We start from the raw sequence: 141582 nt of genomic DNA, 5'->3' as shown, positions 1-141582 counted from the left end.
AGAGGGTATTGGTGCACACAGAGAGAGGGATTAGTTCTCTAATTCTATGTTAGTACAGATTTTTGTGACCAGTAGATTTTTGCTGATTCCAACCACTCTTGAGCTATTCTGCCTTCATTTCTACATCTGGTAGTTGTCTTTTGGTTTGAAGGGGCTATGCTGAGAGGGTAGTAATCAAACACTCATGCCATAAACAGATCTCTGCCTCCTCCAAGAATCTCTTTGAAATGTTGCTTGTAAATTGCTTGTTGATATTTGACCATGAGTCACCTCTGCGTAAATCTTTGCCAGGTATTAAAACCGTTGAAAAGATGCTGGAATGCTAAGATAAGTAGATGTATTAGTGGGAGGAACGGAAATTGGACTGGGTAGCACAGCTTGCTGTGGTGAGTTGACCCTGGCTGGATGCCAGGTGCCCACCAAAGCCGCTCTATCACTCCCCTCCTCAGCTGGACAGGGGAGAGAAAATATAACAAAAGGCTGGTGGGTTGCGATAAGGACAGGGAGAGATCACTCACCAATTACCGTCTTGGGCAAAACAGACTTGACTTGGGTAAATTAGTTTAATTTATTACCAATCAAATCAGAGTAGGATAATGAGAAATAAAACCAAATCTTAAAAACACCTTGCCCCCACCCATCCCTTCTTCCCGAGCTCTACCTCCTCCCCCCCAGCAGTGCAGGGGGACAGGGAATGGGGGTTGTGGTCAGGTCATCACATGTTGTCTCTGCCACTCCTTGTACTCCTCAGGGGGAGGACTCCTCACTCGTCCCCAGCTCCAGCGTGGGGTCCCTCCCACAGGAGACAGTCCTCCACAAACTTCTCCAGCGTGAGTCCTTCCCACAGGCTACAGTTCTTCATGAACTGCTCCAGCGTGAGTCCCTTCCACGGTGTGCAGTCCTTCAGGCACAGACTGCTCCAGCGTGGGTCCCCCACGGGGTCACAAGTCCTGCCAGAAAACCTGCTGCAGCGTGGGCTCCTCTCTCCACGGGTCCGCATGTCCTGCCAGGAGCCTGCTCCAGTGTGGGCTTCCCACGGGGTCACAGCCTTCTTCGGGCATCCACCAGCTCCGGCGTGGGGTCCTCCCCAGGCTGCAGGTGGATATCTGCTCCACCATGGACCTCCCTGGGCTGCAGGGGGACAGCCTGCCTCACCATGGTCTTCCCCACAGGCTGCAGGGGAATCTCTGCTCCGGTGCCTGGAGCACCTCCTCCCCCTCCTTCTTCACTGACCTGGGGGTCTGCAGGGTTGTTTCTCTCACATGTTCTCACTCCTCTCTGTGGCTGCAGTTGCTGTTGTGCAGCAACTTTTCCCCCTTCTTAAATATGTTATCCCAGAGGTGCTACCACCATCGCTGATGGGCTCGGCCTTGGCCAGCGGTGGGTCCGTCTTGGGGCTGGCTGGCACTGGCTCTGCCGGACATAGGGGAAGCTTCCAGCAGCTTCTCACAAGTGCCACCCTTGTAGCCCTCCCCGCTACCAAAACCTTGCCACGCAAACCCAATATACTTGCATTTAGATAGCCTTCTGTGTGAGTGATTTCAAGCAACAAGTTGTGAAAACCTGTTGTGGGAAGGAGCTTAAAACAGCTCTGCATTAAATCTTTCTGTAGAGGAGAAAATCTTCTTTTTTCACATTTTTAATCAAGTTTCTGCTTAGCTGTTTACTGATGAGCTCATGATGGGGAATAGAAAAAGTCAAAATCGGTGCATGAGACAGATTTTTAATAGAGCTGCTGTTATCGAGCTAAGCAGGTTGAGTTTGATCAGTATTTAGGGTAGGACTTCTCAAAAAAAATGATACTGTACTGCTAGAAAGGGTATTGTTCAACAAGATCATCAGTGTATTAAGTACCTCTAATCAGGTCCTTGGCAAACGAGTATGGTCACAGAGGGTGGTATCAGTCACTGCCATTTGGTTGGATATAAAACTGAATGTCTGAGTACTAGTGATCTGGGATGTCTTCCCATTTGCAGCCTAATATTCTTTCTATCTGTATTCCCCCTGGATTCGCACGAGTTACTGTTCCTTTCACTTCCTATCTCAGACCGTGTAGCATCATCCTTAAATAGCTGTCATATTCTACCCAAGGTGGAATTTGCTGCATTTCAGTGGTGGATAAAGTGATTTCAGTTTTTGTATAGGAGAGAGATCACATGGAAACTGGGCTAAGCTCTGGGCCGTGCCCTAGCAATTTATGCTACCTCTGTGGCACAAAGCAGTTGGGAAACTGGATTATCCATTTGCAGACAGGTTCCCAGAAGCACATGCAGCTGGCGTAGCTATCTGTATCACCCCATCCATGGCCCTGCAGGGGCACATCCTTGAGATTCCTCCTCAAAACATTACTGACTACTGGAGTTCCTCTGGGTCATATTCATTTACGCCATGGACTGGTACCCAGTGGCACCAGTCACAATGCAAAGGCTGGACTTTCACATCAGTTGGAATTTTGTCTTGACCCTGTACATTAAATGCACAGGACCAATTTCATCTAGGGTATAAGCTTCCCTGAACAGCCAGGGAAGAAGGATACAAGAGCAATTAATTGATGGGATAGTTCACACATGCTCAGTGTTTGTCTGGTTCTGTTGTATGGTAAATCAGTTGCAAAACACAGTCAGGCAGCACTGAATGCTTGGGGAAATGCCACCTAATTTGCATTTATTATTCCTGCGGTATCTCCAATTATGGTCTTTGGCTCGTGCATCTACAGACTGTGAAGATGGAGGTTCTCTCTTAGAGCAGTAGTTAGCTGGCTTGTCCTCTCCTTGAAAGTGAAATACAGGCCAGTTTACATCTTTCTGTTATGCATTTGTTTAGAGCAATTGCCTTTCTACCAGGTCAGCAGTTCGTCCCTATGTACCTACTTGTCTCTAAAAGATATGGACTGCCTCTTTTCTGCAGTCCAGGCCCAGTTGACTGTGACTGATGGCTTTGCTTAGACCTTGGGAACTTCAGGCCAGTGGTACATCTCAGCGGAAATAAGGACTTAGCCTTTTTAGAAAACAAATGACTTGTCTGGTAGTTCACTCTGTCTCTGGAGTATAACACAATCAGTGCCCATACGACTGCTGCACGCACTCCCTGTGACCACAGGCCGGAGAGTAATGCAAGCCAGGGCTCAGCTGCAAACCCTTTGTACTTCTATGACATGGGCTTATTTGGGCTTGAACTGCAAGTGATGTCAGTGCTCTTGTCACTTGAATCTCTGGCCTCCTGATGATCCTATTTTTGCAATTGGCTTGTCCCAAACTGACCTCCTTTAGCTGCTACTTAGCAAATGCACAGTCACACACACACCATGACACCTGGGCATGCAATCACACAATCCCAAATTCATACGAGCCAATTCACTCTCCTCCTTGTCCCATCTCATTGCACTTACATGCATTTTTACGATCTTACAAACAGAATCATGCAGGTTAAATCTCTCCAACACACAGGCTGCTGCAGGCACATGCTTTCTTGCTTGTAGATGCAGCCAGACACACAATCCCAAGTTCACAAACAGTAACATTCAAAATACAAATATGCATACTTTCCTTTCTTTCTTGTGTATTTTTACACACGGCTATAGCACAAACACAGTCAGTTTCATCCATATGTACTCTGGATCTCCTATTTCCACAATCAAAGTCTCACAAGCCCCCAGACATTGTCTGTCTGGCACAAGCAGACACAATCCCTTGAAATCATTAGATTTGTGTGAACACTAGTGCATAATACACACACTGTATGACAGGTAAAGTTATCCAGGCCACCCTCCTGTGCATCACACATGCACTGTCAGTGCAGAGATCACATGAAAACATGTTTTTATTTTTACTTTACTTAAGGTGGACAAAATTAATGAACGAAACTTCACTCTAGGATCAGTAAAGCAGCTGTGGGAATGTTTTGAAATTATGTTACACTGAAGGTCTGTTATTTTTTAATATCCCCATATCCCCAGGTGTATTTTCAAATATGATCTATGGGTGAATACTGAGCCAGCTGTAACCCTGACAACAGTGACCCAGATGGTAATCAGCAAAATGGACTAATTGAATAATGTCGAGTTAGAACCAGTGCTTTGCAGAACTCTGGTAGACCCTGCAGTAACTCAATATAATTTAAAGATGTTGAGTGAATTTCACATTCTCCGTTGTGATCCCACACCTGCAGATGCTGGAAGGGACTTGCATATGGACAGCACAGACAATATAAGAGAAACAGCCCAGTGCAGCAGTGTGTGTCTGGGAAGTTCTTTCTGGAATTAAAAGAACTAGATTTATTTATCCCCATAAAACTCTTTGAGGCCCTTGAATAACCTAGAGACGTGACTGTTCATTACCAGCCAACAGTTACAGTCAGGGACAGATCTGCCATATATATCCCTTAGTACAGTTAGAACACCATGGCTGCGTATTTTTAGGGCTTTCCATTAGGTTATGAGGCTTACCTGTGCCCTGAAAAGGGAGGGACATACAGCAGGTTTGTTCATGTTTTTTCTCTGCTGGCATACTAACCCCATTGTTAACATGAAACCTCATTTCATATGTAATGTGCCACAGCACTGTGTACGCTAGGCCAGGTTGGATGGGGCTTTGAGCAACCTGGTGTAGTGGAAGGTGTGCCTGCCCATGGCAGGGGGGTTGGAACTAGATGATCTTTAAGGTCCCTTCCAACCCACACCATTCTATGATTCTATGTTGCAGGGACAGCCTGAGCATCACTGCTCACAGGGACAGGGAAGGCTGGTAGGATGGGGTCCCCGTGGAGCTGAGCGCATTTGTACTAAGGGCCACCATACCTCTGACAGGACACAAGCAGGAGAAGATGTATTAAATGAGTCAGCCCACACAGAGAAATATGACAAGTACCTGGAGGGAAATAGGAGTTAGAGTGTCAAAATGGTTGCTAAAAAAAGGGATGAGGAGCTAGTTCAGGCCTTCCCACCCATTGAGGCTATGGTAAGCACACAGGGCTGAAAGGTTGGACCCAGCGTAGAGAGCAGAGATCTGTTCCCAGTGTTGACTGAGAAGTCTGGGCTAGTAGTGAGTGTGGGAGGCTGTGATTCAGCCACCCCCAAGGCCTGTGTTTCTGCAAGCTTTGAATCAGCCTAGCTGCAGCAATAGAGAGGGATGATTAGAAGCAGAAAACAAAGCATCTGTGAATGGGAAGGGGCATTGACTTTCTGTCATTAACCTTTGCGACCTGCTTTGGCAGCCCTAGCAAGGAGAAGAATAATGAGCAATGTCCAGTGTTGTTGCTGTGCAGAGACCACTCTAGCCAACTGATTTATGGGGCAACTAAATAATTCAGCCTGCCCCTGCAACGCTGTGTTAATTCTTGTTCTGTCACCAGGGCTGAGGTGTGCCTGGGGCATATGGGCTTAGGATGGTTGCTTGACAAGCTCGTCTTCCTCACTGTACCCAGGACGGTAGAGCTGAGCTGGGACAGAAGGGTACGAAAGAAAGGGGCAACTGGAGTAGCAGCAGAAAGATGGTGCTGGTGGGGAGTGTTGGGAATAGTTCTTGGCTGAACAGGGAGCCCAGAGCAATGCAAGATAATTGCCAAGGGCAATACCAGGTGAGTCCAAGCCTGGAGCATCCATCAATTTAGCCATGGTAATTCCAGCAGACATGCGCAACTTTGTCCCCGCTTGAGAGAAGAGACCAAGGAAACCTCTTAGCTGCAAAGGTCTGAAGAGCTTTCTCCTGTAAACAGTCATTTCAGCTGTGGTGATTGTTTGTGTGCTGCTAACTCCATTAAGTGTAACAACTCCAGGAATGCTACAGCCATAATGATGTGTTGCCCCTAATAATGAGGCCATTCATGAGAATTGCAGTCCCCAGTGTGAAAAATGTTTTGAGACTACATTCAAAGGTCCATCAGTGGATAGAGGGTTGGAGTGAAAAGTCAGGAGAGGGATGAAGACATGCAGGTATAGGGGGTGGGGGTTGGGGGGAGGTTGATGATGTGCTTTTGCCAAGATAGTCTGGGTGGCATCTGACATTTCAGAAAGCTGTAAAAAGCCAGAAAGTAAACAAGCTTCATTAATTCCAGCAAAGGGCAATGTACATAGCTGCCAGCTTCTGCTCTTTTCGTTAGCTTTCCCCCTTATTGTCTAAGGGCTTCATTATCATAAACAGCTTCACAAATTGCATAACAAATAGAGCTTTAAAATATTTAAAGAATAGTCGAACGGTAGGTAACTCATATTCCGTGGAGTGAGTCTTTTTCTTCCTTCCTTCTTTCCATTGCCATAGATCCCTCCTTTTCTCTTTCTCCCACTTCACCTTGTGTCTCTGCTCCCTTGATGTCTTCCTTGCCCTCTGCTTCTGGCCCTCTCACTGTCTCTCTCCTTCTGTCTCACTTTCTCACTATGCCAGACAGCATGTGTGTGTTCCAAATGCCTCCAGCGTTTAGCACAGTTATTCTCCTACCTGTTGGGAAGGGAGAGATTGGGGTGGAAAATTTAATGAGGTGATCCATAAGCCAGTTGTTTCCCATTTGTGTTTGTTTCTCACTGGAACAAGATAATTTGTATATCCACTTGGCAAACTGAGGGACAAAGTGTCAGAGTGAAGTTCTGTGACACACACAGACTTTCACATGCTTTTGCTCATGTACGATTTGGGAGATGCAGAGCTGTAGCCCAGGGTCACAGCTAAACTTAAGCTAAACTCCACCCCAGGCTATGCCCAGCATAAAGCTGCCAGGAGGAGATCTGCGAGCAGGGCACCTTTCAGACAGAGGAAAGCAGCTGACATCGAAGAGCACACGCAGCAGTAACAGGCATTATTTGCAGAGGTGCCAAATAATTTCTGCAGGCTATTTTGGTTCAGGCACAGGGTAGCAAAACCATGCCCCCTCATAATAACATATCGTGCTGAGGAGTACCTGGATATGGATGACAATTCATCCAGGGGTGCTCTGTCTCTCTTTTCTTAGGGCTAGCCTGTTAGGCCACACATAATATTAGAAGATGCTGTATTGTTAGATACAAAGCATCATTTTCAGACATGAATTTATTTTCAAAAGCGAAGATTTGTAGTCTGTTCCTGTTTGTGGGAAGGTTCCTTTTTGAATGACCTGAACCAAAAAAAGCTACAGACTCACCTATGGATACTAGAGACAGCTCTCCCACTTGAGAGAGCTTGGTTTCCTTCTTGCTGCTAAATTCTGTGAAATTCAAACTGGGCAAAAGTGAGTATTGCTCAGCCAAGGATTGTTCTATTATTTAACAAGCCAACCCAGAGTTATAATCTAAGTGCAGAGCAACTTGGGAGTATATGTTTAATATAATGCTCCAGGATTATGTCACACTGTGTCTTAAGGCTAAGATGTGATGTTGGAGATTTGGTTACTCCATGTCCACTGGGATAGGAGTTCATACTCAGGATGATCAGAAGAGGCGATGTGACAGTCTTATCTTGTGGCTATTGGCCTCCTGCATAAAGGAAAGTAGGTGCAAAGGTACAGCTGTTCTCATTTTAAACTAATCCAGTGCAGATATGTGAGATGAGAGTAGCTGCGCCGAAGTCCTGACCTTCCCAAGAGTTCAGGAACAGTCTTCTCTGTGGCCTGCTTGCCTGGGTTCTCCGTTCCTGCTCTTTTCATGTCAGCCTATGACACTGAGACTATGCAGTATGGAGAAAATCCTTCTTTGGTCCAAGGATCAGCCCAAAAGCAGTCCCCTATCTTCTGTGACTTGCCTGCTACTGCTTCAGAAGTTTCTTGTTACATGAGCCTGGAAGTCATTCTCTGCTGCCACAGCTTGTGGTTAATAGTGCTGCTAACTTCAGCGCCACTGGGATCTTTCCTCCAGCTGGAGAATCACCATGGAGACCCCTGATGTGTCTGTGCACCCAGCACACCTCTTGGCCCTGACATTAATCCTTTTGCAATGTACCACAAAGTCAGCTTTAGCTTGGAGGAGCAATCAAATAAATATGAAAACTGCTCCCAGAGGAGGTAAATATTCGCTAGACAAGCAGAAAGAAAAGCAATAATATACCATGTAAGCTACTGCCTTTTATTAGCTCAGCTCCCTTTTCTCCCCTTGTAAAGTACTGTTGCATTGTTATATTAATCTTTACTCTGAAGCAAATTAAAGCAGGGACAGTTGTCAGAGTATTATTAAGAACATTTGTTTAATTAGGGCTGCCTTTGCATCCATTTGAGGGAGAAATGTAACACCCCTGTTCATCCACTCCTGCTGTCTCACTCCCCCTTCGTACCCTTCTCCAGCTATGTTGTGTGCCAGAGGAATAATGTGTAGTGAATACAGGAGCTCCTGGGGCCTTTATTACTTTCCATTTCCTCTGCTCATAAGAGGTGTCAGTTCTTCTTATTAATGCTGGAGAAGAAGGCGGGGCCAGGCAGGGAGGTATAGCTGTCGTGGGGTTTTTTAGTGATCTCTGTCTTGAGAGCCTCTATCCCTACTTTCTTCCCCTCAGAAAATAATTTGGAATTCTGTAAAGAGATCATGAACAACTATTAATTATCATTAGCAATTTGCCATTCCAGGCCAGCCTTTCATCTGGGAATCTCAGAGCAGTTTTACAAATGCTAATTAATTGAGACTAGTTCATGAAGTAGTCTGTTAAACTCATTTTACAGGGGTAAATCAAGGCTAAGAGATATGAAGCGACTTGCTTGAGTCAAAGGTGGTGCTGCCAGTGGAACCCAGGCTTCCCAGCTACAAATCGCGTGTTGCAACCACCCCCACAAGTGAGGTTCTCAAGCTCTCCCGCCTTCCCTGCAATGCCCCAGCTGGATGATGGCTTCCCCCCTGACACTTACACAAGGCAACACCAGCAGGTGATAAAAACAGTCGCCAAAGCTTTGGCCTTGTCCATTTCTTTGTCTTCGCGAGATGATTCACAAAATACAGGTTCACTAATAATGATAAAATACAATGATTTAACTGCAGCCAGACTGCCAGAATTTGAAGGGAGGTACGGGACTGCTCTGAACATTCCCTGTTCTTCCTTAAACACTTGCTACTGGTCTTTGTCAGGGCTGTGATCCAGCAAGGCTTTTGCCCTGACCCGTTGAAAACAGTTCCTACAATCTTATGCCTGTCTGCTTCCCTTTCTCCATGTATCTCTGCATTTCTGTGTCTTTCCAGATTGCAGTATCTGATTGTCTAGGCACCATTTCTTCTGTATTTATGTAGCCGTTTACCTAGGCAGCCAGCAGTGAATTAATCATTATGTCTACAGTCTCAGCTGGGAGAGGTATTGACTCATAGATTCAAGTCCAGGAGGCCAAGAGCTTGTTTGTTACCTGATAAGACTAAACTTCATTTGGGGCTGCCCAAGGTGTCACGGGTGGTTTAATGAACTAACTTCGTGAACTATGAAGGTTGGAGCTTGGCTCTGCGCCAGCGCACAGGAAACACAGTTTGTGTATCTGATTGGTCCTATTCTGTGTGCAGCAATTCAGCATGCTGCAGATCACAGCAGTGCAGGGAAGTGCTTGCAGCAAAGAACAGTTAGGAATTCACAAGGGTTGAGAGAAACAGAACTAACTTCTCCCCCATAACCGTTTCTCTTCTCCGTGCCCTATCTGTCCCATCATATGTTTTTGAAAATCAGAAATTTCAATTGAGTCAAACCTTTTTCTCCATTTAGCACAGACCATTTTCCCCTAAGAGTATATTCCCTGAAAGGTCTGCCTGTTCAGTCATATAAATTATCCACAGACTCAGGCTATCTGGTGAGTTAATCAGGTTTAGAACTATGTCAGGTCACTCAGAAGTTCAAAGCAGCCCATACCTACGTGTGAATCCAAATTCCAGTGAGCAGTCTGAGATATTGTAGCAAGAGCTGTTTTATATGCTAGAAATAGTAAAAAACCCATAAATCCTAGCTCAGTTTACAAGTGCTTGGAAATATCTGGGGTTCTGGGATAGTCTAAAAAATCTGGACTCTGAATATTTGAGGCTTTCCCATCATTATAAGTATTAACCATATAATTAGGTATTATCTGAGAATTATCCATAAATACTCACCACAACATGATATTTGCTAAGTAATAATTAGGCTATGAAAGGAACTCAAATAATACCTTTGTCTAAAAAATTAAAGGCCCTGCACTGCATTTATATAGCACCATGCTGAGGGGGTAATAGGGTTTAAAATTGCAGTAAATTACAGTTAGACCAAATCTCAGCCCCCTTAAGTGTAAAGAAGCTACAGGGCGAAAGAGAAGCAGGCCTCCAAAGAAATTTTAGAGAAAGCTATGTAGACTACAGTTCTTTACGGCAAGTTTAAAATCCAGTCACTGAAAGATGCAGGCATCACAGGGTGCTTTACCATCCAGCTCCAGAGGAGCTGTCCGGCTGTCGTCAGTACGATGGAAGGCCCCCAGGCCATGTTCACACATTTCTGATACCAGGTTAGATACTGTGCAGGAGCTTGTCCTGCTGTACCCAGCTCCCTGGGCACTGCACAGAGCCATGCACTGACAGCTACAGCATCCCTCATTGATGGGCTGACCATGTTACAAAAAAAAAAAAATAGGACAAGGCACTAAGTCTGTTCAGAGGGACAGCACCTGTGGACTACATCTCCTTCAACATTTTCATTTTAATTGAAGTCCCCATTTTCCAGACTTAGGTTCTTCTCAGAAGTACAGGATTTTTGTTCTCTAAACTTTTGCTATGTTAGATTGGGTGAAATGAGAGCTACCAAGGATGGAAATGATTTCAAGGGGACAGAGTTACATTTTGCTTTGGTTTGCAATGTTTCATAACTCTCCTGATGAGCACAGCAGAATCTTATGTATTTATTTATCATCATTAGAGATTTTGAGTTGAACCTAAGGAAGACAAACATGCAAATTTCATTGAATTTCGTATTTCCATTAGATTCATTTCAGAATCACAGGGCACAAGCACATTTAGGGGAAGCCTTTGCTCCATAGGACTAAGTGCTGAGTGTCTCAAAGCAGGCTACAAAATTAAAGGAGAATTTAAACATTAGATCATTTGTATTTCAAATTTGCCCTCCCTCCCACTTTGAACACAGTGTAAGACAGGGATAGTAACCTTCCACATGAACTCCCATCTCAGTTTCATAAATATAAATCCACTCGTGTTTGTGCAGTTGTGTAAGCACTTCAGAAGAGATTGGGAGGAAGTGAACAGTTCTGCATGCATAGCAGGTCTTGAAGACCAAGCTGCAAATAAGGCTTAGGGCCACAGAAAGAGCTTTGAAAGTAAAACAAAAGCCTGAGCAGCTACTCAGTTGCAGGGCACCATGTCTACTGGACGAGGATAGAATCAGCTTTGGATGCGGATGGGGTCACAGAGATAAGATATGGGCGGGACACTCTAGTGGCAAACTGATCATAATGCATCTGCAGAGAAGGCTGAACTAAACATGCCTGGGTAATCTTGGTTCTGAAATTGTCTAATGTTTGCATGCAGGAACTTGGAACTTGACCATTAAAGGTAGTATTTGAGGTTGGGGTTTCTTCCCCTCTCTCAATCTGATAGATTCTTTTAATTTTAGCACTGGTGATCTCTAGTAGAAAAAGCCCACTTCTTGTATCCTGTCTGAAACCCAAGATTTACTAAAAGCTCATTGTGTCCTAGTGGTTGGCGGTTTATGGCTTTTTCAAGAATAAAAGCAGCATTTGACTTTTGGAAATGGAAAAGAACAAGAGTGTACATGAGGCTTCCTTATTCTTCTTCCTGCGTGCTTTGCTTGTGGGATTACAACACATTTATGTTTCCTCTCCTGTGCAGCCAAACCTTTAAATGGATACTTTGGTACCTGGTGCATTTTGATCAATAACACTTGCTGTCTCTTAGTTACTTGTAGAGAGGGACTATAAATGAGAACAAGCAATACAACGGGGTGCTATAACCACTGGCATAAGTCACCCTCCACCACAGCTGACCTGTGACTCCTTTTGCCTTGAATATGTTTGCCTGGCTACAGTAATGCATTCCTGGTTACTATATTTTGAATAGTGATTTTCTATGGATGAGACACAACTCTTATCTTGCTTCTTGTTTGATGGCTTCTTGAGCTCTCTCCTTTCCCAAGAGAGAAAGAAAAGACATTTTCCAGCAGACATGTCTGCACTGAATGGAAATTTAGTCTTTGTGTCTTTAAACACTTTCATAAATAAATCAGAGCTGGTGAAAGGTGCTAGTGCAGCAGTCGTAGAGGTTGGAATCCTCTGCAGGAGGAGAACAAAATGAGCAGATTCTCACTCCACACCTTGTACCATCACAATGCCTCAAACGTCCTCCTCCGGCCTCTGCACCTGAGAAATGGTTCCCATTTCTGGTCAGCAGAAACCAGTGGAGTTAGTTAGTGCCACCTGAAGTGGGGATTTCTTGTTATAGAGACCTGTCTGTTCACACTGGGATTGAGCCTCACCAAACTCAGTTCATACCGTTACCTAACTGCCACCAGTCAGTGCCAATCCAGATTTATACAGGATTGGGACCTGGTTATCTGTAGCTTGGAGCAGGTGACATTTGAGAGTCTGGCATCTGAATTTAATTCTAACCTCTTTTACACTCACCCTCTGGGAAAGACCATTGGCTTCAGGAGGTCCAAGTCCTGCCCTGGTTGTTTAGTAAGAAAGAGAGGGTGTGAAATTCTCATACCATTAGGAAATAACAGATCTGAGGAAAGAAGACAATTTGTTTAAAAGAAAAAAAGTGTCTGAGGGTATCGATGGTGCTTAAATCTGTGCAGAAAGTGCAGTATAAACATTAGCTGCTGTGCAGGAGGCTGAATCAATTGAAATCTCAAACAGATTTTAAAAATGTTTTTATTAAAGTTCCCCTTTCAGCCTTTTTATTGTAGGTTTTAAATTCTAATGTGCAGAGAGGACAAAGTAGGTGACTTAAACCTGCCACTACCTGGTGAACTGCAGCTTTTTATATTGGGAGTCCTCCGCCCAGAAGCCTTTGAAAAGAAAATGTGTTTCTGTGCTCCGATCCGTGAAGGATCTGTGCTACGTTTGTTCACTTCTCAGAAGTAAACACCTACACCTTGAGGACAGAAAATTTAAGACAATGCCACACTGGTAACATTAAAACTTGCTTTTGTAAATTTGGCTGAGGGTATTTAGAAAACCCCGTCCATATTCAGTGTACACAGCTATACTGGCTTGGACTGTTCAGATCTGCATCCTGCCTGAGTTTGGGACAGGAGTCTGCAAGTTAAAACATGGATATTGTAGGATCCTACAGTTGTTAGTTGTTCCTCAAATGTCTGATGCAAAGGGCCTCATGCTGGTAAGCCTATGGGGATGTTTATTTTGCAGAGCTCTGTAGGTCTGGATGCTGCAGCCCTGCCCCAGCTATTTGTAACCCATATCTCTACCAAAGATTACTGTCTGCCTGTCTGTGGGAGGAAGGTTTCACATGAGTGCTCTCTAAGCTGCTTCCATCAGACTCAGCCAGGTTAGTGCAAACATATCATTTATGCCATTTGAGCTAAGCTGACCGATTATGACTGAAGTGGATCAAGGAATGCTCTCAAGAAGCAATCTGTCTGCTGAGCTGGAGGGATGGTAACTTCTGACAGAAGGGCAATAACAGTGCTGTGAGGTAGGGAAACAATGTCTTAAACTGCTCCAGCTGGTCTGTAGAAAGGCCATCTTTTGGAAAAGGCGTTCTGGCATGGATGCTAGCCTGCTAGCTGAGGTTCCTCTGCAGATGCAGGGCCCTCCCAGTGTGATATCAGTATAAATCTCATAGCAAGTTTTGCAGGTCTTGTTTTGTGAATTGCTGCCATCTCAGGCAGGTTTCCCCAGTGAATTCAGGTACATAGGTGAGGGTTTTTCACTTGCCATTGCAGAAATTTCCATATTCCAGCCACCTGGCCTTTTGGGAAGAAATCCCACAGCTTTACAGTGGCACAGCCCTAGTTCAGGATCCTCAGTAACTGGCATTCTTTCCTCTGTGGCTTCTCACAGTCTCAGCGCTGGGACATGGGATGCTGCACTCTGCCTGGTGAGCTTCGGGTCTCAGGCTGTAGAATCAAGCAGCTCTGAATCTCTTATTGCAAGACAGAGATCCCGCATGGCAATAGTGAGCAATCGGCACCATCTGCCACTGTGTAAAGCCTTGTAGGCTTTTCTGTAGCTGGAGGAGGTTTCTCTCCACTGCCACCTGTATGCCATTTAAATTATGTGTGTCCCCTCCCTGATACCTTTGTTTCCAAATGAAAGGCAGAGATGAGACAGCGAAATACTGCTGATCTGCCTACCTTTCAAGCACTCTAAATCTGCCATGTAGCATTTGGAGTGGTTCGAGCTTGGTTCTTGCATGGTTTCCACTGCGGCAAAAGTAGAAGTATCCTCCTCATTGGGTCAGACTGCCATTTTACCACATAGGCCATTGAATAAAAAATGACATTCAGTCTGCAGTGCATCAGCCTGGGTCAAGTCCCATTATCATTTTCCATTTCTTGAAATTGTCTTCCCCACCTTATCTCTGTTTTCTTTTTTTAAACTTTAAAAAATCAGGACATGGTACTGAGCTTTAGAGTCAGAGTCCCTGGTGGATTATTAACACCAATAATGAAGAGCACAACTTTATGAGGATGAGGAGTTTGTTAAACTCATTAATTTTATTCATAATAGGGAATTAATGTGCAGAAAGGCAACACCAGCCTGGCGGTAATTGCTTTTTGGTTTTAAAATGCTGAGTGGAAAAGCTAAAAGTCATTTCCAGCTGCTGCTTCCTTTCTCTTCTCCTTCACTCCCCCTTCCTTCGCTTATTCTTCCTGTCTCTTATTTTTGTTTCACATGAATTGTTTTTTTTTTCCTTCCGCCTCTTCTTCATTACAAGTCATTATATTTCATCATTACAAGACTTTGGTCATATTTCATTGCTTTCCCATTATGTTTTCATAATTTTTCTCCCAATATTACTGTACAGAGCAGAGCCGGGCAGAGAATTCAAGCAGCTCAGGTCTATTTCGATGCCTTAGATCTTGTTGGAGTTAATAAGCAACCATATCTCTGGCCACTTTTGGCCTTTTAGCAAGCAGATGCAATTTGTTTTCACTCTTTCCTCTCACTGAATACACCACCTCCTTCAGGCAATGGGATGTCCTGTGATTCAAGGTTAATGCCTTGTGAAAATGTAAATACCATTTCATGCTCTCTTTAAAGTTGAAATAGCTCTTTCTCCTGTAGACTTCAGAATGTGGAAGGAGGGAAGATTATTGAATAAAACAATTGAAGAGGAGCACTGACCAGCTTGCTTAACATTGTCTGGCATTGTGGTCTTTTGTGCTCTTGGAAAGGAGCATCACTCCATATTCACACTGCAAAGAGAAAATCTGCCATGTCAAGCTTGCTGCTGTTGTAATGGTGTAGCCCTGGACTAAACCCCAGACTTTCTTTTAGGTTTGATAACACTGTCATTAGTACAGCTTAGCCCTGGACTGAGCCCTGAAGTTCATGGTCTTTATGGTCTGACTCATCTAAGTTTTATGTAGAAGAAAATGTGTAGTTTGGTTGTCAACGTTTCACATACACATGTACCCAAATGCATGCAGTCAGCTTCGGCTTTGCTTGAAGACAGAATGGGAATGGTATGAAAAGGTCAGAGACAGGTGTCGCACTTCAATTTGAAGAGCGGAAGGAAAGAGTAAAAAGTTCAGTCTTTTAAATTCAGTTTTTAGTGTTGCAATAAATTTTATCAATCCCTTAAATGCAAGCAGATTCTAAAAAACTATATGCAAAGTTCCCAGAGCCTTACAGAACTGGAAACTTTAGAGGCAGCTTTGTAGTGCCTTTCTTCCAGGGTACTAAGGTGGTTCAGAGAAAGTCTTGAGAACTGCTCTCAGTCAGACTCAGTTTCTGCTAAGGAGTCTCAGTTTGGGCTTCTTTTTAATTGTCTAGACCAGAACATTAAGTCTGAAAAAGTCCTGTGACCCAGTTCCAGATGCAGACCTTGTGACTCATCTCAACTGCACCAAAATATAAGAAAAAATCAGTTATCATCCTTTTCTTGCTCTTTCCCTCTCCTTCTTTGTTATATCTTCAGTGTGTGTATGGCTTAATTTTAGTTCTGATAAAAGCAAATGACATTTTAATTTTTATAGCATGATTTATTGTCATTTGGGTTTTAATTTATGAAAAAATAATTGAAAAGAAAGAGAGATTTAACCCTGACCATCATTCTTGATAGCTATGAGCCATAGCTGTGAGACTGTAGCTATTTCAGGACATATTTTACTCACCCAAGCAGGACAGGGATATATCATTTTCTGATACTAGTTCTGTGCAAAGGCCTAATTGTTTGCTTGCTGGCTGAAAGAAGATTTGAAAAGAAAAATAAACTGATGATCATAGTACACATTTTTTTTTACTCATTTTCTGCAATCAAAATGAAATGTCAAGGAAGTATACCTGTTGTTTATTCTATTTCTCTGCTCCATCACAGACTTTCTCTGTTGCTTTGTGGTATAACCACTCTGTCTGATAGTCACTCTGTTTCATATTCAAGAGTGAGGAAACAGCTGTGTTTCCATCCAGCAAGGTCTACTGGTCTTGGCACATATAAAGATATCCTCACCTATCCCTTGAAGACTGCACTTCTTTTCCACTCCCCAACATATCCCCATGATTGCAGAGTGCCGGGGCAGTGAAGAAAAGAGTACTGCTAGCAGCAGCCATGCCTTTCCTCGCCCACCATTTGGGAAGGATGGGGTATCCTTTCTTTCCTTTGGAGATGATAAATTCTGTTCCAGATCACCAAAGATTTGTGTCTGCTATAATTTATAGCCGATTTAGAGAACTCTATCTTCTGTCCTTCCTCCTTTCATGTCCTGGTCCTGCCAGCACTATCTGGCAAGCCAGGAAGACTTTCATCTTTGGCTGGCTGCAAGGATTGCAGTTCTGTCCAGGTCCTAAGCAGACGGTGGCTGCCTCATTGTCAGGAGTCGTCTATGCCTCTGCCACAAGCAGCCTGGCAGGCCAGAAAATATGGTTACCAGGCTGCCTTTCTAACTCCTGCTATGCTCCTGGTCTGTGAACTGCAAAGGGATTTCGTCTTCCTGCATGGCTATGCCTCTCAGAGCCTGACAAGGACTTGGCAGCATCCAGCAGTGCCCTAGAGGCCCACAAAATAGCACAGACACATCTACCGGCACCTCTTTTGTTCTGTGAAGATGCACATGGTGCCTCATCAGAGGCCAGTCATGCTCTTATGCACAGGTCAAACCCTGATAGCTTGCCAGGGAGCCAGCCTATATCAAATGGGACAGAGTTGTGTCCCCTGCCCAGCCCTTCTGCACCCCTAGCTGGCTGCGGGAGCATGTCCTCTGCTCCTTCTTAATGGAAAGTGACACTGTGGCTGTGCTCCGTAGCATGACCACGAGGCACTTGGCATTGGAGAAGCAGTGTGAGCGCTTGGACCCAGCCCCAGCGTGTGCCGGAACCTAATTGGCACAACTGGTCCTTGAATGCTAATCAGGTTCCTTATTAGCATCACCCAGCAAAGGCGCTGGGGAAGGAGTGGGCATAGTAGCAAACAGAAGCATAAGGAGTGCTACCCAAGTCCATTGGAAGAGTCTAGCTAATCCTCTGTCCTGTCTAAGGGGCTGGCATGCACTCGGCTGCAAAGAGGGATCTTTCCTCTAATGCTTTTCTTTATCTTTTATAGCAGCTGAGGCCAAGCTCAGTATTTATATTAGTTCTTTTAAAAATCCTCTTGGTCTCTATTTTATCTGGTAGTGAATTCCACAGCTTAATTATGCATGTGAAAACAGTAATAATTTACCTATATTCATCATAAATGCGTTGCCCTTTCCTCGCTCCCCTCCCCCACTACTATATTTTATGTATTCACAGGTTCACACATCTTCATCGCAAGATGCTGTTGCAAGGTGGATGTGTTAGGAGGGTTTTCTTTGGTGCCTGCTGTGTACGGCACAGTGAGCACGTGCCACGGTGAAAGATGAGTATGCACAGGGCTGCAGCTTCCTTTTTTCTTCCCTGTAAATGTGTCTCTGTGCACTTGGTCACTGGGGATTTATGCAACGTTTTCCATACATGAAAAATGCGTTACAAAAAGAGCTTGCCTCCTCTTTCACCTGCAGAGGGAGCTCTGTGAGGGCCAGGGAGATGCTAGCTCTGCATTTTCTGCACAATTCTGCAGTTTTGTCACATTTTTGACCCTGGGCTGTTAGTCAGAGGCCTTTCACCAGGATGAAACTCATCTGAAGAAAAAAAATCCCACCACCTTCATTCCCAAGCAAGCTCCCCCACTTTTCTGTGCTTTAAACATCTTTGAGAAAACTGCTGTCAACAGCATCCTCTCCTTCCCTCTCTCCATGGGGTCTGTCTTGTGAGCACAGCATGGGTGAAGAAGAACAGCGAGCAGATGTTTGGATTTCACGCTGCACCTCTCCTCCCTCCCCCTCTGCCAGTCCTGGAAGAAGATTTTTCACCAATAAGTGCAATGGGTATTCTTAATGAACAGCCTCTGTTAAGCCAGAAAAAATGTCCTATGAATACCAGGGGCAGCTGATGGATGTGTGCTGGTGTTGAGGGCAGGATGCTGGGGAGCTGCAAGGATTTCTTGCTTGGGCAAGACAATTCTGAGTTTCTCCAGCCTTGTCTTTAGCAGAGGGGGTAGATCAAGGACCACTGACCAGAGCTTTGCCAGTTCTGTGAAACTTAACATGACTGTCAATCTGTGGCCTCCAGTGTTGAAGGACTAATGGTGTGAATCACAGTCCTGGTGCCTGACTGTCTGTGGTCTTCTTGTATCCAAGAGGCCAAGAGGAAGAAGCTTTTGGTTTCCTGTCTGAAATGCCCATGTCCTCATCTATCAGGAATTAAAATCCTGGTCCTAATGTCCTGACATGACACCTATTGCATTTAAATGCTGGTATTTATTTGTGAAGGGAAGGAAGGAAGTGAAATCCTAACCTATATAAGCAGGCTTCTAAAGTGCAATTCTAGCAATACAACGCAATATTCTAGCAATAGATAAAATTGCTGTGCTTTGCATATATTAGGGATGTGGTGATAAACCAGGCATTTAGATAGCCTCAAATTCCCAGTGGATTATGCTAGGAAATGCAGCTACTAAAATGGGATCTGAAAATGGAGTGCATTTTTCCAGCTAGCACATAGAATGGTCCTGGAACCGTATAAGGCCATGGGCATCATTTCTTGTCAGTCTGGGCATGTGTTTCCTACAGAAAGATTCTACCCCTTTAGAAACATTTTCTCTGATTGTGATTCCTCTCAGCAGTTTCCCTCTGACCTTTGAGTTTAAAAAGCCCTTAAGTACCAGAAAGAAGGAAAGCAAAATATTTGTAGTGATAAATTTTCACCCTTGCTGGCAAGTCAGTATTAGTCCTATTTTTGTGACATTGTCAGGCTCTAATGGAACAAAAATGGACCTTGTTTCCAATAGCTTTGACTCCCCAAGCAGGTACCTGTGCAGTAGGCCACATTTTGTCTCCGGAATGTAATAAAATGATATAAAATTGTATAGATGTTACATGTTTTGTTTATGTGCTTTATTTTATACATTTCAAAGGTACAAAAATGGCAGGGTCAAAATATGGTACTTTTGCAAAACTGCATCAAATTGCCAGTAGCATCCTAAATTGGAGTACGTGTAAATAGACTGTATGGCATTTGGAGAGCCTTGCTGGGGGTCTAGCTTGGGTGGCTAATGGTGTAGAGATACTGTTTGTCTAAACAGCTCCCAGTTACGCAGCTCTACAAAGTGGCAGCTGGGACAGCCTAAGCATGGGCACTTGGACTCAGAAAACCCAGTGACTCAGCAGGCAAGTCAGGACACCCTAACTAGGACCAGGGTTTTCCACTAGCAGGTGCTGTGCTTGCTGGAAGTGTCCTCCTGCGTGCAAGTAAAAGAACTGGCTTGGCTACAACCTGCAGACAATGAAGAGCCCAGTGGCCTGTCCCTTGAGATGTGGCTCACCTCAGTGTGTTTGCTGTGGTCTGGCTGGATTCCTTCCACTCACTTTTAAATCAATCCTGCAGTTCCAGACAGATGTGGTATATTTTACAGTCTCTGCCTATCTGCTTGGTTGTCTGGCAGTGTGCTGCTGTAAGGTCTGCTGCTTGGCATGCCAGTACTGGCTGTATTTCAGTGACAGATGACATTTTCCTAGTGTATGCATAGTTTATAACCAGCTTTTATTAAAGCTTTCTCCTTGAGCAAAAGGACATCTATCAGGAGGAGATACTGGCAATGGAATCGGGGGTCTTTGATGCCATCTTGTTGATTGACTAAGAACGTACCACGTCCTGCTTCACGGAGCACAGCAGGAGTCAAACAACAGAAAATACGTCCTTTCCTTGCATCTTTGGGTCTCTCTCAGCCAGCACTTGGCCCAGATATTCTCCCTTCACTGTCTTTCAAAGCCATGCTACTGCTGCTATTTCTACCTCTGTATAGCTTCTCTCTTGGCTTCCTTAGCCTTCTTGCTACTCTTTTGCCAATATACAAACCATCACAAAAAATAGCCAACTACTTGTCATCTTCTGGGAGTACCTTGCATGTGCATTTATTTTTGGCAGTAATTTTTCTGTTTGATTGATGAAACACACTAATGTTTTGATTCTCTAATTCCATATATATCTGCATAGTGGATAGGAAAGGAAGTGTGGCACGTGAGCATATGCAGTACATGGATTTTGAAGGAGCTTGGATGTGAATATACATTATTTTTGTATGCATGTGTGCATGTATCTTTAGATGCCTCTCAGTCTGTGCCAGGTGCAGTATATGACAATACAATGATTTTATACATACTTGATGCATTTCTGTGCAATGTCAATATGGTTTATTCTTCATGTGAATTCTTGTTTGAAACAACCTTACTTTCCTTCAACCAGCTCTGCCTCTCTATGAACTATGAAGGATAGGTAAATAGGGAGCCAGAGAATGGAGCGAAGCAGCTGGGAGATTATTAATATTGAAAATATCAGCAAGCATCAGCCCTTTAATCACAAGGCATGTTTACAAAAGGACCTTTCCACTGCATGAGGACGCTTGCACACTCCACCAAGCTAGTTGGCATTCAGTGCATGCCATAGCATCTGGTTCTGTCTCTTGCTCTGTGGCTGTCCAGAGAGAGATTGTAAAATGAGTCGACAGGTAGATAAATAAAGAGAGAAAACTGGGCTATCATCAGAGGCAAATGCAGGTTTATGTAGATGCGACTTGACAGGAGGCGGGGAGGGATAAGTCACATTTGCAGACTGCGTGTGGAGGTATTGCAATTGCACTGGAGCCTGTGGCCCAAAGGGTCTGGGAAGCTGTCTGAGAAGACTGGGAAAGGAGAGGTGGGATAAGCACTGTCAGTTAGCTGGACCTGGTGTCCACTTTCAGCCCTTGTGCCACACCTGATGCCAGCTGTGCCACAGCACTGCTGCAAAGCATTTATGCTCCCTCAGGTCATGATCTGATTGTGTTGATGCTGATTATGGCCTCTGGGCTCTTCCAAAACAGAAATAATAAATAGCGCCAGTCTGCTCTGTGCTGCATCCTCATCTGGGTACTGACCTGAACCTTCTTCTGAACCATCTCCTTGGGAGAGGGTTTGAATCACTGCAAATCAAGAGCAGAAGAACTGTATGATCACCCAGTCCTGTCACCCCCCATCTGGTCTGCAGATATTAATACAATTTCTGTTTGTTTTTTTTTTTTCCATGGGAAACTAGTGTATGACTGATGGCTTTTTTTTTTTTCTTTTTAAACCAGGAATCAGCAATATCCTGCAAGACAGTGGATCCACTTTAGCATTTCAGAGCCTTACCCAAGGTATGTTGTGACTGGTATAAAAACACCTGTAGCAGGAGATGGCATAGTGGAATCTCTGTTCCCTGGCTAAGACTGCCGGATTCTAATCACAGTGTAAATACTAATAATTAATAATAGTGTATGAGTAGCTATCTGAAACTCTCCCTTGCTCAGTGCCATTCACATTGGCAGGCAGTGGCAGGAGATGGCTCAGTATTTCATAAACAGCATTTGCAAGCTTTTGTTCAGACTCAGTACAGATGTTCAGTTCAGCCATGTTTGTGCCCCTTTTTATTCACTGTTGGCTAATACACAGGGAGAGTCTGGCTGTTTGGGGAAAGGGAGTTCCCTGTGGTTGTTTAGAGCACCTTTAGAAAGGCAGTTATGGGTAAGTGTGCAAAAGGACCTTAGATCATAAGTGTTACATGAAACCTTTGCAAAAGGAGAGTCTCAGTCCCTTGCCAGTGTGCTCGTCAATGTATGTCTGCTACGCAGGGCTCTAAATTGCACACTCCCAACATCCCTGGAGATTAGACCATGTTTGGAAATCAGTGAATTCCTAATGCTGTAATGCTATGCGGGGAAAATATCCCTAAGAGGAAAAACATCTGAGATTTCACTGAAGTGATCTACACACTAAAATGATGGGAGCAGAAAGCAAGGAGGAGGGAGAATTCATCTGTCTCAGAGGCTGCTGATTGCCAGATCTCTCCTATGACATACAGAAGAAAGGTTCTGTGTTTTTACTTCTGAATCTCTCTATCCCTCTCTCTTAAACGAGGTATTTTTAATAGATTTAACCCCACCTTCCCTTGTCTTTTCCTCACACACAGAGGCAGTGTTTTATAGGTTTAGGTTCTGTATCTTTCTTGCACATGCAAATACCCATGTACAGAAATGCACACACAAGCTGTTTTTATAGATTTAGCTCGTGTGTATATCTGCTTTACAGTTGAGCAGGTTCCTATAGTTTTAGCATGCACATCTATAAATAACCTCTCACATACACACATACATGAAAGCATGCTCCTATGTCTTTAGTTCTGGTGTCACACAGAACCAGGTTTTGCTCCTTTTGAAAGGTAAGAAGCGTGGGAGCGGGTTGCCTAGCTTTACAATACTAGAAGTCAAATTAAAAGATTTGCAGAACTCTTTGCTGTGGCAAACCACCGTTTGGCCCTAGGAGACGGAACTGCTTTAATTTAGCTGAAATTACTGGACTTAGAGGTAAATGTCATGTATATCATGGTAGATGTAACATTTGTGATATACAAGAGTTTGTCCTAGATAATCAGCTGGCTCCCTCTTACCTTCAAAGAAAGGTTGTGTTTTCTTTTGTACTGTTTACTTCTGGAAGAAAAAATGCCAAAGCAATAGAAGAATGTATGGTTATAGTATTCGTTTCTCTGCTTTCCAAAACTAGGAAATGGTACTGGAAGCCCAATGTGTTAGTAAAAACAACGAAAAGCTCGTTTTTTAATAGCAGATAAAATTTTGGTTTGCGGCAACTTTGTTCTCTTCAGGGTTCTCAATTTTCATTAGACCAAAATATGCAAAGCAGTAAGCAAACAAGTGAAAAAAGTATTTAAAGGAAATTTGAGGGGGGAGTATTTTTCCCTCAAGATTTTTGTCAAAAAGGTAATAAGCATTTTTTTGCCAGCTTGTCCATAGACTTTTGATTTAGTCCTACATTTTTGTACCTCTAGTAATGACCTGCTGTAGTATGAATCAAAAGGTTTTTAATGTTATACCTCACAAATAATTTTAGGGCATTCTTCATGTAGCATTGCCCCCTTATGCCAGCAATGGTCTTACCCACAAGAAAAGGAGCCTTTGGTGGGAGATGCTTACACTGGGAGGGAAGATAACTGCTGTTGAGTGGATGGACATGAATTAGCTATAAATTTCCTCAAGGGTGAATGTTACTCTAGCAGCATTTTTAGCATCTTTGCCTGACAGAGAACAGGGAGCTGAGTAAGTGGTAATATTCTGACGTCATTTTAAATGTTCTTAGGGCTATCTCTAGTCACACTGTTTATACAGTTTAAGGTCTGAAATGTAACAGTTACTGTTATCCCAAGATAAGACACAATGAAATGGTGTCTGTAGCTGGTGAGGGTTATTTCTGTATATCAAATTATTTCATGCTACTAGGTTTTCAAATGGACTCTAATTAAATTAAACAGCTTTTTTTTTTTCTCTTTTATCACCACAGGCAGATCGAGATTGTGTTGCAATTATGGGGGAAGATCTATATTTATAGTGTGGAAAGAATTTGTACGGAAGCCACAGTTGTCTCTCTGCCTGGCGTGACATTTTCATTCTGCACGAATGTTGTGTAACCTTCTGGTAAGTAAAACAGGCACAAAGTATGTACCAGCATTGTAAAGACAAAGCTACAGGTCTTTCTTCTCTTGTGCTTAAAATATGAAAACAGATGCTAAAAACACTTTCTTTCTAATATGTTGGTGGTTAGAAGTTGAAAGCTGAATTCACACTTACTGACATGAATGCAAGAGCTAGGGCTTCAAGAGAAATATCAGGTATCCTTGGCTGCAGCAGAAAAATACACAAGAAATACAATACTGGTAATATTTGTTGTGGAATTCCAATTACACTTTGGGTTTCATTTGCTATCTTATATGGTTGTATCTGAGCATCTTAAAATCTTTCATGTGTCTGTCCTCAGAACACCCCTATGAAAAATCACTGACCTCTTTTTCCAGGAGTCACAATAGAGATTGGCAAAAGAAGAAGTTCATAACTTTTCCAATATCAGACCCTCATCAGTTCACTGTTGACAAAGGTTACACTGGAAAATTGGTTTCCCCAGTATGAAAACAATGCGATTGGAGGCATTCAGTATTGATGAAAGATGCTCTTTTTGTAACAGGCCTTGGCTAGGGAGTTGTAAAATCTGAGTTCAGTTTTTAAAATCTGTTGTAAAATCTGAGTTCAGTTTTGGCTCTGCCAGAGACTTCCATATTATATGTTCTTGGACAAAGCAGGTCTTCCTCTGCCTCAGTTTTTCCATGTGTGAAATGCACAGCTCTATCTGATTAAGCACTCTCATTAGTGGTCCAGATGTACTGGGATATTCAGGGATGGAAACTGCATCAATTCATAATTGTGTGAATTCCAGCAGTGCTTTGCAAATAGCATTTAGACATACAAATGCTAGCCTGGGAAGCTTGCCTATCACTGAGCTTGTCAGTTGTCACTGGGCTTTCTCATTACCATAATCAATACAATTTACGCCCAAAATAATCAATGAATAACCATCAGGAGCATTGAGAGCTATGTATCTAATATTCTGCTCCAATTCTGTTCACTTTTTTCTCTACTGCTTGTGCTACAACTTACATTGTTATAAAAATGTCTAGAAGTTGAGCATAATAAAATGAAAAAAAAATCCAATTCAAAGTTTAAGGTGCAGTCTCATTTAAGGTTTCTAGAATAGCTTATCTTATGCAGACACTTGGTGTCAGCTTCTGTGGCCTGTGCTGTTATTACAAAAATATTTTGTAATATATTTTTTAATACATAAAAAAGAAGATAAGTATAAATGCAGAACCCAGGTTCTTCATGACTTGCTGGTGATAGCAATTCAGATTAAGGAGAAATGAGAATTAGCCACTGAACCTGTGGCAGCAAACAAATTATAATATTAAAATGTGCCCTTTTTTGCTTTGTTAGTTTTCTTTTAACAAGCTGTGTTTTTTAGCCTTCTGCCAATGCTCCACAGTTTCTCAGCGAATTGCTCGGTGGGCAACTGGCTGGTCAGCTCTCAGATCGTCTTTTAACGGCAGGAGAGGAATGTACACCAAAGCTCTCCATAGCTGCATAAGCAATATACATGATCTGTGCACACAGAGAAGGTTTGATGTATCCCAGCGGTGCCAGATTCTCTCTGTGTGTGCAGATCAGCTAAACTATCCATGTACAGTTGAAAAGCCTTCATCCTGCTCCCTGTTTGGATTCAAGAAGCACTTTGCAAAAAAAAGCTGCTGGGGGTGGCTACTACTTGCTCATCTAAACAAACACGCTCACTATGCAGCAGGAGGGAAGATTGTGGTTCACCATGACAGTTCATTTACTCTGACACCTGAGGGACCATTTAGAAAGAGGGACATCAGTAGCAGGCTTTTTGCCCAGAAAATTGTCTCTCTGTGATATATGGCCTGCATTCACAGGTGGAGCATCTCTGCCTCAGGGAATGGATATCTTTGAAGAAGAAAACTACTGTAGTTTAAAATCATTTTAGGCTTGGCCCACAAAAAGACGTAGGGATGACTCATCTGATCTTCATGCAATTGATCTTTGGGAACCCTTGTTCTTCTAAGTGACTTGCCCAAGTCTCATAACAACTTAAATTCAACACTGGAAGTAGGAGCTATGTGTCCTGGCAGCTGCTGTAACTACAACGCAGAGCCACGCCTCTGGTTTGATAAAACCAAGGATGCCAAGCAGTAGCCCTGGCAGTGTGCTCCTGAGGCAGCCTCCCCTGTGTTTTCTGTTCAGCACAAATGATATGTGGGCATAGTTGTAAGAGACCGGCTGGGTAAGAAGGTGAAGGCACTGGCTCTCCTTTTAACATCTGGAAATGAGGGTACTTCCAGATGGTTGTATAAGCTTTCCAAACAGAAGATTCATGGTCATGTTCAAATGATTATTTGCATCCAGAGAGGTCTGGGACATCTTTCAAATGCTGCCTAGATAAGCAGTAAATTACAAACCAGTTAAGAATGAGAAGACAGAGGGAAATGATGTCAGGTGTGGAAAGCAGTGGTCTAGGTCTGTTTAAACTTGATACTCTGCCTGTCACACTTCATCTGATTGCCGGCTGTAAAAAGAGTGTGCTTGTGCTCAGGGGCCTCAAGGTAGCAGCACTGTTGCATGTCTGAGGCAAGCGGACACCTGAGCACTTGCAGACAAAGTACTTCTAGAAGAACATCTCTCCTGCCTCATACCGTTCATCGTAGAGACAGTTCTGTCCTTCCTTTAACATTACTTTCCTTGCTGTGCATCCACAGGAGCTCTCCTGTCTTAGGATTTCCTAACCTAGCCAAGTCACTAATATTATGAATCCAATCTCATCATTATTAGTGTTATTCAGTGTGATCATTTTTATCACAGTTTTGCTTAGAAGCCACTCCCAAATTCCTGGTTTTGTTCTGCATAGCCAGTAAATAACAGCACCTTTCTAAGAAACAAATGTCCCAGGTATTCCAGATGAAGCAGGTAACCACTGCGGCATTTTGCATCTTTCTTGTGGTCTAGTCCATATAACTGACTTCTCATGTCAAGTCCTGGCCCCACTGAAATCAGCAGGAACTTTGCCACAGGCATCAACTGGACAAGGATTTCATCTCTAATGTACTGTGGTCCAGGGTGGTTAATGACACTTGGGTTTCATCTTCGTTCAGAGGGGCTGAATTTATTTATGTATTTGTTTATTTATTTTGGGTTTTGCTAATAAACAGGTGGGCTCTGATTCCTGACTCCTCTTTGTAATGAAACCATTTTCAAGTATGCTGCGGAACTGTCTACTAAACCCAGTTTACCAAGCTTTTGGAATAAAAACTACTTAAGATGTCCAAGAGTTCTGGCTGGTGATATGCCTCATATGATCTGTTTTTCAGTAATGGATTATAATTCCAAGCACGACACTACTTATTCCACTCTGTGGAGTCTAATTAACTGTCAGAAATGCATTGTTGAAGGGATGATGGATTATACCAAGGAAAACATTAATGAAGCTCATTCCAGGCAGCCCGTGTGAAGACCACAACTGATGTTACTGGCTGCATGGAGAGTCCGTTCCTTTTGGTTTCCAAAGCCTCAAGCAGGGAGAACCTCAACTGCCTGTCAATCCCACCCAATTAAGAGCCCATTAGATGCACCCTTTTCTTTCACTGTCACGATCAAGGTGATTTTTGTCTTCGCAAGTAGCTAGCTTTACTGCAGAAACAGAGACTGTGGAAAGTGAGCAGTGACTATCTGGTAGTCACAGTATGACTTTATCATTCCTGACCTGACAGTGCTGCCTACTAGCAGAGCCACTAGTAAAGTGGCCAAGGTGAGAGATTAAACTATGCTTGACAATACACACTTCCTAGAAGGTTAGGACCTGACTCCTTTTGCAGAGTTGGGGACAGCTGAAAAATCTGAGCTCTGAAGAACAAACTGAGCATTTGTCTTTTCATGCTACTGTATGTATCCTCCCACCTCAGGTGAACGCTATGCCACACAGTGACATCCAGCTCTGAAATTGTCATTCTGATCCAAGGCATGTGTTTTCTCCTCCTGACCATGGCTTGAAGACAGCTGCCTCCAGTCTGGGAGCCAGTAGGCTGATGCTGGTGTCTCCTTCCTGTCTGTGTGCAAAAGTCTTGCAGGATCAGCTTTTCTCCGCCTCTTTTCCTACTGCACCATCCCCAGCAGAAACAGTACAGTCCTGGTAGTGGCCTGCTGTGCTTCCTCACACAAATTGGGAAGCTATTTGTTTCGAGATCATACTGGAGAAAAGTCTTCCCAGTGGTGAGAGCTCCAGTTTCCCAAACAGCCTGCAATACCTGATCCTCTCAGCAGGGAACTGCTGGAAACAGGGCAGAGAGCATCCATTCAACACTCTCCACAACTTGTCTCCTGCTGGCCAAGGCTGTGCCATCTGCTGAAGAGAGAAGAGCATTTCTCTCCAGCCGCTCTCCAGCCTTCACGTGCCAGTTCAAAGGCAACAGCAGTAAACGTGACAGCATGTAATTAAGTGGGAATGGATACCCCTGTGAACCCAGCGGACAGGGGTGAACATAAGATGCTGGCAGAATTCTCACCTCATCCCAAGCAGATGGCACTAGATTAGCTGGGGGTTTTTTTGTAACCTTTTAAATAGTGAAGCAGCAACCTGGCTAAAATAGCCCCATCTGGATCATATAATCCTAATCTTCCTCAGGGTTAAGTGCAGGTTATCTCACCATGGGCTGAGGTAAGGGCATGGTCACTGGCACACAAATTGCATGGCTGGAAATCCATTCTGTTAAGTGACCTTTGACCAGAAACCTAAACTAGTGGATATTCTACTGCTGCCTTTTTTTACCATTAGCGGTTCTCTCCCCACACACCAAATCTGCAACAGTCTGAAAGAACAAGAGCGAGCCTTACTCTAAATTTAGCTGAAATCACATTTGCCTGACCTCTGGAGCTGGCCCTAGGCTTGTAAGAGGCTGGGTCAGAGAGTTGGTTGTGCACTGTTCTCTGTTTCTACTCAATGGCTTGTCCAACTACTCAATTTATTGTAGTGGGATGCCCTGAGGATTGAGTCTAAGACTTGGGCCTTCCAGTTCCTCCTTCCAGTCTCTGCAGGACCAGCCTGTGCAAGGCTGTGGGTACCAAGACAAGAAGGGGCTTAAGGGTGATGCAGTAAAGCCTGAATAAAACCAGTGGGATTAAATAAAGCACAGAGAGGTTTACACTATCAGGAATTATATCCTATTAGACTACATGATAATCCCAAGAGAGGTGGCAGAATGCGGCAGACAGTTTAAACCAAATTGCTTATACCAGCTTGTGAATACTGAAAGATAAAAGGCAGCAGATAAATTAATTAAAAATCCATAGTTCAGACATGCCTTGATATGCCTCTTACTGTCCCTGGAATTCATGAGGAGAGAGAACAGTACAAAGCCAATGGAGTAGCACAAGGGCAAGGCTCCTAGCTTGGCACCTGATTATGTCAGTTAATTTAAGCCATAGACACAGCAACACAAAAAACATTCCAGCAAACAAAAGTCCTATCTGAACAAGTAATTTTTCACTTTTTTTATGACTGCATATATCAGATAATCTCTGAAATAAAGTTCACCTCACTTATATCTCATCGTGAAGACTCAGTGTCTGCTGAAATGAAAGCAATTAATTGAGGTCTTTTACAGAGAGTCGCATTACATTCTGTCATGCATCATTGAGTTAATTATTTAATGACATATAAATCCTAACGGTTCAAAAGGTCTGGGTCTGTGCTGGAACTACATTGCAAAGCCATCTTTCATCTATCTCTTCTCACAGAAGAGCAACTTCCACCTTCTTGTGAAGAAGGAGCTACCTCTTTGAAATATTGTTGTGGCAGCCATCAAAAGGTGTGATATGAAATGTTTATTCACACACAGATACCAGATATTAAGTGAAATGAAACATATGTGATTGCCTGTTTGTTTGTTATTCCCCTGTTAAACCCTAAAGACATTTTTCTATCACTCTCTCTTCTTGGATTAGCTGTTGAATAGTATGTGTCTGTTTGATGTAGTGTGTTAGTTTCATTAGATAATATTTCTCATTAAGGAAGTATCACAAATTAATTAATTTGTAGAAAGACTGAACATTTTGTTAATAATGCTTTGGATTTATTTGGTACCTTTTATGTAAGAATCTTGGAATGCTCTGCAGAACTGAATTAATTAATGATGAAGTTGCATTTTCTGTCATACAAGTGTGATCTTGGCACCTTTGGGAGTACAGCTTTTTGTTTGTCCTTTAAACAGGGTATTTAGACCCACCCCTGGCAGATGCTGGGTACCTTCATCACTGAGTGATGCAGGAAATCACTGACCCTTTCATGGCCTTGAGCACACCATGTTTTCATCTGAGCGTAAGTGTACTTGTGGACACATATTTAGCTAATGGTCGCAAGAGCATTCCAGACACCTTTAGAAGACCTTGAACAGAATAAACAAGAAGACAAAAAAAGAAAGATGCCAATTAGAAGAACACAGGTGCGCATTCCATGATAAAGGGAACTTGGCACAAAGAACCTCAATTCGGCAGTTTATCTTGACCAATTAGACTGAGACAAGTTTCGCATGTTTTAGTTGGTATAACCAATTATGTCCTATGTTTATGCGCGTGTACAGAGTTGGTATAATCAATTATGTCTTATGTTTATGCGCATGTACAGAGTTGATATAACCAATCATATTTTATGCTTGTGCACGTGTACAGTGACTTTGCAGAATATGTGATTATAAATATGTGTGTGTTTTAGCAATAGTGATCTGCTTTCAACTTTACAGGCATCCGTTTATTTCTACCTCCTGCATGTACTGGCCCTTGTCTTGCAGAATCTTTCTAGGGACACTTTCTGAGCCATTTTTCTGGGTTCTTTCACTGCCCAAAAATGTCTTCTTTTTGTGAATATCTAGACCACAGTGAGGGTATGGTTTCTGCTAATGACCCTACCTGTTCAAGTGATGCAAGACTGCTGAGGAAGTGGACTGGAAAGAATTGAAGTCCTAGCTCCCAAAGTAATAGCAAATGCCCAGTATTCAGAATTGCCCTATCACCTCCATATCCTTGGTCTGAATGCTGCTGTGCAAGTACTTTCCCTTTCTGTCCCTAAGTATGAAAGGTTCTTTGTGAACAGTTTGGTTTGGACATTTAGCCCACGTTATGTTATGCTTTGCTAAGTATGTAAACAAGATCTGTAGACAAACTGAGCCCACAGGCTGAGATTAGGCTTGACTCCGCTTTCAGTGAAAGGGAGATGCTCTGAGCTTGGAGCAGCGTGTCTCATATCCTGCTGCCAAAAAAAGTGAAAAAGCAGACGTGGCCAGTATGAGTTTCTCTGAGATAATTTTCTTTCAGCTGACACTGGCTTGTTCTTACTTGTAGCCATTTTGTGAATGGGATTGAATGCCTCTGGTTCACAAAAAAGAAATGTCTGTTTCTCAAACCCTGACTCCAAAGGGTAGAAACAATCATTCTTCATTGTAGACCAACCTTTATAATGTGTAAATTATCTTGTGTCCATTACAATCAGTTAAAAATCTAGCATAGATATATCCACTGTGGCTGGGGAAATTCGAACACATTTGCAAACATCCCTTGTCTGCAACGGAAACAATGGGCTGAGCACAGCTGCCTGAAACAGCTCAGCCACCAGCGAACAGCTGCAGCTTTTGCGATGCCTGCTTTTCTGAGATGACATCTGTGAAGGTACTGTGGCAGGGCATCCAGACAGTTTCATGTGACGAGAATACCCTCTGCGTTGCAACGGTGCATAAAAGCCCAGGCAGCTTAGGAGCTACTCTGGACCTTTACCAAAGTTAAACGTGTCCTGGAGGTCTGTTGTGGCCATGTTGTTCTGTCTTACATGATCTTGGTAGCTCATCTGTGTTGGAGCTGCAGAGTCACGTTAACACACAGGTTGCGTGCAATGGAAATTGAAGATGAGATGGGTAATCAGCCAAAGAAAACAGCCAAAGTTTCAGTATGAAATGCACCCAGAATTTCAAATGCCCACCAGAGCAGGATTTTTTCTAGTGCCAAGAATGTGTGCTAACATGGGGGTAAAATAATGAGAGAAACGGGGCTTGGAAGAGGCTGGCCCTGATTCTCTTCCGACTTGCGTCAACCCCTATGCTGGAGTACACGTATTGCTTTGGGAATGGTAACTCCAGCCACACTACATTAATGTGTTAGGGAATCAAGCCCGCTGTCCAGGAGTGCAGGGACTCCTCAGTTCACCAACATTTTTGCAGTGCCTTTTAGTAAAGAGCTGTTGCAGCCTAGGGGGGAGCTCTGAAAAGTCTTCTATTTAGGGATCGTTCTGCATGCACGTCAGCTGGCATTTCTGTTCCCTTTGCTAGCCATGCTGCAGGGGCCCTCCACATGCAAACAGGAGCTGTGTTTCTCCAGTTTTCATAATTTCTACAACACCTACTCCCTCCTCCCTTCCGCACCCATCTAAAATGAGGGCTTTCTGCAGCAGTCAAAAACACAAAGTACTGGAGAAGGGTCTGAGTTGTCTGAAGTGTCTCAGGTTAAAACTTGGAAGAGGGAGTGAGAATCCAGGAAGAAATGCAAGATTTTTCTAGGTCATTTGAATATGACAAAACACACAGGTATGCCTGCACAAATTAATGGGAAAAAAAGAAAAAATCCTTCATGGTCTGTGAAAGACAAAGATGCCACCTGTGAATCAAGAAGTCTTTGAAATGCCCATCTCTGGAGGCTGTGAGATTGTGTGGGGAGGAGGTATGCTTGCCCTCTGGTTACACTTTTTCCTTCATGTTTGGTTTTACCCACTCTGAGAGAAAGTATCTTTGGCAAGGTAGATTTTAGTGGGATTTGGTAAGGCTCTGCAGACAAATTGAACCCTTCTCCTTCTTCCACTGAAAATGCTAGCAAATCTCTCACAGTCTTCAACAGAAGTATCACGCTTTAACCCTTGCTCAGAAAACGGTGAGGCAGTGATTGCCACACCAGGACTGATTTTACAATAGAACATTTTCCAGGGCATGTTTTTTAATAAAAATACATTTCCAAGGACCCCTGCTACTAAAGAGATCAAAGAAAAAGCTTAGCTAATACAAAGGCGGTTGAAGACATACATGTCAAAATGAATATGAGCAGAAATTAGCAAGGAGAGTGAGGACTACTCTGAAAATAATTCATATGTGTGATATAACAAGAGCTGTGCAGTTTTAGTAATTATTCCTAAAGCAGTTTTTAGTAAATACCCTTTTTTACCTACTTGCTTTCTGATTCCTTGTTTCAGCCACAGCTAACAGGTTCTCTTTGGTTTCATTTCCTCAGGGAAAGGGCTGTAATTGAAAAAAAGAGGAGAATGAATTAAACAGATCCACTTTGAAAGTGAATTGTAGCTTTTCAGGTTTCCCAAACTCAGACAAGTTGCCCATGAGATAAAGCTTTAGCATCTGTGGGAAAAGAAACAACTGGATGGCCAGGCCAGGAGAACCACTTCCAATACATTTCAGCCACACTTTCTAAATTAAGTGTCTTAAAGATTCCATTTAGATTCTGTCAGGCATTTTCTGGGTGTTAATTAAATACTGGCTGATTATGGAAAACATATTTATGGGGATACTAGACCTGCTGATGCCTCTAGGAGTATTTTATAACACATCCCACTTAGAAATAATTTTTTTTGCATTGATTTTTCTGTGATCTTTTTTCACTTATTTTAAGAATATCATAATGAAAAGAAAGATGTTTCTTTCTTAAAAGTTTTCCTGCCATAACTTCTAAATTCTCTGCTGCTTAGTGCATGAGTGGGAGACCGCAGGCAATAAATCATAAACTCAAGTTAGAAATATTTAGACTGTGGAAATGTAGCAATTTCAATTAAAAAAGAGACATATGAACATTTTCTTCTCTTTTGGTTTGTGGGGCTAGACACGCATTTTACTATGAACAACCACATTTTTATTGTGAGTGACAGCAAGTTAATAGTTAACAGCTGACAGAGATTAGAGATTCAGTGTCTCAAAACATTCGCAAAACCTCTTTGTAGCTTCCCTGCAGGAAAAGCATTCACATAAATGCAACAAGTGTGTGTGGAACTCTGGCAATTTACCTTAAGACTATAGCTCCCATGATTGTCACTGTGATGTTTCACAGTCAGTAAACAGCTGAGATAACTGTCTCTTCTTTTGAAGCCTTTGCATAATTTCTGTCTGTCTGTGGGTAGAGGGGGAGCCTTTGCATGACTGTGGTTTTACAGAGGGCTCCTGGCTTTGTGTTGTGCTGAACTAGTGACTCTGCTCATGCTGGACCAGTATGTGAGATCCTTGCATAATTCAATCCTAAGGAGTCTGTCTAAATAATACTGTGTAATATACCATACAAAGGACCTCCAGATTTGACTCATACATAGGAAGTCCAACATAGCACCAACATTTTGCTTGAAACTATGAAAGCTGAGGGTAGGAACACTCTCCAAAAGAACAGGAATGGCAAACAAATATGACTGAAGCTCAAATAGATCAAATACAACTCTTTTAGGCTGGCATTTGCCCAAGAAAGCCAGATGAAGAACCTGACTTTGCAAAAAGCATTGAAGGTCGTCAGAGAAACGGTTTAATGTTGCATCAAAAGAAGCGTGACCTCTTCCTTAAGTACAGGTTCCTTGAACATCACGTTGTACTGCACATGGCCTGGTTCTGGGTCCAGATGAGCAATGCAACCGTCTGAATCACAGAGACAACTTGATATATCATCATTTGGCTTTTATTTAATACACAATAACATTGCCTCTAAGCCTAAATTAATTGCACAGTAGTACATATGAGTCACTTAACTGTAATTGTTATTACCTTAATTTCTACAATTACAGTGGATAAACAACGGTACTTCATTTTCCAAATCATGTGGCTTACATTTATAGCAAGTTTTCTTTCTACCTTGCGCATTTCTTGTAGCAATTCTTTAGAAAAATTACATAATGTAAATCCTTCCTAGCAGAGGATTCTGAAGCATTGTAACATGTTGTGTTGAGAACTTCCCCTTCGGCTGTGGCCACCTCCTGGGTGGGATATGGTGACTGATTTACACCAACCTGCCCTACTAGGCAACAACTCCAGCTAGTAGCCGAGGAACCAGTGTCAACAGCTTACACTCTCTTGTCTTCTTTTAGTGGCTGTACCCCACAAAGAGGTTTATAAATCCATTGTGCTGTCAGATTTATAGCTTTTCCAGACATTGTCCTTTTTTTTACTTTGAATGGTAAATATATATTTTGTAGATCTCCTGGTCCTGGGTTCGGTTCTAGTAGATGATTGAGCCAGGAGCAGTGTTTCCTTGTGACTGAATAGGACAATGCCTTTCCAGCAGCAGAGCTCTAGAGATACATCACAGCTGCTGCACACATGCAGATCTGTAAGAGGAGAGTTCACTAATAACTTTAATTCCTGTACTCTCCCTTCAAGCTACAATACCTTTAATTACAGGCCTGTAACATTTTTCGGTAGTTCTCACTTCCCATATAGTTTGGCTAATAGTAGCTGTATTGATGGACCCATCTACCAGAGCACAGAAAGAACCAAAGCTCATAGATTTAAAATGAACAGAGTGTTTACCTGTACATCATTTTAATGGATGGTGAAATTCATTCTCATGATAGACCCATAAATGTCACTTTCTGTCTGCCACAGCAAAATACTTGTGTAACAAATGGCATGCTGCATTAATACCCAACAAGAGGATGTTCAAAGCAGCTTGACTTGCATTACACACGCTAATAAAGGCACAACCTGGGATTTTTATTCATTCCGTTGGCTCAGGGAGCAGCAGAAACACATGGGTGGAGGTACAGCAACAAGGAAGATGAATGATATGAAGAAAAATAAACCAGTCTGGCTTCCCAGAAATTATATCTCTTTATTGAGCTTGGGTTTATTCCAGATGCTGTGGTAGAAACAATTCTTTTTTTTTACCTGTAGCTCCCTCTTCAATTTATACACAACCCACTGTCAGTTTTCTCAGCTAGCCAGTGCTCCAAGAAAACTCTGAGACTGATCAGTTTCTTACATTTATCAGTGGAAATAGACAGTCACATCTCTGAAATCCCAGTGTCCAGGGAGGCAATGAAATCAAAGCCCTCAGACTGACACAGGTGTGCATGAAAGAAGAAACATAGCCCTTTGTTTCTTTACGTCCTGATTTGCCACCATCTTTTAGGATTGCAGCATTGTCTTTGTGCATGTCTGCAAAGTACTTTGGACACTGTGGGCAGTATGCAAACAGTAAGCATCAAAACATATTCAGCCTTCCTTTTGTTTTCCAGTGTGTCTTTGTACTTTCTGCCCAGGAAAACCTTTTCGCAGGTTCCCTTTACTGGAATTCCTTGAGTTGTGGAGTGGTACAAATATGAAAGCAGCAATACTGCTCGCCAGCCTCTCCTAGGCTCAGCGGCTGGCATGCAATGTAGCAAACAGCATCACTGTTGCTCAGTAGGGAAACAACCCCAATCACTGTACCAGTACTCAGCTCTGTTTCTGTCCTACTGCTTTTTAAAAAATGCTGTTTGTCTGCCTCACAAATCCATACTGATGTCTTGAGAGAGGCCTGTGGAATTTCAGAAGGGTGAAACCAAAATAGGATTAAAAAGGGTTCTTTAGCAATAACTCAAAACCTATGTAGTTCTATAGAGATTAGGTCCTTTCTGTACCTGTAAATCATCCACTAGACTTTAATAGAGAATAATGTCTCCTATAAAAGATTGTAAAAGTAGGTTCAAAATGTAGAGAAAAATAGTCTCTCTCTATTAAGTTTGCCATAAGCAGCTGTCTTCTTGGTACTTTTGATGTACTTATCACCCTGTGATGGAATGGGCTGGATGTTTCATGAGCTATAAACAGTCCCACCACCACTTTGCGTTTGAGGCTCTTCCTAAGAAAGAAGTCCTGTGAAAGCTTTCTTGAATCAGCCTTTTGTCATTCAAGACAGGTTTTCATTAAAGATGCCTACCTAAAGAGAACACTCACTCTTTGTGCCAGCCAGCCTTTCCCTGGCGAGGTGGGTGATAAAGTGGGAATGGATTAGGAATCCCTAATCATGGGTGCCCAAACTAATCAAAGTGCGATGCTTTCCTGTTACTCAGTAACAGGAAAGAGAAAGTTTAAGAGGACCGAAGTGACTGAGTTGAATCATTTAATTCATAGAAAGCTCCCCCATCCCGCCCCCGGCCAATTTTTTATTATACCTTTGCTTTCTTCTTTCCTCACTTTGGCTTACTTTCAACTCCCCTGTATCTAAACTTTAAAAGGGTAGGCCTCCTGCTATTAAAAAATGCTGCAGCTCAGTTTCCAAGACCTGCTCAGCTCTGACAATCAATTGAAATTGGTAACTGGGCCTGGATGGACTATTTGCTAATTAGAATTTTCTGTGTTAGAGAAATGTTCGTTAATTTGCATCTTCCAATATAAATATCCCCTGGATACCAGAGCTTAAAGCTACAAATCCTTTCACAAGAAGAAGCTGCTAGGGACAGAGCTTGTGTAGTGTAGAATGCAGTTTTCCCCTGCTTGCCAATTCCCATAATCAATGGCCATTTTCCTCAGCCTTGGCTACAGCTCAGATGGCCCTGAAGCATCCAAAAGGGCAGTGTTGCTTAGTATTTGGATGGAGTCATATCTTAGGTCTCCATCAGAAAGCCAAGAGCATCTGTTAATCTCTTGAGCACTGTCATTGGATCAGGACATATGGCAATTGACAGGCCCTCAGCAGAGATGTGATCTGAAGCGTTCATCTGCTGCTGCTATTTTCTCTTGCTGAGCTGTTGTGCGAATATGTTTAAGGCAAATATCCTTGCTCCACTCTGATGGCCTCTCTAGCTTTTTATGTGAGGAGAGTGGTAATTCCATAGTGATATTTCAAGAAAGCTGGTTCTCCGTATTTAAGAGCTTTGAATTGTGAAGAGAAAGGGAAAATATAATCTTCTTACATTATCATTAAAGGCATCAACTAATCCTGCTGCAAAAGGTGTGATTTGCTGATCGGAAGGAAAAAAATTCTGCTGCATGGGAAAACATATCGCTGGCTAATGAATACTTCTTCCCTAGTTCCTCGAATGCTTATCTGTGTCTGATAAATTCCATATCCCTGCTTAGTTAATACAGAATCCCCATGTAGCAAATGCTATATCCCTTTCTCTAAATATTTTCATTTTTTCACTGCTGTGTAAATTCAGCCTGCATAAAACCAACAAACTAACAATGCTGGGATATAAATGTGCTGCAGGTCAGGCAAGAGGTGGCATAGTCAGGTGGGCTAATCATCAGACTGTCAAGGGTCACACACTCGGTTTTTCATTTCGCTGCTGACTTGATCTGCTGCCTTAGGCTAATCACTTCACCTCTTTCTGCTTCATGTTATACCCACAGGGAAAATAAATATCAGTATATCCAGCTTTGCCCCACTCCTTTTAAAAAGACAAAAGAAGAAGAGATCTGGGAAGAAGCATCTAGGTGACAGTGATGTCTAGCTGCCTTCTTGTCCATGGTGAGATGAGGGAAAGCCTAACTGTTGATTGCTCATTTATGCAGAGAGGCACCCCAGCAAGTGAGCCATGAGGTGGCACTCAGTTGTGCAAACTGCCCAAAGAGAAAGAGGTGTGTGAGCAAGGTTAGTGAGCAAGAGGATTTATGGTGGAAAGAGTTGCCAGTTTGCTGGCAGCACAATTTTTTCCCCACGATATGTTTTCCTACTATTACAGGTGCAAATTGGCTAGGTTTGCCTTGCTGCTGTGTGTTTACAATAGTTCTATCTACAGACACGCAGCAAATTGGCTCTGCTGATAACATGTGCTGCTTCCCTTTCCTAGTGTCCCAGATCTTTGTACAGAGATCAACCATTCTCTGGGCCTTGAGCATTCAGTTCTGCAGGGTCTTCAAAAAAGCGTGCTGTGGCTTGGATGGACTTTGCATAGGGAAAAACCTGAGCTAAAATGTTGGGGGATGGCTAAAATAGTATTAATAGAAATGGAGCTTCGGGTTTGGTGCAGGTTGTGCAGACATGTGAGTCAAAGCCAAGAATGCCTATAAAGGTGTGTGGGCTGGGGACAATAAGAGAGGATTTAGTTCCAGGGAAAGGAGGTTTCACAAGTAGAAAATACATACAAGCAAGGTGAATGCAAAGGGGCTGTTACTTAAAAGGCTGGAGGAGTTGAAGCATCTAAAACGTGAGTGAGAAATATTATATTAAGAAGCCTAAGGCTCATAGGGAACAGCAGTTCTGTGATAATAGCTAGAATTGTCTTGGACACGTGGGTTGACCATCACCAAGTGCAAAGATACAACCAGCTTCTGACATTGCTGTCAGCAGACTTGAGGTTTGCAGCCAGCTGGCAGCAGAGGGTAAGTCTCTTATTTTAACATTTATTTTGTGCCAGTGTTTTGCAGCGCATCTGAGTGATTGCAGCACTATTCGAAAATGAACAAAATTATTTTGGATTTCCCATTTCTTTTTTTTTTTTTTCTTAATGACTTGCTTTTAGTTAATGAAACATCCTGCTGCTTAGGAAAGAAAAGAATAGACCATGATTTCCAGCCAAATGTGTGTGTGTTTGCCAGTGTCTGTCAGCATAATAACCCATTAAAGTTTGTGCAAGGATCTGGGCACAGGAAGCTGATTGCAGGATCAGGACCTGAGACTCTTCACTTGTCTAGCCTTTTTTGTGTGTGATCTGGAATTCGAATTTAGGGCTTACTTGTTGGCCTTTTATCAAATGTGTGGAAGTGTCGATTACCGTGAGTAATCTGGGTGGACATGCCAGGAACTCAACTAGGAACACACAGAGAGGAAATCAAACTTTCGGTAGCTTGGACTCCACACCTCTGTCTTCTGTGGGTTGGACACTGATGACTTGTATAATCCTGATTGAAAAGTGGGTACAGTTGTGATTTAAAAGGAAAGCATCCTTTGTTAGCTTTTGTGGTTTTTTTTAAAGCTTTTTTATACCGTATGTGTGGAGAAAAAGAGGAAGGATGCCTTTGAGTAGCAACCGTGTCTTAGAAACATTTTTAAGATCCCTTTAAATATAAGCTACAGCATGTTTCTAGACAGTATGAACTGCTATTATATTAAAAATGTAGCAGTGGTGTTTTATGAAGGGGAAACATTTTTAATGCAAAAATAGTACTATTTTAAAATAAGTTGCTTTTATGAAACGGCTGAGGTGGTTTTATTAAAAAAGACAATTTGGGAGGGGAAACAGTGGCTGTATTTCTGTCTTACAGTATAAGGCAAATCTGCATTTTTCCCCCACCCCCTTTTTTGAAAAGCAGGGGCTAGGCTTTGGTCATTTGGGCTTTCTATGGAGACAGTTTAGGCTCTGTCTGCACACACAAATTCTCTGCAGTTTTACATGAAGCATATGGTAGTAGCTGTTGACAAAGGTAAGGTGTTTCTTTGGCCCAAATATAGACTGATCTTGTGGAAAACTGATCTTAGGCAAAGTTTGCATTTAGGATAATTGTAAATTCTTCCCCTTCTGCTCTGCTGTGTAGAAATTGCTGTGATAGCAAGTACCGGTACTCCAGGGTAAGGAGGGGAGCAATCAAATGTCAAATGTATCGCCACCAAGTTCAGGGTGCACCTGTCTCTCTGGGAACCACTCTGCATCACCATTGCTAGGAGCATTACCAGGTCTTCGGTTCTGGTTGCAAAGGGCTTTGCATCAGCCCTGAAGGGGAGAGCGGGCCTTGCGATGGCCCAGATGATGAGCCACAAAAGTGGATTGAAGCCAGCGCTGCATTCCTCCTGCAAGAGGCATGAGGCCAGATGCTTTTCATTCAGGCATGGTAATTTGCTGTTCTTGCTATTGCACAGAAAGAGAAAGCTGTGCAGCAGGCGGTCAGTGCAGTTAAGGTGGTTGGCTAAGGCTCCCAGTCTTAGCCACAGGCTCATCCTTCCTGCCAAAGGTGTGTTTCTGCTTGAGGAGAGGAAAGCATCACCCCCACTTGGCCTTCAGCAGGTGTGCCAGCTTAGTCTATCTCCACAAGAGGATCGGAAACATAAACACTGTGTAATTCGGTTAAGTGGGAAGAGAAGGCAAACTCATCATAATAGCTCAAAATAAGAAACCCAAAACCAACAACCACCCCGAAAACAACAAATAACAGCTGCTTTTTGCAGGAGCAGCAATGGCCAATTTTCCTTCTCATAAAAGAGAGCAATGATGTGTGTCTCTCTGAGCGTGCTGCAGCTGCAGCCATCTCTTCGAGCACAGCTCTAACCAAGTTTCTGGAACAATATGATAGATTGTATCTGCATAATCAGAAGAATGCAGGATCCTAACCCAGCCAAACTGCTAACAGGCAATAAAGCCAGGGCACTAACACGCTCACCCCATGAAGCACCTAATCAGTTACCTTTATATTTATACAAGTGCACTGCTTATGGATATTTTTTTGGTTGAGTATAATATATTTGTGCACCCTTTGAGAGGCGGGGTTGGAACTGTTCTAACAAAAGTTAGGGGAACGTATACTACTTCTTTCCTGTCTCCTGTTGCCTGAGAGCACTCCACTGTTCCCAGCTACATTGCTGTCACTTAAGAACAGCTTGCTGAACTGTGATTCATAATACTGGGTTCTCATCTGCATCACCTGTGCAGTTTGTTTTCTCTTTAAAAACTCTTGTTCCTGGAATTACATTATTTTCTCAGAATCTCAGTGTGCTGCTTTCTCTCCCCCACCCCCTGTCCCCGTAGTGACCGTCACATCATCATGGTTGTGGGCAGAGGGAAAAACCTTGGGAATGCACGCTCCAAAGACCAAAAAAAGTAAAATGCTGGGAAAATCTTTTTTTCAAGTGCACTTCGTTGCATGAAGTTGTGAGTGTAGAAGTAACTATGTAGGTGTCCTACAGAACTGTGACGCAGATCCATGCTTACTCAGAATGATCTTGAAGACAGACTGTGGGTGGCACAGGACCAAAGACAGGTTTAAACTTTGTTTTCAGAGGTGAAACTCCTCCTTTCCTGAAGTACTATCCTGGCTCATCTTAGGTATGTAGTGACTTGGTATACATCCTAGAGAGATGTTGCCAGAGAGGTAACACTTTACCAGTCCTATGACTGACCTCAGGTGTTACTTCCGTGGTTCTGTTATTCATCCCAGGAAATTTGTGTTACAGAGCAGAGAAAGAAACCATCAGTCCTGTCACATCGTCATCCAACAATACACTCCACGTAGGAACTCAGTCTCCATCATCATCTTCGTTTCTGGCAGCCAGTACTGCCGCAGTCAGTGTGTGCAAGGGGCCTGGGCTGTCAGAAAGCACCTTGTCTGCGATGAGCCCAGCAACATCTGCCAGGGCAGTGTTACGCACATCCCCTAAACACTGTACATGTGTCTACAACACCACAATCGGCTGGAACTGAACCCTCCGGAAAACCCACGTCTGGCGATTCCCTGACAAGGAGTGCAGGAGAGAAAGGACACTCAGGCGCCCAAGGAAATAACTGCTGAATATACGTGATCTCTCCTGACCCAAACAGCTGTGTGTTGTTGCTGCAGTCATATCACTGGTACTTCTCCCCATCCCAGTGTCTTATTGTTTCATCAAACATTGCAAGAGCCATGAAGTATCTTTTCTCCCTCCACAAATCTTCAGTTTCTAGCACTGCACGAGTATATGAATATCTCAGCTTTCCGTCCAAATTAAGACCATAAATAGTTATGTAGATCAACTGGTTGCAGTTGGAGTGTGCTTATAATTGCTGGAGTTGAAAGGCAAAGGAAAAAAAACTCCCAGTGTTTGTTTTGTCTTTAATCATGCCTTTACAAAGTCAGTTTTGTGACTCCCTGGGGTTTAGCTGGATATTTTTGCATATCTAAGAGAGGCGGAGTTCCCTTCCCCCTTTCCTCTCCATTATTTGTCTGTTCCTTTGTGTCAGGTCCAGCTTAAGTTGTGAGCATTCTCTGGGCTGTGGTGATAATTATATTTATTCCTCAGAGACAGTTTTCACTGGGTTTGCAAACAAGACAGGGCCTCTGAGATCCTGCTGTCTTTGACCCTCTGATAGCTTTTGAACCATTTGCAAATTTCAAACAAATTTCTCCTGAGTGCGTCAGTCTCAAAGAGAACTCAAAGAGAATGTTATTTTTATTAGCCAAAGGGACTAGCAGAATCCTATATTTCTATAGGCTTCGTAAACATAGGCGGCCAGAGAAAAGACTCTGTTAATCCCCCTACTGGGGGCTGCACTGTAAGGTCACCCTTATTAGAAACCAGAAATCTGTGTGGGAGACATTGCAGATGTCCCAAGAACAGGAAAAGCTGCTTTGTGAGCATGCATCTCGCTAAACAACAGTGCCTAAACCTTGATCCATTTCCATAGGAAATTCAGAGTTCTCTGGTTCTGCTGCTCACAGAGTGACCTGAGTGTTAATAGGCTTATATATTTAGCTTATATCTTTACATGGTGTTCCTTTCACTGTTTAAGCAATATAACTGAAACCTATCACATTATTTGTTTTACCTTACCCTGATAAAGGAGCATCTGAGGACTGGAAGTGGTATAAATTTCGCTGTGGTTCAGATAGAGAAGGCAACACCCAAGAAACACACCTTGTGTCTGGCGTTTTGGAACGTGCTGAACACTCTGATCCCTTCCCTTCCTGGAGACAGAGATGCTTCTTGGGTGCATGATTCAAGTTAACTTAATGATTTAGTCTCTTTTACATCTAAATGAGCTGCTACAGCATACCCTCTGGGATTAGCACAGATGACCTCATGTCTGGAAGAGCATAGTGCACCCTGTCCGTCTGCTTCCAGCAGGAACAAATGCACTTTCTGGATGTTTTGAGATTTGATTTTCAGTGGTGCTCTGTACTGAGCATCTTCATTTAAGAAAAAGATGTGCAGAGCCCTCTATGTCCAGTTTTCAAGGGATCGGGAGAGTCCCAGTTTCCTGCATGAGAAAAAGGTAGGCTCTGGGTATAGAACAATTAAATTCAAATACTCTGTTCCTTTTAAATGTGAGCCTAAACCAATGAGATACCTCTCTGAAAAATGCTGGAACCTCATTTAATTAGCTATCTCCTTCACCACATTTCTGTAAACTCTGAGGGTAGACAAAAGGTCTCTTGCAGTGTGAGTTGGGAAGGGACCTGCACCCTTCTCCCTGCTAGCCTTGCAACGCAAGGACAGTCACTGCTCTTCTCTGTCAAAAGCTCTAATTCCTAATTTAGGAGGTAATTCTAGTGCAAATTAGTGCGCCTTGCAGATAGAATTAGAGTCTGTGTGATGATTTGGAAAATACAATCAATTTACTCCAATTGTTTGTACATGTCAGATCTCTCCAATAATGAAGAATTTACTCCTCATGCATGAATACAAACAATGAGCTATTAGCCATGCGAGATGAGAGAGCCTGTCAGAAGCAACAATCCCAAGATGCGATGTGCTACATCAGTGAGGTTATGCCCACGTCTGTGCCGTAGGTTTTCATGCAGCAAATCCTGCTGTGTGCAGAGGCTGCAGGTTTGAAGTGCTGAGTGCGTAAGGAGGGTGACTCCTCCTTGTTAGGGGATGAAAAGCTACTCCCCCGTCCAAAATGATGTGGGAGGAGAGTCAAGGGAAAACTGTGTGGGAAGGCTCTCAATCCTGCTGCTACAGCAGGGGAAGAGAATCCAATGCTGGGTTCTGGGTGGCACAGGGGGATCGTCTCCTACCCCTGCCACTGAGCTCTGCTCTCGCAACGTGGCTGGAGTGGCCCTGTTACCCAGCTGTCGGCTTCTCCGCAGCTCCTGTGCTCCCCAAAGACTTTCTCTGCCTCTGGAGCTTGTAAAGAGTGCTGCCGTGCAACATCTTTTGAAGTCCCATTTGGGCCTTTGCTGATGCAACTGCTTATTAATAGTGTAGGTGTGGATTTTCTGTTGCAGTAATACATTTTTTGAGGTTTTGCCCTGTGTGGATGACAGACTGGTTCAAAGAGCTATGGACTATTTCCCAATATGGTGATTTACCTCAGCAGAGTGTGTCAGGTGCTCCTACCTCTCTTAGAACTCTTACAGACTATCCCTTTGTTCCACATCCATCCAGGGCTCATTAGAGGGTAAATGGAGAGTGACTGTTGATCTAATCCTTAATTTCTGGTCTTCTCATGGTCTGATCTAAACAGGGTTTTTTAGGAAGCAAACAGTATGCATATTTCATTAAATTCATTTCAATATCTGTTTAATTGTCAACGCTCTCTGTGAGGCTATGAGATGCTTACTGCTCCTTGTGAATCATTTGAGCTAACAAACAGTGAAACTGAGAAACTGGGAATGAGTTTCTCAGCGCTAAGCCTTCTTCAGCCTCCTGCTCATCTCCCTCTTCCCTCAGAAACTAGCTCTTTTGCCTGGCTCCAGGAGCGAAGGTCTGGCAGCCAGACCGCCTGATTTCTTTCCAGCACAGTTTCAGGTCTGATTTTTGGCTTTGGGTAGTTTCTAGCCCCTTTCTGCCTGATACTTCCCCATAGTTTCTGCACCCCCAGAGTTAGGCGGATAAGTAGGTCATGTAAAACCTCATTCGTGCAATGTTGTACTGAACTGCTTGCTGCCTGCAACCTGGATTACTTGCTGTTGTTTCCAAAAGTGCAGTGTAGCAGGTCAGTTCTTCTTTAAGTCAAATGACAAGGAAAAGAACAGATCTTAAGTCTTAGTGTCTCTCAGAAGTCCCAGGCAGTTACTATGCAAACTTCCTGCCATGCTGCTGGGTACATGGTATTTTTTCCTGAGTGGTGGTAATATGGCAGCTTGTAAAATGTGCTCAACCTTCCTCCTCTTTAGAGATGTGGCTGAGGAATCTTGGCTTTGCCAGAGAAAGGCGGTTCCCAGCAAAAGGTTCACTTTAATCCCCATGATGCCTACTGGAAAAGGTGACTACTTTAGCAGGGGCCCATGCTGGCTTCTGGGGCTGGAGGCCAGGATGCAGAGATCACCTCTGTGCTGAATCCAGGTAGGAGATTCCTGTGGCTGTAAATTACTTAGGCATGCAGATGTTTCAGCATATGTATCCTATCGCTGGGGCCAGCCATAATGCTGTGGGAAATGTATGAGATGGTAAAACCTACATTATCTGGGATTTAGGATGTTTGCTTTGCAGAACAAGGGATTAGAGAGAATAGAAAGCTGAAATGACCATCTGTCTGCAGAAAAAGGATCCTGTGAATTAAAATTTCCATGGTCATTTTCCCTAATCTGCTTGACTTTATTTGATATCTTCTATCAGAGCTGGTGTCCTTGTGCCCCAAACAGTAACACAGTTCATTTTCCACACGTGGAAGTTTTCTTCTACTTACGTGTTTCTACAAGGAGTTGCAAGGTATCTATAGAAAGTATTTACTTATTTGTTGCTCTTGGAGTTTCCCATTGTTGGCAGCCCTATATAATCTTAGTGCTTCGAGCACCTTCTGTCTCCAAAGAATGACAGCTGTGAGCGTGCACCTGGTTTTTGTATTGCTTCTACAACTAGTATTGAAATGCAGTTGCCTCTGGGGTGGAATGACTCATGCTGTTGAACCAAATCACTGCACAATAGTTTAGATCAGGAAGTAAGTAGTAATACTATGTGCTTATATACTAGACTTGTCAATTTTTGCAATGTGATTGTGGATCTAATGGTATTTGATGTTTCTCTGTAGAGCCTCTGTTCCTGGAAACATAGGAACCTTGAGCTTTTGTTTTTAAATAAGATTCTAGGCCTTGTGACTATAGAGAAGAAATCTGGAAGCATGTTAAAAGTGTAGCCTACGGATTCACAATCCAGAAAGCTGGAAGCCCCAAGCTTATTAATTTTAAATCTCATTAATTTTATGAGCAAATTATATTTCCCTTAAAATAGCAGACACATACTACCTGCAAAGAGCCAGCAGATCCTTGGTTCTGGGGTGCAGCCGTGCACTGTGAAATGCAGAGGCCTCTGCTCACCTAACATAACTGATACAGAGATGCTTAAAGTCTGAATGAAATAAAGTTCTTTCCTTTGTTTTTAAACCTTTCCTTGCTCTCATTCTTTGGTGGATGTAGTTCTGAAGACAGAGAGCCTGCCAGTGGGAGCTTGATTCTGGGTATCTTCAGCAAGACAAAGAGGTTGCTGAGCACTAATCAGCATTGGCAAAATGGCTCGCAGTTGTGCTGGTATTAGCATGTGCTCTCCAGAGGCTCACAGGTGTCTTCAAACACACAAAATAGATTAGGGTTCTTGCCCTTGCGGAGGCTGTTTTGTGGCATAGGAGTTTGAGATTTTTTTGCTGTACTGTGTTTTCCTTTTTCTTTTCTTTTCTTTCTTTCTCTTTCTTTTTTTGTTAATTTAAGCACAAACCAGCACCGCCACTTAGCATTTCCTTGTTTACAGCAAGGTGAGTCGTATTTACAGTGCTGGGGAATTTGTCAGGAGCTGCATTCTGCTCGTCATCTGTTTCTTCCCCATTTCAGAAAGCAATTAGCAGGCGAAGCATGTGAATAACAAAATGTGCTGGAAGGGGCTGTTCACCCAACTGTGCCGAACGAAACGGCTGCCTGTCAGTCGCTGCAAGCGACTGACAGCTCTGACACCAGGGTACAACCAAGGTCCTGTAAACAGAGATGCCCAGGGCTGGCAAGTCAGCAGAGGAGAGAAGAAAGAGATCCACGTGAAATAGCCACTGGACTTTAGGGTGCTTGAGGACACTGTCTTGGGGCAAAGAGTGGCAATTAAGGGCATATAGTGTAGAGCTTGGTCCTTCTTCTTTCCATATAAGCTGATCAGTTGCACACGCAGACTTTTGGCAGTGTCCTGAGCTGTTACTATCTTAGGAAGAATAAGGAAAAAAACTTTTGTGCTGGCTCCTGCTACTTCAGATGCAGCCTGGGCTGACATAGCATGTGTGACTGGCGTTTTAGCCAGGGGAGAGCTAAAAGATGCAGGACAACAGAGTAGTGTTTCATGGACATTTAAAAAGAAATAATCTACACATATAAGTCAATGTTTTACTTTAGTTGCATGGGACGTTTCACTGCCCTTGGAGTTATTGTACTGAGTTTGGATGCTGGATTCAATCAGGGAAGTGTGAAGCAGAGGGATTTTAGTCTGCTTTAAGTGCAAGTGTCTGTGCAAACTTAAACATAGAGCTGCTCCAGACTTTTCCATTATTCATATATTAGATGTCTTGCTCTAAGTATTGACTTGGTATCTCCAAAACTCAGCTTCTCCTCTATATGTGTCTTGGGGGAAGATGAGATTACCCCTCTTGTTTTAGAAAAGGAGCATGGTAGGGCTTGTTGAGCTGCAAGACTGAAATATGTGTATGGTCTTTGTCCAGAGCTGTGCAAGTCTCAGAAGAGTAGGTCAGAGCAGTGCCTGGCAACCGTGAGGCTTGGGTTTCATTACTAACCTATTCCGGGAACTTGAGCACACTGCAAGTCTAAAGCTTGCACTTCTCACTTTGCTTCGTGGAGATAGATCTGGGCAATGAAATTAATTTTTTGCAAAACACTCAGGTTTTGGACAGGCCCTGTTTTAAAACAGAAAATGCTGTGTCCCCAGGGTGAGGGACCAGAGGAGAGGAGAGGAGAGAAGAGGAGAGGAAGAGCATCCTCTATCCCAGGCATTTGGGTACTTCCAAATATTTTCCTTCCATCACAGATTTACTGTGACGTCCTTCAAGTGAGTAGGTCGCCTGAAAAGCAGGCCCATTTCATAAAGATTTGCATCTATCCAGCTTACCATAAAATAATAATCATACCATTTAGAATATGAAACCTGTCAGTATCGCCTGAGGGTAGATGCGCCCTTGAAAGGGAAAGTTAAGAGTGTTTATTCAGAGCAAGAAGGCAGCAGGGAGGATGGAGCTGAATACAGGCGACAGCTCCTGAGCCTGATGCTTTCTGACGGGCAGTGGCTACTCCCTCCATCAGCCAGTACCTGCGGGAATCCATCAGGCTTCCCACCTGAGGCCATGGTATAAGGGTGAGCAAAGGTTTGGCTACACAGGCAGCACGGTGAACAACCTGGGCACAAGCTGGTGTGTGCGTGCAACTTTGTGGGTAGATCCAGAGCTTGGTCTCAGGAAGGATATGGACTGAAAAACAGCCTTCCCAGGAGTGGCTGTAGGCAGAAGCCCCCTTTGGTTAATCCAGATGTGTTTATGGCAGTAGTTTCCCTAGGCAGAGTGGCACTGTACATCATACAGGTTAGAAACGATTGTCTTCACCAGGCCATTTCCCAGTAGAGCACTGCACTTTCTCCTTTCATTGCAAGGGAAAAATGTTATTCCTGTCCTGTCTGTTTCTCAGCTGCTGGTGGAGAATGCTCGCATGTCTCGGAACTAACCAGGGCAATATTTAATTTACCTGAACAGACATGAGTTGCTGAACTGTCACAAGCAGCAAAAACATAGCATGGTGTCTTGGTGCTACAGCTTGCAGGCCTCAGGTGAAGCATCGTGACCATCGAAGCCTCTGAGCCCTGCTGTTTTGATTCTTCGTCTTACGCTGGTGTTGAACAGCTGCATTTGTTGGAACAGAGATGGGAGGAGAAACTGGGTCAGTATTGAACACAACATTAAACTGGGTATTTGCAGACACAAGTTTGTTTAGTTCTAGGGACACTTTGGGCCAGTTTGAAAACGTTCTCTGTGCAAGGGGAGCCCTACGGCCCAAGGAGGAGTCCAGATCTCGTTCCTGTCTCTGCCATCATGCCTGTGTGAAAGAAGCATTGCAGCATCTGTGCAATAGGGCTTTGAGATTCAGCAACAAAGTGGTTATTTAGAAGTGAGATGTTTGTTGTTTTTATAATAGTGCATTCCTTTGAAATGGTGGGCTCAGCTCCTTGGCAGAGGATGCTGCTGGATGTGAATGCCACACACAGCCCGCACGTCCACAGACACCATGGACATAAATGCTCTACGTGCTGGAGACGGCCCAACTTGCAAAGCTCAGATCTGTATTCCTGCAGGAAGAGTGCACTTGTGTGCGTCTGTGCTTGAGTCCAGATGCTGTGCCTTTTCCTGCCTGTGCGTATGTCATCAGTGTATGCGGTGAATAAGATTGCTCTAAGTCTGTGTGCTCCTGCAAGCACTGTAGTCCTTTAGGTTTCAGTCAGGGCTTGCTTGAGCTGTTTCCTTCCTGAAAGGACTTGGGCAGTCCCTCACCTGGAGTGTGGTCTGTTCATAGATGGAGCAAGACTTCAACTCGCTTTTGGCTGGTCTGCTTTAGGAGATTTGTCTCTGTCTTTCTAGATGGGAATGAGTAGCTGTGAGACAAGGGAGGAAAGACAAAAGGAACATCAATAATAAGTAAATGTTAAATTTCTGTTTATGAAGAGGCTGTTTGGTAAGTTGGTAGCCATTAAAACAGCACTCTTAATAAAATACAACCTCAGAAAGGCCAGTTAATTCTGTGCCATACATGGATTTGCAGTATCTGAGATGGATGAGGTCTCTCCTCTGCTTTCACGAGAAACAATTTATTTACAGGGTGAGGCTGTCAGACCTCTGCCAAACTTGGCAGGTCTGCAGAATAAGCTTTTGTTTGGTTTGTATTTCTAGCTTCTTCCTTCAGCCAAAGTGGCCCTGCCTGAGCCGCAAGCTTTGTTCTGAGAAGCATTAGATGGTCAAAAGACAGGCCCTGTTCTCGCCTGCCAGCTAGTCCTGACTGATGCTGCATGTGTTTGGCAGTGTGCTCTGCGGGATGGCTTGGAGCAGAAATGAGTACTGCAAAGGTGTTGTTGCTTGAACCTCCATAGAGAATCAAAGCCTGATTTCTCTCTTTAGCTGGGAATTAGTTTGGGGAGTGACTCACTCTGCTGTCGAAGTAGCTCATGCTGCCTGCAGGGTTATCCTGGTTACTGCAGCTTGGACTCCACACTCGCATTGTTCCAGATACTCATGTGAGTGGCACTTGGCCTTATTTAAAATTTGTAATTGTAGTTGCTTTTTCTTCGCTGCTTGCTAAGCTAATGAGGTGATCAAACAGAGAGGCGGGAAGATCCACTGGGAAAAGTCAGAGATCTTTCATGGCACTGCCAGAATGCCGGAGCTCAACCTAGTCTAGCTTGTGGCATCATTTTTTACCAGGAGAGGTGGAACACCATGAGCTTTGCATCTACTGTCTGTAGGAGATTAATGTTTCTGTTCCATTGGAGCCTATGGCTCAGAAATAATGACTTGGTGAGAGGCACACCAAAATAGTGCATGGAAAGGTCATGATAACAATTACAGGAGAGTAATAAAAACAATTAAGTATTCACAGCAGCTTATTCCTTTGTAAGGGTGGAGATACCCATTTTAGAGAGGAACAGAGGTCATGCTATAGAAAGATGATGAGCATATTTGATGTGGCAGGTGATGGATTCCCTGACTTGAGCAGGGTGAGTGTCCTTTTTGTCTGTGTTCAGGGTGGTGCAGGAGCAGGAATCGGCATACATTATGAAGAAGCCTTCCCTTACACCTGCTCCGAAGGCTGTGAGGCAAGAAGCTGCAGGACTTCCTCATGCTGTGGAGGGAAAACGAGCATCTGCACCAAATCCCTGTGGTGGTACCAGTCCTCTAGGGAGAGAGAGCAGCGGCAGCATGCTGGAGCTTTCAGCATCCTTAGTGTGAATATGCATATCCTCTGTGGCTTCAGCATCTAATTCTGCTGCTGCGATGCCTCTCCATTCCTGGGCTGAATCTAGTGGGTTGGGAACATTCCTAACACCAGCAGCTTTATCTGCCACACTGCAGGCTTCTTCCTCCATCTCTGCCAAAGGGTTTGTAGCCTGCATCCTCTACTATTCAAAGGCAACATTTTGCTGCCAAGGTGATGGTGTAACTGAGATTTAAGACCTGTGTGTGTGCAAAACCCTGCAGTGTTTGAAATGGAAGTGGAAACAGTCATCCTCAATCTGTTTTTTTGTATGATTCACAAGGGGACTTCTGGGCCTTGAAAAGAAAACGTGTATCCCATGCCAATAAAATGTTGCAATGCTTACTGGTGCTTTAACAGTGTTTTCAGTGCAGGATTGATACCAAAGCATTGGGTGTGTATGCACATCCCATCAGCTTCATCAATGACAGTGTTGTTGCAGTTGAAATGGGTGAGGAAGCAGGCTCAGAGTTAAGTGCCTTGCACATTTGGAGTCAGCGGCAGAGCTGGAAATAGGACCCTGGTGCTTTGGCTCTCAATCCTCTGCTAATCACAGCACCGGAGGTGGAATGAAAGCCTTCTCCAATCTTCTACTGCTAGTGCCCAGGGCTCAGAGGCATTTCTCCTCCCTCCTGGAGTGTCTGGAGCGGAGGTAGGGATGGAGGGCTGTCAGTACTGTCTGAGGCTGGACGAATTCCTTGTGCTGCTCATCTAGGAAGCTGTGGGGATGTTGGCTGCTCTTGCCAAGTTGGAGGGACTGGAGTAACACTCCCTGCTATTAAACCTGGACTGCTTTTGTTTAGTTCTCTGATTCTATCAGAAAGCAGTGTGTTTCGCTCCTTTTTTGTTGTCAGTGGTGGTGGTTTTTTTGTTTAACAGCTATTTTGCCTTTGTTGCCAAAGCTGCAAGTAGGGCTGGGCCAAGCGAGGAAGTGTAATTAAAGTTTGCTCAGACAAAGGCATTTGGTGACGAGATGCAGTGTTGCTGAATCCACAAGGGGCACAATTAACTGATAAGAGTAAACTAATTGTTATTCATATTAAATTAGGGCACAGGTGATTTGGAAAATCTATAGACACTCCCATATGCTTTGCGATTTTGCATTGCAGATTATGGTTTTATAAGGCCCTTCTGGGATTCAGATTACAGAGGCAAAGTGTGGAGCTGTATCTAAACTGAACATATTCTTTCCTGATTAACTACATGATAAAAACATAAATGTGCACATCAGAGGATTTATCACTGTGTTTGCATATTAATTTTTCTTTTCCAGGCATGAACACAACAGTTTTTTATAGATCTGAGTGATTCTGTTTAGTGGCAGCTGGGTAAACCCAGACAAGGTGACACGATTCCCATGTTGTCACATAATAGTTTTGAGATGGAGGTTAATAGCAGGGAATGGGCATATGGCAGGGACATGACTGCCACAGGAATGGTAGGAGATGGTGAGATATTTGCTGCTGGTTCTTTTGTGCTGTGCTGTCATGGTCTGAATATTTGTAGGCAAGAGGCAGCAGGGCCATGCTCGCCCTGGCAGGGTGAGGTGAGGCTGCAAAGAGGTACAGTTTGCCTGCACACTGCACGGGAATGGCAGGCTACTTGAGCTTTTGGAACAATTCTGCATCAGGCTCTGTTGGTTTAAAAGAGCTCTGAAATGAATATTTATAAACGGGACATGAAAAAAGAGTCTAAATTGCTTGTGTGATCTTGGGACATGTGAGATATTATGATTATTTATGCGCTTCTATGTCTCGCTTTATCAGTTCATTGTGTTGCAATCCCAGAGTGTCACAAGCTTCTCTTGAAGGAAGTTCTCTCTCAGTAAGATCCAAAGCTGCCTGGTGAAGCAGTGGTAGAAAATGTGGGGACAACAGCAGGAAATGGGGCAGAGCATGTGTCAACAGCGTGGCTAAAGTATTAAGGCAGAGAGAAATGCAGTCCTTTGGCTTGGACATGGTGGTAAGTCTCCTGAACCCTAAAAACAAAAAGCGCCTGTGACTTCTGTCATATGGAAGTCCCCATTTGGGGTTGTCTCACTTAACACACCAAAAGACCCAGCAATAATTCCAGCGGTGCATGCATGTTCTTGCTTCCTCTCCTCTCTTCTGGTCTCAAGCTGTGGCATCCAGAGCAAAGACAAGAGTTTCTGACCTGTATGATGGGTGGGTGGGGGGTTGTGTAGAGGGTTTGGAAACAGAGTTTAATTACAAAGCAGTGTGGAGAGAGCTGGATTGCTGTTTATGTTTGTTTTCTAAGAGGGTGCTTCCCAATAAATTAAAATCCCTCAGAGAACAGTTTGGATGTATGTGATTTAGCACCGCCTGGGTTGAGCTAGTCTCTGAACAATCTCTGCCTTGAATTCTGGCCAAGATAACGATCAGAGAAAGGCTATAGCTGGACAAGGAGTCCAGGGGTTATTGAATCACTCCTGCCAACTCCCAGCAATGTGCTAAACCATTTCCTTTTAGATGTTCCCGAGTTAGGTTTACCTACAATGGGTCTTTAGCCCGTGAAGAGTTTCTTCCAAGATGTTAAGAAGCACCGCTCTCCAAGGGATGCTCCGTGCAATGTGTGGCTCTCCTTTCCTGGTCTCTGAACTGATGCAGGCTCTGTCTCTCTCAGCAGTGCAGGGAAGAGGGGTCTTGTGTTAGGCTGAGGTATCTTTACTGGAGGAAATCCCAGTGATAAAATGCCAGGCTAGGGCTTAATTTGTTTGCTGATTTGAAGGGGAGAGCACCACCTGCTGATACCTCACCACAGCTTTTCTTTTGGTCTCCCCAAAGCTTGCTCTGACCTGTTCCCAAATGTGCTTTGCATATATCTGTGAAGCATCCTGAGGGCATGCTGAATCCACACATCAGGGTGTATAAATGCCCTCCATGCACGTACAGAGCCTTGATGGGGTGAAACAGCTCCTGCAGGCAGCGCTGCCAGGAAGAGAGTATCTCCCTGTCTTGGCTTCAAGGTAAAGACGGGCCGTACTCAGGGAATAGTTTTCCTCCAAAGGTCCTTTCGGACATTCATCCTGTCAGGTGGATCAGTGCCCTGCCTGTCTTCCAAAGCCTGTTGGTGGTGTCCAGGCCCATGCATCTGTGTGAGGGCACTGCCCAGCTGGGAATTGCTGCATGATCAGTCTGTGCCTGTCTGCTGCTCACTTGGAGGCTGGTTGCAGAAGTCGAGCTGGGTGATGAGGCAGCATCTCTGATAGCTTATGTAGGTGAAGCCCATGAGATAGAATGTTTGAGTGGAACGTAAGGAGATTTTGGATGGGATGACAGCTTTTATTGTTGCTTGCTGTACCTTTACTAGAAGAAAAAGAAACCTTGGCTTCAAAATAGATTTGTCACAGAATTATCTGCCAGTTTTCCCCCCACTGAAGCCCAACAGAATAAAAGGCTGGTAACTGCTCTCTGTAGCACAGCAACAAGGGCAATAGTTGCTGGAAACAAGTCTGCACAAATAGCAGAACATGTTGTTCCACCCCATAAGAAGCTTATGCTCTGCTTGAAAACCTGTTGGCCTCTGTTTGGCACTTGGAGAATAATAACTGGGCTAGTGGGTGCTTGCTGGAGGATCTTTTTGCCCAGCATACACATGTCAACCAAAGTAGGAGCAAGGATCCATTCCAGAGTATGGGATGGACAGTAGTGCTTAAAGGGAGCACCATAGATAAGTTGAGGGGTTTTGTTTCATGGAGGCTTAACACGAGTGGTTAATTTGATTTGTGGTTATGAGCAGCTACTGCTCAGCCCTGCTGTGGGAAAAAGGGGAATTGTCTAAGGTTGGCAAAGGGGCCAAACTTTGAGGGTTTTTTTCTCCATGGCCTCTCCCAGACCCTAGGGTCCCTCTCATCTGCATGACAAGGTAAGTGGGACTATCAAATGAAGTTCTCCCTTCCTAGTGTCAGGCTAGCTCTGAAGAACTCAGGCCTGTCATTTCAAAAACTGACCCATCTCTTTCCTCATCCTGTTTCTGTAGATAGTCATATCTCAAGTCTGGCACCACAAGGCGGTAATAATCTGGAGCCCAGCCTACAAGTGGAGGAAACCCCTAGAAAGCCTGAGGTGAGGTAGTTCCCATGTTCAGGCTGCCTGAGGCCTGAAAACAAGACAGCTCTGCTGGAGGGAGTGGAGCTGTGATTGGGGTAGCAGGGGAGGCTGCCAGCCAGGTTAGATGGGAAATGTGGACCACATCAGACCTTGGGTTGCTCCAGCTGCTCTGCTGCTCCCTCCCAGCAGCCCAGCACTGTGCTTGTGCATGCTCCGCTGAAACGTACCCTGCTATTTGCTGAATATTTGCCCTCACGCTCTTCCTTTTACCCTGCGCTGCCTCGGCTAATGAGGTTATTGTTTAGCCGGAGAGAGGCATCCGCTCATGTTTGTGCCTGGCTGCAGCGTGGTTCCAAGCAGAGATCCTCCTGACAGTGCCAGATGGCGAGCCGCAAGCACGGGGAAGAGGGGGAAAGGGAGCTGCAGCTCTGCCCCCTCCCGGGAAAAAAGCCTGGTGGGAGTGTGTCTGCCCCGGCTCTGCTGCTGCGTGGCTTTGGAGTCTGGAAGGGGTAGACGGAGCACGATCAAGGAGTGGGCCTTGGGATGGCTGGGGCAGGCAGAGTGTGTCAGGCTGTGAGCATCTAGTTTAGGTTTTCTTGTGCCTCCAGTCCTGTGGTAATAAACCTAGCCAGAAGCACAGCTTTAATATTTAAAAAATGACATTTAAGGTATTGAATATATGCTACGTTCTCCAGAAGAATATCTATGTGTGTGTGTGTTTGTGTGCACACGCTTAGGGCTTTGTTTTCCTTTTATAGTGGATTGTTGTGTGTATGTATTTTACTCGGGGTATTCTGTGCTATAATAAGAAGGGGGAGGGAGCGGGAAAATACTGTTCTGTTTATATACACTGCTGTCAACAGCGATGCTGCGTGTTTCAGATTCGCATTCTCTGTGAAGCACTCTAGATTCCAGGCAAACAACACCCTTCCCCCTTTATCCCAAGATCCTTCGGGAGGATTGTCTGAGCCTCTCCTCCCATACCCCTCTTGCTGGCAGGCTTGCCCTCTCCTGGAATTTGGCTCTGGTGAATGTGGCACACTCCATACCCAGCAAGCAAACAAGTCGATATGCTAAGGTTCAAAGGGACAACCTTGGAAAATGTCAGAGCAGCGTCTCTGCACCATTGTTCTAGTGCTCTGATCACAAAAAGGAGCTCTGAGTGAGTCAGGCTGTAATTTTCAGTTGGGGGGGCAGGGAAGGGACGCAGAAATGCCTCTCTGTATGTGTCTATGTCTCTCCTGAGCTTCTCTGACACTTCTCCCAATGCCTTTCACCTTTGTGAGTCTTCAGAGACACTGATGCAGGGCTGAGCCTGTAATGTTACTGCTCACCCATAATATTTATAAATCTCAGGTGTAGCACATCTCCGTTCCCTCCTCCCTGAGTTTTTATGTGTTCAGCTTTTGTGGCAGGAGCATTTTTATGTCTCTTCTCCCTCATTTTCCCCTCTCTCACCCAGCCCTGAAATAGTCAATGAATGTGCCCTTTCTTATCTCTTGATATAGGCCTCAAGGGACAGTTCCTTCCTATCCATCTCCTGAATGCCATAACAGCAGGTAGCCTGGGACATGCTGGAAAAGCGCTGGGTCTGAATCCGCCCTTTTGATATAAGTGGACATTATGCATTTTTAATACACATAGAGTTCAGTGAAACCCTTAGTACTAGCTGAATTGGCACAAAATTCCCAGGCAAGTAGTCTTTGGAGCTGATCTCTCCCTAGGTACCTTGCAGAAAATGAGACCAAGGACAAAAAAAGGCCATGTTCCCTCTGATTGCAAGAACTATTTTGCAGAGGAGGTGGCCGAGCAGAAGCTAGCCCAGCTGTGCAGTCTCTTTAGCTGTGCATGAAGGATTCTGGATTGACAGTCCCTCTTCATCCTTGTTCATCCACAGAGTAGGCACAGCTTGAGGGGAGAGGCTATTACAAAGGACCTTCCTTCAAGCATCACCCTCCGTGGACAGTTCTTCAGCACTGGCCTGGAGGCATCATCTCGCTGGTTTGTCCAGTGCAGGTCTTGCCAGTCTCAGCAAAGCTCACTTCCACCTGAGGCAGTGGCTTGGGGCCATGCATGCAGTCCTCCAGCTTGCTTCACTTCAGGAGGAAAGAGTATGGGAGCTGCTGTCCCTGGCACTGTGATGATGCAGTTAGGATTTGTCAGTGCATCTTGATGCTTGCTAATTTGTGGGTAATGTTTTGACTTCCAGACTACATAGCAGACATCCCTGCTCCCAGGTACCCCTCAAGATGCACAGGTTAAAACTGGGGTCTGAATGCTATAGGTTCAAAACAAAAAGCCTGGGGAAAATGGTGGGAATCACAGGTGAAGATCACTGAGATTGCTCCACAATATGGACCTCAGCTCCCTGAGTATTGAATCTTTTCACAGTAAGTGGAAGGTTGTGGTTTTGATTTGTTGTTCCTTTTTTGGTAAAGCGTAAGTAAATCTGTCTATACCTCCAGGTTACCATGGCACTGTAACCTTACCAGATCTGGAAGAGAGAGAGTAACAAGGGAGCAGCTGTAGCTGTGGATCTGTGCATGTCCACTGTGGAACATGTAGCCAGGAAAAGATGGTGGTATGTGGAGGGGGTTGACCTGGTTGGAAGCAGGTGAGCAGGCAGCAGTAGCAGGACAGGTAAAAGGCAACTTGCCCCCAACCTCAGGACTGAATTTTGGCTCTTGTTAAACTGTCCAGCTGCGAGCGTGGCATTCAGAGACATACGTGTTGTTCAGCCATCTCGGAGAAATCTGCTGCTGAGCATGAGTCAGCCCTGCCTGGGTTAACTATTAAAGGGCAGTATCAGGAGGTAAGATCTTTACTCTGCTCCCCAGCCCCTTCAAGCCCCTCATCCTCCAGGTGGTCCCTATGAAGGAAGGGAGTATCTCTAGGGTCCTGCAGGTCACAGAAGTGTCCTGTCTGCCCACTGGGCTTGGTTCAATTGTCCCCAGATTAGGGACAGCCCTAGTGACATCCAGAGCCTCCTTCCCGTGGGGGGAAGCACGTTCCTGCTGTCCTTTGCCCAGTGCCAGGGCCCTTCATCAGCTGCCAGGATGGACATGGGGATACCTTGCTGTTGGGCTGAGTGGGGCCGTTGAAAGACATGGTGCTAGATAGACGGGGAGTTGCATGAGATCTAACGAGTGTTACCCACTACTTGCAAAGCCCAAGTGGATTCAGTTGGGGAGCCATCAGTCCAGGCACGGAGGCACGCATGATGAGGAGCAGAGGGTGCTTCCACTAAAGTGGGTGTGCAGAAAGTGGAGCAGAGCTCAGCCTGCCTTCCTGAGAGGCTGGAGGGGAACCTTGCTTTCCACCTAGCATATAGTCACTGCTTTCTCTCAGAGAGGTGCTGAGCCGCCTCACCAGCAAGACCCTTCCCTCACGCCCAGCCCTTCCTAGCCTCACACTTTCCGTTTGCCTGCTGAGCTGGGAGAGCGTCCCCCCTAGCCTGTGGCTGCAAACTCAGTGGGTGATGCCGTGGAGTGAGGAGAGCAGGAACCAATTCCTTAAGGGGCCATCTCGGAGCCTTCCTTGGCTTTTCCTCCTGTCGCAGGGAGAAGTGCCCCTGCCTAAGTGGAATAAATTGGTACAGACCATTAGCAGCGCAGGTCCTCCTCTGGTAGGGAGGAGGGAGGGGGCTGTCGGCACTGCTCTGGATACAAAGCAGCCAGCCACGCTCTGGCTCCTTCCTCCCGCACCCCGTTGGCCTCCTCCTCCTCCTCCTCCTCCTCCTCCTCCTCCTCCTCCCTGTTTGCACGCTCCCTCCCTCCCTCTCTTTCACTCTCTTTCTTTCCCTTAACGCCACGCTGCAGAAAGGCAGACCTGGGGAACCGGAGGTCCACAGAGGCAGTGGAGGAGGAAGGAGCTCTCCAATGCTGTTTCTTTGCAAGTGAAACGAGGAGGCAAAGAGGCGATGAAGGAGTGTCTTGGTTGCTGCCTGGATTAAGAAAGAATACATAAAAAAAATTTAAAAATTCCAGACCCAACAAACGAGGAAAAAGGGAGGAGAGAAGGAGGAGGAGGTTGCTGGGGGGAGCCCACTCCAGTGGGTGAACAGCCGCTTTGAATCGTACCTCTGTTCCCAGGGATTAAAGCATGAATGGGAGCAGCTTCCCAGCCACGATGGAGAGAGAAGGCTGTTCAGGCTACGGGAATAAGGTAACTCTTGCTTCTTGCAGGCATTGCATGGCTGAGCTGAGCAGGACAGAGATCCTTTATGCACAGGGCTGGGGGGTGGTGGTGTATGTGTGTATGCAGCAGGCAGGGAGTGGGAGGAAGCAGGGAAGACTCAAAGCGATTTTTCTACCCCTCCCAGTGTATTTAAAGAATGCAGAATGGGTCCCGGGGGCTGCAGTGCTGGAGATCACTTTGCCCCCCCTTTTTCGGGCTGGGTCCCTGAGGACACCAAGCCGCTTTGCTGGGGGTAGGCTGGCTGGGTTATGGGGAAATATGCCCGTGTCTCGCCTCCAGGAGCACTGTGCTCCCAGCCTTGCCCTCCCAGACCTGCACCTGCTGTGGGGCTCCCCTCGTGGGCTTGCATGTGGCTCTTGGGGAAGCTGTGTGGGGACTACAATGGCCCAGTGCCCTTCCATCCCGCCGGTGCATCCATGCGGAAAGATGGGAGGGAGGTGAGAGGCAACTGAGAGTTGCTTTTCTCTTCCCTTGGTCATCCTCTGCCTTTTCTTTGCAACAGAAAGGGATGGGATTTAGGAGGAGGGGGAACTGAAATCCCTTTCATCCGTGCCAGCAGTGGTGAGAGCCAACTTTGAGGCTGCTTAAAGGGAAAAGCTTTCTGAGTGCTATCTTTTGGAGGGATAGGAGATGGCTGAGCGATGCTTTGCCATCTGAGGAGTGATCTCTGTGATGTTATGTTGTGGGAACGGGTGGGGATGAAAAATAGTGATTATGGGGGAGAAAGTCCATGGTGATCAATGAAGCTGTCCACAAATGATGCTTTCCTTTTCCCTGCTGGGCCTCTCTCTGACTCAATTCCTGGGTCTCTGACCCTGAAAGTCCTAATTTCTCTCAGTCAGACTGGAAAGCGCAACTTCAAATAGTATTGGGAGATGGCTTAGCCCAGATGTTTGGGAGTGCACTGAGAAGAACCTGATGTTTACAGCTGTGGAGCCCATATCCAGTTAATCCCAGCAAGCAGAGGTCTTGGCTGGGTGTCCCTCACTATCTTTGGCAGGATCTTGTTGTTGCAATACCCGTTTGTTCTTTGCTATCCGTCAGATACTCCCTCCTCCCCTTGCCTTCAGGAGCTTCTTGATGGGTCTTGGCATGGGGTTAGGCAGTATTTGCTTTGGTTACTTAGATAATGACGTGTCACAGAAGTCCCCACTTACGTGCACACAGTGCAGAAAGTCATGAGCCCCAGTGTGCCATCAATTGACATAAGAGCTTGTATACGCATCTAAGGAGCTTATGGTCCAGTGTTATGGACTGGAAGAGACTATGCAGTCTGTTGCATAGGTCTGTACGTACTTGTCTAAATTGCTAGTGTCCCTGACTATCTACAGTGAGGTGTCACCAACTTGTATAAAAGAGTGGGGTTGGGTGTGTTTCTGCGTGCGCATAAATATGGAAGAAGGGCTGTGTAAAAGCACAGTGGAGCTTCAAGCCATTCTTTTGTTTCGTGAGTAATCCTTGCTCATATGAGGAAATTCTCCTAACTCGCCCAAGATGCATCTTGCTTGCCTTGTTCATGTAACTAGTCCTTCTCTGTACACAGATCTCCAATGTGAATAAATTGACCAAGATATGGCTAGAAGGTTACAGTGGCTGGGATTTCTTGACTTACCTGACAGAGTTGGGATCAAAAAAGTGTGGAAAAATGGAGGCACTTGGGAAAAGAGGGTAAAATATCTTCTTTCTGTAGGTAGCACCCAACTCTGTTTTCCGTGTCAGCTTCAAAGCATTGAGAAATGTGGAGGATGTTCTGGTGAAGGAATTGAATAATTAGACAGTGAAAAAGAAGGATATTTCTCCCAGGAGGGTTAATTCTGTGACAGGGGCCAAGAGCTTTGGAAATGGCCAAAGTCAGCAGGACAGTGGATGCTACCAGAATGGGAAGGTAGCTGACCAATCATTTTAGTTTCCTGGTTGATTATGTATGGGTGTATGAAAGACAGAGGAAGAAAAATGAAATTGGTGATGTCGGCTCTGAGTACTTTCCCATTTCATGCAGCTGAGTTGTAAATCCCTCCCTGCATGCCCCATAGGCATTCCACTTCTCCAGCGGAGCACTGTGAACTTGGAGTCGTTAGCAACGCAGTAACAGCTTTAATGAGAGCAGGCTCCCTCCAAGCCAGGCTGATCAGAGGAAGGTGCAGAAGAGGGGACCCAAGCCTCATGTCATTTCGGTTCTCTAGGACGGCAAAGTGAGAGGGTATCTGTAAAGGTGTCCCTTCACACACACGTGTCAGCAAGGAGGGAAAGGGGGAGAGCTTTCCCACTTGTTAGTTGGCATGCCAAAGTTTCCTGACCCATTGAGGTGGCTCACGGTGGAGAGTGAATCCGCAAAGGGCGGATAGTGCCCCAACCCTAGGAAGGGACTGTCACCTTGTATGTGTCACAGGCCTGATAGTCACTGGGGCCAGCGACTCTGTTCTGCTGTGGCTTTGTCCTCATCAGGGCAGTGTCTCAAAGAGCTCCAACCAACTACACCAATGCCTGGATTTGCTCTCTTTCCTCCCTTGACCTGCAGTGGTGTTCTGCATCTTTCTGTCTTTTGCTCTGCAATTATGCGTCTTCTGAGGCAAGAAGAGCACCAAGCACCTCCAATGTGCAGGGCCTTGTCCATTTTTAGCATGCTCACAAACGCTGCATCTTTCTGGCAAACAATTGCTGTAGCGGGGAGGTCTGGCCTAAGCCGACAAAGAAATCTTCCAGTAACGAAGTGTGAGCACACGCTCTTCCCTTGTGCGAAGCTGGCTACTCAATGTCAAAATAATGCTTTCTGAAAGGAAAACAGTGTGTCTGCCCTTTCAATCTTTTCCAGCACCCTCATGTTGCAACAGCAGAAACCTTGGGAAATTAAAAGAACTGTCTTTTAAGGGACACTAGGGCAAATGTTGCAATTCATCTTTTAGTGTTTCTTGGAGACTTGCCTTTTGTAATGCTTTTGCTCTCTCTTGCCCTTGTTCTGTTTCTACTAGCTCAAAAAAGAGTTGCAAAAAGCAGTTTTGTTTCTTCAAACAAAACCCGGTGGGCAGATTTGAATCCATAGGAAGACAGGATATGGTCCTTCCTTGCATCACTGTGCATTTTGTCTTGCAGGGATGAGCAGTGCCAGAGGCTGCCTGGCTTCCAGGGCTGCTTTTCATATGGGCTTACCAGCAAGATCTCTGACTTCTGGGGACCAGCAGGCCTTGGTCAGCATCTTTCTCTGTGGGTGATGCCCTCTGTGGCTTTCTCGTCCTCCACTTTTTCTGCAGCCCTCCATTACATGCAGTAGCCTTGAAAAGTTAGCTGGGCTGTAGCTGTAAGTCTTGTTTGGGGGTATGGCTGGAGGTGCATTTGGTGTGGCTTCAGTGCACCCGAAGGCAAAGCATCTTTTGGAAGTAATAACATTGGAAGGGCCCTCTACAGTGTCTTTTTCATGGGTCCTTGTTCTCTGTAACATGTTGTCTTTTATGCTTTGCTTGTGGAGATCCTGAATCGGTTACCTGCTGGTGTTTTGCTTCTCTGCTGGCAAGAGAAGTGATCTTTGCCAAGCATAAGGTCTGAAGAGTGAGGATAGATTCTTCCTTTTTCTCAGGGGAGACCCCACTGTTTGTGTTTGCTTTGGCAAGTTGACATCAGGGCTGGATTCACCTTCAGAAGCTAATAAGGGCTTTGCTGAGTGGAGATCACAGGGTGTGGCCCATAATTAATCTTCATATCCTGATCTAGACACATGGCCCACCCCCAAGTGCTCTAAGTAATACAGTGTATTAGTCACTATTGAATATAACCTGGCAGTGACAGCAGAATAAATAGGAAATGCTCAAGATCCCCCTCCTGCCTGGATCTGAGCTATTTTCCTAAAGATGGGACAAGAGCTAAGCTTCTCTACAAGGCTTCCTGCGCTTCTTGTGCTGTTCTTTAAGAGCAGGGGATGTATTAGTTCTCAAAGGGTGTGTTAATGCATTGGTCACTGCTGGCCCAGCTCCAGCCTGTCCACTGCCCTGGAATACTATTTATTGTTAGTTCCTGAAACGTGGTTTGAGACTCCAGAGTCCTTGGTTCTGTGAACATCTGGTCTCTGCACTGGAGCATAGCATGTAAGTAAACAGGATGGACAAAGAAAATACTGCATGCTTGGTTTTGATGGAAGGGTACCCAAATGCTGTCAAGGGAAATGTAATTGGCCTGTGATCACATAGGGAGTCCCCTGGCAAAGACATGGGAACCCAGAGAAGAAATTATGCCAGTTAGAATGGGACAATCTTCACAAAGGCATTAAAAAAGCCCATCTCTGAAACCTCTGGGGAGGGGATTTACATCTTCACATCATGATTGAGAATTCTCTCCGTTCAGCTCCAGGCTGTTGCAAAGACATGTGTGCACTGCAGAGCTCACAGAAGAGATATGTCTGCTGATCCCTGAGTTCCTTCCACAGTGTCTGCTGGAGACTGGTTATCTTCTCTGAAATAACAACAGCTGGTGCCCTGCTAATGCAACGTGGAAAGTAGAGTTCAGACTCTCTCCTTCCATCCCTGCCTTGTGCAGTCTAGACCGGTGGGCTGGGTTGTCAGAAGAACTTGCTCTTCTGTGCTGTCTGCCACCTGGGAACTCTGTCAAAGCCCAGTGCATAGGGAATTGGAAGCTGTAGCTCAGAGAACGAAGTCTGCTTACCCCCCCAGAAAGGTGGGAAACCCTTTGCTTAAGTGTACTGAAGATGCAGATGTCGGCTTGTGTAGGTTCAGCTGTATAGTAAAGAGAAATGGGCATTTCCGGGGTGCAGCTCAGCTGATCTGAAGGCATTCATCTAAAATAGGCCAAATGAATTCTCCCTATTGATTGCAAAAAGAATCTAGACAGCGAGCTCTGCTGGGGGGATCTACACCTATGGCACTGCAGGAAGCAGGGGTGGGTGTCTCCCACCCTAGGCCCCTGCGGATGGGCGCCGCAAGGCCAGTGCAGCTCTCATCTGACCTTTTGTGAGTAGGAATTCATCTGGAGCCAGATGTCCACAACTGCAGCTGCGGCACAAAGATATCCTCCCGGCCAGCTGCAAGGTCTCACTCCTCCAAGCCTCTTGAACGCCGCGCATTATGTTGTGTGAGTGGCAGAGCCCCAGTTTCTGCAGCGCTGCAGCTCGCTGTGGTTACGGGGGCCAGAGCTTGTGGAGAATGAGGCACGCTTCACTTTTTGACAGGAGAAAGGGGCATGGGATTTGTCTCAGCTGCCTTCCTGGATGTCATTCTTAAATGCCCTAGCACAGTTTCTTCCTCAGATTTGGCACCTGAAAGACAAAAGAATGCTAATCCAGAAGAAATACCTTGACTCTGCCTCACCTTCCATTCAGCTGGAAAGACACCAGGAGCAAAAGGATGGGTGCTGAGGCTCTGCTCTGGATTTCATGAATGGATGAATGTAGAGACGCAAGTGGGGATTTTGAGGGGATTTGGAAGCCTGCTCCAGGATTTGTGTGGCACGCAAAGCGTTTATAATACTTCCAGCATTATCATAACATAATGCCAGCATGATTCGGGGCCCACTCCAGCTCTCAGTGAATAAAAAGCGTAACTCTTATCACCATCAGTAGGAGAAGGATCCCACTTTTGATAAGTTGTAGTTTTGCATAGCCCATACTCTTCTCCTGTCCTGGTGGCACAAAGTGAGGGCTAAGATGATTTTGTGTGCTGCTGTGAATGAGTGGGTCTGGTTGCATATGTGTGTGGGTGCTGAGCAACCTGCACGAGTAACGCCGCCTCAGAGCAGCGCACCGTGGCCTCTTGCAGAGAAACGCAGTGTGACAGTGGAGTGGGTGCCTGGGTTATCCCCCCCCCAGCTTGTCTATAAATACCACCTTGGTGCTGAAGTGTTCTGGCTGAACTCCTTAGATTTTGTCCTTTGTTTTTCCATCTGTTTAGTGGCTTTTAAAGCTAAAGGAGAGATGTGTACCAATGCATTGCTCTTAACACAGGTGGCCCTGTGGGGGCCAGGACTATACTTACTGGAGGCTGCGTGAGAAAGTCCATGGGGGGGTCCAGCTTCTCAGGGAATGAGCAAAAGCCAGCAAGTGCTGGGGAGTGACATTGCTCTGGCCACACGGGACCAGGCTAGATGATCTTCTATGATTATTCCGTCTGAATCCCATAGACTGTGACACGGAGAGTAAACGTTGAGCTCTGCTGAGACACTGATGGCCCTGCAATGCTTCTGGCTAGTGCATCCAAGTGAGCTTTTTCCAGCTTCAGCTCATGTCTTCCCCATCCAACCACAAAAACATAGTGCCACCCTTGTACTGATGCAACAGTCCTATGGTAGGAATTAGTACTGTGGGAACCACTGTCCCAAGGCCTTCAGCCCATCCCTGCACAGGAGAAGTACATCAGAGTGCTGTACTTTTTTGGGTGCTCCAATGCAGGATTTTGGGCCTTTTTTGCAGTCTGCACTGACGTGCTCTGCTCATTTTTAGAACGGCTGCGTATGCTCACGGTGCAACAAGAGATGCACTGAGCTTGCATGTTTCCTCCTGCCTCCTTCTCTCTGTGCCTGTCCAGCCAGCCTGGCCTGTCATCAGCAAAGGAGTAGCACCTATGGAAAGATTTTCTGTATGTGTAGATGAGGGGCAATGCTGAAAGAAATCATTCATACTGTCTCACTGAGCATAGGAGCCATCGTCCAACCCAGGGCAGCTATTACACTGTCCTGAGCAGTCCAGCACTGCCACATTCAGATTGACTTGATGGAAGGGACTCATAACTGCTATTTTGTGTGAGCCCCTGTGTGCCTGCTGTAGCTAGATGCCTCCCTGGTACATGAATAGCTCTGCAGGGGCCCGTGACAACGTGCTACATAAGTCACTGTCCTCCTGTGGGCACGACAACACTTCCCATGCCCTCCTTGTCCTGCCATCCCTCTGTCCCTGTGGGGAACTGTAACTGCAAGCCCAAGGGAAAGGTTGGAGTTTGTGGAGTGTACAGGAGGTGAGCTATATTGTGCCGTAGCCATTAATGAGGTACATTAACCAGATGATGAGGGAGCGGCCTGACAGGGTTGTTAACTCCTGTCCCTCACCGTAACAAAGCTGTAAAACCCTCTGGAGGGATCAAAGCAAGAGCAGCATTGCACTCTTCTCGCTTCAGTCCAGGCTGAGAAAAGAGCAGCTTTGCAGGAGAAATTTTGTTAGAGACTGGGTGCGGTACCTGGAACCTATTTTGGCTCATGAATAAGTTGATATTTCTTCTGAATAATAGATGCACATGATGGTTGCTGAGAGGCAGATCTGTGAGTAGGCTGGGTCTCTGAAGGAGGGAGTGAGACATATGGAGTAAGCTGCAGTCCTGTTCTGAACTGGGAGCTTGCTGGATGCTGTAAGCCTGGCAGGACTGTGCAGGGATGGCATTTGGATGGTAAACCTGTGTGACTGAGGCAGAGAGGGTGCATGTTTGGTCTTTTCACATCTCCTACAGTCAGTGTCTACCACTGCCTAGCTCAGGCTCTGGGGCTGAGGAAGATAAATATTTGTAATGATACCATTTATCTGCCTCTGTGAGGGGCTTGGTGTGACTGTGCGAATGGGAGGAGAATGGTGCTGTGATTAAATCCTAGCACAGTTTATGGTGGGGGCCAGCAACCCATGACGTGTGTCTGCCAGGGCAAGTAGGAAGGTTTGGGACAGCACAAAGCAAGGCTGGACTCTGAGAACTGTGGCTTTTTTTGGGAGGCAGTGGCTGTGCTCAGATTAGCAGGATGCTTTAAGATGCTGCCTCACGCAGTGGTACTGAGAGGCAGTCTCTTGCTTCCTTGAGAGACAGCTTTCACCTGACTTTCTAGTGGCACGTTTTGCTTCTAATTTGGGAGAGAGAAGTATAATCTGGCACAAGCCTGCCACCCTTGAAAGGCTGCCAGCCAGTTTATGGCACTCTGTCTGCATGCTCCCTACAGCCTTGGTGAGATACAGGAATATTCTATCCTTCCCATCCTCAGCTCTTGCAGTAACTGCAGGGATGCAATGCCCCAGGAGAGGCTGACTTTGGCTGTGGGGTTGTATGGACATTCAAAGGTTTATTCAGATGGGCTGTGATCCACTTGGATGAACGGCAGCTGGTTATGGAGATTAGAGCTACAGAAGTCACTACTAATGAATAATTCTTCCAGCGTCTTTCTTATAATAGTGGCACATCCACAAGGCATGACTCTAACATACTCATTTTCAGAGAGTGAGAAGCTCCTGGAATGACCTCCTGTGAGGGTTTGGAAGTATTTGTTTCTCTTTCTCAGTTAGATGAGCATCATTTCTGGCATGATTTTTACCAGGAAAAAATTGCAAGTGCTACAATTGGGAGCATTGAAAAGATTGGGTGGAATCTGAGTGGTAAGGATGGGGGCCAGGACAACTCTACCTGCGTGGGAAGTGGTTGGCATGCACGTGAGGTGTCTGTACAGTGGTAGGCTCTTCGGGCAGTGGGAAGGATGCTGATAGATTCGTATGTGCCAGCTTGGCCTGAGCAGTGAGATTCAGGCGCGGCAGGAGATTGTTAAAAGAGACTGTGAAGCAATGTGATGAGAGTTCAACTCATTCTTGGGTGGCTCAGTTTGAAGTCACATCTACCTTAGACAGGAGTTAGTTACTCTAAGTTATTAGTTACTTTAGCTCTGAAATTCTCCAAGTGCAAGCAGCCAGTATTCAGCCAAGAGTATTGTGAAGGGGGCCTGGCAGGCGTAACTGTGAATAAATTTATTCAAAGATGAATCCCTTGGCAGCAAGGTGGAGCTGTCTGGATCCTGGAGGTGTAGATACTATCTCTGCCTTGAGCCTGGCAGACTAGCCTCAGGAAGAAGTAAAAATGGCAATAAAAGGTGCCTTTCTATAAATAAAGGCCAAAGGACGGTAGGAGGGGGAGCTGCCAATTTCTGCCCTTTGTGGAGGAGTAACCATCCATGGCATTGTGAGGGTGCTGGGATTATTGTCACCACAATCATGCGAAGAGGTGCGGGGGTCAGGAAGACATTGCATGCTGTAAACGTATTGCTGCTGAATACCTTTGGGGTTTTGCAGTAGCAAGACAGGTGTGTGGAACCGGTGCTTTGACCTGTGGAGCAGGGGGACCTAAGCTGTCTCCTTGCCACTGCCCTGTCCCCTGGCTTTGGGAAATTTGACGGCTGTGAAGCCCCTGGTGGCAAAGGATTTGTTACAATCATCTGAAGCTGTCACCCCACACATACACCTCCTTTCTTCCTCCAATTTATCTTTTAATAATGCTGCCAACATTATTTCTCATCGCTGTCTCGTGCACTCTGTGCTCTGCCTGGCAGTCCTTTTTGTCTCACCCAGGCATCTTGTACCATAACGCTCTAATGGGAAGAGACTCTGGCTGCTGAAGTTAATAACTTACCCGACAGCCTGAGTCATTCTTCTTACAGAGCAAACTGTGAACTATGCAACAATCCAATCCAGGGCTGAGACCCCAGTCTGTGGGGGGAAAGTTGCAGAGTAGGCGAGTGTTTGCATTCAGGTTGGGATCAGCACGTGCACTCTGCTGCTCCTAACACTTTGGTGCACTTTTGGCTTGTAAATCTTGGGATGCTTCCCAAAGCGGTGTTACATTGGGTAGATGTGGGAAAATGGAGGATCAGGGCATCCAGGGAAGCCTGTTCAAAAGGGAGCCTGCGGAGGAGGCAGAATGAAATGAGGTCTTCACTCTGCACTGAGAAAACCAGCATATTCAGAGAGACTGAAAGAGGAAATTCTTCTCTTTTTTGTCAACATGACAGCAACTCGGAGGAGCAAGTGTGCCGAGATGTCCTCACAGACGTGCCGCATCCCCCATTTTCATAGCCTGCACTCTGCATTTGTCAGGAAGCCCCAGTTCCTCGAGCTGCAAAAAGGCTTTAGGGCCACATGCAGCACTGAGCCCTTCTGAGTGCAGGCAGCACTGATTTCTCCCTCTCTGTCTCAACCATCCTTACTGCTCTGGCTCATTATCAACTGAGTCAAAGAGTTTAGTAACTCTTGTTTTTAAAGATTAGTCATCTGTAGGAATGACATTTGAAAGACTGACAGTTTCAATCAAATGACAAGGGCTGCTCTTGTGCTTGATGATATTTGTTTAATTAAAAAAAAGGTAAAATCAACCCGACTAATTAAGTGTTGTACCTTGAGATACAGCCTAGGAAAGTACAGATGTGGTCCTAGTCACGTGAGGAAGCTACCAGGCTGCCATCACATGGGTTGGACAGGCCTGAAGGGAGTGTGATGGGTCTGTGCTGTAGCTCTGTTGATGCTCTCCTTACCCTGTTCCCTCCTTGGGCAAGGGATGGCCTGCCTCTCTGTCCCTGCCATGCAAGGTTGGTGACAGTCATAATAATAACGATGTAATTTGCCTGGTTGATTTGAGATGCACTGTAATTACTGCATGATTACAATATTCTTAGAGCAGCCATTACAAAACCCTCCACTTTCTCAGAACTCCCCAAGGGCTTGTCTCACTCCTCACCTTGCAAGTAAACCCTGGAAGGGAGTCTGTCTGTCCATGAGCTGTGTCTGCATCGCTCTTTGTGTCAGATTACACGTGCATGCTTTTAGCCACTTGTAGGTTAGAGTTCCCTGGTGCTGAGACACTCTGCATACCACAGGGAATATTTCCCTATGTCCCAACTAGTTTGGTGGCAGGATGGTGCTTGGCCAAGCAGGTCAAGCTTTTGCAAGTGATGAAGATGCTTTTGGAAATGGCAGGCGCTGGTGAGTGCTACTGGGGAGCTGGGCAGCAAGGGGAGGCACTCGTAGGTGCTTGTCTTTCTTGTGAGGACTTACTGGTTCGCTGTTTTTTTGAGTTGGGCTGTGGAACTGTTGGCTTAATTCTGTCTCCAGCTTTTGTTTGCCTTCTCCATTTCTCTTTCATATGGAGAAGATCTGGGCTGGGTTTGGCCCTTGGGTGATTCTAAAATTAGGAGAAATGACCTTCCCCAGGCATGCACACCAGGCTGCCAGATTGGTGTGAGTTGCACTTCGCCAGCACCTCAGGCATCAGTGCTTGTGCCATTTCTGTATTTAGCCTGTGAGCTACATGAGCCGTGTGATTCCTGTCCAAAAGTAGGCAGCTATTTTCATCTTACCTCTAGAGCAAGCCGAGGTGCAGGTGACCCAAAATAACTGAGCCATAAGGGAAGCCAGAGTCAGAACCAGGCTTAGATTAGACGCTGGACAAACTGGTAGATATAGCCCTTGCCTAACCCACTAAGAGACAAAACTAAGAGCCAAATCCCACCTCCCTGGGCAATGCTGTAATAACTCTGGGTTTATTGGATTGGCATATGGGGGTTTTATGCTAGTAGAGGAAAAGAAATCGTTTCTTTCCAAATGCCTCTCAAATGGAAGATGAGCCATGTTATTCTGACACGTCAAAGGTTCCGAGGCAGGCAAACGCCTCCATGTTCGCTGTGGAGAAAGGAGGTGAGGGAAGAAGGATGAGTGTGTCACGGGAAGCCCTGTGTGCTTCCTTTCAGCAGGCACAGTAGGGTTAGGAGACCCTGCCGAATTTCGACAGGAACCGGAAATTGAAGGGAGATAATTTTAAAATGACCTTCCTGTTTCCAAGGAGAAAGTTGTGTAGGTTTGTGGCTGTGCTAATGGACTGCGGAACTGCAAGCGGCCATTGATTGTGTTGCAAGCTTCTGAATTATAGTTGGGCATTTGCTTTATCATCCCAGATCCGCCCCCCCCTTCCCTTTCCACGCTGTAGCGTGAAAGAATCAATGTTAATCCCTCAGTGCCATTAGTGACTTCTGCAGAGGTCACAGGCTGTTAGACTCTCTATGCCCTGTTTGACCACCCAGCACTGAGCAGGGCTTAGGATTTGAGTCTCATCTCTTTAAGGAAGTCATCTAATGGGGATGGGAGCTGGGGGTTTTCTCTGTAGGTTGGTGTAATGGTTTTGGCTATGATTTTTTGACCAGCTGCTAACTAGGGAGCTGAGAGAGCTCTGAGTGCCATGCTGCATCTTTGCTAGATCTGTCCCACAAGGCCATAGGAGAGAAAAAGTGCAAGAAATACTTCTGTAGCTCAGTGAATGACCCTGTCCCTCCAAGCACTGCTGCTACAATGTAAATATATTTCTGCAGCATTGGGGTATGCTATGATGCTGGAGGGTTTTTTGCTCCAGCAGCAGCTAAGAAGGATTCTTGAACAGGCTGCTTGAGTAAGGTGCAGCAGCTAACCTGGGAACCCTGGCCCTGTCGCAGGCTTGTCTGCAGTGAAAAGGTAGTTTGCGATAAGGCAGAAATTTATATGTGAATTTATAGCCCAGGAGCTCTTCAGCTCAAATTACCTGCATGCCTGCTCTTAGTGCCTCTGAAATACAAAGCAACTAATTCCAGGCTTCCACAGCTGCCTCGCGAGCAGCACGTGTTGGAAGTGGCATTGTGGGGAGGACTGCGGAGGAGATGCCATGTGTGAATTCACAGCGTGCCATGAGCACTTTGCCTCCCCTGAGCAGAAACAGCACCGTTGTGCTCCCACAGCAGTAGGTGCTCTTCGTTGCCTGTCCGGAGCACCTCGCAGCCTGGACATGTGCACACTATCAAGCAACTCTGACAACAGCTCCCGCAAAGCAGTTTTTACTTCAGTGGTGTCTTCAGGGACTTGTGCTTACAACAGCTGGTGTTTTCAAAAGTAATGGAGAATTTGGATGCCTGCATATTTTTTTTCCCCAGCCTTCAAAAAAACCACCTTTAAGATACTTGATGTTTGCTATTGAAAAAAAAAAATTACGCTTTTGAAAACTAAATCCCTTTTTAAGGTGTTTAGGGTACCCGGTGGTGGCATGCTGCAGTGGGAGAGGGCTAGCTTGCTCACCAGGTCTGCAAGGCTTCTTTTTTTCCCCTTTTTTAATGCATTAGAATCAGGTTATTAATAACTCTTTTTAAATAGAGCAGGATTTTTTTTTTTTTTTTCAGGGGTAGGGAAGAACTCAGTAATTAAAAGTAAGTGCTGATGGCTATGAAGCCGGGTCTCAGGTACGGAGCTGGTGAGCTGCCTTCCAGCTGATGCTGAAACGTGTGTGCCAAGTGCTGCATGCCCTGACCCGCAGCTGAGTGGGGCGGTGGGCCCTGCTGCGCCCCCCCCGGCCTCATCTCCCCGGCGAGTCAAGAGGCAACAGTGTGTGGGAGATGAGCAGTCTCATCTCCAGGTCTGGAATTGGGAACATACTGCAGAGCCAGCTGGGAGATAAAATTAGAGCTTGTGGCTTGATGGGCACAGCTCTTCATGTTTGATGGTCATATTTGTGAACTTTCCCAGGTGCCAGTATAATGGGAGGCAGCCCCCAGCGTGTCCCGCCAGCCGGGGGTTCTAGATGCACCCACAGGATCCTACACCCTTAATTCAGACAGTATATAAAAGCCTGGGGCTTCTCTCAACCACTAACAACAAAAGCTCTGAACTGCATGGTGGTGAGGTAATCTTTACTACAGCATTAGCAAGCGTCGCAGTCTTTCTTCTGACAGCCATGTCCCTTCTTTCATCACCCAACTGTGTCACGCATGTTTAACTTGTGAGGCTTCCTTGGGTAGGGGGAGAAAGGCAAATCCACAGGGAGCCTGGTGTTAGCTTTACATGTTTGGCTCAATGATTCAGTCTTGCAGATCCTGAAACAGGGGCCTTCGCTGGCCTGCTGGTTGTAAAGGTGAGGCTTGGACGTTATGGCCTGCCGCCTCTCTTACATGAGGCATCACGTGGAAGCGCGTGTCTTCAAACCCTTTGGACAAAGCATATGCAAAGCCTATTATGGAGCTGTGGAATTTAGTCCAATCATATTGAAATTGGGTCATCCTTTGTTAATGTCACTTTTTAAAATCTATGGAAGTCAGCGGTGCACAAAATATTCAGTGCAATGCAGACCTCAGAGGTGGAAATAGAGAGTCTGGAAATATGTCTGTTTGTGATGGTGTTGACGTGGTCGTAGCTGAGCAAAGGGGATAACTCAAGGTATTGTTGTGTCACCAGTTCGAGAAGACTTGATGGAGAAGCCCTTAAGTGAGCTAATTGCTGGAGCACTCTTTTCCCAGCACTCATTCAGCGTTCACCCACAAGCGACCTTAAAGAAAGTCAAACAACTCTTCATGGGTGTCATCAGCATTTCCTCTAAGAAAACAACTCCCAGTTGTCTTTCTATTTTGGAAGTGGGCTGTAAGTCAAACAGCTTTTCATCTCGATAGAGATGCTTTTTAAAAACCATGTGTGAAGTGCAGCCGTTTATCAAAAAGTATTGGGTGCTGTAAATGCTTTCTCATCCAAGACCTGAGTCAACCCACAGCTTTCCTGGCTTGAGAGAAAGTCTGGACCAAGCGTTGCCAATCCTGACTGACAGACCAGTGCATCCTCTGAAAGCAGTAAGGGCAGCGCTGCCTCTGCAACAGACGGGATTACCTGTGTGGCCAGGCCAAGACTGATGAGACTCTCCCAAGCACCAAGGACCCACATCAACCTTGCCACTTTCTGTTGCCAAGTCCATGACCCATTTTTTGCTTCTGCCTTGCTTATCACAAGAAGATTGCAAAGCCCAGGTTCAACCCTATTCAAAAGCACTGTAATAAAAGGATAACTGCCCCTTCCAAGGCATTCCCCTGTGTGTCTTTGGAGCAATGAGGAAAGGAAGTGCAGTGACTGTAGCTAAGGATCTTCAAGAAATCCCAGACAGCACTTGGGCACTGTGGTTATGATTACAGTGTAAGAACCTGTACAAGAAAGCAAACACATTTAGAACAGCACATTAAATCTTTTAAGGATTTAACAGAAGATCTGCCTTGCTGTTGGAAGCAGTGAAATCTTGGGACTAGGCAGTGTCGTCAGCATAAGAGCAGTGCCATCACATCTCCTGTCCTGTTTCTAGTTCTGTCCATTTCTACCGGCATCTGCAGAGGTAGAGCAGCATGGGGGGAAGATTAATCTGGAGAAAAGAAAGTTTCTGATGCTTGTTAAAATTTGGCTGAAGCTCTGAAACTCAAGGGTTTATACATTTTCCAAACCGGTGGGTGGTTCATTCTAATTCTGGATATGCAGTTTATTCACATGCACAACTAATCCTTTTTCGAATCCTGTTAAGTTCTTGTTCTTCTTAGTATCCTGTGGCAACAAGTTACAGAAGCTAATTGTGCTTGTGTTGAGCTCTGTTGATCCATTTTGCTCATGCTTGCTTTAAATTTTAAGTGTTGTTCTGAGAAGCTTGGTTAATATTATTTTTTCCTGTGAGATAATCTATGTTCTTGATCCCATTTGTTGCAACAGGGCTCAAGGGCTCAGGACTGGAAGGGGAGTGTAGGTCAGGTTTTGCTTCAACTGTTGCAAGGCTGGGGAAATTCTGCAGTCTCTGTGCCTCAGTTTCTCTAACAGCTTGAAAAACACAAGGAGTGGCCGCTGTGTATGTAGCCAAGGCAAGTGTAGTGACAGAACTAGGGTTTGCAGGTGAAGCTGGACAAAAGTATTGAGTGGAAAAACAGCCTCCTAAAACTAAGCTTCTTTTCCAGGCTTTTCCAATATTTCTGAATTTTCCTTTTTTGTGTGTTTAAAAAAAGAAAGAAAGAAAGAAAAAGGAAGAACACATTATTTCTCTATTTTTGGCCACAGGAATTATTTTAATTTTTTAAAAGAAGGAAACAAATGCTGGCTGAAGGGATGATGCAAACCCCCACTCTCCATCATGGACTCAGTCTGCATTGGCTCAACATTTTTGATTCCCGTGGATGAATCCTAGCTGGCAGATTGGTAACGGTGGTCTGAAACATTTCTGAATCATTCTCACTCCTGTTCTTGACTTGCAATTCAAGCTTCGTGTTGTACAAATCAGTTCTAGCTCAAGGATGGTGCATTGCCCCTTGCAGCATCATGCAGCCTTCTGGGAGGGCTGGGCTGCAAAGCCTCTGTCCTTTTCTCCTGTAAATCAGGAGAATCTGAGGTTGAAGTTAGCACCCCTGATTAAATCCTCGAAGAACAAGCAATTCTGCGTGCTCATTACTCAGTTCTGGCTATGTTCTGCTTAATAACGAAACAGTAATTAGCTCCACAGTTTTGCTACTATACTTACAATCGCCCCCATTAAAGTTATGGGGGTTTTAGGCAGTAATGGCTTACAGAGTAATTAACGAGCAAGAGGCTTTATTACTACCTTTGTTTTTAGCCTGTGCTTTACAAGCCTTTTCTGCCAAATACCAAAATCTTAGACAGAGGCTTGTCGTGCCCATCCCCTGCCGCGCAGTGTGGGGAGGAGCAGGGCTGCATACGGAGCACCTGGAGCCGGCCACCAGCATGCCCGCATGTGGCCACAGGGAGCCCAGTGACAGAGCCCTTGTCCCCAGCGTCTGCCGTGCTGTGTGATTGCAAGGGAGAGTTGTAACTACCCTATGCCTCAGTTTCCTCATCTGAAAAAATGGACATGACAGTGCTGCGCTCACATGCCCGCAGTTGTTTTCTGTGCGAGACGACTGGCTCAGGCGTGTGAACTTGGATGTAAATTCGGAAGGGTTTTTGGGTCACGGGGGTTGTGGTCCACGTGGACTGACGTGGGCTGAGCAGAGGGATCAGCTCCGGCTTGTGCTGCTCCTGCATCATTTTTCAGCAGGGATCAGAACCAGTTGCTATTGCAAAGGTGAAAGAAACCCTGTGTTTAGGTTTAGGGGGTACTTTGCCCAGGTGGAAAAGCTATTAGTGAGAATATACTTTGTATCCTGAAGTATGAGTGTTTATTTTCTTTCTAAGGCTTTTGTTGTAGGATTTGGCTGTGTGTGTTTGTTATTTCCTGGCTGTTTTGTAATACAAGTAAGTGTTTGGTATGTTTGTTTGGGTTTTTTGTGTGTGTTTTTCTTACATCTAGACAATATTTTTACTCCAGTGACTTATGTGTATAGAAATTCAACTCAAGCAATTCTTTAGTTTAGCATGTTCTAAGTCATTTCTGTTCAATGTGGGAAAACCAAGGAGTAATGACGCTGGGGCTGATCAGCCCCAAAGGAAGAAAGAAGGTAAAACTCACTATAAACCAGATTGCAGATCAAATCAGTGTTTCCTATGGTAAGTGTCAGAGCTGATGCCAATTAACTTGATTTAAAAAAAGAACTTTCAGCATTTAATAATCCAGCACGTTACTAACACATGGCTCCAGGATTTATTAAAGCTTTTTTATTAGATGAGCGCCCTTTTAATATTGTCATGCCTTGACACCATTGCCCTCTGCCGGAGGATGTGAAATCTCTTTCACCATGTGGCATAGCCATTCTGCTTGCAGCATGTCAAAATATATTTCTGCCAAGGAAAGTCTTTCCAAACTATGCAAAACACCTTTGTTTTAGAACTATTTTAACCCCCAAATCGCTTACATTCGAGCTGGTGATTTGTGTCTTTTCCCTGATTTTTCAAAACTGAAAACGGAAAGTATACTTTCTGTAGTGGAAAAGGGAGTTTGATCTTTTTAATTAATTCATGTTTAAATTTGTTCCTCCTCCTTCTTTTCTCTGTGGAGGAGGAGATAGCAGAAGCCTAAAATTGACAATCTGAACAAAGCCAGGTTTTGTTTTGAACATTTTCAGTGGGAAAAGGAGAGTGGTATTATAATGGGGCAGGGGTAGAGTGAATGCCGTGAAGAGGAGCATAATTTTCCCCAGACTAATTTTTGGCTAGCCTCACTTGTGCCATAAGCTGCAACAAAAAGCGTCATTTGGCTTTGGTAGCAAGGGATTTTTTGGATGCGGGGCAAGGCCTCTGTCTTGGGCTGTGAAGCTGTGACTTCTCTCACCAGCAACGTAAAATCGCAGGCAACCATGTATTTCCTAGCTGACATTGTTCACAGGAGAAAGTGGATTTCACCTTTTGCAGCTTTAACATGTGACGGTGAGGTGGGAGCATGGCTTTGTTACACTGAAAACTGGTGTCACCCTGCACTGAGGCCCTCAATTGCATTAGCGTTTTGAGAGGCAACACACTTGCTTGAAATACTTCGCCTGGATCCAGATTTCATAGTGCTCACAGCAGCCCCAAGTGAATTCTTACGATGTCCTTCATTCAGGCTTCTCAGGGTCATCAATAAAATCAAATCGCTTCAGGAATTAACAGTGAGCAAATGTCTTTGCTGCAGAGCAGAGCACGTGGCACACCATGGGTGCCGACAGGCAGCTCGGGCTGCAGAAGCGTGGGTCAGCAACTCGGGGTCAGGCTGCGGTCTGTCGCTCCACGTTCTCCCCCAGCCGACCATCGCCATCTGCGATTCAGATCCATACTGGGGCTGTGTCCCTTTGGGCATGTGGAGCGCGCTGTATGTAGGGAAGGGAACATTAATTACAGCCGCTGCGCGTGGGGTATCCGATTCACATCTGCAGCCCGCAATTGCCGATGGCGCAGAAGGAGCTCAGCGTTCAGCCAGCCCCAGAAGGACATGGGGAGGATGCGTTCCCACGGTGGGGAGTGCCGTCCCCGTCCCCAGGAGCTCTCTGCTTGCCAGCCCGAGCAGAGCTGCAAAGCAAAGCCGACAGCTCTCTCTGCTGGGGCACAAGTGGGCTGTGTTGGCCCTTGGCAGCTGGAAGCACCAATGTGACAGATGATTGACCAGGGAGCTGCTAAATGCTCTGTAGCAAATTAAAAGGAATCGATGCTGAAGAGACCAATGCACAAATTGGTGGAGCCTGTTCATTTTCCCCTGTGTTGAGGGGCTGGAAATCAGAGTAGCACCCCAGCCCAAAGGTGCCCGTTCTCCATCATATGAAGCCCAGGGTCAGCCTGTCCTAAGGGAGGATGCTGACAATTTGAGTCCGGATTGGCAGGAGGCAAGGAAAAGGCATCTTTAAGGTAAGAGCACTGTATTCGGAGGAAGCTGCCCTTGACAAACGGGGCATTTGATGCATGCCAGCCCACTGTGGCAGTTTGCCAGATGCTGTGAATTGACTCTGAGTGGCTCTTTTAGCAGGTCATTTCCTCCCACCCCTCTCCAGTGGCAGAGTCCTTTCCCTGGTGCATTTGCAGTGAAGGCACTTTACTAGGCAAGGTGTTCAGTCTTTTCAGAGCTGCCCCTTACTGCTCTGCTCTACAGGGATGCTCAAGGGACATATTCTGGCTGTATTAGAGGATTCAAAGGATGCCAACGCTCAGCATCCTCTGTTCAGGCACTGGCAGCAACTGCAGGGACAGCAAGGATGAGGCCAGATGCTCTTTCCTGAGGGCACTGTGTGCTTTGGCGGTGCTAGGCCAGCAGGATTTCTCTGGCTCTGAGAGCTGGACAGGGTTGCAGCAGAAGGCTTATGTTTGCTGGAATCATTCCTCCTCTTCCTCCCTGGTTTATTTTGTTTGGATGAGGCTGCTTTCTCCAGTTCTGAAAAAAACAGGGACAAATCCATGTTGCTGGGAGATGCTTCCTTGAAAGTCTGCAGGGTGTCCAGCTGCACAGAGCATATCCTTGGGCTGTGAAAAGCTTTTTCCTGCTGGTTCCTCATACTTGACTGCAGGAAACCCTGCTTTCTGTAGAACCAGCTGTGTTCGGTGGTTGGTTTAGGAGTTTGTTGTCGTTTCCTCTGGAGACCCTTCCAGAAGACTAGTTCCCTCTTATCACCCTCACTAGCTGCAGCTTGCCCTGACCCACCACAACTTCCTTCCATACTGCTTGGCCCTTGCACTTCCTAAATGCAGTTTGCCAGCACATCTGCTGATTTCGTCCTCTGACAAGGGTCTCCTGAGTGAGGCTTTGCCTCTGTGCACGGTGCTGGAGGAGGGTGGGTGCACGTGAGGAGGATGGGTCCCCAGCTCCGTAGACGCTGGCACTGTGATCTCTGGCACAGGTTTTTGTATGGGAGGTGACAGGTCTCTCCCTGGTGAGAGAGCTCTGAGTGGGGAACTGGCTGTATGCTGGAGTTGGCTGGAAATTTTTTGACAAGTTGCGTTTTTGTATGTGTGGAAAAAAATGGATTCACTGAAACTTTTGTTGAGGGACATTTACATGTCCCTTTTAAGGACGAAGGCCAACCTGTGTTTTCCCTACCCCTTGTTTTCCCTGGTAAATTATTACCTCTGTGATTGAAGTGCTAATTTGGAAGAGCCAGGTTCTGTCCAGCAACTTGAATATCACTTGCTTGCACCTTAAAAGGACAACCCGTTGGTTCTTGGAGCCATTTCACTTCAAGTCTTCCACTGGGCTCAGTGCCGGAGGCTGACTGTACAGCCCAGTGGTCAAGGCATGGCCAAGGGAAATTCAGATCAATCCAAATGAAGCTAATCAGGGATTTGAACCTGGATCTCTCTATGAGAGATGGCTGCCCCATGCAACCAAGAAAAAGCAAGCTCCAAGGGTCTCAGGAAAAATATTTGCAAAGTAGCATTGTATCTACAGCCCAGGCTTGAGGAGCTCCCCTCTGATTTAAGGAGGGGATCTGATAGTTTCCAGGGCACTGCAGTGTCAGTGACTGACCAGCCAGCCAGCGGCTGTGCAGTGGGAGATCAGTGCTTTTTCCCAGAGCAGACTGCTCCCTGCCTTTGACTGCGGTATTCTCTGGGCTCTCCCTTATCTGCAATGCAGCCCTTTTAGCAGTGGGCTAATGCGTTCCCCCACATGGGAACAGTGGTACTAAACTGCTACCCATGTTTGCAAACTGTCCACCATACGTGTCCCTGCTAAGTGATGTACTTTGCTTGCCAAGATACTCGGATAAAATACAGTCTGCTTAAATCTTGTATGTGCTCGTATAGAATCAAACTAAGCTATTGTGGCAGTTTAATATACTCCAGTCGCAACACCTCCGAGATGGAAGAAATGAACCTGAACAGGCCATTGGAAGCCTGAGTTAAAACTGGCTGCATCAAAGATGCCAGCGGGATGGCCTGAGCTGAGGAGATTACAATGACAGGCAAAACACAGGGTCACTAGCTTTGCTGGAGCTATATTCCCAAGAGCATGGGTGCAGTCAGCCTGAGTGCTCTGCCTGGCGGAGGGAGAGGCTCTGGTGGGTCAGAGCACTTGCTGGTGTGTCAGGCAAGTAATGTGGTCATTATGGTCTCTGCTCCCTCCTAGGGGCTTGGACCTAGCACATGGCGTTGTGAGGTTTGGCTGGCTTGTGGATGAAGGGTCCTTTAACGCTGGGGGATGGTTCAGACACTGCAGCACCGAGCAACTTCTGCTTGGCTGAAGCAAGGGCCTTGCTTGACAAGTGGATGCCAAGGAAAGCAAGGCTCTGGACACCCAGGAGTCATCTCTCCCTGGGGGGGTGGGACACAGTTCTGTTGCTTACTGCCCCAGTTTGATTTGCTCTTCTTGAGGAGGATTTGTGAACTCTGTGGAGCAGCTCCCTAGTATTTTTCTCTGCCTACTCACCTCTGCTCTGTGTTGCAGGTTTCCTTCCAAATGAGTCCCTGAGGTTACTGCTGGCAGCTCCAGCAGTGTCCTGTAGAAGTGCCCTCCTGCTCCTGGTCCCAGCAGCTGAGACCCCTCCAAACCTGCTGCTGCAATGGGTGGGTTGTAAGCACTGGTAAGACCTACGAGTCGTGTCGCCTTCACTGCTCTCTCCCTCTCTCGCGTTCTCTCTCTCTGTCCTTGTTCCTTCTTGCCCATTTATTTCTGTTCTCCATGTGCTCTGCTGTTCTGTCTCTGGGGTTTTCACTGTCAGGTAATGAGGAGCTGTGGGTCCAGTCAGTCTTGGAGATGCCGAAGAGACGAGACATCCTGGCTATCGTGCTGATAGTTCTGCCCTGGACACTACTAATCACCGTCTGGCACCAGAGCACCATTGCTCCACTGCTTGCAGTGCACAAGGGTGAGAGAAATCAAACCAGCCCATGCCAAGTCTGTGCATCCCTCCCTCGTCCTCATCTCCTCTCTCATTTCATTTCTCCATGGCAGCCATGCTCATCTCAGCTCCCAGTCCATGCTCATGCAGAAGCCTCCCCACTTCTGCTGTAGGAACAGCCCAGTGCTCATAGGGGTTCTTCAGAGACATCAAACTCCAAGCCATAGGATGTGCTTACTGCACTTGGAGAGCTCTTTATGGCTGTCCTGGTTTCAGCTGGGATAGAGTTAATTGTCTTCCTAGTAGCTGGTACGGTGCTATGTCGCCACAAGACAATGGCCTAAACCCAGAATCAGTCAGAGTACTGAAGGAGGATGCGTTTCTTTGTTCTGTGATGATCCATAAGAGAGGAGTCCCTTCCTGCTGGCCTTTGCAGCATTCTGCACACAAGTTAGTCCAGCAGGAGAGCTGCAAAAAAGAGAGCAAACAAAGCTGCCACTTGAGACAGGGAGACGTGAGGCAAGGAGCATTTTTTAAGTGTCCTCAGGAAAGCAGCAAACTGGTGCTCTTGCACTTGAAGGAGAAGGCAAGAGCCAGCACGTCACCTAATTGTTTGGTGGAGTTACAGTGCTATGGGAGAGTCAGCTTCCACGCTACCTGTCACACAAAGCATTAAATAGAGCCCTGTCCGAAATCAGATGAGTGCAAGGAAGTTCTGAGGAATCCTCTCTGGCCAGAAGGGTCCTAGTTTTTAACCTGCTCTTGGCATAGCAGCAATATCCAAGGGCTGTGAGAGCTCTTGGGGGCTGGAAGAAGCCACGCTGCCTACTAAGGTCTTCATTCTTTGTTCTGCCCTTCTGCTGAGCGCCAGAGCAGGCAGGTCAGCTTGGGGAGGCTTGTCTGTGGGGAAGAAGGCCAGCTCATTTTCCCTCTCTGGTCCCTTTCTCTGGGAGATTCTCTCCCCTTTTCATCTTATTGTTTGCGCCCATGCTCCACAGTTGCTTATCCTTTTGCTGAACAGTCTGATTGTGCAGTTTGAATTGTCAGAAGTTCAGAGTCTGTCCTGAGCAGCTTTACCTTTCCCCCTGGAGGACTGACAGCCGCCCATGAGGCTTTGGGCAGTTCTTAAGAGAAAAATGTCTGTGATCCCCTCTGGAAGGTGGACAGTGCTTCAGAGGATGAGGGATCTACTGGGCTTTAAAACAGGACTTGAAAGACTACTGAGAATACACTGTCTGTATACCAGTTTGATTCAATGCCCTAAAAACTGGGAGCTGTTTTTTGTGAATGGCCACGGAGGCTGAAGTTACAGCACAGAGACTGCGCTGCTCCGACTCAGTCCTGAACTTACCAATGACCTTGGTAAGACACTTCCTCTGCCTCTGCTTCTCCGAGCCCCCAGTGGAAAATGCGTGGTGATAGAGACCAACCTGAAAGCTTTTGGGAGAAATAATTTTGTTCTTTTAATGTGTTTCTGAGATCCTTTGGTAGCAGGTGCTGAAAAAGGGATGTGCATCTCTATGCTAGCGAGTGCAGAATGGCAGCGCTTACACATGCCAGGATTTACAGCTGAGGGTTTGACCTGCAGGGGTTTGCAAACTGTCTCAAGCACCACCATCCTGGCTAATTACATTTGTGTCTGTGTCCAATGCATTTTGCAGGTTTATTTTTTAATTGATTCCAGTGTTCTCTGCTTTCAGAGAGCTCTGCTATGTGATGCTGATGTGCTTTGCCTTATATAGGGCCTGATACCAACATGTGCAGTACACCTTGTCCCTGTGCCCCCCACCAGATATACACCCTCCCTCCGTCAATGCCATGGAGTACGAGGCCTTCATTTGGTTCGGGGCTGGTATCAAAGTCTATGGTGCTGGAAGAGTAGCATGCTATGAAAAAAACATAGGTAGTACCCTGCTGGGTCAGATCTAATGTCTGTCTGTTCCTGTTCTTTCTCATCTGAAGTTCCTGGTAGTAGCTGGTTTTGCAAAATCTGTCGCTCAAAGTAGTATGTGCCCACTAGAGAGCAGCTGGCTTATATCTGAATGGAGGTGCCCCTTCATCTCTCCCAGTTCCTAACTGTAGACCATGGTATTCCTGCTGGTCTACAGTGGTACAGCAGTGTGAAAGTCACACCCTGGAAAAGTGACAGGTGCATGAACTTTTTTTTTCCCTTGGGCTGATCATGAACAAGTCTCTCTTTGCAAGGATTTTATATGTGTGGATCAGTGTATCCTATATATATATGCTGTTCATTGTTCACATCAGCACTACTGAATGGGCTGTTATGTTCAGAGATTGGTAGGGTCTTTTTGAGGAGAGGTTAGTCAGAGGCAGGTGAAAGTCTCTGCAGGAAAAAGCCTACAATTACAGGCTTTAATTTCTACTCTCCATTTCTGGATTGGAAGTGTGTCTTTCCCTGCGTCTCTGTGCCCCATCCCAAGCCTGTCAGGAGAGCAGTGGGGTACTGCAGTATCGTGGCCAGATGATGCTGTTGGGGGATCTTCACTGACTTGGTATCTTCCACCAGTTAGTTCCCTGCCTCCCAGTCCCGGTGCTCCAGTGCCTGAGTGCAGAGCCGTGAATCCTGTCCCGCTGAGCGTGGTGCCCAGAGCACTGGAGCTCTTCAAGAATGACAGACTGTCAATCCATGTTGCTATTTTCTTTATCTAGATCTAATTGCTGTACAAGCTTGTCTCTTCTGGGTGCTTTTTGAAGTTGCTTATTCTGAGCACTCAACTGCAGCATTGTCCAGGGCTCTCAGGCCTTGTTTGGAGCTAGTTTTCTAACAGCAGGAAATTCTTTTCTCATGTGTGTTTGTCCCCGATTGCTTTATTTATTTGTGTACTTATTTATTAAACCCTCCATCCGAGCTTGTTTCCTTTCCTCTGAAACCATGAGGGTGACCTGCTATTAGCAAGCAGCCTGCTGGCTCAGTCAGGGGGTACTGGAGGACTGAGTCCATGTGGCTTTTTCTTCTCTCTCATACCCTTGCTCAGATGATGGTGGTGATTCCCGGCGTGATCTTGCTGCAGGCTTGGACTCCAAGGAATACTGCTTGTCGGACCGGGACATTGTGGAGGTGGTGAGGACAGAATACGTTTATACCCGCCCACCCCCGTGGTCAGACACCCTTCCCACCATCCACGTCATTACACCCACCTACAGCCGGCCCGTACAGAAGGCAGAGCTGACGCGCCTGGCCAATACTCTCCTGCACGTGCCAAACCTGCACTGGATCCTGGTGGAGGACTCACAGCGGCGCACGCCTCTCATCACCCGGCTGCTGCGGGACACGGGGCTTAACTACACTCACCTCAATGTGGAGACACCCCGCAACTACAAGCTGCGGGGAGACATGAGGGATCCCCGCATCCCCCGGGGGACCATGCAGAGGAACCTTGCCCTGAGATGGCTGAGAGAGACCTTTAACAAAAATAACAGCCAGCCTGGGATTATTTACTTTGCCGATGATGATAACACCTACAGCCTGGAGCTCTTTGAGGAGGTAAGACGCTGCTGGGGGGCTCCCAACTGACTGAACACAGCAGATAGGCATGTGGGGTGTAAAAGATGCTGTGTACTGAGCTGAGGAGATGCTGTGTACATCCTCTCCTGAGCTCTGGACCAGTCTTGTCTGTAGAACGGTCCCACTGCAGCTGTCCTGAAGTTTTCTCTGGGGCTTGGTTACTGCGCCGCAAAGTGTGTGTTTTCCTAGAGTCAAAGGCATCCTGTGTGAAGTAACAGGAACCCCAGTTTATACTGTGGCATGTGACCAGGAGGTACATAGTTTTTACTGTAAAGGAAGCTAATGAGGAGCTGCCTTACCCTGTGGGGAGCCTTGTTAGGGTTGGAACATCACTTGCTGTCCAACGTGCCTGTGCAGAAGCACGTGCCTAGCTAAAGAAACCTTAGCCATCCTCCTTCCATGCCCCACCCTGGAGGAGATTTCCAGCTGATTCCTGATCTGATGTTATCCACCTTTCTTCTCCGCCACTCCTATGTATTGCACTTGGCTGTCTGTTAATTCATGTTTGTTCTTGTTTGAGGAGTCCCTGGGGTTTCTCCTCCTTGCTTGCTGTTTGCATTTGTTTGCTCTCATCCCAGAGTGTCCGCTGGTTAAATACTATAGCTGTCAAGAGCCTGGCACCTGCTCTGCACAGATCCCCAGCTGAGGTAGCAGTGCCCTTTCAGAGTTACGCCTGAATGGTGTCAGCACAGTCATAGCACTCGCAGGACATCTTGTTCAGAGATGCTCTGTGCGGTTGCCTCTGGGTTGCTGCACATGCGAGGAGCATGCGTTTGTCAGTGCTTGCTTCTACTCCCAGAAAAGTGGTGCCCTTTGCACGCTGCCTTGGAGAGGGCTGTCTCTCTGCTGGGAGACATGTGCAGCACTCCCCTCTGGAGCTCTCCCTCATGCAGCATCAGGGGATGGATGGTCTCCCAGGCTGTTGGAAGTAGGCAATGGGGCTGAGATCTCAGCCTGGAAGTTTGGGGCTCCAGGAGCTGTGATGGCAGGCTGAATTTCAGCATGTCCTGACAGTCTTATCAGGCTTGAGCCAGGGAAAATTCCCATGTGCTTTCCCACCTTTGCTGTTTGTTCCACTCCTACTGGGGCTCTAAGTGAACTCCTGTGCCTTTCCCTGTCTGCAGGTATGCAGTGGTCTTACAGTGCCAGGTACACTGTACCTCACCTGGCTTCCAGCTCAGAAATTACTTGTTCCCTTGCTCTCCTGAGGCCGAGCTCTTGCAGCAAGGGACAAGAAAGGAGGATTGCCTCCTTCCCCACCAGTTGCCAGTTTTCATATCAGGGATCTCCTATTTATTCACTCCATATATGCACCCTTCCCCTTCCCTGATGGCTTTCACTTGAGCTTGGATAGCCACAGGAGTGTACATGCTTTTGAAGCTGAAAGCAAATTCAGACTGAATGTCTTTCTTCCACAGTCCCCTTTGAGGCTTGCTCTGGCAGCATCTTGAGACAGACACTGCACATTAATAAAGTAGAAAGGGTTCCTTCGTTCACCCCTGTGCTTTGCTCGTAGAGGCTTCTCCTCTCTGATATGTAGCTGCAGTTAAGGTCACATGGAGCCAATGAAATGTGCTGTGAAATGCAGAAGACACGCACTATTGTTCCCTGTGGACAGGGGCTGCCATTAGCATGTGTATAATGCAGAAGGGCAAGTGCCAGAGCTCTTCTGGTCGCGTTTGCAGTAATTAGCAGTGATGAGATTAGCTCTGGGAGATCCCTGATCTAAGAGACTAGGCTGAGAGCAGAACACGAGGCTGAGCCTGCCAGCATAGCAGGACAGGGCACTGGGGGGTGAGTGGGCAGACTAGCATTCAAAGCATCTGCATTGGCAAGAGCAGGGATCTGAAGCATCCCATGATGGCTCCTATCTATTTCTGTTGACTCGGCAGGGAGTAGAGGCATCCAGCATTGCTCCACTGGGTAGCAGGAGCAGCTACAGAGCACTGTCCTCCATGCTGGGAGTTTCTGGAGAGGCTGCGCATCTCAGCTGTCCCTGAGGTTGTGGGCTACAGCTGCAGTGCCTCATTCTAAAGATGCTTTTAGCCTTACTGAGGCTCATAGGCTGAGATTGCAGCTCAAACTCCTTAGCTTTCAGAGAAAGCACCTTTCTCCCTCGATATGCCATTCCTGCATTTCCAGGTGGCCTTGGACAAGGTGCTTTCCTCCTCTGTGTCCTGATTTCCCCAGCTGTCCATGTGGAGGACTGATGCCCAGCAGCTCTAAAGACCTTTGGACAAAAAACCACTCTTAAATCTCAGTTATGTGTATTATTGGCAGCTTTGTTTTCAGTGCTGAACTCATGCTTGGTTCCGTGGCTATCCGTTACTATTGCTATTATTAGCTGCCACCTTCCAAAGCACTTTGCTTCTCCAGCTTCAGAATGTGCATCCTTGTACAGGTGAGTAATGAGCTCTGTGGCTTGGTCCAAGCCACAGAGGTTGCCTGCGAACCTAACCCAGGCTCTTAGCTCTAGGGTTTGTGCTGAAGCTCAGGGGCATTTGTTTCTTGCAGGACAGTGAACAAGGTGAAGTCGTTCTGCTGGCGTGCTGGTTTGTGTGTTGGAAGTCGCGTGCAGCCGATCCTTCTGTGTGCACCCACCGTACTCTTCTCTTTCCTTACCTCCAGATGCGCAGCACCAGAAAGGTGTCAGTGTGGCCAGTAGCCTTCGTCGGTGGCTTGCGCTATGAGTCACCCAAAGTGAACGCTGCAGGGAAGGTCTATGGCTGGAAAACTGTGTTCGACCCCCATCGCCCCTTTGCTATAGACATGGCGGGGTTTGCTGTGAACCTCAGACTGATTCTCCAGCGATCTCAGGCTTACTTCAAACTGCGAGGAGTGAAGGGAGGCTACCAAGAGAGCAGCCTGCTCCGGGAACTAGTGACCTTGAATGACCTTGAGCCGAAAGCTGCCAATTGCACTAAGGTATGGTCTCTTCCTCATACATGGGTTGTAAGGATCCAGAGGTAGGAGAAAGTCCGTTCAGTCACTTGTCCTATGCGTTTGAAGAGAGCACATCCCCATTGCAAGGGAGCCGGGAATGGGCAATTATGTATTAAAATGTGTGGAGGGCAGTTATCTTTTTTGGTTGCAGGCTGCTAGCAGTTGCCATAGGCCTTGAAATATGGAGTCTTCTCTCCCCTGTAACTGTTCCTCTTTCTTATATTACCTCTAGAAAATATCCTTATTACTTTCAAGGTGGGCTTACCTGTGGCCTTGCTAATCCCCTGGATCAGGGAATTCCATAGGTGAAATGTATGTCAGTTGCTTTACATGAATTCCTGAGGGGGGCTTTTGAGTACTGGTACTCCTGTGATAAGCCAGCATCCTATGAGATTTGGCCCCCTGGAACCCATCTGAGCTGTAACCCAGGAGTACAAGCCATGATGTTTCCCAGCTGCCGGGAAAGACTGTTCACACAATCACTGCCTTACTACGAAGTTGCCTTCTCCCTCTTGACATCTATGCAACATCGCTGTAGTTGTCCACAACAACCTGGATCTTTCTGTGCCAGAGATCATGTAGAAATGTTTTAATGCCTGGCATGTTGCTCTGAGCTCTAGAAGGCTTCCCTAAAGCTTCACTCTGTGGGGGAGTTACTGCTATCAAATGACTGCTAATTATTTGACTGTACACATTGCCTAGGAGCCACCAGGTCATGGAGCAGGACCCCTATGTGATAAATAACGTAGAAATTCAGAACGCGATGATGGTTCTTGCCCTAAAGACTTCCCAGTCTAAGATGAGAGACAACAGATGGATATCTGTCTGGAATGACAGGGGAGCATGCGAGACACAATGAGACAATGCTGGTTAGTGTGACAGGCATCAGTCACAGCACGTCAGCAATGGAGGTGCTGTCAGGTGCTTTTGAAAGCTTTGTGAGTGGGTCCACTGAGCACTGCAGGCATAGACGGGGTCCCTCTGAGATCACAGACCCCTGTGCAGCACTTTCATGCCTTTGTCTGTAATGGGCACCACCCAGTCTGATTTAGGGAGTTTTTATTGTTTAATTGTCCCAGGAGGATTTTTCTTTTTTTACAAATGAGCTGTTACTGCCGACAGACCCAGAGTTGGACCCAAGCCTCCATCGCTTTTTGGGATAGGAAAAAATTTTGAGTAATAACCTTTGTCTTTGCTTTCCATCTGCACTGCTCCACCACCCACAGCCACGCTAAAACAAGGATCTCGATGTTCAGCAGTGCTCCGGCAAGGAGTCCGGGGGTAAGGAAGAGGAGCTGAGGGGGAGAAGGAATTTTGTTTATTAAGTGATACCTGCTGTGCCTCATTTTTTAAATCTGCATGTGTGATGTTATGGCTGTCCGGCACTGGGATAAATAACACAGATGGTCTCCCAAGGGTGGGAAAAGAGATTGGCTTAAAATTAGACCTCTGATCTTGGGCACTGCGTGCCCTACTAGCTAACAAAAAAGCATTGTCTGGAAATAAATGTGTTTCCAACAGGCCAAGGGAGATGCACAGGTTGCTTTTAGGCTGGTGTACAGAAGATTAGGGGTGTTTACTTCATGGCCAGCTATGCAATCTTTGGTATATTGTCCCTGCTGTAAATAACTGTTTGAAAGAAGCTGTGTTAAGAGGCTGGGGATAGGAAATAATGGCTGTGGAGGAAAACATGGAAGAAGGAGAGGAAGGAAAAGGTTGTTTCCAGGCAGGAGGAAAAAAATGGTGCTGTCAGACAGGCTGCTGTGTCGATGCTGTCACACAAGAGCTGCAGGTCAGAGATGGAGAGGAAGAAGGAATTGCTGGCCAGGATTTGAAGCAGACTGCATTTCTTTCTTTGGCTAGGCTGTGGGGATCTTACAAGCGCCCTTGTTGTGAACTGAATGCTGTCTGCTCCTGGCAAACTCTAAGTGCAGCTTTTCGGGTTGAGCTTTGCCTTTCTGCTTTTAGCTGATGCCAGCAGCCTCCATTTCCCAATTGCTGTTTTGCTCACCCGTTTGACGAGGAGGAAAGTCCAGACAAGCAGCAGAGAAGGACAGAAGTAGGCTGCGGTCTGGGGTCCTTTTGCCCCAAGCTCAAAGCACAGACTTCTTTCTCATTGTGCTAGTGTGCTCCCAGCAGTTGTCATGGTTTGCTTCTGTTAAGCATAACCATACTCCTGCTTTGCAGTGAGATTTACATTAAAAATTATGAAGTGCTCAGATAGAGTCATTAAGGAGGGATCAGAGAAGTATGTAAGATAAGCATAGACATCTGTTCTCCAAAAATGCTGCCTTCCCTGTGTGCAGTGCTGGTATTTGTAATATTTATCAGAATTCAGCCCACAAATGCACACTCCTGCAAAAAGCTTAAGCTTTGGCCAAAGACGTATATTCTGCTTATTTTCTCTGATTTGGGAACTGCCCAAAATGAAGGAGAAAATTAAGGAAGTCAGTATTAATTGCCAAGGAGAAAGGAGAGAATTATCCCTCCTTATCAGGAGGGAAGGGTTGGTTTATACTGGAGTCGTAAGGAAACAAGGCTTTGCAAGCGTGCTATGTATTTCTGTGTTCTGCTGCTTCTGCATTTCCACACGCACACCCCCAAAGCAAACCATACTCTCTTCAATCCATTGACACAGGATAGTGGTCTGAGATTCTGTATTCCCATAAGGTTGATGTAACTGGGACATATTCTGCTCCCCATTTTCTATTAACACCTGAGGAAACAAGCTGCACTGTGCTCAACCAGGGAGCCCTTAAAGGAGGGAGACTTGGAGCGGCCCCAGCTATTGAAAAAGCCTCAGCGTGGGCTGGCACAAGAGGACAGACCACAAAATACAAGGTCATTGGAAATGAGGCGTCTCTTGTTCCAGCTGCTCCTGGAGCCGCTTGTTTCTCCAGGGAGATAGGCATAGGTACATTTCTTTGGGTGAGGCAGACTTTTGTGCACTCGGGTGGTCTTGGTAGCAATTCACTGGGATTGAAGTGGTGGCTAAAAGCAGTCATTCCTCCTCTCTCCTTATCTCGTGGTTGAGTAAAATCTGAGATTAAATCTGCGGGTTAGCAGCTCAGTGTTTAGGTGGATGCTGTGAAAGGGAATCGGCTGGCAGCTTTGCGCTGGGCTGGGAATGGCTGTCTCTGAGCCTTAGAGGTGCTTGTGGGCACTATTAAATGCCACAGTCGGTATAACAGGTTGCTATCAGACACAGGCTAGAGAACGGGGAGCAAAGAGACCTCTCCCAGCAGTACCTGAACCCCACACCAATACTGTGGCTACGGTGGGTCTTGGAACTGGCTCTGGGAGGGGAATAAGTCCTTTTGCATATGGAGGAGACCAGCCAGGAAATTGCACAGCAAAAGGAGACCAGAACTGGCTACTTTGCGATGTCACAGGTGTAAAACAGCTAAAACTAGCTCAGAATGGGCAGGAGAGAGGGAAAATGTCAGCCTAAGGCAAGAAGGCTTGAAAAGGAGTACTTTGGTTCCTCCTGATTTTATCCTGTGGTGCTACACACAGCAGACAGGGGAATCAGCTTCACGAGCTCTTTATTTTCTTTGCCTTGCAGGGGCTGAGCAGCAGGGTACGGATGGAGAAGATCTGTCCTCTTTTGGGTTAGATTGTTCCTGAGATTGGGCTCCTCTTTTCATGTGGGTTTGTGACCAGTGGTTTGCGGTGAGCTTTCAGTATCCTGACTGCTATGTGACGGCACTTTGTGGGTTAAGCTTCACACGCACACCAGTGAAGACACCAGTGCTCGAGCTGTTGATTTTTACAACAGACATGCAGAACTTGGAGGGTTCTTTTGGCCTTGTCTTGTACTGATTAGTCACCTGAACTGCTGTGCCAATGCCATCCCCTGTACCACAGCTGAAAGCTGTAATTTACATCGGAGTAGTCTGGGGTTTGCAGCACGGTCTGCCTGCACTGCTCCACGGTGGACCCTCAGATCTGTGCTGCAGCTGCAATAGCTCAAATTAGACTGCTGTAACCTTTTCTTCTCTTGTGGTCTTCTATGTTCCGCCTATAATACCCATCATCACAAAGCACAAATCTTTGAGTTGGTGTAATTGCACAGTTGAAGATTACTGTTTAAGCTCTGGCTCATTTAATAGCAGTGGCCACAATTCTCTCGACATATGAGAAAAGCAAGAGTTATAGGGAGAACCAATGGATGTGCTTTTGGGAGAAGAGCCCACAATGCTTAAGAGAGCCTGCAGAAATTTGGTTTTGCACAAGCTGGGAGGAAGCAAATCTGTTGTTTCAGCTTGGTGTCTCTTTTTCTTCATGTCGTGTAGTCTCCATTTCACATAACGATTATTGAAACCCTCCATGGAGGACCTGTGTGCTTAAAATCCTGTGGCCCCCTCCAACTGTAGGTCGACTTGCCTGTTTGCTTTTTAATTTCCTGTTAGAAGACAATGAAGAAGTCTGCTATGGAGATGAACCCTTGTAATGTCTTAGATCTGTTTCGAGTTCTGTGATTCTGAATGGCAAGGCTGTAACTGATTGGAAGTGTTTTGCAATAGTAGAGATTTTTAAAGGGGACTCCCTCAGGTGACCTATATGAAACCACTGTTCAGGGAAAGTGAGATACTGTTTACTGCCTTGCAAGCTGTATTTTTTGCAAAAGCCAAAGCTTCCCTGAGGCATAAAACAAACACACCGCTTGTGGAAAAAATCAAGCAATTGGCTGAGAGGAAAAGCAGGTGTTTCTGTATTAAATGGTGATGTCCCTCGCACATTAAAGAACACAGCATGAAAAATGGTAGAAGCTGCTGTATCAAGCTGCAAACTCTAAAAATTGGTCCATTTTAGTTAATATAACTGTCTTTTTGGTACTTGGCTGTAACAATGCAAAAGTGGGATCCAGTTTAAAGAAAAGCTAATAATGCATAGTTGTGGTCTTCTGTTTATGGAGTATGTAGTTAGAGTTGCTTAAGTGTGAGTCCCATTCCTGGCAGAGTGCAGCTCTTGGCCATCAGCAGGGTTGAGATTTTATGTGTCAGAAGTGGAAAGAACTCTTACCTGTTCCTGCTGGAAAGGAGAAATGGCTACAAGATTTTTCTAGCACCTGGACTACATTAAGGTTTATACATTCTGTTTGTTGGATGAGGAGCCCGTAACTGATGCTTGCATAGCACTGAGCGCCGCTTGTACAGACCTATTTGGTTTTGCCTTTTCATAGGAAAGTAACAGAGTAATCGCAGCAGTGTTGCTGCAGTGGGTGAGCAGGACTATAATAAAGGCTAACTTTGATGAGCGGGCTCTGAGGTGGTTGTGGGGGAGCAACGAAATGGTTTTTTGGACCCACTCCAGACAGCAGTTGGTCTCTACTGCCTTAGTATTAGCAGGTGAGATTTAAGCCCCGCACAGGAGGTGACTGCTCACATCAGAGACAAATTTGGTCAAACAGCTTCTTGGGAAGGTGGGGGTGCTCCTGTTTAACCAGAAGGGTTTGAAAAGTGCTTTGTTCATCCTTTAGAAACAGAACGTGCCCTCATTTTTCAGAAAAGCAGGGACTGCGTATGAAATGGTTTGCAGATATTTGGATTAAATGTGCAGAGTATTGTCATAGCAACAAGAGGGAAACCCCCACAAGGTAGGAAATATCAATGTGAACAGGTGAAGGGAAGCAGGAAACTGTAGCTCTGAAGGGATAAAGCTGCTCCCAGCAATTCAGGTTCTAGGAGCAAAGCAATGAGTATAATTGAGTCTAGTGAGGGGAGAGTATTTTAAACAGCTTCCAGAACTGTCTGTGCCAGCAGTATAGAGCAAAGCTAGTAGAAACTATTTACCTATAATACTCACCCCCCCTCTAAAAATGTTATACCGCCTCTTCAATTTATATTTTTTCCTGTTCTCCTCCACAGATTTTCATCTGTATTAAACTTTGCTGCTAAGACCGAGGAAAGCTTTTAGTAGAAGCTTCAGTTCTGTTTTAAGCAAGTTGGAGAGGGGTTTGAAAGTGACACAACCTATTGGACCTGGTAAAGAATAGTGGATGGCAGCATGGGGCCAGCATTTCAAAGGAGATGTGTATGGGGCTTTTGGGGTGATATGGTAGACTAATGCTTGCTGGGTTATGAAGGGGCTGTGTGCAGCCCAGAGCATGTGGGAGGAAGGGAGTGTTCTGTAACTAGCTCCTGCATCTTGCAGCTCTGAGATGGCAGAGGCTGCAACAGAGAACTGGAGTAGCAGGAAGTACTTCACAGATCAGCGTCACTCTCACGTCTTTTTAGGGTCTTGAAAGAATTTAGAAGTGAAAAATAAGTGATAGTGAGGTTAGGGAGCAGACTGATGTCTTCCCTCCAAAAATGGATTTTCAGAGGTGCACTGAAAAATTAATTTTAATATTTCACACAACCAAAGGCAACGGTGACGACTGGAGCAGCTGGTGGTACTCAGTTTAACTGCCTCTTCCCTCTTAATGCATGAGTCACAATGTGACCTGAAGTGGCAAGAATTTGCATTTCCACTCTGAGCCTAGCAAGTAACTCCCACACTGGCCAAGGGTGTAGTAACATGATAACCAAGAACCAGAGTAAGGAACTTGGTCTATGAGGAAACACGCATGTGATTCTCTGGTTATGAAGGAACTGCCTTACATCATTGAAAAGGTTGATGAGCCTTTCGAGGAAGATGGTTGATAACTACATGGAAGGAGCAGGTTAATGTCCCAAGACAGTACACTGTAAAATGGGTAATTTCTGTGCACTGTGCATTTTGGGTAGCAGTAGGCCTGCCTAAATTAAGTTTTATGCAAACCTCCTTTCAGCTGTGAATGCGCCATTAGGCTCCAGGGTAGATGGTTAAATTGCACTATTGATTTAATGTGCAAGAATATTTGTTAATGCAGTGAAGAAGTGCAGCTAATGACTTCTGTTGGCTTCTTCAGATTTTAGTCTGGCATACAAGGACAGAAAAGCCTGTGCTGGTGAATGAGGGGAAGAAAGGATTCACAGATCCCAATGTGGAAATCTGACTGTGGCAAGGCTGAATGGAGACCAACACCAGGTAAGAGCTCACGTTTTTGAACAGCAATGAGAAGCAACAGTAAAAAAGGAAAATACTAGACAATGACAGGGAAAAGCTAAGAGCTCTTTTAAATGTGCTTTTTAATTTCTATTTTTCACATCTATGACCTCCCCTTACTGCAAAGCTTCTTGAGACCATTAGTTAATCTCTCTTTTTGTATCTTTAAGACAAGCTGCTAAAGGGGAAATACCTGGTGAGAGGTTGGGGGGAAGAAGAGAAATCCAGGGAGTAAGAGTTTAGGCAGAAGTTACATTGTTAAAAAAACAAACCCTTGCCTAAACAAGAAGATTGCCTTCTTAACTGTACTAATATAGCTAAAGCATAAGGGTGAAGGATGCGGGTTCATCCACCTGCAAACACCTGAGGAAAACTAAAGCAGTATCAGTGAAAGCATTTTTAAGTCAGGCAGAAGCTTTCACTCAGGGAAGAGTTTAATCTGTATCCACATCAAACCCACACAAAGTCAGTGACAAGCAAGGGAGTGTGTGGATTAAACCCCACAAGAGGTGTTTGTTTACCTAAGGTGAGCATGTAGTGTCTTCTTCAGTGGAAAGGAGGAAAGAACATGCACACTGATGGCTGACATCCTGCTCATTTGTTCATGCCCTGGCTTCTCACCTTGAATTACCTGGGCACCCTGGTGCATTTAGTCTTCTGTATTTCCAGAGTGCACTCTGCAGTTGGTTTGCTAGATTAAAGGATGGGCTATTCGCTTGTATCTGCATCCAGACTATGTTGCTGCACTTCGTTATTATGGGGAAAAAAATAAATGCTCTACTCCCTTTAAATGGAGTGTAGAACCAGGCCTGGAAGGGAGAGAAGGTTGCTGCTTGTTCTCTTTTCCTCTTGAATACAGAGAAGTAAGCAGCAAAGGAAAGGGGTAGATTTGCTCAGCAGTGGTATATTTTTAACAGTAATGAGCTCTCTTATAGCACATTCCCTCAGGCTAACTGGATGGAGCCCTGCCTGCTGCAGTGGCCTGCCTTTGCGGCCCATTGGCAGGACAGCAGAAGAAAGTCTGCACTGCATATTATCTGCGCTATATATAGCGGCTTTGCAGAGAGGCCATACCTCTTCAGCGCTGTCACAACTGCTTTTCACCAACACCCAGTTGCCTAGCAGCAGTACTCACAGATCTGCAATCTGAGATGGGTTTTGGGATAGTTCCAAGGGGTGGCAGCTAACTGCAGTGAGGCAGAAGGGTAATATACATGCTGGTTGTGTCTCTGTTGCAGATTTCTTCATGCACAGCCTGCAAGGTTCCTCTCCACAGCATACAACCAGCCAGGACCTCTGCTGACTTCCAAGAGTTTTAGCATACTGAAAACAAGCAACACTGCATACATAAACTACCCGGATTCCCCTGCCCTTCCTCCTGGACTCTGAGCAGAACCAGACGCTCTGGAGGTGGAGAAAAAGCACAGAAAATACAGGACTGACATCAGCTTCAGTAGAAGACCAGCTGCCTCGCGAGATGCTCAGTTTGGGAGAAGTGCATGCAGGGCACGATGCACTGAAGACGTGGCCCAGCTGGAACGGTAGTCTAGACTGAGGGGGCTGTTTTACAGGACCTGAAAGCAAGGGTGAGAATGCCCGCAGGAGTGTGTTGGCCCCTGGTGACTTGTTTTTCCTGAGACACATGTACCTTGTGGCTATGTGTGCAACAGCCTAAGCAGCTCTCTGTTCATGGAGGGGACAGCTGCCTTCCGAGATGGCACCTTAGCCCTTAATTTTAGACCTACTTTAATCAGTGTTTATTACGCTGCACAAGACAAGAAGGTTTCGGGGAAGGGTGAAAAGCAAGGCAGGTTAGAACAAACCCATTAAGTATCTCTGTTCTCTTTGTATTCCCTCTCCTTTCCCTTCATTAGTTTCATGGTTTGGAGGGCACTCTGACATATACCTCTATGTTCATAGAACCATAGAATAGTTTGGGTTGGAAGGGACCTTTAAAGGTCATCTAGTCCACCCCCCCCCCCTGCAATGAGCAGGGACATCTTCAACTCGATCAGGTTGCTCAGAGCCCCGTCCAACCTGACCTTGAATGTTTCCAGGGATGGGACATCTACCACCTGGGCAACCTGTGCCAGTGTTCCACCACCCTCATCATAAAAAATTCCTTCCTTGTATCTAGTCTAAATCTACCCTCTTTTAGTTTAAAACCATTACCCCTTGTCCTATTGCAACAGGCCCTGCTAAAAAGTTCTTATAAGCCCCATCTTTCTTATAAGCCCCCTTTAAGTACTGAAAGGCTGCAATAAGGTCTCCCTGGAGCCCTCTCAACCTTTCTTCATAGGAGAGGTGTTCCATCCCTCTGATCACTTTTGTGGCCCTCCTTTGGACCTGCTCCAATAGGCCCATGTCTTTCCTGTGCTGAGGACCCCAGTGCTGGACGCAGTACTCCAGCTGGGGTCTCACCAGAGCAGTGCAGAGGGGCAGAATCACCTCCCTTGACCCGCTGGCCGCGCTTCCTTTGATGCAGCCCAGGATACGGCTGATTACCTGGGCTGTGAGCACACATTGCCGGCTCACACCCAGCTTTTCATCCACCAGTACCCCAAAGTCCTTCTCAGCAGGGCTGCTCTCAATCCCTTCATCCCCCAGCCTGTATTGATACCGGGGGGTGCCCTGACCCAGGTGCAGGACCTTGTACTTGGCCTTGTTGAACCTCATGAGGTTCACACAGGCCCACTTCTTGAGCTTGTCCACGTCCCTCTGGATGGTGTCCTGTCCCTCAGGTGTGTCAACCGCATCACTGAGCTTGGTGTCATCTGCAAACTTGCTGAGGGTGCACTGGATCCCACTGTCTATGTCACTGATGAAGATATTAAACGGTACTCGTCCCAATACGGACCCCTGAGGGACACCACTTGTCACCGATCTCCATCTGGACATTGAGCCGTTGACCACTACCAGTTGACCACTGTTCCTGGATGGAGTTATGTTTACAGCATGTGGTTCTACTCATCCATGCTAAAATAATTGGAAGTGAGTTTTAATGAGATTGTTGTGGCCATACACTGTAATACTTCATCCAGGCTCAGATCTTGGTTCTGTTTAGCTCTAATTTGGTTCACATGAGCATTAGCTGTGGGATTCTCTGAAGGGTGCTCCTACATAGAGCTGAATTTCCACTCTTAAAAAATAAAATTGACTGTTTAAAACTAGGGATCGAATGTTAAAAGCTGATGGTAGTGCATTTACCATTCTACTGGAATGTATCCTTCAGCCCTAGCCCCTTTTTCAGGGCCATGCCATACTACTGCAGAGCTACTGGTGGAGCCATGCTGGAGCACTTCGAGAGTTAACTTCTGATGGATAGAGCAGCACCCTTGTAAAGGGGATCCTGTGCTTAGTGCTCTGTTTCTTCAGCACCCGGCTTGAGGTAGGTTGAAAAACTATGTAGAACATTAGTCACCTCTTACCTGTTCTGTAACATCAAAGGACCTGAGATAGCATTGATGAAAGGGTGTTCTCCGACGAAATTGTATTTTGCTTCTCAGTGAGACACAGGACTAAGCAATGCAGAAGAGGAACTTGGGTGCTACTACCTTGGTTGACTCTGTATTTGAGATGATTGACAAACTTGCTGAGGAAGAAATTGAGGTACAACAAACATACCACTTCTCCCCGCCTCCAGCCCCTTTAAAAATCCCAAAACCTACATCCCCCTTCATAGTTGTTGTCAAACCTTTGATCAACCCCCACTGTTCCAATTCTTTCAAAAAGGTCTGAAGCACAATTTTACCTTTGAATTAAGGGAAAACGTAAGCCTGGAAATGGACTTGGTTATTTTTAGCCCTAACATATAGAACTATTAAAATGCTATAGATTGGATTGTTAGCTTCACAGTGCGGAAGTCTCCCCTTGAACTAATGACATTGTGTACTTCCTAATATTTAAAAAAAAAAAAAAAAATATTTTTTTGTAAGTTATTTTCTCCCACTGTGTATCAAAACCATTGGGGAAAAGTTGCATTCTTTAGTTCCCAGTCACAGAAGCCTTGCTACGTAGCCTTTACAAAAAGTTCCTTTAGATGCATTGGCTGAAGCGCTACTTGGATAGAAAGCATTTGATGCTACTGGCTGCTGGCTGCTCTATGGGAACGGGTATTGTTATCTTGTATTAAAACAGTAGCTCTCTGCACTCAAGCAGATTTATTCTATTATTGTACTAGCTTTCCAAGTTCACTTCAGCTTACAAACCCTAGAGTGGAAAGAGACATTTTTAAAGGACTACAAAGTTTTCATACCATTTAAATAGTTTCCAACTGATGTCCTCTCCTAGCTGCATGTTTTGTTTCACTAATCTTAATTCCAGTCCCTACTGGGTTACAACCTTCCCTCCTTGGAAGGAAATAACTTTCAGAAAAATGCAGAGGATTGAGTCCTGAACACAACCCTGCATACATGCTCCACTCTCCTTGAAGCTGGTCACACGAGCCTGGGCCCTTCCAACTTGCACAGGGGCTACCATGGTCCTTGGGAGCAGAGATACGTATGTTCAGTAAGACCAGCTCTGGCCAGGATGGACAGCTGCACTGCCTGTTCTCAGTTTTAAACAAAATGTATTTAAATTTGTTAAATAAAATTATGGTTTCTAAGAGCCAGAATACCCCGCAACTCCATTATCAGAGACAGTGCACATGTTTGCTGTTTCTCTCATAGCCTGAATCCTCTGGTTACTGGAACAGAAAGCAGGGGCTGAGCGACTTCTCGGAGATTCTGAACAGATTCGCAGCTTGAATTTGATCTCTTCCTCTCCCTAAAGAGATGGCAGCTCCTCAGTGACTGCGGAGCTGGTGAGTTAAAAAAACAAGTCATGTTTTTCTAAATGCTGTGTTTCTGTTTTGAGGGACAAAAAGAAAGAAGAAAACAGGATCCAAGATCCCAAGATTTCACAGCAGGTTTAACTAGAAAGTACAGATGTGCTTTCCCATGTATGCAACCCCTTTACTTCTATCCCAATCTGATCCCTGCTCATTTTACAAGGGGGAATTTCATCTTTAGGTGCTTCACAGTGAGAGCAGGGGTGGAGGGATGACTGGAAGACTAACTCGTCCTTTTCTCCTCCTGCACCTCCTCCTTGGAAGTTCTCATTCCTGCCTGGCCTGAAACATGATGATATATTTGAAATAGGACAAAACACATTACACTTTTTAAAACTTTTTTTTCCTTTTTGAGAGAGAGACAACCTCCATAGTAAAACTTAGTGGAAAAAAAGCTCGGATTAAAGTCATTTGACAACCAACTTGGCTTCCAACAAGTGAACAAGTAATGGCCTCTTTGCAGAGTAAGTTGCTAAATTCTGCCTGGAAGCACAACAAAATGGTTTTCCACACCTCGTTACTCACATGTTCACCAACTATTTTCTCCCTATCTAATTATAAAAGCAAGGAGGCCAGTAATAACACATTTTTAAAGTCACTGGAGAGCTGAGCTCAGCTTTCACTTCAGATGGCTTCAGTTCTTTCTCTCTCTCTCTCTCCCCTCCCCACCTCTCTCTCTCTCCCCCCCTCTCCTGCCTCCAGCACCTTTTTACTCCCCCACATTCACCAGGTGGTCCATAACATGATGCGCAGCCATCCAAGCTGTGGGTCCTCAGTAGTGCAGGGAGGTGAGCTTCTGCATCCATCTATGAAACAATGGACTCTGGTTCCTTCAGGGCCCATTCTCTCTTCTGAACTTACTGCCAAAGAGCAAATCCTTTACCTGGGTCTAGTGGAAATTAACATGCCCAAGTGCCTGGGCCATCATGTCCCCAGACATGCAACCAGGAATATTCAAGATGAACCAAACATGGGAAAGAAGCTCTCATCAGTCCACATACTGGGTCCTTCCTAAGTAAGGTATGTCGACAGATTGTATTATCCGTCCTGCAGTGCGTTCTTCAAAAATTACAATCTGCAGAAGAGAGGGATATATAAAGTTCTTCATACAAAGGCTGAGCTACTTTAAATATTTTTAGGAGGAAAAGGCATACGATCACAGCAGGGGAAGGAAGCATCATTTAAAGAGATCAATCAATATGAGTCTGAACAGTGACTGTGATTCTTCTTCAGCACCACATGATGCAGAAAATGAACCAGCATCAAATCAGGTTTGTCTTGATTTTGAACTTGATGCAGTGCTTTGAAGTTTAGCTGCCATCCTCATCATGTCTTAATGGTTGTCACAGCCATAGTCAGCTTTAGAGCAGCACCCTCCCTAATTTTCACAGATCTTAGGAGATAACAGTCTCCTTCCTCTCTATTGCACTGGTTTTCAGCTAGAGATAGGTAATTAATATAATGTGTATGTCTAGCTCTTTGGGACATGACTCAGAGCAGGATCTTTAATAATACAAACAAGCAAAGAGAAATCCCACCAAAGCCTCTCACCTCATTGCTCCCTTTCCATAACCAGGGGCCAGGAAGATAGAGTGTTTCCTGAGGTCCAATTTTCCAGTAGCGGCCCAGGTTCTGACCATTGACAAACACAACTCCTTTTTCCCAGCCCTAGAATCAAGACAGTACACAGAATTACTGATGCAGCTGTGTCGCCTAGTTAGCATCCCCACAGGAAACTAAGTCTACTTTCACACTTGCATTCTCTCAGGCCACTTTCTGCAGGTTTTCTGCTTGCTTTCCCTGTGCAACTCCCTGAAGCCATGAACATTTAAGTAAGCCCTGTTGAACAGGAGTTATCCTTAATGTACTAATTAAAAGGATAAATGTGCAATTCATGATTCATGCTTGTACAGGAAACTTCATCCTTTTGAACAGATGTATCTTTACTTCTTCCCAAGCATAGAGTATCTCACCTATTTCCCAGGTGAAAGAAATACTGTATTGCTACTGACTAGCATAATTTACAACAAAGCATAAATGGAAAAGTGAGCAATACAATAATGACTGGCATGAACCTTTGTTCTAAGGGAGAGAAATTGGAGGAGGAAGTTTAATAATACTTAATATCTCATCTTAAGTTCTATGCAAGAGCTAGCAATCTTCCACAGAAGGAAGATGTGAATGCTAAATCTCATGCCATGTCTACAGAGAAGTGACTCTTTCCATATCACATTGAGGAGGTAGGGATAAAACTAGTGCCTCCTTTATTTTTTGTGCCCATTACTCCTCTGCAACTAGAAAAGAAATAGCATTTGTATGTCAATAAAAAAGACTAACTGTTCATTAGGAGCTTTGCAGGGTCAGTATTGCACATGTTTTCTATCAGGACCACTACACACTGAACAGAATTACCTGCCAGCTTGAGAAGAGTTCTACACCCTCAAAATAATTCTCTTTCTCCAAGATCAGAGGAAGACTACAAAACTACAGACTACAACACAGAGCTCAGTCAGACATATTACACAAGTGTCTCTCTAACCAGCTTTTTCAAAATCTTGATCAAGCAAAAATAGGGGGGAAAGCAAAATAGGACTTACCTGTAGCTTCAAGAAAGTGTCCTGTGGCTGATGCTCTATCCACAGCCTTCCGCGAAAAAAAGCTGGACCGACAAAGTAATCTGGGACCGCACTCCATCCAGCAATATGTCGCAAGCTGTAAGAGAATGACCAAACACAGTAGGGAAGCACCAGGCAGCACTGAGAGACGCAACACTGGTCTCAAGATCATTTCAAATCACTGCTTACAATGGCGGATGGATTTTGTTAAAACAACGTTGCTATTTCCTTGCATGCCTGAAATGTCAAGCAGTTGCTTTTTAGTGGTAGGTCCTAAAGGTAATACTCTTCATGCTGCAAAGGGATGAAGTGTTTATCTCCAGTAAACATTCAAGGCAAGCACCTAGCTGATCTCTCCCCTCCACTTAAGATAAGTATACTGGTGGTACGTCTCAGTCTTCGTTATCCTATGCTTGCCACATCACTGATAGGCCAATTTCTGGTACAAGAAAAGGATATGTGGGGCTATCACCATCTCTAATACTTTACAGCAATGTAAAAATCTCTGCTTCACGTTGGCTGCTGAAGTGCACATCCTCCTTTAGATGCGACAGTGCCATGGTGCAAGCTTTAAATGCATGTGGCTAGCACAGGCTAAAGGAAAACCTGCAGGGTTGATAGGATTCAAAACAGACATTCCTGCCCATGTTCCTATCGAGGAACGTGAACACACCATTACAAGTTTGCAGTAATTAGGGGCAATCTGGCATTATTTCTTACCTGTGGCAACAATTCAGGAGCAGGGGACAAACAGAAGAAAAATAAGGAGCAAAGAAGTCCCACAGAAGCCTTCAGCTTCTGTCAGAACATGTTCCTTCTGACCCTTATGAACTGCACCTCTTGGATTCAGGGAACTTATTGATCCAGTGCAGCTTGACTGCTACTGAATTATTCAACTAAAAGCCTACGACAATTCCTTTCACAATACCGTGTGCTCCATCCTCCTACGCAGTGACTGTAAGCTGATTGTGTTTCATTGCTACTGGTCAATTGCCAGTAACTTACTGTAGCATTGACTAATCTTGCTTTTGTTTGGGCATGGCAGTTCACTTGCTTTAATGTTCCTCACTGGAAATACTCTTCTAAAACCCTGCAGTCAAAGGTTATTGCGAGTTACCCCATCAATAAGAATCCTTCAAGTAGCCCCCCAGCACCTGTTAAGATTGTCCTTAGAGATTTAAAACTGTAGACTTTTTTTCTTTTAAAAGCCATTTCAGTTTAACATGGCCTCTCCCTCATTCCTACATGAAATGCAGGAGCTGTGATATCCCGGGGGATGCACATGTGTTACTTTCTGGTATTAACAATATAACTCAAAACAGTCTCTCTGGATCATGGCCAGAGTCCATAGGGCATCTGTTGCCTTAAACATTTGCTAAGGTTTTCTGTATCTACTAACAGAGGCTCCTTGACTTATCCCTGCTAGATTTCTGTTTCAGTCTTTCTTGAATTAAAGCAAAATAACTTAAAAGACAGGAAGCCATCTGGACTTGTTAATGGACTATTAGTAGCTTCCTAGAATTAATCCATCCCTTGCGAGTTTGAATTACTGAATATATCAGCCATATAGCTAATTTCAAGAAAGACACAAACTTCTCCGACATGGGAGTGTGCTGGAACCCACCCTTTTGGGTAAGCCATGCTTTTACTTACCCCATCTAACCCTGCTGTACAGGCTGTGAGGAAGTCTTTAAATCCTCCACAGTGGGAATACATTTCACCTCTAAATAATGATATGAATAAAGCGGCACCATTTTCTGCACTGTTTCAGGCAAAGGTACCAGCAAGGAACTTATCGGTGCAAAAACCCACCTACCTACTTTCACCTTTTGCTGCCTTTCTGATACATTTAACTGCTACCTATTAGATTTTGTACTGCTTGTAAACAGTTGGTTTCAAATGAGGAAGAAAAAAATTTTAAATCCCCCAAACCTTTTCATGAAGCCAGGTTTCATCTCCAAACTGTAAATCTTGAAGTTCCTCAAGGGGGTTTTATTCAAGAAGACGTCACCAATTAAGCCTGCAAGAGCAATGGGGGTAATGAAGAGTTGAAAAACAGCTAAAGCTGATAGATTTTCCTATTTGAATGCGAGGAACAGCAGGAGATGGAAAGCAGCCACATTCTGCAATGGAATTAGAGTCCATATGGTCCCATTGCTCATCCAGATTGAGTGGGGAACATTACTATACTTTGGCCTCTCCACTCTCTCCTTTGCTTCAACTCACCAAGCCGTTAAACACCCTCCAAGCAGAAAACATTGTTGGCACATGCAGCAGATGGAGTTTTGCTGTTATTGTTGGTTTTTAGTTAGCTGTCCACGTATAGATTTTTTTAAAGCAGTAGATCAGTTACTTCTCTAACAGGCACAGCAAAATATAACATGGGCAAGCACTAATGCCCAGTGCTGATCCAGTGCTTTCCATCCAAGGATCTTAAGACATTTCAATAAGTAATTTACCTTTAGCACTCTCTTGTTAGATAGTGTTATTCTCCCTGTAGCAGGCAAAGCCTGGGTCCTAATCTAGCCTCCTCATTACGGGACTGCAGTTAAGACTGCCTAAGCAGCGCAGAGGCTTTATGCACCTCTTCTGCAGTAAAATAAAATAAGTACAGTCACGTGCCTAACTCCCTTAGTCTATTTTGTATAGTTTTTGCATAGAGATCCCCACTAAAATAGAATCCTGGGGTTTCAACCTCTTCCAGCTCCAGAGTTTTGTGTGATAGACTTCAACATTTTAGTAAATTCTGCTCAACAGGATGCAATTGATTCCTCCTGATATTGTGTGAGTTTTTAAATGTTGTGATCCTCCCATATCAAACCCCCAGGGGAAAACACAGATTAAAAAAAGGTATTTTCCTTCTCTCCCTGTGAAGTAACATGCTCACAGAGCAAGAGAAAGGGTACCCTAACATCACCTAGCAAATCTAGAGCAGAATAAGATTCATTGATGGCCTTGGGTTTAGTTGTACCCCTATAAAATAAGAAGCCTTAATGCAAACCATCAAGCAGTGACTATTTTTCATGTACGATCACTCCAGACATAGGGGTGATGATCTGTGTTTTTTGACAAGTTCCTTCTGTCACACCATTTCCCACTGACTCCCAGATGATAGTCTTGGCTAGCACTATGATAGCTGTATCGGGTCTTCAGTCTGGTTCTGTGTAAAGCACAGTTCTACAGCATTTAAACTCAGAGAAGTATCTAGGACAGTTTGAGAACAAAGAACTTAACTTACCTTTCCTCTGGTCATTCAATGCCAGGCCATAATTGACGCGACCGCGGTTCTCTACCAAGAGTCTTAGCTGCCTGAATCCCTGTTAAAAAAAAAAAAAAAAGAGCATCAGCTGGACCAGTGCGCAGCATGTGCTGTATCAGCCACAATGCTTGGTTAACAGAGGTCAGTAGACGTGTTTAAGAGGGGAGGTGGCACCAATACCTTTGGCAGTTGCAATTTATCTGTTTACTTTAAAGTTCTGGATTATGTGACAAAACAGTGTCCCCATATCTTTCAGCTACTGCACAGTTATGCCACTGAGGAACTCTCTGCCTTTTCATAAAAGTTTTCTTTTTTTTTCTGTTGAATTTTTAAGTACCATTTTGATATCACCCACAGAGCCAGAAATGGAGTTTGATGTAGTACAGGCTTATGTCATATAGCTCTCCCACAAGTCATAAGAACTATTAGTATATCCACTCACTCACCTACTCCTAGGAGCCATGCACAGCTCTGTTGACATGCATTCAATCAATATACTAGTCTTATTGCCAACTTCTGCCAGGGGAAGACTACTCTCAGAGCTGAAGAGAGACATTCCCCCTCATTTCAATCGAGACCCAAAAGGTGCAAAAGCCCCCAAAGACCCTTAAAACCTGCTTTGTGCTAAGGAAGATGAAGTCTACATGGACTTAATCTGCACAAACAGGGTACTGGTACTCAGTGTCTACAGTTGTGGGTGTGGCAAGATGGCGGGCAAATTTTGTGCAGCAAGGACTACAATGACTTGAATTTTCTCCATGGAAAAGTATTAAAAAAACACTTCTCAATCACAAATAGTAACTTAGCAGTGAAATCACACTGTATTTCACTAGTGAAATAGCGTCTAATTAGGGTATAACAACCATTCCCTGTGTCAGGCTACCGTACCAGCTAGTTAAATGGATTAGGTGGGAGGTGCCTTCTTGACAGCTATGCCTCTTTAGTGGTCTTGGTTCTGTTATCCACACACTATTGCTGTGAGCAATCTCCAATAAGTTACCTGTCCATCAGGAAGGGAGAGCTCCACTGTGTTGTAGTCCAGCTCACCAACATACATGGTGTTAACAAACACCTGCAGAACAGAGCACAAGAGAGCAACTTCTCATCAATTATACTATAATCGTTTGTTGCATAGGTTACTGAAGTTGTATTTGGGGAGGAAACTGTCTCTACTTGAAACTAGAACTCAGCGTCCATAACTGTGTCACTGATTCAGTCTAGGTGGGGGGAAAAAAAAAAATCACAACATTTCTCCAAACATTCCATATTCTGATGTTTAAAGATATTGTAAGTTTTAGTAGACTGGAACCTCAAGCTGATTTACAGATGATAAGGGTTGGAGCTTAGCTGAGAACTGAAGAGAGCGAATCACACTTCTAATCTAAAACTTCACATTTTCCTTCATGGTCAACCCATTCCCTGCCTAGCTGCCAAGACCAAAGCATTTATAGCTGACTGAAGTTAGTCACAGTTGCCCTCTGCTCCTTACCTGTGCTCGGTCACGGACATGGTCCCTTGAATGCAGATGTCCACCACCAAAGATGACAGTCTCGTAGAGCACATATCCATACGACTGCCCACTGCTATCATTTAGGTGCAGATTCTCCATGTTAATAGGAAACTCTGACTTAATGGGCTGCAAAGGAGAAACAAATTTAACGGCAGAAGTGGCCTCTCGGCATTGATAGGCCACATAGAGGCAATTCATTTAAGATAGGTGTTCCACTCTGCCACAGGTTACATTTACCCTGTCAGCCTCCAGAGGTCTGTTCCAACCTGAATTACCTTATGACTCTATGAAAGCTACAGCAATGAAGACAAGGTACCAGAAAAGGGAACCAAGGACTTGCAAAACTGGAATTCCGAGAGAACAGAAGTAGCAGTAAAAAAGGTGAGATGAAAGATTTGCCTCCTTTGCATATCCTTGACAAAACATTCCCCAACCTTATCCTTGTGGGATAACAAGCCAGTGCACTAATCACCTTTTCCACCTAAGAGGTGATGCCTTTTAGTACGGAGATGCATTGAAATTGGTGGTCCTACCTGTAAAAGAGACGGTAACACATCCCAGAGAGAGATATATTGATGCAACAGGATTGCACCATATGATGCCTTGCTTTCAATCATGGGAGGGAGAGGAAGAGGCTGGCCTGTGATGCAAAAAGAAAGAGAAAGATGGAACAACTATTTCAGATGCAAAAAGCCAACACAGATTTAAGGCCCCTCCAGACCTCCTTTGGTCCTCCCTCCCATCTTTTGGAAAAAGCACCCAGCCAACCCACCAACCAACCAGAGTCACAGGGCTCCAGCAGAAGGGCCACTTTAAACAAGTCTCTGACTTAACACTGTAGGTAGAACAGTATTTCGGTTCTTGGATTTATAATTACCAATGATCATGCTGAAGAGTTGTCGGAGCTTGAAAAATTTGGATGTATAGTCTCCAGCCTCTGTCAGCACAGCATCGTAATCTGAAAAAGAAGCACGTATGTTTTAAAAAACATACAGCAGCTCTGGGACAGCCTTTAAGTACACTGTCATCAAAGAAGTAAAAGCCCAAGACACAATTTTCTTGGCACTGTCTACATTATGGAAACCTGTACACTTTCATCTGTGTGAATGTAGCTAGACAACCACAGAGTTGCTTAATTTGGAGAAGAGCCACTCACCAAGGAGCAACATACTTTTAGTGATCTAATTTGCACGTATCCAGAATTTCACACAAGATAAAGTCAACGATTAACAATTTTAACAAAGCGCTGTTCGGATGAAAAGAGCTTTATGGTACAATTTGATGTGGTAAAATTAAAAAACAGAACTGTATCTTGGATCACCATCTTTCCCTAGAAAGAAGAGCCAGCATGGAGAGAACATGAAGCAAAGTCATCATCTGCGACTTCTATTTCCAGTTCAGAATGAGGGGATCCTCCACATCCTGGAATGGGTCTGGAAATAGGAATGCTAAAGTAAGCCCCGTTTTAGACAGGCATTTGCTTCTAAGCTATGTTCCTACTCATCTCTCCGTGACAAAGTGGTTGTACTGATCATTTCTCAATGCTTCTGTCAGCTGTAACTAGCCCAAAGGGTAGTCTGAGCTGCAGTCTCACAACAGGTGCACAGGCAAGGCAGTGAAAGAAAACTCACCATAACTGGTGACATCTGACTTGTATTCATCAGCCTCCAAAGCACCGTTCATGAAGCCAAAGTTGGTGCCTCCGTGAAACATGTAGAGATTGATGGATGCTCCTAATTTGAGGATGCTTGCTACAGTATTCACCATTTCTGTAAAGGAAGGGCAGTGCCAGGAAGGCCACAGACCAAGAAGCTAGGTTAACACTCTTCCAGTAATTCAAAGTAGACACAAACATTCTGGTCCTTGTCAGTCAGTCACGCCTGTGTAATTACAGTGATTTGTACTGTGATTTGTATTTTGCCCTCAATAAGGGCAGCACATCTACTGACATACCGGCACGTATTAATACATTCAAATATACCTCTCCTATAGGTGAAAAAGGGTAAAAGCTCATGTACTTGAGCAGGAATTTTGCTTTTAAGCAGAAGAGTTGCAAGGACTACTCAATCGGACTCCTAAACTCAACACACTAATGACCCAATTACAAAGACAATTGCAGGAGGACACAAGAGTCATTAAAATAGTCTTACATAGCTCTGTTTTCACTGTACTTTAGATGCCCTGGAGGTTCTAGGGTTGGTGGGGTTTTTTTTTTATACTAGTCTTCCTTCCTAATGAGCTTTTAAACTAGAAAAAACATGATACTTTTCAGAAGGTGCTATACTAGCAAGAGGCTTAAGTTCACCGTATTTCCACAAAAGGTAAAATAATCCTCTCTTAATGAAGACTGTTTATTCACTAGACAAGTAATGCCGTTATGATGGAGGCTTCACAACACTTATGACATTTTTACAAAACACAAAGTCTTCACAGGATTTAGATTAGCTCAGGAGGTGAAACAGATGATTTATATCACTGGGCTACATTTTTAAAATCCACCTAGAGTAGCATGAGGCTATCTCTAATATCCTAAGATGTTTGGCTCTCTGCACACCCCACAGAGTCCCTCTTCAAGAAATAAAAAGAAAAAAAAAATTTTTTTTTAAAAGAGCTGCTGTTTAGTAACACTACTGAAGAAAATCCAAGGCACAGCAATGTGACCCACTCACTGAGAGATTATTCATTTACAAAGACTCACACAAAGCAAAGGTTACAGCAGGACAGAAAATTTGAAAAAGTTGTATGTAATTTTTCCTTGACTATACGTGGCACTCACCGTCTGCATCAAAGACATAGTGAGGGCCTCCCCAGTTATCAAACCATCCTGTCCAATACTCCATCACCATCTTCGGCTGATCTCTCTGTATCAAAACAAAAACAAAGAGTTAAAATGGAGACAGGGCAGTCTTGCACTCATCCCTATTTTCTAGAGAAGCATTGTTCAAATGCAGTTTGGTGACATCGTTTACAAGAGTGTTTTTTTCTCAAGTTGGCGTTAAAAAAAGCAGCTAAGGAGCTCTGAACGAGTGAGGAACAAGATGCTGTGGGTCAGCAATGCCCAGAACAGGCAAGCAAAGCAGAGAAGTACTCTGCTAGGCACTTAAGCAAAAACAATGGCACACAATCAGGTAATACCAAACAGTTCTGGATATTGTTGTTTGGTAGAGCTGTAGCAAAAAGACAAACCAACTGTCACTGTTTAGCTTCTGCTAGAAATACACATTTATAAATGTCTGCTTATCAGCTACGCCACTGCCAGCTGAGAGTTTGCAGGTGCACTGCAGCCAATGCTTGCCAAGGTAGGAACAGCAGACCTTAGTGGCTTAATGCCTTTTTAATGCCGCATATGGTGTTGGCAGGAAAGAATTAGCCTTTGCAGGAATTAGGTCTTCATTAAAAAGGCTCTGCACACAGAGCAATTGCTTCCCATTTGTCACCGCTTGCCAGCTCCCTTAGCTCCGGTAGAATTCCACCCAGCCCCATCACACCGGACAGGACAACATGTGCTCAGCCTGGCTGGCACTCCCTCCTCACGGCATTTATTTCAAGTCAAGGCAATCTTGCCCTTTATTTGATCAGGGCTTTATCTGATGCCACATGAAATGGCCAAGGTAAGTGGCATTAAAGAAACTTATGTTTCATTAGGAGAAAACAACTGCAGGTGCCTGTAATCTAATTGTTCCAGGTTCAGACCAGCTCTTGGAAATATGTTTAATCAATCCATCCCCAGTAAACTAGTCAAAGAAAGAGTTTTATTGCCCTCTGGAATAAGAGATCCTAACAAGGAAAAGGCAACATAGCTTCCTAATCCTTATGAATATGAATGACAGGCTTCCTGTCTTGTAATCAGTAAGTGTGGCAAAGGAGGAGCTCCTATTATTGCGCCGTGTTGCATTTATGTATTCAGTTGGTGGGGGTTTCATTTGCAGGGTTTGGGGAATTTTGCAAGACCTAAAGAAGGTGAAAGCACATGCAGCATCGCCTCTTTTGCCTGTACAAGACAGAAAAACAAATTAAAGTGTTAGAATTCAACTTTCAGCATGCCAACAGCAAGGTTTCCTTTCACAGTCCAGGCAAAAGCCAAGGGAAGAGATCAGAAGAGAATCGATCAGGGCCTGGGGCACACATCAGTTGTTCACATCTTTCCAGGCTGACATTTGGAGCAAGCAGAGCAACAGGGATAGAAGAGGACTGGGGATGCAAAAAGAGAACCTGTCACTAAAAACCAAAACTTGTTATTCCCTCACTACTCCCTCGTCACACAATCGAGATACTTTTTGCATCAACTGTTCATTAGGCAATTCCCTACCCCTGATTCACATATCTGACAGCACAGGGGGTTAAAGATGCTCAAGCAACACACTAAATTTGAATGCTTTTCTGCAGTGAGCACTGCTGAATGCCAGGTAGGCTGGGCTGCGGAGAAGGCAGGAAAAGCCTAGGACTGCACTGCGTGAAAGCTGTTTTGTGAAGTCACTGTGGAAGCGTATCTGGAATCAAAGCATTCCTCTGATAGGTTCTGCTGCAGGTCCTAGCAGAAATAGGACCAAATGCCTAGTCGAGCCAACAGTCTCTTCTGCACAGCATGCCATTAATACAATTTCACATATCTACACTGAATATGAGGTATTGAAAATGACTGAAACACCCATCACAGTGTACCCTGAAAGAACTGCAGTAGATCAGCACCCTGCATTTGAAGACTACAGTTTTCAAACACGCTCTTGGCATCCACAGCATCAGGGTAAATGAGTTTGGGAAAAAGATGATTGACCTTCAAGAGAGAGGTCTGACAACTGCAAAGTAGGATGCTACTGGGTATCAACACTTGAAAGTGTGATGAAATCTAACCCCTAATGGCTAAACACAGGTGGCAGGACACAGCTGAGTGGAAAGCCTTTAAGAAGGTGCTGGATAACAGCATACTTAAAAACTTCTTCACTTTCCAGAGCGATCATCATAAGTATTTTCACTGATTCCAGAAGGATGTCGCCTAATGAGAAGGAAGCCCAAACATTTGTTCAAAAAAAGCCCCAAACCAACACACAAAACCAAAACAGACTATCAGTGCTTCATTTCTAATGCTGTCCTGGAAAACCTAGATGAACAAAGTTTTTCTGCATCTTACCTGTACTGTGTCCAGATATTTCAGTAGCCCGGGTTCCAGTTTCTGAAAGTTAACAGTGGCCAGTGCTATTGGGAAAATAAAAAGTTGTTATTAATTTAGACAGCTACAAAATGCTTAGGGGACCACCTCCTTAGGGATCAGCCCAGCACAAGCTCAGGGGGAACTGGAGCATCTTCTGAACCACCAATACAACCTCCTCGGAAATTTCCTATCAAAGACTTCACTTAGTATGCAGAATCTAACTGGACCGCAGCACACAGTGGAATTACTTGCAGGCCATCTTTTTAGCTCTAATGTTCAGAGAAACTAGAAAGAGAGAGCATCAGAGCAGCTCATGGGGTGACACAAGCTTTAATTAGAGGCTGTAAAGCACTTGGAGATCCTCAGATAAAAGGCACCACATAAAGGAAAACTTATTACTACAAAGTCATATCTGCATGCCACACTGATCTCCCAGGCTTTAGCTGCAGGAATCGCTACCCAGGCAATATCTTACAGCTTGTCATGTCTGTGGGGGTGGGTGAGAGAAACCACAGTGCAAGTGAACCAGATAGAAATTGTAATTGGAAGACTTATCTGTGCTTCTGCCCTGTGCAGCATGGGGGAACCAGCAACTAGTTTGTGTGTGCTGCGTGTGTAGTGAAAGTCACTGCATGATCTTCAAGTGCTGGAGTGGGAAGACCTGTCTGCAGAAGCTGATGCATTAGAAGACACTAATCTGGTATCAGTGTCCCAGCCCCTGGTACACGTTTGAACCATTTTCATACTTTTCTAGCCTTCAGACACACTGATGATATTTCTCCCAAGAAACTTTGAAAATGCAGGAGCAACGATATGATTCTGTATTAAAACTTGACTTCTTACAAGAGAGCTGGTATCAAATCCAGCCCCAGTTGTGTCAGACAGAGCACTTCAAAGAGAATACTTACAGAAGCAAAAGCTCACTTCTCACTATTTATACCTTGATTTTAATAGGCTGACCTATGTAGTGTGCTGAGCTGAAGAATTTGGCACAGGCACACACAGTGGGAGAACAAAATAAAACATGGATTTAGCATTGATGTAATACATTAGTTGGCAATCCTGAAGGCGAACATGCCCAGTTCTGCTCTTCATGCAGATTAACAGCACACCATTGAAAATGGTGTAAAGGTGTGGAGAACCAGTCCCCAAAGCCTTATTAATTTTTTCCACAGTAGGTAGTTTTCACATAGACACAGCTTTCCACCACGGTGCTTCGGGCATGGACTGGAGAGAATCCAGAGGTTTTATTTTGTCACCCATCAGCTCCCGGAAGAGCTGTACCAGGTCAGTTTAGAGCCACCTGGCTTGGGATTCTTACCATTGACCATGCCAGTGAAGGGAGAAGAATTGCAGGAGCTGCACAGGTACTCTGAGACTGACAGAGTTATTTTCCCTACAGCATGGGACATCCCACTATACCTGTGAGCATGAAGGGACCCACAACAAAAGCTTTCCCCCTCATCCCCTGAATATGTGCTGCAACCACTGAATAAGGGCTACAATACTGTAGTCTCAGATGCTTCTACAACAGAGAGTTTTCTCTGCAGAGCACCAGACCGACTGCTCCTGGCATTAACAGAAACCTACAAACACTTCTTGGAAATAAATTGGTACACCACTGATGAACAGAATAAACAACAGAATCACTGCATTAGTTTTAAACTCCAGTTAGGAGCCTTCTCTCTATTCTCTTACACACTCCTACAGTGGATTTTGTTCTCTCTCCTTTAGCGCTTTCATAACCACCTTGCTGCTATACCGCTTTGAGCCCTAGTTATTCCACGCATCTGATTACTTGACATGTTGACTCTAATGAGCAGATTGTTATGACATCTAAAAGGCAAATTGGTATCAAAGAGCTCTCAGCATGCAACACGCTGGAAAAGACAACTCAAAACAAGAACGAGCTCTGAGGCAGTAAACATTCTCACAGAAGATGGTGAGGGCTAGACAGGCATTTCCACACCAGCCCTCCTGCATGTTGGCTTGCTGGCAGGGAGAGAGTGACTCTATGTGGTCAAGGCTGAAAACTGCTGCACACCAAAAAAATACAATTGAGAAGACCACCATACTGCTGAAAGCCCATGGACTTCAGAGTTATTGAATTTGTCCCTCTCATACTGTCATATAAAAACAAGAGGAGGAAAAAAAGGAGGGAAAAATCTTTCCCTTTAATCATCTCCATGCCTGATTTTAGAAAATTAACAGTATTTACGACTGAGCGATGACAGGAGCACTCAAAGACTTCACCCTGCAAACACTTCATTCAGGGAAGCAATTACTACTCAGGCAGGCAACTGGCAGAAGCACATGAGAGGTCAGAGGCCAAGTACATAGTAAATCTCAGCTGAACTGGATCTGGAAACCTGAAAATCAGTATCGCATTATGCCCCAAACAGTCAGATCTAGGGCACAGTGAAACTCAAACAGCTCTACCTCCATTTCTTCACAGTGAAAAGCAGGAAGGGTGCTAAGCAGCATTTTTAAACACTTAATAGAATTACACTTTTTAAAAGGGAAAGGGAAAATGGACATCCTTTTGCATTACATCTGATACCCTCCTTTACCTTACCTACCAAAGGCTGTACACCCAAGAGCGAGCTTGCTGAGAAGACAGGGCTGCCCCACAAACTACTGCTAAACTTACAGAATGTAAGATTTCAGAATCAAGGTTTTGATGGACTTTTTTCTTCTCTTTCTAATTGCAAAGCAGGTATCTTAAGTTATTACTATTAGTAATTGCTGAGGTACTTGTTTAATATATATTCACATGAAGCAATAAGAAGTAGTATTTTCAGCATCAAGAAATGCTAGGTGCTGCCGTCTCTTGCCTAACCTCATTGGGAAGTACAGACACCCAATACTAGACAGAAGGCAGCAAGGTATGTAGTCTGCACACGCTTAATATCCTTGAAAGCAGAGAGGCTGCCTCCCCATGGAGCAATCCTGCTATCACCGTGTTACACCTTATGTTGAGAAAAACACTCTAAACCTTTCTGGGAAGGGACTGGCTTTGTTCTCTGTGTATACCATCCAGCTAAGGGGGGGTCCCTCCCTGTGGCTGAAGCTCCTGTCACAAACAGGGTACAGCTAATGGGTGCAGCTTAGCGCATGAAGTGTATTGCTCTCATTCAAAGGCTATGTTTTATCAGCTGCCCCAGACAAAGAACACAGCCTTACCTTGCTCTCCTACAAGCACATACCTCCTTCCACTAAGCCAAATGACAGCCCGTTCTTGTTGTCTGAGGTCATTAACAGCTCCACAATCCCTCTGTTTAACAGGGCCTAAATCAAAAAGAGGAAAAGCCATTGTGTTAACAGCCTGAGTTTAGTATTTGTCAGGATATTAAAGCATTAAAGTACATTATCACCTTCTCTGGGGATAGCTTGAAACTGGTAGTGGCTTGGTAAGAAATATTATTCCTGTGACACCTCCCATTCCTCCTGAAGCTTCCCTGCCTACTTTTTCCAGCTTAAAGACAACTGAAAAATCTTATTTTGTTTTAGAAACCTGGATCGGTTTCTCACTGATGCATCAAACTTCAGGATTTTATCTTCTTCTTCTGAGATCAGTTTAATAAATAGCTTCACTGCTTTCCATCAAAAGAGGCCTTCAGGTGGAAGAAGAAAAAGAAAAGCAGCTCACCCTTCCTGACTGTCTAACAATGGAAGCTGAAAGGAGAAAATAGCTGGTTTGCCAGTGAATGCCATCACAGGACAGCTCAGGTACCTATGTTCTTGAACAGTCAAGTCTAAATGAATTTACTGGTTCTTCAATACCACAGCACTGTATGAAATAGCACTCTAAGGTTTTTAAAATGCACATGCACACGAAAGGTTCTTCCCATTAGGATTGTTCTCTTACAGTTGTGTTTTTACAGAACAGCGGCTGATGTCTGAAGGAGAGATTAGGAAATCCTAGTTGCAAATGATCCCCTCTTTTCACTGTACCTGCATTGGAAGTCATTCCTTCAGCTTCAAGAAGCTTTGAAAACAAGCCTCAGTCTCTCAATTCTAAATTACTAACTGTAAAATGGTGATGAAGACGCATCAGCTCACACAGGAGTTACCTGTGTCATGTGCACCGACTAGTTAATCTGCTGTGTGTTTAAAGAAACCTTTGCATATTGCACATGCCTGCACAAAGAGTAGACTTGAGCATTACACACAGTCTACATTAGAGAAGCATTACAACACAGAGTTTAAAGACAAACCCAATTCAGAGTTAAGACAACCTGGTTAGTTTATCAACCTATCATCACTAAATCGATACCTGAACAGATGCTGGTTATCTGACAAAATTCAGCTACTGAGGGAACCAGAATTTCTAACAAATTTTATTATGATAATTCTTAAGCACTGCATTAATACTAAGTTTCTTCACCTCCTTTTCAATATAAGTGCAAAATGGAGAAACGGCAGGGAGCTGCCACACATTGAAATGCATTACAGGATTTCAGGGTGCAGCAGAGAAACCAGGAATAGAAACAGCATCTGAGGCAGACACGGGTGTGTGCTCAGCTAATCCCAGCTCATGTACTGTGTGGGGAGGGAGGTGTCAACACACCCTTTCATGGCCTTCACATTTTGGAAGGCAAACGCACTGCACCCGAAAGAGTGAGATAAGGACAGGGTGTATTGGTTTTGTGTGGCAAGGTTTTGGTAGCGGGTGGGGTTACAGGGGTGGCTTCTGTAAGAAGCTGCTGGAAGCTTCCCCTGTGTTCGACAGAGCCCATACCAGCCGGCTCTAAGACAGACCCGCCGCCGGCCAAGGCCGAGCCAATCAGCGATAGTGGTAACGCCTCTGTGATAACATTTTTAAGAAGGAAAAAAGTTGGGACGGCGGTATTTCGGCAGCCGGAGAGAGGAGTGAGAACATGTAAGAGAAACAACCCTGCGGACACCAAGGTCAGTGAAGAAGGAGGGGGAGGAGTTGCTCCAGGCGCCGGAGCAGAGATTCCCCTGCAGCCCGTGGTGAAGACCATGGTGAGGCAGGCTGTCCCCCTGCAGTCCATGGAGGTCCACGGTGGAGCAGATATCCACCTGCAGCCCGTGGAGGACCCCACGCCGGAGCAGGTGGGTTCCCGAAGGAGGCTGTGACCCCGTGGGAACCCCGCGCTGGAGCAGGCTCCTGGCAGGACCTGCGGATCTGTGGAGAGAGGAGCCCACGGAGCAGGTTTTCTGGCAGGACTTGTGACCCCGTGGGGGGCCCACGCTGGAGCAGTCTGTGCCTGAAGGACTGCACACCGTGGAAAGGACCCATGCTGGAGCAGTTCGTGAAGAACTGCAGCCCGTGGGAAGGACCCACGTTGGAGAAGTTCGTGGAGGACTGTCTCCCGTGGGTGGGACCCCACGCTGGAGCAGGGGAAGAGTGTGATGAGTCCTCCCCCTGAGGAGGATGAAGCGGCAGAAAATAACGTGTGATGAACTGACCGTAAACCCCATCCCCGTCCCCCTGTGCCGCTGGGGGGGTGGTAGAGAATCCGGGAGTGAAGTTGTGCCCGGGAAGAAGGGAGGGGTGGAGGGAAGGTGTTCTGAGATTTGGTTTTATTTCTCATTACCCTACTCCGGTTGATTTGTAATAAATCAAGTTAATTTTTCCCCAAACTGAGTCTGTTTTGCCCGTGACAGTAATTGGTGAGTGATCTCTCCTATCCTTATCTCGACCCACAAGCTCTTTGTTATATTTTCTCTCCCCTGTCCAGTTGAGAAGGAGGGGGAGTGATAGAACAGCTCTGGTGGGCACCTGGCATCCAGCCAGGGTTAACCCATCACACAGGGATTTCAGGTTTTGTGTGAATTGTGGGGGTTTTTTAATGGGTATATTAATTCCAGGAAGATTGCAACATTGTCATATATGCTAGGTGCAGATGTGAATTAATCAACTTGCCACATTCAAAGCTCAGGGCCCAACCAGAACAAAGACTAGGAGCTCCACCTCACATTAGATCCCACTCCAACCAAAAAATAAGCCCTGCAAATCCTGCTTTCCCACATTTTCATCTTTAACCACTATAATACACTTCCTCAGATGTAAGTTGCAAATAATACCAGAATATGACGAAACAGTACTGCAAAAATACACCCACAGGCCTGGCAAGGAAATCTGTTCTGACAAGTCTGTGAAACATCACAAGCCCTTTCATCACCGAGACATGGAAAAGCAAGCACCGAGTCGGCACACTGTTCAGACAGAACAGAGTCTCCATGCCCCATTGGCTTAGGGTTCTGAAAGCCACTTGTTTATATGCTTGCCACTGGTGGGACATAGGGAGGGAAACTATGAAGATATAACAGACAATTTTGACATTATCAGTTCATATTGGCGATTAACTTTTAAACTTGTTTCTATGTACACTTCATATTTAACCTTCTAAGCAATGTTAAATCACTCCACAAGATGGAGTTTGTGCAGGAGCAGGCACCACTCTAAGATTAGGACTCCTGCCACACAATTTATTTGGTTGAAGAGCCTCTGTACACCTTGAGCAATAGGACAACCTGAGCCAGAGCTAACCTCAGGGTGCTCAGGGCGAAGCTGGGGTATCCGAAGGGTTTCAGAAGGATCTGATAATGCTGCAGCAGAAGAGCAGGGAACATACAATTTATAGCACGTACACACCACTGGATGGGTAACCTCTCCCAGTGCAGCAACACATTTAAGCATTCAGTGAGAAGAAACTAAACAATGAAACTTGTAAGGCATACTGCAGATCTTGTTAACTGTCTGCCTTGCAACTGTACTAGGGGCAAATGAACAGGTCAGACTCATGTTAGATCCACCAGGATAACCTGACCTCCTTGGGCAGTGGCCAACTCTTTATCATTCAGTTCAGAGAAAGGAGCCAGGGCACAGTCTAGTCTCCATTTGACAAGGGTAAGGGAGGCATTAGGCAAATTAATCTGCCTGATGCTGAGCTCCAGATTACACAAATTGAGGAGTGTGCTGGTGGCTTGTTCACATAAACCTTCCTCCCAGGAAAGTCAACAGAGACAAAGAGAAACCTTTCATCTAAGAGAAGCAAAACAGGACCAGCAGGAGACAGCTTCTTCAAGGCCAGCTATGTATTACAGATAGTCCACCATTTCCCTATCACCGTCTTCTCTGGAAGACATAAGAACACAGGCTTGTCAGTATTAAGAGGGTCATATGCCATCTCTTCCACTCCAGGAAGAAACATCAAGGGAAATGCAGCTGGATTATGCACTGACGTTTTCAAGGGTTTCCGAAGCCATGCTCAAAAGTTATTCAGAAGAAAGAAAATACTATAAGGAAGGTGGTTTATGAGAGAGATTCACCACAGAAACAAGTAAACGTGCCAACATTACCATTTTAACATAGGTCATGTAGTTTGGGTCTTTGGCGTAGGAACCATATTCATTCTCCACCTGCACTGCAATGATGGGACCTCCTTTCTTGTACTGTTGGGAACAAAAGGGAGAAGTTGTTCATCATGATTTCTAATCAGAGGGACTGAAATCACTGTGGCACTAGCTTGCAGGAAAGATGCATGAGCCTCAGACGGACTCAGCTCCACCCTCTCATCCTCCCAAAGTCTATGCATAACCAAACGGCTAGATCTAGAGAGCTGACACAGACAACTACAGTCCATACTGGTTCCTAAAGTGAAGCTGGTAGATCTGTTATTGCTTCAACCTGCTGCCATTACACACAGTTCACACTCCTCTGTGCAGACAGTCCCTGCTTGTGGGCAGAGAGGGTAATGGATTGTACTTGCCTGAAGAGGGATGACAATACGCATTAAATGATCAAAATAGGCATCCACAGCTTCTGTGAAGCCCTTGTACGTTGTCCTCAGTTGCATCTCTGGGTCTTGCAGTAGCCAACTACGAGAAAAGCATCAACCAGAATCTATTAGAGTCTCCTGTCCAGTCAAGGCTGCAAGAGGTAACACCACCCATCGACATCAAGTCACATCTGGGCAGGAATCATTGAATTTTCTGTGTCACTTGGCTAAGCCTGCAGTGCAGGTATGGACATCGTGAGTCAGTGAATGACACCATGTGAGGCTATCTACCACTCAGACTTTTAACTGAGTCCAGACTGCAATTGCCAAGCTGTTCCCCTTCTTTTTGTTCTGTACTTTGGGCCTAAGCTCATTTCATTAACTTTCCCAATAAGATTTCAAGGGCTAAACTTACCTCTCTAAAGGTTACTCTGGAATTCCCTGCTTCCCCAAGGGCACTCTACAACCAAGTGCTCCCTCATAAAACCCCAATCATGGCTCAAAACAAAGCTTCCGGTAATTGTTCCCATGGTTTCTACTGCTGATTTACAAGACTTAGTTTCCTGGTTTGGGGTTAACACAGAAAAGGGCAATTTGTTTCAAAGCAGAACAATGTTGTGCTATAACAATTTAAGCAGCGTGAGCTTGTACCTTCCTTGTCTCTGCAAATGGAGGCATTAACTACTAGCGCTTCCAGAGGTCTGAAAGACTCAACTCCTGTATGCTATATGCAGCTCAGCGAGCTTACAAAATCATTGCCTCTTTACCTGTAAAATAAGAATAGTACTGGTGCTCTTTATCAGAATCTTTTCTCTGTCTGATAAAAAAATACATGGATGATGTGGCAACAACTGACAATATATGCACTTCTCAATCTAATGTAGAGCTAGCTACTGCCTCTGGTCACAAGTAGCCATGCTCTCACGAGTAAGTAAGTCCCTGACACACCTCCACAGTTCTGCACCTGAACTCTCTGATGGCAGAGGCAGGGCATTCTGAAAAACAAAAAGATTGAAAGAAATAATCCCCAAATTTTGTCCAGTGTCTCCACTGAGGTTTATGCTCTGTGAATGTAAGTAAAACAAGGGGTGTGTAACCTGGCACTGGTTCCTCCGGGATCTAGTAACCAGGCAAGTCTCAATGCTGACGTATTCAACTCGGCTCTTAAAGTCTCTTAGGAGCAAGCTGTGTGCTTTACAAAAAAATACAACAGGAGGTTGGAAAAGTTATGGGTCTTTATTACTGCCAGCCATATAATACACATGTTCTAGTAGGACTTCCAAAATGCACCTCAGATGAAGCGAATTCTTACATCAAGCTGCAAATACTACTATTCTTATTATACAGAGAGTCAAGTTGCAACAGCAATAGAAGATGGGTTTCCCCAATTCTATTTTCTTGCTGTAACCATTATGCCATAACACAACTATTATTTTAAAGAATAACCACTCAAAAAAAATTCTGGTTCCAGGCTTACTACCTCTACTGCTTAGGAGAGCTCAATAACATAATGAGTATTCACCTGCTTTGGGGACACAGAAAATAAAGATTCCCATCTAACAGCCAGCGATTCTAAATCTCTGAAGGAGGCTCAACTGTATGATCAGGGGGTTTGTTTGGGGTTTTTTCCGCAGTCCCAAACACTTGCCTCAACTGAACTATTTACACACTTACCTGGGCAGACCACCAAGGTCCCATTCAGAGCAGATATAAGGTCCAGGACGCAGAATCACCCACAGTCCATTTTTAGCTGCCAGTGAAAGGAAGGCCCTAGAGATCCAGACAGCATAATTATTGTCTGACTGCAGAATCCCTACTCCATGCACTCCTAATACACTAATCACCATGAAATTTAGGTACCAGAACCAGAAGAGAATTGCTTGATGAAGCAACTATACTGGATTGGTACTAAACCTGTAAGTTCCCAGGACTCCAGAAAGCAGGGGAAGGAATGAGAGTCTCCATTGCCTGATCAAGGTACAGGCTCTGCTTCAAGCTGGAAATGACCTCTTCATCCGGAACCGACAGGCACACCCTCCCCTCAAAACAGGACTATTTAATAATAGAGCTGTCTGTACCACATACTCTAGATCCAGGTTTCGACTGAAGTCAAACTTCCCTCTTTCTTGTTCATGAAGGTTCCATGGCACATACCTGAAATGCAGAGTTAGGGCAGTGGAAGTGAAGGGCCGAAAAGGGCACTGCATTTGTGAAGCACAGAAAAAAACTATGCACTTGCTTTGTTAGTCAGTAACAGATCCAGAGATTACTGCATGTACACATTACAAGTGTCTATTTACACATTATCTGTGCCTTTCTTTCATTTTTCTGACAGGTCCTTACTTTGTTGCACTCTTTTCCCATACTCTGCAAAATCCGAGTTTCTCGAGACCATCAAATGTGGTCTCTCTCTAGGTATATCTTTCACTCTCCAAACAAGAGCAATTCCTACATCACAGCCATGCTGAATGGCTGTTTCAGAGCCTGACCCTTCCTCATCAGGTCAGCATTAAGAAGGCACTTTCCCAGTACGTCTGATAGACATCTGTTCCAGTCGGTATTTGAGGATACCGCAGTGTGTGATGGTTAAAGAAAACCTGAGCCCCCACTACTCTTTTCTGCGTCTTTTCTCCTAGTAACAAGTACAGAAAGACACTGTTATAGCCCACTGGGATTAACAACAAAGTCCCACCAACTACTGTGGAAGAGGGGAGAGGCTGCAAGGTACATGTGACAGAGCCAAGGGAGTGAGGACACTTACGTCGTGAGGGTGTTTAAGCCACATGCTTTCATCTTAAGCATGCGGTCTTCCCAGTATTCCCTGGGGACTCGGAAATAGTGCATTGAACCTCCAAATATGCGGAATGGCATGCCTTCCAGGACGAACTGTGAGTTTTCTGTCTGCAAGCCTAAGGTCCTCCCCCATAACCGCAGAGGGATCAGCTCACTCCAGTTAAACCTAGAAGAGAAAGAGAGACATATGAGCATCCAGTCTCTAGTAAAAAAATCTGTGCTTATCATAAAGAAATCTGTCCCCCTAAGAGAGGCTGCTCATTTCACCCTACCTGGCATGATGAGCTCTGACCTTCCTACTTCTTAAGAAAACCATACTCTTTGTCATATAGAGCATATAGATTTTTCAGAAGACCATAAAACAGATGGAAGACCTGCCCAAGATGTGTATTTAATATTCATTTCGCTAGCAGCTTCCATCCTGAATGCCCCAAGCCACTCTGCCATACTCTACAACTGAAATGCAGCACTACTCAGGCAGAGATCATGAAACGAGCTTGCTGAAAATACACAATGGGCAAGTTTTCACTCAATACTAGCAAACACTTTCATAACTTAGGAAATGTAAGATCTCCCTGTTTTGCAGTAGGATGACATACGCTGGCTGATTTCCAGATCCTCGCTCCAGCAGTGGCTGCATTTCAGTATTGCTACCCTGAATGTCTTGTGGTCTCTGAGATCTTCCAACTCAATGCATGGAAAATATAAACAACCCTCACCTGTTCACTGTGAATGGAGAACCTTTTCCTCAGTTTAAAGAAAACTCCTGGACTGCATTCATCACTCAGGAAAGATGAGGTCTGCCGTCATCACAAACTTACCTCTGCCTGCTTAGATTAATTCCTTAATATGTTATTTGCCAAAAGAACCAGAGCAAAGGAGATAGCAGGTTCCAAAGCACTTACCAGTTTCAATATTCATGCCATCACAGTTCCATTTGGGTCAGTTCCTGCATGCAAGAAACTACTTCCTACTGCCTTATATGGCTCCCCACTTCATTTTGGCTGAACCAAGAAAACATACTATCAACTAGTCCAGATCCAAAGCAGCTACGCTGCCTCCATCAGACCATCCCAGTTCCACAACGCTGAATACACAAAAGAGTTAGACAATAGCAGCTTGTTCCTCTGAGACGTTATCACAGCCAGATGCGAGGGATGAATTCCCGTCTCAAGAAAGCAAGGGTGACCCACACATTTGAGAGAAATGTCACATTCGGAGAAGAGGGAAATACCTAAGCCTCTGGCTGTTTTCTAGACTACATGTAGAGCGGGTATTAGCAGAGGGTAAGGACTTTTCAGAACTCGTGGCTTACAGGGATTGCTAACCAGGAGCCTGCAGCGATTACCTGTTGTCCGACACAAGACAAGGAGACTACAAGGGAACTAAATCTAAGACCTCCAGGATACTGCACGGGCTGGCTGACAAGCACAGAGGGTACCTGTGTAGCCCAGCATTCTCACAGGGCTCTGAAACAACCGGCAGCAGGCACGGGTAATACCTAGAAAAGGAAGTCTAGATTAGATACTCACTGCCTTCACTCAACGAGCACTCACGTGCATTTATTGTCAAACCATTTGCAAAAATAGTGCTGAGCAAGGAGATTGTAACGTATCCCATTCAGAAGGTGGTGCAGTAATAGCAAAGCTTTTAGGAAGGTAGCGCAGCTCAAAGTAGGAGAAATAAGCGCAAAATACCTAACTGCCATATTTAAAAGGTGGCTGCCTGAGTAGCAACAGGATCAAAAATGTCATCTACACAAGAAACTAGGTACAGCCAAAGAATGATGATGTGAGGCTAGGGAACGGCGGCATTGCTCCCAAGAAATTACTGTGAATTTTACCAGCAGGGGAGGAGGTTCTCAATCCACACGCAGGATATCCTATGGCTACCTGCCCCTCTATTCTGCTAGAACTACATCTCCCACAGATTGCAACTTTCACAAATCAGATCCTGAAACTGCAGCTGTAGCTCTCTATTTCTATTGCTTGGTGGTAAGCCCAAGGCAGAAAGCTCAAAGGGGTCTGGAGACACAAAGCTCCAATTTTTAAAGATTAAGTTGGAAAAAAATTAAGTTTCCAATCTGTTTCTGAGCTAGGTAAAGCCCCTGCACACAACAGTACTGCTAACTGCCACTGGTGCCAGAATGAAGGCTGTACTCAGGAAGCATACACAGCCAGATAAAAATAAACAAATCACTTAAGCTCATCTTCTTAATCCTGGGCACAACTTAGTTGGCAAGTTTCCATGAAGCTTCCTACCTTAAAACTCCCTGGCGCCAGTGTTTTTTCTCACCGAGAAGGACTGGTAGGAAGCTCCCAGGCTCCCAATATTTTCAATGTATTATCCTGGATATCCTGAAACTCAAATCTCTCACTAGGATCTGTTCAAGTGGCTTCTGAAAAAAACTTCTGTGACTCAGCAGAGCTTCATCCTGTTACCCTGAGCTGGATTTCCACAGCTCAAAGCCCACCTGGGCTCTGTGCTTCCTCTTGAGAGCAACGTATAGCTCCCAGTATATTTTTTTCTCACTTCTACAATGACAGCACAGGTTGCAAAGAATCTTTTTTTGTCTCTGTTAAAGGTTACTGGCCTACTTTGTCCCTCTGTAGCCATTTCCTCCCTGCTTCAGGGAAGTCTCTTTTTTTTGCAAAAAAATAGCATTACATTACCAAGTTCTCCCCCAAACAGAAGCTTCAAAATTGGGTTGGACAAGTTAGTCCTTAATGAAATGATCTGTCTTTATAAGATGTAAGTTGAAGTGCAAAACACTCCAAGTGGAATAGGAAAGTCGCAGTTAACTGCTAAACCAGACAGCTATGCTAAGGCATTCATGCCTGTAAAACAAAAACCTAGCTGAAGTCCTCTCTGCACGAGATAAGAGATTTAGCTTTGGTATTCGTCTGCTGCATACCCAGAACAGATGGGGGGAAAAGCTAATAGAAAAGAAAAAGAAAGTCAAAACAGGGGATGAAGCGTGGAGACCATCAGCTTGCTTTGCCAATACTAAAGGACACGCTTCAGAGGACAAGGGACTTTACAGTTAATGCATAAACCCTACTCAGACCTGCCTTCGAGGGCTTTGCTGTTTATTCTGGGCTTCCTCTGGCCAGGGAAAAGTGAAAGCTTTGAGCTGCCTTCACTCACGACTTGCTGTCTTGCAGCAACCGAGGTCCTGTGTCAGTCAGACGAGCCCCAGGTGCACAGTGAACACAGCCGGGATAACGATCACTGTGTTTTGTAGTACAGTTTATTCTCAGGAGACTCGGGCCACAGAGAAAAACACCGGGTACCAATGGATACGGTGTTCCGTAGATACACTCTTACAGGAGACAGACTTCTTTGCTTTTATCAGGTATCGGTTTGCAATAATCCTCTGGTAAGAACGTATGTGGCACGACCCCAAGACCAGCTAGAAAATAATTTTGCTTCTAATTATGCAAAGATTTATGAAGGCTTTTCTATAGCTTTGAGGATTGGGTCAGTTCCTACTATGAATTTAAGAACCCACTATAAAATATCCAAGTTATAAAAAGGATGCGAGCGGTAATAAATAACTACATCTTCCCTTGTGGGGACGCAGAATGGAAAGAACCAGACCCAGAACAGGCTGGGTGGAGCAAGAGGGAAACACAGCTCTGGTACGAGCGCGTCGGAGGCACCCGTGGCAGCTTCAGAGATGGGTTAGATCTGACGGAGCGATTGATTTGCAAATGTGCCTCATCCGTCAGAGCGGCGATGATGTAAAGCCTTACGAGAGCCAAGGTCGGCAGGGGTAGCATTAGCCTAACGTAGAATCTGATTTATAGCGCCGGCAATTGGTCTTTCCTTGTCCATTACTTTTTACGATAGACAAGAAGTTGCGTACGTTACGCGTAACGCTTATGTAAAGCTTTTAAACCATTTCTGCGTGGAGGTAGCGTTACTCTCCCTGGTCCTTCCCACGCTCCCGTCCTGCTGGAGGAACGCTCTCTCCGCCAGCGACGGATGGGGAGCGGTCTTTCTCTATGCGTTCCGGTAAGAAAAGACGTGTAGATCGCATCGAGCCTGGGTCGCCGTCAATTAACGTCCCCGGGCAGCGAGAGGGAAGCGCGAAGTTAATTACCGTCTCCCCCCTAAAACGAGCCCCCGGCTGCCATTCAAGCGCCGCGGCTCTCACCAGCAAACCCCCGTCACGGCGGCAGGCCTGCGCTCAGGAGCGCAGCGGGGCGGCGGCAGGCGTGCAAACCCCCTGTCCGCCCTACCCCTGCCGCCCCGGGGGAGCCCGCACCCCGGTTCCCCGCTGTCCCCCCCCGCAACCGGGGCGCGACCCCCGCCACCCCCGAGGCGCGGCGGAAAGGCGGGGGGGGGCGGGCGTGGCGCCTCTCACCTGCGCAGCAGCAGCCACAGCACCAAGATGAGGAGCGCGACGCCCCCGAGGCGCCGCTGTCGCCGCCCGCCGCACGGCCACATGGCGGCCGACCGCCGCCGCCCCGGAACCGGTCCCGGTCCCGGAGCCAGAGCCGGACCCGGACCCGGAGCCGGAGCCGGGCCGCCAGCACCGCCGCCGCGGACACCCGCTCCGCCCGCCGTTCGCCCGCCATTGGCCGCCCGCTGCCGAGCTCCGCCCCCTAACCCCTTCGGCGCCGCCAATTGGTCGGCACCCTCCCGCCCGCAGGGTGGGGCGCTGAGGATTGGCGGCGTTGGTGCCACTCATGAGGCGGCGGGGCCGGGCGGGCCTGCACGGCAGCAGGTACGGGGGTGGCGAGGGCCCCGCCGACACGGCAGCCGGGCCCCCTGCCCGCCCGGGGGGCAGCGCGGAGATTCCCCCCTCGCCCGTTACCGCCGTCTCGCTGAGGGAGCAGTCGCGGCCGCGGGCCCGTCCCCCCTCAGGCCGTCTCCCGCCCTGCCCCTTGCGGGCGGACGGGGGCAGCTCCGATCCCCGCCGGCCGGGCCCCCGCCGCGGGCAGGCGGCTGTTTCTGTCCGAGGCGCGAGCTCTCATGCTTTAAACTGCCCTGGCCGCCCTGCGAGAGAAATTAATTCCCTGTGAGACGGAGGGAGCAGACCCAAGGGCCTCTTGGCGTGCAGCGCGGTCCGAGGCCGAAAAACACCCGTGTCTGCTGCCAGTGCTCTGTCATCTCCCTTCCCCGCCATGGGCTGAGAGAAAAGAGGAGCTGGTTCATTTGAAGAGGTTAACAGAGACACCACAACTAAAAAAAAAAAAAACTAAGAAACCGGACCGTATTGCAACCCCCCCCCCCCGCTTCAAAAAGCTCCTCTGGTTAGATACCTGAAATACCACAGAAGAAAATTATCACGACTTCTGACACTCTCTGTAAGGTTGCCATCATTGCTTTATTGATTCTGAATCTGAGGGGGGAAAAAGTTTAATTTACCAATGTTTTTACTCCCCCTGCACTGTGCACTGCAGGGATTTGAGGCAAGGAAGTTAAGCGTTTCTGTGCAGGGCCTTAGTTCTTGATTTGTACCTCTGTACTGCAAAGGCTTCTTTGAGATTAAGCACCAGTATATTGGTGGGAATAGGGAGAACAAGCAATTGGTACATTAGAAAAGGTGTGCCGGGAAAAGAGAAAGAGGAGTGCTTGTAGATAATCAAGAGAGATCCTGCTCCTCAGTTAAAAAGCCATTGCACTCTGCAAGTGGTTAGAGGTGCAGTGCCTGGGGCAACTCATTCCCAGTGGTGCAGCCAGCACCCAGGAGGACAGGTTTTTAAGCAGAGCAACTAGTTCCCTCGACCTAAAGATTTCACTAATAGAGGAAGAGTCCTATGGGATCAGGCTGCACCTCTGCCTGAAGCTCCCGCTTCAGTCCTGACTCAGCAGAGATAACCAACAGGTCTAGTGTTTCTCTTTCTGAGAAGGATGGGTGCCAAGCAGCCCGTGATCAAGATTTGGAGACAGAGGCTTGTATTCACAAGTGTGATTTATATCTTCAGGCTGCACAATACTAGGCTAGTAACAGCAGCTCTGCCAGGCACAGAGTACAGCTGTGGCAGCATGTGGGTGGCGTCCAGCTGCGATCCCAGTCAATGTAAGGCAGAAAGACTGTTTCAACCGAGGTATCCCCCTCTCCACTCCCGGGGAGAGAGTTGGTGAATAGGGGAGGGAAACAGACCGAGCTGTAACAGACGAAGGAATTTTAGGGCTGGAGACTAGCTCCTGGCTTCAGCCCTGTAGCAGATTCCTGGCCACAACCATCCGCATAACCTCATTGGTACCTGCAGCAGGACGAGGGTGCAAAAGAAAGACAGTTAGGAGATGGTCCAATTCTGCCCCCAATGAAGGCAAAGAGAATTATTCTGCCCTGAGCTGCAGTTTACAGCACAGAAAAGCTCTTCCCACCAATTGAGGTGGCATTTAGGAGGTGCTGGGCCAAAATATAACTGCCAAGTGCCAGCATTTTGCTTGGGAAAGGCATCAGAGTGGCAGATGCTGGTGCTTCTTTTTATTTGGGCATTGAGAGGATGCATGCACCAGGCGTTGAGCTGAACTGGATCTGTGCCAACACCTGAGTTCTCTGCTTTACTATGTAATATATACACAACACACAGACAGACCTGTAGACCCACTGGGTATTGGAAAGAGTATATGTCCCTTATCAGGTACCCTGGCTGTAGGTGAAGGGATTACAAACGAGAGAAAACAAAATGGTTAGGAGGCCGAATTGAGATTAGAAAAGGCCAGACACTGTTAGAGACACAATGTCAAAGAGCGAAGATAGACGGGAATCACAGGAAAGGAATTTTTGGGGAGCATCAGCACATGTCTGTAGGAGTCACGGGATGAAACTGGACAGAGGCCCCGCTAACATGACAACTAGGTATCTCCCTCTGCTGTAAGACTCTTAAAATACACAGTTACTGCTCCAATACACCAAGAGCTCTTGGCCAGGGGATTCACACCCGTGACATCCAGGGACGCCTCGCACTCAGAGCAAAAATTCCTGGGATTCTGAAACCCAAGAATCAGAGAGTCATGTGGGAAGGTGGGGGCCTCTGGAGGGTCTGTTCTCTCCTGGCTTCACTGCCAAGTCACTGGTAGTAAGAGTGTCTTTTACCTTCCAGGATCTGGTGGACTCTGATGTCTCGCACAAACTGCTGCACAGCATAATCCTTCAGGTAGCCATAGCCCCCATGCATCTGTAGAGCCTGGTTACAGATCTAAGAAGACAGCATCGCTGAAATGCCTTGCATGGTGTCGAGGACGAGTTGGTGACAGAAGCTCGGTAAGAACCCAGGAACTTGGGCTCATTTTTTTTTTTCTGATCACCTAATCTCATCTTTTAACAAAGTGTGGTGTGACGGCAAGGCACTCTCAATCCCCATCAGTGCTATCATGTTACCCAAGTGCTGTTTCGCATTAATGGTGCATTTATGTGAATGTGATAGCATAGAAATACCCAGGAAACGCTTTACTTAACTAAGGCCATTTTTGCTGCATTTCTATGGCGCTACTGATGCAAAAAACCAAAACGCCAGATCACCATCTAGCGGTCAGTCAGGCAAGGAATCTGTTCAGGGCTTTGGTTTCTGCTGAAACATGACTCCATGCATCATTATCTGTCAACCTGGGACATAAAACGTAACAAATAGCAAAAATGCAGAGTGCTGAGAAAATACGGTAGCTTCTAAATGACACTGATCTAGGAAGTGTCAAGGTGCAGATTTCCTTTTCCTTTCTTTTTCTCCCTTCTTGCTTTCTCTTTGCAGCGACATTTTGTGATAACATTTTATTTCTCAGTGGTCTAGGAAAAGCCACTTTTTACCTAGGAATGATCAGCCTGTAACATGCATATTATCACTTGGAAATAAAAATGCTCTACTCCCTGTCCTGTCTCCCTGCTTGGTCCCCTAGAAAGTAGTGTAGAAAGCACTAGAGGCCAGGAGGCCTGAACTGTGGAGAGGCTAATACTGCAGCCTCCACAGGGTGCAGAATTCTGTCCCGTAAAACATCCTGGTCCTGAAATGAGGCTTCTGGCTCAAAGAACGTGCTTGAGTCTGGGTCCCTACAGTGTCAAACTTCTTTCTGACATCCTGGGCACCAAGAGGGGTCTCCAAGCTTGCGGTTATGATGCCAACGGAGCTTTGAGTAACGTACCGCAAAGCATTCATCAGTAGCAAAGAGCTTGGCCATGGAGCAGAGCACAGCCGCATCCTCCCGTCCCTCCTGCAGTGCCCGCGCTGCATTGCGAACCATGAGCCGTGCTGCCACCAGGCGCGTCGCCATCTCCGCCAGCCTGAACTGCAGGTACTGCCAGCAGACGGCACGAGAGGAAAAATTAGGTCAGCATCTTTGGAGGGACCTGGGTCCTGAACCACTTCCCCACTACCTTCAGGCAGGTCTCAGGCCTGACACGCTTTCTTACTCAGGAAAAGCATGTTCCTGACTTCTCCAGGGAAGACCCTGTGAAGTGAGTGATGGGACCTCTGGCTGCTTGGTCCGTCAGGATCAGAAAGAACAAAGCTCTGGGAGTGCAGATCTGGTGGAGAGGTTACCTGATTGTTTGCTAGGGGTTCTCCAAACTGTTTGCGGACAGTGAGGTGTTCCTGAGCCAGCAGAACAGAGGCATGAGCAGCTCCTAACGAACAAGAAGCTGGGGGGAGAAACCAAGGACACTGCATGAATATGAAGATAACGCAGACGGGAACGAGATGATCCTGCCCTCCTCCCTTGGCTCTCGGCTGTCTTCCTTACCAATGTTTATCCTGCCTCCATTCAGTCCCTTCATGGCAATGCTGAAGCCCTGCCCTTCGGCTCCCAGCCGGTTGCCAACAGGAACAACGCAGTCCTCAAAGATCACAGCCCGAGTTGGCTGGGAATTCCAGCCCACCTGGGGAAAAAACAGAACACCTTCCAGGCTGCCTAAGGAGCAGCACACCTCCAGCTCCCAGCAGAGAACTGCCCAGCCCACTCTCAACCCCTCGGTCTCATTGCCAAGCTGCCAAGGAGTGCCTGTGGTCTACGTGGTTTGGCCTCAGTGTGCTGAGCTGGAAACTGGAATGCCTGTATTTGAGAAGAGGCACAGATCCAATGAACCCTGATGTTCCTGAGAGGAAAATCCTTCACTTACCAAACAGAGGGGTATTGTGCAAACTTCACCAAAGCTGGACTAGGCTTGGAAAAAACATGCCAGGCTGGGACTCCAGTTGACATCCAAGAAGAGATCTCTAATGCTTTGCACAGACTAGCTTGCCTCTGTCCTGCACTTCTCTCAAGCGCACAGGAGGTGAAAACCAAGCCTCTTACCTTCTTCTCTTTCTTGCCAAAGCTAAGCCCTGGTGTCCCCTTCTCCAGCACCAGGCAGGAGATGCCCTTGGGGCCTGGGCCTCCTGTGCGACACATGACCACGTATACATCAGTGTCACCTCCCCCGCTGATGAAGGCCTGCAGAAGGACACAAGAAGAAAGGGGCAGCTTTCGTATGCTACCCCTGAGCCTGCAGCAGCAGCTGGGGTACAAAGACGGAGGGGCAAAGACCCCACGGCCAGGAAGTATTTAGGGATGCAACTGTACTAAGGTCTGGTGAATGCTCTGCAGAGCATGTCCTACCTTGGGAGAATACACAGAGATGAGGAGACAGTAGGAAATGGAAAGGACAGTGAGACCCAGGCCCCCTTGTGCATGCAGTGCCATCCAGCAGCTTTAGGAGGAGCAAAGAGGTACCTTGGAGCCATTCAGGACATAGGTGTCCCCTTTCCTCTGAGCTGAGGTCAGCAAGGAAGCTGCATCACTTCCACTTCCTATTCAAGAGGTAAGGAAGCAGCCAGTGAAGCAGCCGGCCCAGACCCTACAATATCTCCCGGGGATCATACCCAGCAACGCTCGCGTTCGTACCACGAGCATCTCGGCAATCATCATCTGCCCCTTCCCAACTTCCCGGTGATTGCCCAAATGAACGTGAAAAGAAGCTTTTCACCTCCAGCTCCGTGCAATGCTCACGTCCAGTTAAACTATGTTAGGAGTACGGGAAGGGAGAAGATTTCTTGTTTGAGGATGCTCACCTGGCTCAGTCAGGCAGTAAGATGCAAATTTTTCCATGCTACAGAGTGATGGGCAGAACCTGCGCCTCTGTTCCTCATTGCCAAAGGTGTCAATCATCCAAACACACATGCTGGAGCAGGAGAAAAGGAGCAGCATTACAGGAAGTGAACACAGCCCTGGGAGGAAGGCAGGTCATACAACAACATCCCTGCCTGCACAGAAGAACCAAGCTCCATGGGGTTCAGTCAAAAGCACAGAGGCTTGAAAGCGTATTGCTCCACCTCAAAACAGAACAAAATTAGGTGCCATGGAAGCCGGGAGGAAGAAGATAGCCTTCCATTCACCACGGACTTGCTGCCTTGTGGAACAGCGGGTTCCTATTTAATAGCCTTAGCGTTCCCCTCAGCGCTAAGCCCTACTGTCTCTTCAGAAAACTGCACCTGGAAGAAGGAGGCATCATCACTCCATCTTTCTGTGCAAAGGGAGCCCGTCACTGAACATGTCTGTACAAGCAGGATAGGGCCCTGGTATCAGCTGGCGCCACTGGGCTCTGTCATAGTATGACCAAAGCACAAAGGTTACTATCTATAGCCAGCTTAAGTGGAAGAGCAGGGAACAAAATCCAGAACTTAATCCCATCTTGCATGCCACAAAGCTAAAATTACTTCTTGGTGGCATCTCAGTTTTTGTAGCCTATTTGTTTACTGCCATCAAGAGATCCTCACAGGTACATGTCTACTTGGGGTCCCAACTTTAAATAATAAGCGGCACCAAGAGAGCTGTCTCCAGCTGGATTTAGAGCCCGCAGAAAAAATGTGTTTTTCAGCCAGGCTGACACCATCCACCATTCCGCAGACACACTCACTTGTGGATGCTCATATAAGCAGTGGTGCTGGTACATCCTGTTGATAAAGCTTCAAAGATTATGGAGGTATCAAGTCGTGACAATCCAGAGCCGCCGACGTCTGGTTTCACATAGATCCCACCAAATCCTAGCTGGGCTGCCTTCCGCATTGTTTCCACAGGGAATATTTCCTATTGGGAGAGGCAGAGACATCGCAAGTGAATATTCACGATCAATTAAATCTCAATATTCAATCCCTTCTTTCCGGTACACCGGGGCTACCAAGTCTAGTCCCAAACTCCTGCAGAGTTAATTGGGTGGGTTACAGAAGAGGCGTCAACCTAGGCAGGTACATACCACCTTCAGGAATAAATTCGGGTTTTCAGATGACTGAATAGCCTGGCTAGGAAAGCTTCAAGGAAATTCTCATGGCTTCCCACCCCATCTACAGCAGCAGCTTCAAAGAAGATCTCTACAGATGGCATTACAGCACCGAGGAGCTATTGCAGGAACCCCTCTGATGAGACCCAAGGATCATAACATCCTAAGAGAGGAAGAAGTGAGCAGTACAACCCTTGTGTGGCTGTCATACCTTCTCATCCCACTCTGCCATGTGAGGAGCCATCTCCTTGGTAGCAAAATCAAGGGCAACTTTTTGGAATTCCTTCTGCTCCTCAGTCAGGCCGGCGGATGCTAGAAAAGCAGGAAGAGATCAGCGTACGTGTCTGTTGCAGGAGAAGCAAGCACTACCACCTCTTCTGTAGCCCAGACAATTTCAAAGTGTCCCGTAACTCACACAAACAGTTCAGGGTCTCTCCTGCAGAGACCGTTTCTCTGTTTCCTGGGGCCACCATGAACTGTGCTGATAGAGAGAGGGCGGTGGGCTTTGGGAGGGGGCTTTCTTAGGACAAAACAAACCCAGGGTCCCAGCTATCTCTGTCCACTCAATGCTAACTACGTTGCAAGACCGGGACAGAGGCAGCACAGTCCACGGTAGCTGCCACTCCATCTCACTAGGTCTGTGCTGCAGAAATACAAGGACATAGTCCTGGGACTTCAAAGAAGTGACACTGGGAAGCAAGCAAAGAATAAAGCAGCCCTTTGGAAACAGCATCTAACGTTTTAGTTAGATCTGCCATTTGAAACCTCCTGCTTCATTTGCACATCGATCCAACATTGTTTTCCTAGTTCCTCTCCTAAAAGTCACAGGGATGCTGCTGCTTCCATCCTAAACGTTGTTACATTTAAACATGGAAGCAATTCATCTGGGAAGTGTTCGGGAGTCCTGTAGGAGGAGTCCGGCTCAGACACAGCTGTGTTCCTGGTCACCAGAGACCACGCTCAGCGATCAGGCGATGACTTTGATCGCAGGACAACCCAGACTTACAGATGGCTACGGAGAGCCTAGCCCGCCTCCCCCCGTGAACCCTTTGCAGCGTTTCACCCAGTCTTTTTGAGATACTGATTCACAGTCGAGCTCGAAAAACCGTCAAGATCTAGCAAAGGTACAGGGAAGGGGAAGGAGCTTTTGGCCGGCCGGTGGGCAGCGCCGGGACGGCCGGGGCCCCCTGCGCGGAGCCCGAGCAGGGACGTGGACGTCTCCCCGCCGGCCCCAGGCCACCGACCTGCTTTCGACCTTCACCCGAGACCGCCTCCCTCCCTCAGGCAGCGACATTTGCGGGGAATGGAGGGAGCGGGGGGGGGTGTGCGATCCCTGCGGCCGGCTCGGCCCCGACTCGTACCGCGGGCGGGCGGGCAGGCAGGCGGGGACCGGGCGAGGACCGGGCTCCCCCCCCGCCCTCGCTCGCCCGGCGGCCGCGGAGCCTTACGGTCAATGCAGGAAGCGATCCCCCGGCGCAGCCGCAGCCGCCGCCCCGCCGGGAGCCGCGGTAGCAGCAGGCGGGCCGTGACTCGGAGGGCTCCTGGCCAAGCCATGGCGGGGGGTTGGCCGGCCGGCCGGCCGGCCGTCGGCCCGATCGGCGGGGCGGCAGCAGCCCGGCTGCCGGTCGGCGGGGCAGGCTGGGAGCTGTAGTCCTGCCCTCGGCGCCTCCCGCTCTCGCGGTGGCTGCGGGGCGGGAGGCAAAGCCTAGAGGCCGTGCCTTTTTTTTTTGCATAACGGTCACCCACTTCCGACTCCAGTCGGGCGGGGGGCGGCGTGTTTCCTCCTCCTCTTCCTCCTGCGCCGAGGCTCGGGCGAGGTGAGAGCATCCTTCTCCCCAGTCCGAGGCGAGGGGGCTGCTGCGGCCAGAGCCGGTGAGGGGGAGCCTGGGCCGGGTGAGTGGGAGGGAGGGGAGAAGCTTGGCATTGAAGGTGGAAAAGTTGATGCCAGCCGCTCTGGCAGGAGGAGGCCAGCTCAGAGCCAAGTAACTTCTAACGGGCTGCTGGCAGAAGGGGGCAGGGGTTGGACCAGCCAGCTCGCTCCCTTTCCCGAAGGGACTTTGCATGCCTCATCTCTGCGAGCAACAAGCTGAGCCAGACACCCCTGGTGCGAGGCTGGACTGAGCTCTGGAGGCAAGCTGTTCTCCCTTTTCCAGAAGCACAGCTCCTCTTGCACGGCAGAGAGGGGCCAGGCTTACTCCAAGTACCTTCGGGACTTTTCTCCAACAGCTGCGCCGCTGTGGAGAAAAGCAGCCCTTCTGCTAATGTCCATCAGAGCAGTGCTGCGGAGGGCCTGCCTGCCTCCAACATGCCAAGGGTGCGGCCCTCAACCAGTGCCAGCATTTGCACTGATAGAGGAAATGGCTGAGCTCAAGGAAGGAAATTTATTTACTCTCCATTTACTCTACAGCTTTTACAGTTCTTTGTCTCAGATATCTCCACTTTTTTCAGCTTGGCTGAATAAGCAGTAATTCTTTCTTCTTCTTTCATTCAACAGGTGCTTCTCAGTGAAGAGAAGAGAATTCGGAGACCAGAGATGCCTTGGCCAAGCAGAAAGAGAGACAAAGGAGCAGTAGCAGGTCTGTGCTGACACCTGAACTAATTTAGCATCTCTCACTTGAGGTTCCCAGCTATAGTGAAAGTACAGACAGTCATCTGAACCGCCCGTCTTTCAAAGCCACATGTCTTACAGACAGCAGTTCCTCTCTAAAAATGGGCTGAGCATCCATGTGTGACTGAGACAGGTCTGCTAGATATACAATAGGGACAATGATGTACTCTCAGCACACGGTGGTTAAGAAATGTAACTCATGCTCGTTCATGAAGAGCTTTCGGGTTCTACGCATTAGAGATGGGCAGTCAAAGCATACCCAGCGTAGTGGCAGGAAGCTGATGTGGTACTATATGCAAAAAAAGGAAAAGCAAAAACCTTGCACTTGAGGCAACGTTATGTGGTGTTTAAGGCGCGAGATGAAAAAATTACACAGCCTCATCCGTGCCACTCATCTGCTTAACTGACTCCAGCAAATAACCACCTTCTTATTAACTGTTTTTTACTGTCTGGCTCCTGGATGCACAGGGATACAGAACCCCTCTGAACAGGTAGCACAGTGGAGGCTTAATCAAAGGTTTCCAGCTACTGCAGTAATTGAAATAGCTTGCTTTGCTGCTGAATTTTCCTGTTATTCACCAGAATCACCTAAATCAACTTTCTTGCCTGCAGCTGATTTCTCAGGGATTAATTAAAAAAAATTCAGCTACACTTCATGTGGGCAACATGGTCTATCCTGGCTTTTTTTATGATTAACTATGACTCTTAAACTACATTTGTGCACACCACACACACACAAAAATATCCTTATTTCAGGTGCCAACTAGAAACACTCAGAAACACTGGTGTGTAACGCTACTACCTTACGCTACTACCTTGCCCATAGGATCTGGGGTGCACCAAACTTCTGCTGCAGTCAAATACCAGTATGCGAAACCAGCTTGGACAACTAAAAATATTTCAGCGCCAGTCCTTAGCAGAAACAAAATGTGTTTTATCTGAATGGTTTGGGTTTGTTTGTTTTTTTTTATTGTTTCTTTTAAGATAAGAAAGAGCCTGATGCTAAAATTGCCAAAACTGAGGAGGAGACTTCGGATAAGGAGGAAGAAGAGAAGTCCACAAAACCTCCAGCTGGGAGTTCCAAGTCTGGATGGAAGAACTGGAAGAAGACAAAAGAATCTGACTCCGGTGGGGAGGAGAGCAAGATAAAGTATTGTCACTGGCTTCTGAAATCAGAACCAGAGAGCAGGCTCGAGAAGGGAGTGGATGTGAAAGTAAGCACCAACAGCTATCCTTACTCAGCAAAGTATAGAAGCAGTTTCACTACTATCTAGAGCATTAGTGCCTGAATGCTGAGTTACAGGATCAGACAATTCAGCTTGTTTGCAATATTAACACTGTTGTGTCTTTATTTCTCAAAAACCATTTGACTTCCTGGAAATAGAAAGACATAATGTTGTTCTCTTCCAGGGTGACAACCTTGGGGTTTGATACGTGTAATAAAAGAGGAAATCAGGTCCTCAGGATGCTTAGCTGTTGATAGCAGGGGCAGCATCTATTTCAGACTCCGCCTTTACACTGCTGCAGTGTTCCTCCTTTGTGAAAGCTTTTCTTTAGCCCCTGTGGGAACCAAAAAAATTGTGTCAAGTTTGTACTATAATTGAAGGAGCTACTAGGAACAAATGTTTAGGCACAAGGTAGACAATGAGATGATAAAGAGCAGACTAATTCCTGAACTTAACCTGTATTTTCATTCCATTTGGCAGTTCAGCATTGATGACTTGAAAGCTCAGCCCAACCAGACAACCTTTTGGGATGGAGTAAGAAACTACCAGGTAAGGAGCACATGTCAAAGATGGAGTCACTGAAGTAGCACTAGAAAAAAGGTGGCTTTCCCTACAGATGACTTGTTCCCTTTGCCAGAAGGATTTCCTTTTGAGGCACTCTGCCTGTTTTTACAGGTGCATTTTGTCCAGAGTCAAAACTCCTGCTTAATTGCCTCTAGGTCAAAGGTAGATTCAGGCTGGGTAATGTTCTGTCAAATCATCCAGTTTTTCTTTAGCTGAGACCAGCCTTTATTTCCCTTGACACCTTTTAGCTAGTCTGTACTTGCCCAAACACTATGCCTTGTCAGTGTACAGCTTTCTGTTCCAGGCCTCTCTGCAAAGGAAATCCATGTGTGTTTCCCCTACTATATATGATCTCCCTACTATATACGCTTCCCCCTCTATATATGATCTGCTCTGCTGCTTGTTTGCTGACAGCTAACTTAAGCCTTCTGCTGTCTCTGAACAAGGGTGGCCGAGCTGTTGAATTCCCACATACTTTCTAACCAACAGGACCTTGCTCTTTAGCCTTGTTTTTACTTCATTTCATTGCAGCACAAAATGTGTACAACTGTAGGAAACTTTACCTGAGTAGCTCTGAAGCACACATACCTGTCTTCTTGTTGGTTCTTGTTCCTAGCTGCTTATAATGAAACCCTCAGAGCTTGATACAAAGAGCTCAAAGTCTCTTGTTCACACCTGACAGGCAAGGAATTTCCTGAGAGCCATGAAACTTGGGCAGCAGGCCTTCTTCTACCACAGTAATTGTAAAGAGCCTGGCATTGTTGGCATTGTCAAGGTGAGTCCCTCTTTCTCGTTCTGTGTTTCAGGGGAGGTGGGGAGGGAAGTAATAAGGGATGGTTTATCAAACAGCTCATTAGCCCTACTTCTGTCTCAGCACCAAAGGAGTGCAAAAGTTGTCCAATCAGAGCAGCGAATGAGCCTAGGGCATCTGGCTCAATGCTACATATCACAGCAGGGCTGACTCAGGCATCTTTCCCCAGAGAAATGGAACGAAACTGCTGTGTTCTTGCTGACATTTCAGAGCTTTTCCAGCCAAGTGAAGTGTTGCTCCACACTCTGATTAAAATGTGATTCACTAAATTCTAGTCAGCTGAGCCTGCAAGGCAGTAGTATAAAACCTAGGGCACAGAAAATCTTTTTCTTTAAGAGGAAAACTCATCACAAAGACTATCATCATCTAACCAATTTTCCTCCATTGCCTGTGCTCCTTCCACATTGCTCTCCAAAGAGGTGATGGTGCTTCAGCCATACTATTCTGCAGTGCTTCAACCCAAGAAATGTAAAGGAAAGAAATATATCGCACCATTAGAATGGAGTTCAGGGAAAGCGAGCCTGACTTTTGCACCAGGATTATTCCTTATGTCTAGTCACAGCTTGCGCAAGGGCGTTTCATACCCTTTGCTGACAATAGTTTTGAACTGATGGGAACTTGTCTCACATTCTTCTCCCCTTCTGCTTCAGATCGTAAAGGAGGCATACCCTGATCACACACAGTTTGATCAGAAGGATCCTCATTATGATTCCTCCAGCAGAAAAGAGAACCCCAAATGGTCCATGGTAATGTAGTAAACTAAATACAGCTGTTTCAAGCTCTGTGTGCAAGCCAAGTGAAGGTAGAAGCCTCTTCGCATCATACTGCATATCTTCTTAAGTTTCTGTCCTGGCCTAGCTACCTTTTTCTCTCAAGAGAAAATCCAATCCTGGTTGTTTTCTTTACCTTTTCCCCTCTCTCTTCCAGAAGGCTGCCAAAATGCATCTCCCTAAATTTTCAGATCTTACTTGGATGCAGACCTGACCTCCATGCATGGCAGAATTCTGGGTTAGGAAAGAGAACAAGCATCTTTAAGAACCGCTCTCAGTCTACAGCAAACAAAGCTGTAGTTTTGAGACACATTAAATTATAGGGAGGGGACTGTTTGCAGGCTGGCTACATCCCGCATCTTAATTTTGTATTGTCTGTGACAACATGAATGTATGTTGCTAGTGCACAGTGCTAAGATTCATGTAAACAAATCACCTGCCAGGAGTATCTGAAAGTTCTTTTAGCCTTGAGCGAGGAAAAGCCTCCATACCATTATAAGGTAGTACACATCAGTCATTTGCTTCAGTTTAAAATCTTTATCCCCCCCCAAAGATCTTATGTGACATCTGGAGGCTATACGCTTCTCCAACCATGCTTCTTTGCTGCCCATCGCTCCCCAGGTGGATGTCCAGTTTGTGCGGATGACAAAACGTTTCATCCCGCTTTCTGAAATCAAGGCTCACCACCTGGCACATAAAGCAGATGGAGGCCCCCTAAAGAACATGATGCTCTTCACAAGACAACGTCTTTCCATCCAACCACTGACACAAGGTAAGAGCCTTCTTCTCTGGACTCTTGGTGCCATTCCATCAGAGGCAGCCCTCAACTCAAGACAACTTGGAAGTTCCACTCATGGCTTTTTCTTCCTTACCTTTTCAACACAGAGGAATTTGATTTTGTCTTGAGTTTGGAAGAGGAAAAGCCACATTGAGAAACTGACAGCAGCACAGCTTCTACCCAGCCTGCTGATGCCTCCTCCTAAACCAGTGTAATTCTCAAGTTTACTTGCTCAATCTCAGCACCAAGAACATGCCCGCACATGATTCGCAGCTACATGTCCCTTATTCTGACACACTGTTATTTTTGCTTATTTTTAAATAAAGCCTTTTAGAATCAATTGCAGCTACTCGTTTTTAATAGTGGAAAAATCTGCAATTTATCTCTCGAAGGATGAAACAGTTACATCCTCCTTGAGGGTGTTTACTACAGGATCTAGTGCAGTTCCATGTACTGCGGAGGCACATTCTTCTGCAGAAAGGTATCACTAAGCTGCTGTCCAGAACAAGAAAATTTAGATGTATATACATATCCAGCCTGATTGCTGCAAAGCAGATCACAGTTAGCTTCCTGCAGGTACAAAA

General features: G+C 45.7%; 4 protein-coding genes across 18 annotated transcripts; 2 read left to right on the top strand and 2 right to left on the bottom strand.

Moving 5' to 3' along the window:
• Positions 1 to 39392: 39392 nt before the first annotated feature.
• Positions 39393 to 99742, top strand: B3GAT1 (beta-1,3-glucuronyltransferase 1). Of its 7 annotated transcripts, none has more exons than XM_052786423.1 (7): positions 39393 to 39417; positions 81233 to 81351; positions 81507 to 81653; positions 84623 to 85131; positions 87781 to 88077; positions 94991 to 95109; positions 96366 to 99742. In XM_052786423.1, exons 2-6 carry the CDS (start codon positions 81348 to 81350, stop codon positions 95075 to 95077), a joined length of 1044 nt encoding a protein of 347 aa, XP_052642383.1. In that variant the 5' UTR covers positions 39393 to 39417; positions 81233 to 81347; the 3' UTR covers positions 95078 to 95109; positions 96366 to 99742. The 7 variants fall into 7 exon arrangements, with proteins under 7 accessions (XP_052642383.1, XP_052642382.1, XP_052642384.1 ...); XM_052786422.1 differs by lacking the exon at positions 39393 to 39417 and adding an exon at positions 53554 to 53622; XM_052786424.1 differs by lacking the exon at positions 39393 to 39417 and adding an exon at positions 59483 to 59876 and having other exon boundaries at positions 84659 to 85131.
• Positions 99743 to 100627: 885 nt separating this feature from the next.
• LOC128141552 (beta-galactosidase-1-like protein 2) lies at positions 100628 to 127561 on the bottom strand. 3 transcript variants are annotated; one of them, XM_052786414.1, is made up of 20 exons: positions 127405 to 127561; positions 124477 to 124536; positions 123004 to 123201; positions 122328 to 122396; positions 121917 to 122012; positions 120234 to 120342; positions 119824 to 119916; positions 115698 to 115779; positions 112471 to 112535; positions 110119 to 110203; positions 108974 to 109111; positions 108220 to 108300; positions 107876 to 107982; positions 107322 to 107468; positions 106833 to 106904; positions 105812 to 105890; positions 104506 to 104593; positions 102556 to 102670; positions 101510 to 101626; positions 100628 to 101033 (listed from the first exon to the last, which is right to left on the bottom strand). In XM_052786414.1, the coding sequence occupies exons 1-20, from the start codon at positions 127485 to 127487 to the stop codon at positions 100947 to 100949; spliced, it is 1971 nt and encodes a 656-aa protein (XP_052642374.1). In that variant the 5' UTR covers positions 127488 to 127561; the 3' UTR covers positions 100628 to 100946. The 3 variants fall into 3 exon arrangements, with proteins under 3 accessions (XP_052642374.1, XP_052642375.1, XP_052642376.1); XM_052786415.1 differs by lacking the exon at positions 124477 to 124536; XM_052786416.1 differs by lacking the exons at positions 124477 to 124536; positions 127405 to 127561 and adding an exon at positions 123941 to 124454.
• A 790-nt stretch (positions 127562 to 128351) lies between these two features.
• Positions 128352 to 135872, bottom strand: ACAD8 (acyl-CoA dehydrogenase family member 8). 2 transcript variants are annotated; one of them, XM_052786418.1, is made up of 11 exons: positions 135690 to 135872; positions 134453 to 134553; positions 133882 to 134051; positions 133037 to 133146; positions 132699 to 132775; positions 132282 to 132419; positions 131730 to 131865; positions 131531 to 131628; positions 131133 to 131285; positions 130093 to 130195; positions 128352 to 129253 (listed from the first exon to the last, which is right to left on the bottom strand). In XM_052786418.1, exons 1-11 carry the CDS (start codon positions 135793 to 135795, stop codon positions 129201 to 129203), a joined length of 1245 nt encoding a protein of 414 aa, XP_052642378.1. In that variant the 5' UTR covers positions 135796 to 135872; the 3' UTR covers positions 128352 to 129200. The 2 variants fall into 2 exon arrangements, with proteins under 2 accessions (XP_052642378.1, XP_052642379.1); XM_052786419.1 differs by lacking the exon at positions 135690 to 135872 and adding an exon at positions 135486 to 135504.
• On the top strand, positions 130106 to 141338 carry THYN1 (thymocyte nuclear protein 1). Of its 6 annotated transcripts, none has more exons than XM_052786430.1 (8): positions 130106 to 130260; positions 136736 to 136817; positions 137834 to 138063; positions 138556 to 138624; positions 139322 to 139414; positions 140101 to 140196; positions 140842 to 140992; positions 141106 to 141338. In XM_052786430.1, the coding sequence occupies exons 2-8, from the start codon at positions 136775 to 136777 to the stop codon at positions 141150 to 141152; spliced, it is 729 nt and encodes a 242-aa protein (XP_052642390.1). In that variant the 5' UTR covers positions 130106 to 130260; positions 136736 to 136774; the 3' UTR covers positions 141153 to 141338. The 6 variants fall into 6 exon arrangements, with proteins under 6 accessions (XP_052642390.1, XP_052642392.1, XP_052642388.1 ...); XM_052786432.1 differs by lacking the exon at positions 130106 to 130260 and adding an exon at positions 135218 to 135365; XM_052786428.1 differs by lacking the exon at positions 130106 to 130260 and adding an exon at positions 135972 to 136058.
• The last annotated feature ends 244 nt before the right edge of the window (positions 141339 to 141582 follow it).

This window comes from Harpia harpyja, chromosome 4 (assembly GCF_026419915.1).
Source record: "Harpia harpyja isolate bHarHar1 chromosome 4, bHarHar1 primary haplotype, whole genome shotgun sequence".
NCBI classification, from domain to species: Eukaryota; Metazoa; Chordata; class Aves; order Accipitriformes; family Accipitridae; genus Harpia; species Harpia harpyja.
This window is presented reverse-complemented; position numbering and strand designations above follow the sequence as displayed.

Coding starts and splice junctions, on each gene's coding strand:
- B3GAT1 (XM_052786423.1), top strand. Junction 85,132..87,780: donor GCCTGGAGCTCTTTGAGGAG/GTAAGACGCTGC, acceptor CCTTACCTCCAG/ATGCGCAGCACCAGAAAGGT. Junction 88,078..94,990: donor AAGCTGCCAATTGCACTAAG/GTATGGTCTCTT, acceptor TGGCTTCTTCAG/ATTTTAGTCTGGCATACAAG.
- LOC128141552 (XM_052786414.1), bottom strand. CDS start 127,487: ATGTGGCCGTGCGGCGGGCGGCGACAGCGGCGCCTCGGGGGCGTCGCG. Junction 122,013..122,327: donor AGTCGAAACCTGGATCTAGA/GTATGTGGTACA, acceptor CTGGATCTCTAG/GGCCTTCCTTTCACTGGCAG. Junction 102,671..104,505: donor AAACCTGGCTTCATGAAAAG/GTTTGGGGGATT, acceptor ATTCTCTTACAG/CTTGCGACATATTGCTGGAT.
- ACAD8 (XM_052786418.1), bottom strand. CDS start 135,795: ATGGCTTGGCCAGGAGCCCTCCGAGTCACGGCCCGCCTGCTGCTACCG. Junction 132,420..132,698: donor ATGTCCTGAATGGCTCCAAG/GTACCTCTTTGC, acceptor GTCCTTCTGCAG/GCCTTCATCAGCGGGGGAGG. Junction 131,866..132,281: donor TTGGCAAGAAAGAGAAGAAG/GTAAGAGGCTTG, acceptor TTTTTTCCCCAG/GTGGGCTGGAATTCCCAGCC.
- THYN1 (XM_052786430.1), top strand. CDS start 136,775: ATGCCTTGGCCAAGCAGAAAGAGAGACAAAGGAGCAGTAGCAG. Junction 139,415..140,100: donor GCATTGTTGGCATTGTCAAG/GTGAGTCCCTCT, acceptor CTTCTGCTTCAG/ATCGTAAAGGAGGCATACCC. Junction 140,993..141,105: donor CATCCAACCACTGACACAAG/GTAAGAGCCTTC, acceptor TTTTCAACACAG/AGGAATTTGATTTTGTCTTG.